Below are 144,179 nucleotides of genomic sequence, written 5' to 3' on the forward strand. Positions count from 1 at the left end.
CACTTGTTTCCTCATCTATAAAATGAAGTGGCTAGACTTGATGGGACCTCTAAGATGCCATTAGAGTCAGGGTTGTGCTGGAGCCAGCTCATAACCCATTCACACCATTGTTAGCATTTCGATGTGAATATTTGAAATTCAACAAACGCTACAAATTAGGGCTTGATTTTTTTGTTGTTGTCTATATGTAAGTGATGGAGAAAATGTTAATAATTCAGATTAAAATTAAAAGTGGGGTCTTGTGCACACGGTTTCCCCCACCCCAGGGGCCGGTTGTTAAACATTTAACAGCACACCCGTGGCCTCCGGCTCTAAATCTGTCATCTTTCGTGAAATAGAAAGCAAAGTTTGCTTCCCACGGTAGAGATGAGGAAATTGAAGCCCTCAGGGGTGTTTCTTTGAGGACATTTTTTTAAAAATCTTTTTAATCTTTTAATCTAGAGCTCAGTAGAGTCGGACACGTCGTAGGCATTTAATATGTTTCCTTTTACGGAAGTATCCAGGCAATTAGCCCGGAGCTTCCCGGCTCGAGTATAACTCCGGAGAGCTGGGCCAGCCCAGGGAGCCCCAGTTCCGGGCCGGATCCCCAGAAGCGGGACTCCTCCCGGGAGGTCTCGCAGCCGGCCTCACTCTGGGCCTCCAGGTAGGGAAAGGGGCCTAGCGGCTTCACTATCCACGTGTCCCCGCCAGGGGACGGGCCGGTGGCCTCACCGCTTCTCACTGAGGGAGGGTCCGCAGGCCTTGGTAAGGGAAGGCCCTGGGGCAAGGGGGCGGCCCTAGGGTTGGAGGGCCAAAGGCTAAGGCTGGGGCGCTCCAGCGGAATCCACTGTACGGGTCTCCAAGGCCTCCCCGACGTATCGGAGAGAAGAGGCGGGGTCAGCGATCCCATTGGGTAAAGCGTCCACAGGACTGAGTGAGTGGTTTAGGCCTATGAGGGTCCCCGGGGTCAGAGGGGCGGAGCCTTTCACGAACGCAGTGAATTAACTCTGGAAAAGGTGGCTGACCATGGTCCTGAGTACCATTGAATGACTGTCCCCGATTGTGTAATCGAGAAAGGGCCGAGGAGACACTGGATCAACAAGCATTTATTAAGCCCTTACTGTGTGCCAGGCACTGTGCGAGAAAGGCAAACAGATCTTGCCTTCAAGAAGCTCGAATGGGGGTGTTAACAGGTAAATGATTAGCTCCAGGGCAGATGAAGGTAATCGGAAATGCAAGTGCCTCCTGCAGAAGGTAGTATTCGAGCTGAGACTTGAAGGAAGCCAGGGAAAGCTAGACGGCAGACAGGCCTTCCAGGGAGAAGTAGCATGGAGGTCCACGTTGGAGAAATTGCCAGGTGGCTAGGCCAGGGTAGTCGAGCTCATTTTGGGGTGGAGGTGGGAGGGAGGGAGGGAGGAGTAAGGTGTAGGGAAGCTGGAGAGGCAAGAAGGGGTCAAGTGATGATGAGCTTTAAATGCCAAACAGTGGCCTTTATATTTGATCCTGGAGGTTATAAGGAACTAAGGAGCTCACTGAGCAGCGGAGTGACATGGTCAGGCATAGACCAAAAAAATCACCTCGGCAGCTGAGTGGAGGGTGAATTGGAGGGGAGAGAGACTTAGGGCAGGAAGACCAGTTCGAAGGATATTATACTAGTCCAGGAGAGAGGTGTGTAGAGCCTGAACTAAGTTGTGGTTGTGAGAGAGAAGAGGTTGCATGGGGAAGATGTGGAAGTAGAAAGGACAAGATTTGGCAATGGATTGGCTACATGGGGTGAGTAATACTGGGGCTGTGAGTCTGAGTCAGGGGTGGGGAACCTGCTGCCTCGAGGCCACATGGCCCTCTAGGTCCTCAAGTGCAACCCTTTGACTGAGTCCAAGTTTTACAGAACAAATCCTTTTATTAAGGGGCTTTGTTCTGTGAAGTAGATTCAGTCAAAGGGTTGCACTTAGAGGGCCACACGTGGCCTTGAGGCAGCAGGGGTTGCCCACCCCTGGTCTGGGGGACTGGAAGGACAGAGCATCCTCTAAGTTCTGGGGAAGTTCTAAAGGGGTACAGGCTTTGGATGGATGGGTGGGGTGAGACATTTTATTTTGGACATTTACTTTGAGATTCTTATGTGACATCCAGCAGTTTAGGATACCCAAGAGTAAGCTGGTAAGGTAGAAGTGGTGCTTAACACAAAGATGAGGGCTAGATATATAGATTTGGGAATCATCTGTTTAGAGATGATAATTGAACTTTCAGGGCTAGCAGACCTAGGGTGCATTAAAGGTGGTAGTGATGAATGTGTATTTACTCAATTTTTTGAAGCATGGATGTAATTGCATAAATGAGTGGTTATTGAAAATGCCTATTCAAGGAAGTGTCATTTTGCCCTGGTAAGCACGTAAAAAGGGTTAGGGTGGAGTGTGGTAACTTCAAATGGTGAAAATTAAAAAAGGTCATATCCAAAGATTTCTCCCAAGATGAGTCAGGAAGACTTAAATGAAAATCCTACCGCAATTTTTTAAAAGGTGAAACTGTGAACTTAATTTTTAAAATAAAATTTAATGCTGTCCTAACAAAATTCAGATACCTTTTAATAGCTCTGTAATAAGGGGGACTGATGTAATGGAGGGCTGGATTTGGAGTCACAGGACTTTTTTCAATCTGTTAGTACCTGTAAGGAATCTTGGGCAAGTCGCATCTCTCTGGGCCTGTTTCCTTATCTGTAAAATAAGTGGTTCAGATTAGGTGACCTCCAAGGATCTAGGATACTTAGAATCTCAGCAATGAAAGCTCAGCTAAGTGACTTGCTTTGTATCTATTTGTATTTATTCACTTTATGTTTGTATGGGTACTTCTTGTTTCCCCCATTAAAATGTCCAGGCTTTGGGAGGAAGGGTTGTTTCTCTATACTTGTATCCCCAGAGCTTAGCACAGTGCCTGATGTGTAGTAGGCACTTAATACTTATTAAACTGACTGCTCAAGATCACACAGCTTCTGGGAATTATCTGCATAGAAATGATCATTAAGCTTGTTAAGGGCTGAGGTCATTCTAATGACTCCAATTCTAGAGAGCCAGAAAGGGACAAATCCCTATCTTGTCACTTTACAGATGAAGAAACTGAGGGCCATATTAATGAGATTCTAGGAAACAAAGGTAAGGCAAAGCACCAGTGACATAGTGTGCCAATCAAAACTTTGGAGTCATTTATTTGGTATTACAATCCCACAGCTACCTAGCACAATGCCTTGCACACTGTAGTTGCTTAACGTTTGTTTAACTGAATTTGACAATACAACCTCGAATCCATCCTTACAGTTTCTATAGGTGGTCCAGTCTCCTAGATTACTTTGGAGCTGAGGGATGCAGCTGTGAATTTGATCTGTATCTGAAGGATTTCTCTTTCCATGGTGTTTCTGACATTCTTCCCAGGTCCCCCCTGTGTCTGCAATTGATTCGCATTGTTTCACTGAATTCTAGAAATTTTTGTCTTGAGGAATTTTCCTCTTTATCCTGCAAACATGAGTCTTATCTTTAGGCATTTTTAGTAATTCCCTATTCAGTCAGGTATATATAGTCATGATTGGTTATACACAAATATTTCTCCATTTTCCTCTAACTTTTCTGGTTGGATAATCAGTTACATATTTATTATAAAGTTTAATTTTTATAGTCTTGACTAGCATCACAATGAACTTTGTTTAGGATTATAATGACCATATTGCTACTGTTCCTAAATTTTAACTGTCATAATCAGACAAGTTGTGATTTGCCTAGGGTCAAACACCTCGATAGTCAGGACCATAACTAATGTCTCTCACCTCCTACCCAGTCTGTTTTCCCCCAATGCAATATGATGCCTTCCCAAAGAAGTGAATAGAGTGGGAGAAGGGGGACTGGGGGAATGGGAAGGATACAATTACCATCATGCCAGCCACTTTTGAATATCTAACTTTTGTATTTTTAAAGTTCTTCTACCTATTTGTTCACAACTTGTGAATACAATGTGTTCTCCACAAGAAGTATGTGGGTAGGAGTACTTGACAGGCTTGTTACTTGACAGACACTGATAAGTTACTAGCTAGGTTGTGACTATGTTGATTTCTAGTCTCATGCTTTCTTCTGTAGCATGGTCATTGAGAAGTGGTGGAAAGGATATAATAAATTGCTTAGCTATGGCTACCCATACTCAAGTTGGGCTTTACAAAGGAGAAAACAGGTTGGACCTACATCCATTGATACTTGCTCAAGTATCAGTGGTAAGAGACTAAAACACAAATTGCTAGACTCTTAAGGCCAATGTTCTTTCCATGATACCACACACATTTCCTATCCCATTTAAGAGCTTTCCTTCAAAGTATCCACTTGAAAATCACCCAAAGAATTGCCTAATGTTCACATTTAGAGTGATCTTTTTTGGAATATTAAGTAGGAAAAAAGCTTCTCCACCAGCCACACTGATTTTAAGGTACATACAAGGATGGCAGATGGGAAAAGTAGAACAAACTTTTAGGAACTGAGTGAAGAGCAAGACTTGTTACCCTTGTTCTTTTCTTATTCCTTCTCTTTGCTCCAACCTCCCTCCACCCTCCAAGTTACCATATGAGAATGAAATCGTAAGAAATGGTTGAAAGTGTCTTCACTTATCTCCAGCCACCTCCACATTTTATGGTCAGAAGGATGAAGACTTATATAGTCTTCATTCACTTCCTTATGTCCCCAATTGAAGGGAGCTTTTTGGGGGATCGACCTATTGAGAAGTGCTCATCTCCCCTTTAACAATGGCAGTCAGGCCAGAAGGAGGCCTCAAGAAACACTTGCCTCCCCTCTGGATGGTCACTTAGGTTAGCAGATCAAGTCAATTAACAAGTGTAAATGTGTCCAGAGGGTTAAGAAAGGCTAGGGATAGGGATTAGACTTTTTGATTTCACTGATACAGGGACTCCCCAACTAATGCCAGTTGGCACCTTGCAACTTCTAGTCTTACTAATAACAATGATAATTATTATCATCTTAGAAGGTTTGCCTAGAACACTGAGAAATTAAGTGACTTGCCCGTGGTCTCACAGCCAGCATGTTTCAGAGGTGGGACTTGAGTTCAAGTCTTCTTGGATTTGAGCCATCTCTATCCACTACTACACACTGTCTCTCGTGTGGTTTAGAACTGTTTTTAATACTTTTCATCCGGGGCAGGTGCAAATCTGCATGGATTCAGATTACCTAACTCAAAATGACAGTTTTGTAAAGCAGATAGCCCAATAGTTAATAAAAGACAGCAATAACTAACAGACCTTACCACCAAACAATGGATTCTTTACATTAAGGGGAAACCAAGTAAGATATTATCTTAATATATATTACCAGAAGTAAAGGAGTTCCAACAAATTCAAATAAATATTTATTGAATGGCTAATTCAAATTAAAATTTTGGGTGCCATAGGAGGTTAAAAGACATGACACTAATTTCAAAGAACCTCTTATCATCCTGTGGTTAGCAAATACTCAAGAATCTTGTTTTAAATAAGGCAATAAATATTTAAATAATGAGTGGTATAGACGTGCCCTAGGACTTCAGAGAAGGGATAAACCAAAAGGGCTGGAGAAATATGGGAAACCTTCAGAATGAGGATTTGGGCATTCCTGCAGGAAATGATTCATCTCTTTCACTGACTCAGTGAAAAAATTTTGGGGGGCTTTTTTGTTTCTTTTTTAGCAGGGAGGTGACAGGTTGATGAAAGCAGTGTTTTGTCAACTGAAAGAGTGCTAAATGGAATGAATATTAGTTAGCAGGAGAGAAGTTATTGCATTACTCTAGGTGTGGATTTTTTTAGGTCTAGACTAGGGTGGTAGTAATGAGAAAAGGAAGGATCAGATACAGTTTTTCTGATATGACATTGATGTAAACGGAGGAATCAAAAGTAACTTTGAGTTTTGATCCTGAATGACAGAAATGATGGTAATACAGAAAAGGCCAAAGAGCTGATTTAAGAGAAAATTAACTCTCTCCATATCTTAAGACATACTGAACTTGAGGTGATAGTGGAACATTCAAGTAGAAATATCTAGGAAACAGGTAGAGATCTAGAATTGTAGCTCACATTAGATCAAGCCTAAAGAGAGAGTGAGGCATTTGAAAAAATGGAAATGATTTGGGTCCCCAAAGGGATAAACAGACCAGAGCAAGGGATCTATTATCAAACTTGGGTTAACATTACAATTAGAAAGCAAAAGCCACAACTGAACACGTTTCAAAAAGTTAGGCCAATATAGTATGACAGAAGTCAAGGAGTGGTCAGTAGTATCAAAGTCTAAAGTTAAAGAAAAAGAAAACTGGGAAAAGACCATTGAATTTAGCAAGGGATCAATAGTAAAACTGCATAGTGTTTTCAGCAATGCTGGAGATCAGAATGAGGCAAGGAGTGAAGTTATGAGGAAATGGAAGCTTGGGTTGGGTGGAATTACAGACTATATTATCCTAGGTGAGGGCATACCATTTGGAACCAACCACTATCACTATAAGGTTTTGCATTGCTGGTAAACCAGAACACTGTATCCTCCCCCAAAGTATCCTTTTCCTGGTCAGTACTGGAAACAAATAATAATTTTCTAAAACTTTTCTTCTAGATTTCACGTTGAGCCATACAACTTTCCATTTCCAGATTGCTAACACTTTTGGTTACATTTTCATTCTCCTTGCTTCCTTCCCGAGTATATCTATTGATCGTTTTCTATGTCTTATTAAGAATCTAAAGCTCTTTCCTTCTGATCTTTTTCAAAAGAATCTTTTGAACTCATTTGCACAGTCCATAATAGTTACTCATAAGAGAGTGAGCCTCTGTAAAACACCTACTCATTCCATAACCAAATGACAACACTTGTTTTTCCAGGTAGGAAGTTTTGTTCCTCTCTAGGAGGTCTGGCCATGTCCTATGTCCTGTCCATATCTACAAGCCTTTTCCCTTTGAGGTCATTTCCTGGATGGTGATGTTATGATGAGAAAAGCTGTCAATTAAAAGGCAGATTGCAGGAGACAAGTGGTAAGAGGAACTATGTAGGTTAAATATTTCTTTATGCCATTTCATCAGGGTTACCCTTTATTTCAGGGGAATAATAGCAGCAACTCACCTTTCCTTAGCTCTCAGGTCCTAATTTTAGCCTATTTTCCCATGGGAAAATCACAAATTGTAGAAGCAAGATCTCATCCCTTCCCTTTACCACAAAGGACAAAGGGATCAAAGACTTTACTCTTTAGGGCTCTTTATCTAGCCCAACAGCAGGACCACAGCCTTATCTTATATCTTGTCTTGTCAAAATCTGAGTTTTCCTTTTTGTACCATGAGAAAGAACATTATATTACATTACCCCAGGATGCTCTGGGGAATAAACAAAATCTTTGGTAGTCTAAAGGCCAAATATCAGGAAATTGTCTGAAAATTCAACTTTCTTGTCCCAAATGTTCCCCTTTCAGTTTGGTCACTCTTCAGCTACAGGGACAATGAATTGACATCCACCATCTTGATGGTACTTATTCCAACAAGAGGAGGCCTTAGAATTGCTTTTAGTTTGCAAAAAAAGGGGAGTCTTTTTTTTCAAATGAAGATTCTTCAAACTCTCCATTAGCTCCCAATGACCCACTCTTATGCACCTTCACTGGCATAGCTGAGACTGACCTTCTAAGTGGAAATAAAGTTAGAGCTGGAGGGCTATAACCATCTCTAGGATTGAATCTTTTATAACAGTTGCTGGCTCTGGAGTCTCTTAACCTCCTGCCTCTGGTCATTGAACTTTTCTGGAGCAGAGGTGAGGGCCTGAAGAAGGCTGAGAAGCCAAGGGAGAACCCTTCTCAAGTTCTGCTGACTTGCTCTGAAGCCCACCACCAGGATGAAGATTTTCAGCTTCAGCAGCAAGAGAGAGCTGTCCCTGTCTCTGGCCTCCTTCCCCCCACAGAGGGACAGTGGGGTGAGACCAAGTGAATCTGTCTAAGAAAGATTAGCCCATATCCAGAGTGAAAATATGTTGCTTCGACAACAGCTTGAAGATGCCCAAAACAAAGGCACCAATAAACAAAAGGAACTGAGTGATGCCCAGCTTAAAACTGAAAGAGAAAAATTAAAGAAACTCATTGAGTTAAAGCAATCTCTGGAAAATTGTCTAGAACAAGAAATGAAGAGAAATGATGAATTACAGAAAGACCTCAGTGGACTGAAGACCTTACACAACAATTGGAAGCAGCATCTTCAAAATATAAACAGTTGGAATCAGTTAATCAAAGTCTTTGAGAAGAGTTATTTTCTGTGAAAATTTTGCAAAAGAAATGTGACAAACTGGAAGGGAATACAAGACAATTGGAAGAAGTAGTTAGTCTTAGGCATCATTTGGAAATCACTAAGGTAGAACACAGTCAAATAGAATAATATAAATGTGAGACTGATAAATGAGCAAGGCAAGAGATTGTTGAAAAACTAAAAGAAGTTCACCTATTATTACAGATACAAGCAGTAGCCTGAGATATCTTAGAACAATTAAGAGGAAATCGAAATGCTTCAATAAGAAACCAAATGGAGCAACGAATTAGACATCTTGAATCCAAACTCTCCAAAATGAAAAAGTCACATCAAGACTCTACGGAGGTAGAGCTAGAGAGAGAATCATGATTATCTTCAACAGATGCAGAAAAAGCTTTTGACAAAACACATCACCCATTCCTATTAAAAACACTAGAGAGCATAGGAATAAATGGAGTTTTCTTTAAAAAATATAAAGTTAGGGCTGAAAGAAAATTTTTCTGCATCCATTTCAGTCATAGTATATATTTTTTTTTCTGCAGAGTCTTTGAACCTTTGTCAAAAAGACAACTTCCTAAATGAAAATACTGCTTTTGCTATCTGGAATCATCAGGCAAGGAGTCATTCAATAGCTTGAGTTTCTATCCTGTGGAGCACCAAAACTTTAAAATACTTTTAATGGAAATTTAAGAGATTATATACTTCTAATAAAACAGTACATAGTGCATAATTTAGCCTCTTCTGAGTGACTCAATGAATGACACAAACATTACTGTACCATGCTGTGCTAGAATGAAGTCTACACCCTACTGAGGTGTGTAAGCCTGAGGATTATTTGTCCCTAGGCTCAATGACCTGGGACTATCTTGTTTGAATTCATGTCTATTTCTTAGTTTTGCTCCACCCTGTGATCAGATGTCACACGTAGCTACTGCTTGATGCATTCCTTCTCTCCCTTCTAACTTCCCTTTCCAATCTGCTGTTTCAAATCTGACATAGGCTTGGAAGCCAGACAACCAAGCTTCTTGGAAGTGTGTGTAAAATAAGAGTTCAGAGATTCCAAGTGAATCCCCCCATGAGTAAAGCTCCATGAACTTTTTAACAGCTGTTATGGTTGTTTAGGAGTTTAGCTAGTTCCTTAGCTGTGTTCCAAACTATTAAAAGATGCTGAATAGGTGAGTTCCATTACATGAGGTATTTTTATATGAACAGGTTCCCATATGGGAAGAACTCCAGCTTGATATTAACTCTAGTTGCGTATCTTATCAAGCTTTCTTTGTAGTCACTGTATTCAAAGACTCATTTGCAATATGTATTCTTTGATGCCGAATAAGGTTTGAGTTCTGACCGAACCCTCTCCCACATTCACTGCATTCATAAGGTTTCTCTCCAGTGTGAATCCTCTGATGTCGGATGAAATGTGAGCTCTGACTAAATGCCTTGCCACAATCTTTACATTTATAGGGTTTTTCTCCACTGTGGATTTTCGAATGCTGAATAAAGCCCGAGTTTCGACTAAAGGCTTTCCCACATTCTTTACACTCATAAGGTTTCTCTCCAGTGTGAATTCTCTGGTGTTGAATGAAGTCTGAACTATTGCTAAAGCCCCTCCCACACTCCTTACATTCATAGGGCTTCTCCCCAGTGTGAATTCTTTGATGATGAATAAGGTTTGAATTACAACTGAAGGCTTTCCCACAGTCACTGCATTCGTATGGTTTCTCTCTGGTATGAATTCTCTGATGAATAGTATAACCTGTACTTTCACTAAAGGCTTTCCCACACTCATGACATTCATAGGGTTTTTCACCTGTGTGGATCCTCCGATGCCGAATAAAAGCTGAATTTTTTCTGAAGACAATTTCACACTCCTGGCATTTATACTGTTTTTCTCTGACATGAAATCGTTGATGTCGGATAAGGCTTGTGCTCCACCTGAAGGCTTTCTCACACTCATTACATTTGTAGGGTTTTTCCCCTGTGTGGATTCTCTGATGTCGAAAAAAGTCTGAACTTCGATTAAAGATTTTATCACATTCTTTACATATGTAGGATCTACGTCTTCCAGCAACCCTCTGGTGTATGTCAGGGAATGTGCTGACACCGACATCTTTCTCCAGTTTCTCATTCTTCTTACTTCTCTCCCTCGTGAGGGCGCTCTCATCCTTTACTGCCCTTGGTAGAAACTCCTGCCTCATCCTCTCCCCTGCGGCGTCCTCTTGTTGGCTCTCTAATCTAACCTCTAATCCATAGCCATCTTGAAAGGTAGAACCCAGGAAAATGTCCCTCTGAAGTCTGTCTGATAGCACTGTGCGAGCGTTGGTTTCTTTGAGAATTTCTTGTGTTGGACTTGGCTCTTCACACTCTGCCCTGGTCTCCCCACCTGACATAAGAAACAGAAAACAAGAGCTTGTTGAACTGAATTTACAATATGAATGCCACCTGTTACCAGTGTTGACATGTGGTGGGTTTGTGGAATAGGATCAAGTAACACTAAGAGGTCCAGAAAGATGGATAGCACTTGTGTCAACAAAAATGGCTTAAGGAACATAAGAGAATGAGAAGACGAGGAAAAGGTTTCAATATTCAGTAAAGGATTTGAGGCTAGAAGAAAGTGAAAATAGTAGAGAATCACAGAACCAAAGTACGAAGTTATAGATCAGTCTCTGTCAAAGGGTGGTTATAAAATTCAAGTGTGAAGTTATGGATTTAAGCATCTACTGCAGCACAGAAATTCCAGGAGAATTTGGTGAATAAATAAAGCCGGTATAAACTCTATCCCAATGCAATAGAGAATCTACTGCTCCTCAAAGCAGCACATTCTACTTGTGGCTAGTGCTAATGTGAGGACTTTTCCCCTCTTGGTGGGAAAAAGGAACATGCATTTATTAAGTGCCAGCTATGTGCCAGGCATTGTGCTAAGTGCTTTCCAAATATTATCTCATTTGATTATCACAACTATGAGAACTACCTATGAGGGAGGTGCGATTATTATGCCCATTTTGTGGTTGAGGAAATGGGGGCAGACAGAGGTTAAGTGACTTGCCCAAGGTCACCAGAAATGAATTCAGGTCTTTTTGACTCCAGACCCAGTGCTTTATCACCTGAGCCACTGAGATGCCCTTCTACCTGCTGCACCCTGACATGGTAGATGACAGGATCTTGACAAGTGAGAGGATGGGGCTGAATCTATTAAGATGAAATTCAGCAGGGATAAATATAAAATCTTATACTTGGGAACAAAAAAATCAACTCCATTAGTATAAGACAGGAGAGGCATGGATGTAGCAGTTCTTACATCTGAAAGTTAGATTTTCTGTTCAGCTCTGATCTGGTCCTCTATCTCAATGAATGTCCATTTCTGAAGGATTATACTCAGTTTTGCTGGGCAGGTGATTCTTGGTTGTAATTCTAGCTCCTTTGCTCTCCAAAATATCAATCCTTTAATGTAGAAGCTGCTAAATCTTGTGTTATCCTGACTGTGGCTCCATCATAACTGAATTGTTTCTTTCTGGATGCTTGCGTATTTTCTCCTTGACATAGGAACTCTGGAATTTGGCTATAATATTCCTGGCATTTTAGATCAGTGGATTTTTTCAATTCCTATTTTGCCCCCTGGTTCTAGAATATTGGGGCAGTTTTCCTAGGATGTAGCAGTTCTAAAAAAGATCTGGGCGTTTTAGTAGACAAGCTCAATATAAGTCTTAGAGTAATGTGGCAACCCAAGAGTCAAAGCAATCTAGGGTGATATTAAGAGGGGCAGAATTTCCAGGAATAGGGAGGTGATAGGTCCATTATATTTTACCTTCTTGGGACTTTAACCTAGAGTATTGTAATCAGTTCTGGTTATCATAGTTTAATGGCACAGATAAGCTACTAATCCAGCCCTAACATCTCTGCTGGCCTCCAGATTTGCATCTATAACTGCTGTATGTCCCATAGACATTTTTTTAATTTAATTTATTTATTTAACATATTTAGTTTTCAGCATTGGTTTTCAAAAGAGTTTGAATTACAAATTTTCTCCCCATTTCTACCCTCCCCCCCCACTCCAAGATGGCGTACATTCTGGTTGCCCTGTTCCCCAGTCGGCCCTCCCTTCTGTCACCCCACTCCCCTCCCATCCCCTTTTCCCTTCCTTTTTTGTAGGGCAAGATAAATTTCTACTCCCCATTGCCTGTGTATCTTATTTTCTAGTTGCATGCAAAAACTTTTTTTTTTGTTTTTGAACATCTGTTTTTAAAAACTTTGAGTTCCAAATTCTTCCCCCTCCTCCCTTCCCACCCACCCTCCCCAAGAAGTCAAGCAATTCAACATAGGCCACATGTGTATCATTATGTATAACCCTAACACAATACTCACGTTGTGAAAGACTAACTATATTTTGCTCCTTCCTAACCCATCCCCCTTTATTGAATTTTCTCCCTTGACCCTGTCCCCTTTTGAAAGTGTTTGTTTTTGATTACCTCCACCCCCATCTGCCCTCCTCCTCCATCATCCCCCCCCTTTTTTATCTTCTTCCCTCTTCTTTCCTGTGGGGTAAGATACCCAATTGGGTATGTATGGTATTCCCTCCTCAGGCCAAATCTGATGAGAGCAAGATTCACTCATTCTCCCCTCACCTGCCCTCTCCCCTACTCTCACAGAACTGCTTCCTCTTGCCACCTTTTTGCGAGATAATCCACTCCATTCTATCTCTCCCTATCTACCTCTCTCAATATGTTCCTCTCTCATCCCTTAATTTTATTTCTTTTAGATATCTTCCCTTCATCTTCAACTCACCCTGTGTCCTCTCTCTCTCTCTCTCTCTCTCTCTTTCTCTCTCTCTCTCTCTATATATATATATCTATATATCTATATATACCTATATACACACACACATAGATATATACATACATACACATTCACTTTTATATATATATATATATATACACACACACACACACACACACACATATATACATATATGCATATTCCCTTCACCTACCCTAATACTGAGGTCTCATGAATCATACATGTCATCTTTCCTTGTAGAAATGTAAACAAAACAGTTCAACTTTAGTAAGTCCCTTGCAATTTCTTTTTCTTGTTCTTTTTCTTGATTACCTTTTCATGCTTCTCTTGATTCTTGTGTTTGAAAGTCAAATTTTCTATTCAGTTCTGGTCTTTTCACTGAGAAAGCCTGAAAGTCCTCTATTTTATTGAAAGTCCATATTTTGCCTTGGAGCATGATACTCAGTTTTGCTGGGTAGGTGAGTCTTAGTTTTAATCCTAGCTCCACTGACCTCTGGAATATCGTATTCCAAGCCCTTCAATCTCTTAATATAGAAGCTGCCAGATCTGGAGTTATTCTGATTATGTTTCCACAATACTCAAATTGTTTTTTTCTGGCTGCTTGCAGTATTTTCTCCTTGATCTGGGAGCTCTGGAATTTGGTGACAATATTCCTAGGAGATTTCTTTTTGGGATCTATTTGAGGAGGCGATTGGTGGATTCTTTCAATTTCTATTTTACCCTCTGGCTCTAGAATATCAGGGCAGTTCTCCTTGATAATTTCTTGAAAGATGATATCTAGGCTCTTTTTTCGATCATGGCTTTCAGGTAGTCCAATAATTTTTAAATTATCTCTCCTGGATCTATTTTCCAGGTCAGTGGTTTTTCCAATGAGATATTTCACACTGTCTTCCATTTTTTCATTCCTTTGGTTCTATTTTATAATATCTTGATTTCTCATAAAGTCACTAGCTTCCACTTGCTCCAGTCTAATTTTTAAAGTAGTGTTTTCTTCAGTGGTCTTTTGGACCTCCTTTTCCATTTGGCTAATTCTGCCTTTCAAGGCATTCTTCTCCTCATTGGCTTTTTGGAGCTCTTTTGCCATTTGAGTTAGTCTAATTTTTAAGGTGTTGTTTTCTTCAGTATATTTTTCAGTATTTTTTTTGGGTCTCCTTTAGCAAGTCATTGACTTGTTTTTCATAGTTTTCTCGCATCCTTCTCATTTCTCTTCCCAATTTTTCCTCCACTTCTCTAACTTGCTTTTCCAAATCCTTTTTGAGCTCTTCCATGGCCTGGGACCAGTTCATGTTTTTCTTGGAGGCTTTTGTTGTAGGCTCTTTGACTTTGTTGACTTCTTCTGGCTGCATGTTTTGGTCTTCTTTGTCACCAAAGAAAGAATCCAAAGTCTGAGACTGAATCTGGGTGTGTTTTCGCTGCCTGGCCATATTCCCAACCAACTAACTTGACCCTTGAGTTTTTCAGCAGGGTATGACTGCTTGTAGATTACAGAGTTCTATGTTCCACGTTTGGGGGGGAGGTGCCGGCTCTGCCACACCAGCACTGCTCCTTCCCCAAGAACCCCCAACCCGGACTGGGCTTAGATCTTCGGCAGGTTGTGCACCCCTGCTCTGATCCGCCACTTAATTCCTCCCACCAGGTGGGCTGGGGGCGGAAGCAACAACAGCTGTAGCTGCCCCACCTCCGCTGCCCCAGGGGCTGGAAGCCGAACCTCGAACTCCTTCCACTCTCGCAGCTTTTCCCACTAACCTTCTCCGCAGTCTTTGGTGTTTGTGGGTTGAGAAGTCTGGTAACTGCCACAGCTCACTGATTCAGGGTGGTAGGGCACATTCCGCCCAGCTCCTGGTCTGGTTGGTCTGCACCGCTCACTGGGCTCTGCTCAGCTCCGCTCCCAACCCGCAGCTCCCAGCTCCCATCTCTCAGCTCCGTGTGGGATAGACCTCACCCAGAGACCATCCAGGCTGTCCTGGGCTGGAGCCCTGCTTCCCTCTGCTGTTTTGTGGGTTCTGCCGTTCTAAATTGGTTCAGAGCCATTTTTTATAGGTTTTTGGAGGGACTCGGTAGGGAGGTCACGCTAGTCCCTGCTTTCCAGCCACCATCTTCCCATAGACATTTTAAATCCAACATGTTCAAAGCTGAACTCATTATGTCCCATCCCCCGTCCCCCCATTCTCCTGCTCTTCCTAATTTCCCTGTTATTGTTAAGGAGAACCATCTTCCTCCCAGTCACCTCTACTCACATCCTAAGTGTCACCCCTGACTCCTCATTCTCACCCCATAGTTCCAGTTCTCCTCTCCTCTGACATTGCCACAGCCATGGTACAGGCCCTCACCATCTCACATCTGGACTAGCCTTCTGGGCAATCCCCCTGCCACAACTCTCTTCTCACGCCAATCCCTCCTCCACTCAGCTGTCAGCATGATCTGATCTCATCATACCCCTACTCAATCAACTTCAATAGCTCCCTATCTCCTCCAGAGATCTGAAAATGTAAAACCCTCCATTTGGTGTTAAAAGTCCTCCACAACCTGGCCCCTTCCTACCTTTCTTACACCTTACAGCCCATCACTGGATTCTGCAATCCAGTGGCACTTGCCTCCCTGTTACTCCTCAAATAAAACATTCCATCTCTCAACACTGGGTATTTCTACTCATGCCTAGAATGTCGTCTCTTCTCATTTCTGCACACTGGCTTCCCTAGCTTTCTTCAAGCCCCAGATAAAATCATATTTTCTACAGGAAGCTTTTCCTGATCCTTAATGTTCTCTGAAACTTATGCTGTCAGGAAATGTCAGGAAAAACTTTCTAACAATTAAAGCTGTTCTGAAATGGAATGAGGGCAGTGAGGTGGCTCAGTGGATAGAGGTAGGCCTGTGTCAGGAAGACAAATCTGGTCTCAGACACTTACTAACTGTGTGACCCTGGGCAAGTTGCTGTTTATCTCAGTTCCTCATCAGTAAAATGAGCTGGGGAGGTGGGATGGGAGGGAGAAAAATTTGGAACTCAAAATCTTATAAAAACATGAATGGACACTGAAAACTATTTTTACACATAATTAAAAAAATAAAATATTATTTACAAAAAAGTGTTCTTCATGACATTATGATATTAATAAGTTTTCATTTTCATAATTCCCAGTTTTAGCTGGTATCCAATATCCCATGATGAAAACAAATGCCTGATTTCAAGGCTTGCGTGTTATAGCTCTGTCACATATGTAAAACACTTTACACACTTTCAAGTGCTATTTCAATACTAGCTAGTAGTAGTAGTAGTAGTAGTAGTAGTAGTAGTAGGAGTAGTAGTAGTAGTAGTAGTAGTAGTAGTAGTAGTAGTAGTAGTAAACCCCCATCTAAAAGTACTTCCTCTTGCAGATGTCCTGCCATTTGATCTGGGCACCAAGTGCTGGTTGGGTTCTGAGAAACCCTGTCCAAAGTCACTCAAGTGCTGTCAGTAACATACACACTAACTATAAGGGAAATTGGGTTGGGCCACTGGGGTCTGCTCATATCCTGAATGGCCAGAGATGGCAGTAGTGGGAAAGCTAGCATTGATGCCCGAAGAGTAGCACGTGGAAGAGAAACTCTGAGAAGCAAAGTGATGCGGCAATAAGTCTACAACCTGGCGGCCTCTGCTCTTCTGTATTGTACATCATGACTGCTTTGTGGACCACTTCTTTAAGTATTCCCTCAGGTCTGTCTCATAGAAATTGTAAGATATTCCACCAACAAAAACTTGATTTATCTCTACTAGGGCCTTTCCATCCTTCCTTTGGCTATGTTTCTTCTGGCTGCATTTTCCAAGGTGTTTGCTTGGTGTCAGTCTTCTGGGCATCTAATTTATATGGTCAGCTAATTAGCACCGTTCCCCACAGTTAGGATAATATAGGTGACAAATTCTCCATACTGGGAAATACAGCAGCACAGTATCTCTTGTGTTGTGTTCCAATTAAAGTCATCCATGAAAAGCTTTTTGATCTCACTGTTCTTATGACAACAACTACATGTCAGCCCTTCTCTGGAAGGTCACTGCAAAACTCTATATACTTGCTCAAAGTGAGATCCTCACCCAATCTTGGTATTCTTGCTAGTAGTAATTGTGGTTAATTTCCATGACAAACTGCCTTAGGACATAGCTACTTATCTTGCTCATCCTCCAGTCTTGTGCCTGTGGGTCACTAAAACCCCTAGTTTGTTGTTTTTTTTTTTAATTACACAAACTACTTTTTATCTTTTCTCTCAACTTGGGCTTTAAATCTCTAACAATTTTTATTTAAGTTCTTCCAGTTTGTACATTGTTCTTCTAGGTGATGAAAGGAGAAGCAAAACAGAAGTTGAAGAGTTTTGTCTTTTCTCTTTCATTTGTTTGTTCCAAGCAGACTGGTCTGCCTTTTTCCTTGTTCATCTTGTTCTAAACTTACCTCTACATGCCACTTTTGAATAGCCCTGGCTACCTATCAAACATATGGAAAAAACTTCCAAATAATTAAAAGAAGGTAAAATAAAACAAGCCTCAGATTAGCAAAGATGACAAGAAAGGATAATCACTGGAAGGGACACGGAGGGATAGGCACACTGACGTGTTTCATGAATTCTTCCCTTACTATCTTATGCTAACCATTCCCATTTCTGAGTTCCATTACACTTGTAGTCAATAAACCATAATTTGGCACTTAATTAGTTTCAAGTCTGTTTCAGTTTTTCTCTGAAGTTGCAGAAAAAAAATCACTCCTTTGTAACAACTTAGCACAACTTAGCAAAATAGATCAACATAGCAAAACTGTATTTAACAGTCACACTTCTAGTCCATCATCCCTCTGTCTTGAGGTGCGTTAACTCCTGGAGAAGTTAGAGCAGGTCTAATACTTCTCTTGTATTCACAGGGCTATAGAAAGAAATTGTCTGGTCATGCTGCCACTCCGCTAAAAATAAATCTTCAGTACTCCTTGATACTTCCTAAGTAATGATCAGACCCTTAGCCTGCAAATTCAAAGTCCTGTAAAAGCTGGCACCACCTTATCCCATGTTACTGCCTTCCAGGAAAAATGAATTATATGCAACCAGCAGACTCAAACCTCTGCTACTTTCTTTGTTCCTGCTGTTCTGTCTGTACTCTTCCCTTTGCCTGTTGAATCACAATCTGTCCTTTAAAGGCCTACTCAAATGCCACCTATACTTCTCTAATACACTTATCATGTTAATGTTTTGATAATTCCATTTCAACATAACTAACTTCCTTTGTAATCTTGTGTATTTTATCTGAGGCATTTAAGAACATTCTTCTATGAAAGGATCTGTGGCTTTGCCAGACTGCCAAAAGGGTCTAGGACACTCAAAAAAGTTAAGAATCCCTGCTGTATACTATTATCTATGTTTGTGTCTTACCCTCCTAATAGAATGTCAACTCAAGTGAGGTAAGGGACATGTTTTATCTAAACTTATAATCTCCCTGTTCCTTCACAGTAATCTGCATGCAGTGGGCAATTAATTAATGTTTGATGAGTGAATTAAAATGTTAATTAATTATTTAGAAGGGACTCAGTAATTACAAGTTGACTTAGTGATTAATGGACAAAGAATGGAGACATGATGATAAACCAGATGAAAGGTCTAAGGGTGGAAGAAAATGAAATACAAAAAGTAGTGGAGTAATGAGAAGAATTGGGCATACCGAGTTATGAGGACTAAGTTCTGTACCGAGTAACCATACACAAGTAACCAATTGGGGAGCAGGGAAAAGGATGGGTAGGAAGCTGAATTTATTGCTTTCACTTTTACAGGGGTAATCTGCTCACTTAAATAACAATGCTTAACTCTGACAAGGATAGAAATTTAATGTCATAAGTGGACTTCTTTCAACTGAGTAACTGATTGAGTTTGGGGAATTTCTAGAGGTCCATTCTACCTAGAAACCCACAAAAATACCTGTGAAATGTTTCTATTAAGCGTGAATTTTTCAGCATTTTATAAATAATATGGACTGTGTTATAAAAGGGGGAAACTGACAAGTCCCCTCCTTACTTACCAGAGCATATCTCTCTTAGGTCCTCTTCATCCAGACTGCTCTGCAGATCCAGAACCCATAGCTCTTCCCTTTGGTCCAGATGGGAGATCATGGCAGCTTTTGAAAATGGAAATCCTGTTTGAGGCGAAGAGAAATACAGTTAAGTTAAAAGGGATGTAAGAAGTGGGCCCATTAGAAAAAGGGTGAAGATGGGAGCAGAAGCTAACACACAGATAAGTGGGGAAATGAGTAGGAGAGACAGACAGATGCTAAAGGCATCCTGTATAAGCTAGGAATATTGGGACAGAAAACGTTTACTCAGGATTTTAAAAAATTAAGAAAGGTCTAATGATGATACGCAAACTCAGTTTATTTATAAAATCTAGAAGGAAGTAATTTTCACAAGGTTATCTATCCTAGTGTCCTTTTCCATAGAAGATTTAGTTCTTGAATGACTTCTAATATTTGTACAAAAAGCTAAATGTAGAAAAGTAACAAATCAAAGGACCTGGAATATGATGGTAAGTGAATAGTCAAAAAAAACCTGTGACTAAAGGGCTTCATACAAGTATGAGCAAAAACAAAAAAATACTCCCTCGTCTTTGCCACAGGAAAGCAGGATGACCAGATTGTGTTGTAAGAGCTATGTGTTTTATGATTTTAAAAAGGGTACTAACAGTGTTGTTAGTTTTTGATTTTTGGTCACATGGGTAGGTAAGCCTGAGCTAGTAAGTGGAGACATAACTAATGAAGAGTCCTGCTACCTGTTGCCTCTGCTTGTGTCCTAGGAACAAAGAGGTATTCACATACTGGGGACAGAGGCACTGTAGGGCGTGATGCCGGGATCCCCTCAGTACCTCCATCCTCACCGGCTCAATGTAATGAAAGAAATTTGGGGAAGTAATGAAAATGAATTAGATCAAGGGTCTCTGACCTTTTCTGTGTCACGGATCCCTTTGGCAAAGACCAAAGACCCCTTCTCAGAATAATGTTTTAAATGCGTAAAATATATAGAATTACAAAGGAAACCAATTACGTTGAAATATAGCTATCAAAAATATTTTATAAAAAAAGTTCACGGATCCCAGATTTCAAGAACTTCTGAACTAGATACATGGAACATGGACTGAAGGAGATGGGGAACAGTGACTGCTGAAACAATAAGGAACAGGGAGACTGGAATCTGTCAGCGACAGGATAAGACAATAGATATTTTTTACATTTCAAAAAAGGTAAGAGGAGGAAAATAAACGGATGTTTTTATTTACTGAGCTGTGTGTATGTCACACACCCACACACAAACACGCATTCATACACACCTTTTAGACCCTCTCCATCTGGTACAATCTGTGGATCCAGGCCCCATGGTTCTTCCCCTCGCTCCAGCTTAGAAATCACCGCAGGTTTGGGAAATGGAAAGGCTGCTCAATGGAACAGAATGGGTCACAATGTGAATAGAGTTATGCAGAGCCGTCCCTGAATTCTATCTCATTCTGTGCATACAGGAAAGAGAAGGGAATGGCCCTCGAAAATTGTAAAGAAAGCACAGAGGCAAGAAAGGCAACCCTAGGGAACTAAGTCAGGCTCATAGGAAGACTAAGCAGGGTCAGGGAGTTCTAGGTTTCAATCAAGAGGAAAAACAACTCTGTGCCTTCTCAGAAAAAGATGGGAAAATCCAATAGGAAGAACATGTACAAGATCTTCAGAGAGGGGCTGGGGTCTTCTTTAGAGAACTAGGACAGTGCAGTGGAAGATTCAGCATGGAGTGTCATCTAAGTCCCACTGCAAGCAGAACAAAGCCCCCCAAGAAACAGGAAACAAAGTCTTGCATTAGGGACAAAGGAATCCCAGGGCTCTCTCCAATTGGAAATCCCTGAGAAGGGGGCATGGTAATCTCAAGGCCTTAAGTCATCACCATGTTATTAAAGACCCTACAGCATCTAACTAAGAAGGATATCAGAAAACTACAAAAGGAGGATTCTAGGTCAAAATAAGTCAGAAGCCTTACCCAAGGAGACTATGTTTCCATAATTCTCCAGCATCACATCCTTGTACAGGGTCCTCTGAGCAGGGGCCAGATCTGCCCATTCCTTCTGGGTAAAGTACACTGCCACATCTTCAAACATCACCGACTCCTGAAACAACAGATTCCTGCTGCCCCAGGGACAATCCCAGTTTCTGTGAGGTGCAAAATTTGTAGCATAAAGGACCAGAAAATGGGACCTGTTGGTATATACCACTCTAACCAGTTGTGCGAGGTGAGTATCACATAGGGAAGGAATATAAAGTATAATCACTGAAATAGGAGAATGATTTGGTAAGCACTCTAGTCCCCTGTTTGGACTTTTGTTCTTTTTTAAAAAATAAGTTTTTATTATTCTCTTTTGTTTTTATATCACCTATATTTCTTAATGTATCCCTTCCAGAGAAACATCCCTTATAACAAAGGGTAAAAAAAAAGAGGGGGAAGGGGCAACTGGGTGGCAAAGTGAATAGAGCACTGGCTCTGGAGTTAGGAGGACCTGAGTTCAAATCTGACCTCACTTGATATTTACTAGCTCTGTGACCTTGGGCAAGTCACTTAACCCCAATTGCCCTGCCTTCCTCCCTCAAAAAAGAAAATAAAATTTTAAGAAGAGGGGGAAAATGTTTAAAAAATTAACCAAATAAATCAAAAAGTATGAAATTATATGCAATGTTCCATATTCAAAGTCTCCCACCTCTGCAAAAGAGCAAGGGGCAGAGCCTTCTCATATATATTCTTTAGGCCCAGGTTTACTCATTATATTTTTATTGCATTCAGTTTTGAGTATTTTGTGGCTGTTCTGTCCATTTCCATTTACAGTAGTCATTGTATATACTGGTTCACAGTTGTACAGTGCTTAAAGGTAAACAAACCATTTTGTTTTCCTGAGTCCAATTACTTCATTTTACATCAGTTCATTTATATCTTCTCATGCTGCTCAGTAGTCATTACATCCATTCCATGTGTATAGCAAAGCAATATTCCATTATATTCATTTACTACAACTTGTTTAGCCATTCTCCAATTGATGGACATGTACTTTGTTCCTAGCTCTTTGCTACTACAGAAAGTGCTGCTATCAATATTTTGGCGCATTTGGGACCTCTATTTTTGTCCTGATTTCCTCAGGTTATACGGCTAGTAGTGGAATCTCTAGAAGGTTTAGACATTTTAGTCACTTTCTTAGTTTAATTCCAAATTCCTTTCTATAATGGGTATAATTGTTTAATTCAATATTTTTTGCTCAGAATACTAATTTCATTGAATTTATATAACCAGGCCTCCATGGTTAGATATTTCAGGGTTGTCTCACTATAAGCCAGAAACTCCCAGCCTTTAGAACAAAAACAAAGCAAGTTCAACCATCCAACGCAGGATCATTCTACTCTTCTTTCTCCATCCGGGTTCCTGGAAGGCTGAACTCCTAGAAGAATGCCTGTAGCTATCTGATACAAATTCAAGCATTTCAATTTCAAAGGAGTTCTCCTAACCAAGAATCCATTTCCCCCTCTCATCTCCCACTATCTATCTTGTATAATCCCTACCTTAAAGTCCTAGCTAAATCTAAGCCCTCCATTCTGCAAGGGTCACTAACCCTCCAAAGGCAAGCTCGGTTTACTCTAGCGCCTAGGTAGCAGAAGAATCCATGATTCAGCAGGTTGCCATGGTGATGAATATTTAAATTTCTGTCTAATAAATGTCCCTATCTTTTTCATAGGAACTGTTTAGTCACGCCTCTCCCATTCTATACTTGTAAAGGTGATTTTTTTTAACCCAAGCATAGATCTTTGTTATAATCAGCCAAGATACTTTTGAATACTGTTATTTAGGTGAGCTATCCCTCCCATTTTCATTTGCAAATCTGAGCCTCTATATGCTTTTTTGGTAGGCGGTATATCTGCTAGAATCACCCATATGGGCTAGGCCAAGGAACTGAAACCATCCTCAAGACTTAGCTGACTCAGAAGACTAAAGGCTGAACTTACTGATATCACTTCTTGGTTGCCTGAATACAAAGAGCCCCATGCTCCAACTTCTCTAAGATATTTGGCTGGTAGACTACCAAGGGCAACTTAAGAGCCAGGATAATGACCTCAGTTTGGCCAATTCTTAATATCTTTGCTTTATGTCCTTGTTAAATAGCCTTCCCTTGCTATGGCTAAGTAAATCTCCTTTTTTAAACTACTGATTGACCTACAAGTGTCTAATTTCATTCCAACATAAACTACCAGGAGACTAGCCTAAGTGAGATCCAGGGAACAGCAACTTTCATAAGTCATCAATAATAAAAGCATCTTTGTATTGGTTGCTATCGAGAAATACTCTTAATTATTAGCTCAGTGGATTGTGTTAGCTTCAACATCTTGGTCATATCTAGTTGGGCCTTTCTTCCTATCAACTGAACCCTAGTTCTGACACAATATGAGAAAAAAAAATGGTTTCATTGAAAGAGCTGTGGACTTGTAGTTGAGAGACCTAATTTTGAATTCTGGCTCTAACGCTTGTCACATGGGCAAGTCTCAACCTTCACTTACCTAAAGGAAACAAGGTAACTTTTTCTTTCCTAGGTTTTTTTCCCCCCAGTCTCCCTAGGGGTAAAACTGGGAAGTGATTTACACACTACTTACTTCAATGGGTCATTGTAAGGAAAACACTTGTAAGCCTTAAAGCAGAAAAAATTTGTCTTCTCTTCCCTCAAGCAACTAGCTCTCAAAAACTTTTTTTTTTTTTGCACCAAGCACAGTGCTTAATAAAAGCATCCTTTGTGTTAATATCAATAAAGCCTTAGTTGAATGAGTGATTGAAAGCAGCTTTCTCTTCCTTTCACCTTTAGCAGATGATCTGTCCTTACTTTGTAAGGGAAAAATTGAAGCCACCTGGTAAGAGTTCCTTCAGAAACACTAACATTCACCATAATGGAGCATTTCATTACATCTCTATTCATAGCCTCCCAGCGGGTACGGAGAGAAGAAACAGGTTCCGTTTTTCTCTTCTCCTGGATCTTGTTTCCCACAACTATGAACGACCTGCCCTGGCGGTCTGTAGTGCACATAACACCTCTACCCAAACAAGTTCACACGCCCATGTAAGCTACCGCTCTAATTCAACCAAAGGTTCAGAGAGGCTGGGACCTCTTCAGTGTCTCACAGGTAGTTAAGGGGCAGAGCAGGGATTTAAACCCACATCCTCTAACTCCAAATCCATTACTCTTTCCTTTGTACCACATTGCTGTGTGAACTGTAAACCTGACACAGAATTAATCTCTGTCAGAGGAAGGTTTCCATTTATCCCTCATATCTATTTGGATTTCCTTATACCCAGTTCATTCATATATTCATTTGACAAGAATTTCTTCAATTCGTATTAGAACGATGAGGTTGAAACCAAGTAATAGTAGTAACAGCCATAATTCACATTTGTCTAGCACTTGGCAGTTTAGGAAGAACTTCCCCAAGAACCCTGTAGGGTTGGACATAAAAGTTTTATTATCCTTATTTTATAGATAAGGAAACTGAGAGGTTAAGGGATTTATTCAAAGTCACCCCTAGGAAATGGCAGAGTTGGGAATCAAACCTAGGCCTCGGGGCTCCAGGTGATCTATTACAACTTATTAGCATGACCAGTAAATAAGACACATAGGTGGGAATAAATTTAAAAGTACCAAGGCTCAATCTCTTAAAAGATATATCAACATTTACATATCCAAATGAAAACCATACTCTTCAGGACAGCTGTCTGGGAAGCTCTATAGTTATCCTAAAGATACCACCACTGATCAAACCCCTTATGATACTATTTTGGAACTATCTTTACAGCCAATTAGGAAACCATTTAAGAAAACCAGTCTCATGACTTTATAGACACATTTTATTTATTTATTTAAGTATACACATACACACAAAACCAACCCAAACAAAAACTGAATCATGCGGCTTGATCACCCATCTTATCAACCAGGCTTTGCTCTAAGAAAGCAGCAGTCTGATGTAGGGGCAAGTATGCTGGTCTGGCAGTCATGTGACCTGGTTCTGCTATTAACTAGCTGGGTGACCTTGGGCAAATCTTCCCTTTTCTGGGCCTCTTTCACCATTACTATTAAATAACTGGGTTGGATTAAATAGTCCCTATAGGCTCTCTAGGTTTAACACCCTCAGTTTCAAAAAAAAAAAACCGAAAAGAGAACGTGCTTCGGCTCTTTGTAAAAGTCAAATCAACCTTCAAAAGTCAACAATTTGCTAGTTTTTAACCTTTCTCAGGGCTAACCATTATCTCTAGCTTAGAATGATGGCAAACAAATAAATATTCAAGATACAGTCTGTCCAAGACAGAGTATAGAAAAACTACTACCCTACGTGTTATAATTCTATTAATGAGGTCTTAAGTTGCATTAGATTGGGGGAGCACAGAGAATACATAGGGAAAGTGTTGCAACACACCATTGACTTAGAATTAGCTTTTGCTTCTTCCATATACAGCTGCCCATTATGTCTCCTATCTTATATTTATACAATTGGAAAAAACTGAAATGCATAATGTGACATTTGTCCCTTTTATATTTCAGTTTGTTGCTTCTGGCCCATTGTTCATAAGATTTATAACTAGAAGAGACATTTGATATCATCATATCCTCTCCCCATCATATAAAGAGTGTAAGAAATGGGGGGAGTCGTTTTGTTTCCACAGAGTTCAAAGTATCTCTCTCCCCCTCCACCACCCAGCTTTAGGAGAATTTAAGTCAGGTGGCTGATAACTAGTTCTAATCAGAGCTCTGATCTAGCAGAGACTAGGCCTCTGGTCAGGTGAAAGGCTAAAAGGCTTGTACACATGCTTAAAGGAGTCATTTGAGGAGGGCATGATGTAGGCAGTCAGGGGGTTGCATCTGGCCAATGAAGAACCTGGCAGAAGATTCGAAGTGGGGGGTCAATAAAAGTAATGGTGTCCATCTGAGTCCTTGTACTCTCCTGTACTCTGTTCAGGGGACATACCCATTTACTCAGACCGAATAAATGTAAAATATAATTAAAATATTCCTAGCTTCCCAATGAGTGTTGTTTATTCCTAGACATTGTAAGTATGTTTCTAACAAAGAGGAAACTTAGGCCCAGAGAGGGGAAGAAACTGGACCCCTGACAAAATTAGTAAATAGAAGAGCCAGCATTTGAAAACAGATCTTCTGACTCTAAAACCAATACTCTTTCTCGCTTATCAGGATTTTGTAAATCTTAACCCACCATGTGAGCTATGCCTCTCAGGTTTGGATCAACTACAAATTTAGTTAACTGTGCCATCTAAGTCACTGATTAGATAGAGGGGGCTTTGCCTTTATTTCTGCTTTCTGAGGGGAACAAAGCAGTGGTACCATTCACCTCTCTAACTGGTTCTATACTTCAGTAACATACCCACCTCTTCTTTGGATTCAATTCTACTTTAAGCTAGAATCCCTAACATTGCTGGTAGATGCATGCGTGGTCACTGGGCACTTCCGGTTTCAGGCACAGGATTCAACAGATTTGTCCCCTGGCTTCTGCATTAGCTCATCTCCATCTTGGTTGGCTAGGAAAGGGCAGAATGAATCACAGCTCACCTGGGGCCTGGTTGTCAGGAGCACAGATGCCATGACTCCTGTGCTCCCCTATTTTGTAGGGGCAAGAATCTCAGAAGCTAAAAAAGGAAAGAGAGCAAGAGATGATTTACGTTACATCCATGAGCCCATCTGTACTCCCCACCCAAATTACACACACACACACACACACACACACACACACACAGTGGATTCAAAATATTGTTATTTGTCCTTCCTTCTTGAAGAGGACCAATGACATCAGGAGGGTGACATCTTGACTGGCAAGTGAATTTGATCTGAATGAAGCAGGGCTGTGCAAAGTGATCACTGTACTCACTGCACCTGACTCATCAGAGTCCAGTGGCTAGACACAGGTCAGGACAAGTGGCTATGGACCCGATGCAGTAGGACACCTAGGCTTTTTAAAGTGAGGTCTTTCCCAGGTCTCAGTTTATCTGAGACGATATCTGTTCAGTTAAAGGCTAAGTAAGAATGGAGGCAAAAGATGGCCTAGTTTGCCTTCACAAAAGAATCAATTTTCCAGGGGAGGACCTTCAGGATTTCTGGCCAAAACAGGACAATTGCTATTTACGCTAACTTTAAGCCATCAAACCCTGCCACCCCCCACCCACCAAAAAAAAAAAGCTCCGAGCAAGTGAGGCTGGAGCTGGGACCTATTATTGGCCAAACAGAGAGAACCAAAGTGATTTGGATTTAAAGTCAAGGTCAAGTAGCTCCCAATGAGCCTGAACTCAGGATAACTCATTCACAGACAGCAATTAAGCAGAAGTGAAACAATTAATGCCTCCAAGCCAATAGCTTTGCCGGAGGGACCAGAGAATTGAGTTAAAAAGTAAGACACAAATCTACAAGATTACCCACAAAAGAACCAAGAAAGAGTAGTAAAAACAGCCACCAGTTCATAAAAAGCAAAGAATTCCAATGATCAAAAGGAAGAGATTCTATAGAAGACAGAGGGATAAGAGTATCCAGTGGACAGAGGATGTGGAAGAGAACAAAAGTTGATTGATAAAAATCAATTGCTATTAACACTGTAAAATTAGAGCAAATGAAGAAAAATAATTACATGCAAAATCTTTTTTAATGGGCCTGTAATTCCACTGGTTTAGAGAACTCCTTTTGAGCAAAGTCCAATTAATATAGATCAGCACCTACTCAAAAACTCCTTCCTCAAAGCCTTCCAGACTCAGACACTGGTTCTATATTGACTGTGCCAAGCTAATTACACAAAATTACCACATAAAAATACCAACCTATTTGCAAGAAATTTGTTTTTCTTCCCATTTTTCTAAATGGGAAATATGTTCAGTCACGAAAAAATTTGATCACTAAAACAAATCCTGGAAAGGAAATTTAAAATGGCAAAGAAACACAGTAAGGTGAGATAGTTAGCTGCATAAAACTGGAGTCGGAAAGACCCAAGTTCATATCTAACTTCAGATACTTAGGGGTTATGTGACTCTGACCAAGTCATGGAGATCATAATGGCACCTACCTCAAAAGGGTGTTCTGATCATCAAATGAGATAATATTCGTAAAGTGCCTAGTACACAGTAGGCTCTTGATAAATGTTTGTTTCCCTACTGAACAGAAGACATGACAGTCATCCTGATCTGTCTTGCCACTGGACACCAAATGACTCTGGAGGAGAGTGAGTCTGATAACTTTGCACAGCCCTGCCTCACTTAGATGCAAACCACTTGCAAGTCAAGACATCACCCTTCTGATGTCATTGGTCCTCTTCGAGAACATCAAGGACGAACAACGATAATTCCCAACAGATGGAGATTAACAAGCGATGGCCCTATGCCCTCCCCCACCCTCCTGAGGCAAACCCTCACTCAGTTAGTGGCACATGCTGAACACCCTACACTCCGTGGGATCTCCTGCTCCTGCCTACTTTTCTACCTAAGCAGCATATGCTGCCAGAACTATCAACAAATGCCAAGTTCCCATCTTTGTGGATAGGGAATCCCAGAAATCCCTTCCTGAACGAATACTGTACCGCCAGCATTCTCCAGCCTTGGAAACGTGGGGCAGAGGCTACGGCCTTCACGGTAAAACTCTCTAAAGCTTTTAGAACTCTAAGGTTCAGGGAGCCTCTGTGTCCTCAACTGCAGAATGCACCCAGTAGGGCCGCGGCCTACATGTTCCCCCTTGGGGGGATACCTAGGCGGTGCGAAAGCTCTCCTGCTTTAACGTGCAGGACCAAGGGCAGGACGCCCACTCCCCGCGGGCTCGTGGGAAAACAGCGGCCACCGTTTCTGGGGCCGAAGGAGAGAGAAGTCAAGCATCCCGCCCTGGAATTGCTGTTGGGTGAAGCTGGGCGGCGCTGGGAAGGGGGGGGGGGCGTCACACCTATCTAAGCGTCTGTCCCCCCAATCCCCAATCTTATTCATCCCGAACTTCCACCGGCCAAGGCGTCTGCCGCGTGCGGCCTAGGGAGACCGACAGCGGTGGGCGAGGAGGGGCTGGAGCGTCTCTCCGGGAGCTGGGGGCCCGACTACACCTGACCCGAGGGATGGGGGGGCGGGGCTTCTCACGGCCTGGTGGCCGGGGCCGGGGGACCCCTCGAAGCCTCAGCCGAAGGCCGACCCCACCCCCCTGTCCCCGCCCCATGACTGGCCCCCTCAACTTCCCCGCCACTTACCGAGACAGTCCGGGAGGGTGCCCCGGAGAGGCCGCTGCCGGAAACGCCCGGCGCCCCCTCCGAAGGACACAATTCGGACGGTTAGGAGAACAATGGCGGATCTGGAAGTAAGGACGTCATCCGGCGCCTTCCGTTGCTTGGCACGAGCCCCCATCTCTAGGACGCAAGGAGGTCACCCCATCTCGGTGGTTTCTTTGTTCCGATTCTCCACCCCTTCTCCCAGAACTTCAGGGACGGGGGCGGGGAAATGGAAGCGGGAGGCGGGGTCAATCGCCCCATTGGGTGTGGACGCGGAGGCTCACCCAATGAGCAGGAGAACCTGGCGGGAGGGCGGGCCTGTTTTTCCTCAACCACAGGTGCACACCCACGGGAATTTGTGACAATTCCGTTATTCGTTTTTGCTTACACAGCCACGCCACAACGATAATAAAAAATGTGACCCAAAAGAGACAAAAACAAAAAGAAAAAGGACCCATATGTACAAAATATTTATAGCAGCTCTTTTCTTGGGGTAAAGAATTCGAAGCTGAGGGGATGCCCATCGATTGGGGAATGGCTGAACAAGTTGTGGTACGTGATTACGATGGAATACTATTGTGCTAGAAGAAATGATGAGCAGGATGCTCTCAGAAAAACCTGGAAAGATTTGCACGAGCTGTTGCAAAGTGAAATATATTGTGTACAAAATAACAGTGAAATTGTAAGATGATCAGCCAGGAATGACTTAGCTGTTCTCAGCAATACAAGGATCCCTGACAACTCTGAAGGACTTAGGATGAAACATGCTATCCATCTCCAGAGAAAGAATTGTTGCTGTCTCAATACAGGTTGAAATATACTTTTTTTACTTTATTTTTCTTGAGTTTTTTCTTGTGTATGTTTTCTTTCACAACATGACTATTATGAATATGTTTTGCATGACTACACACGGATAACCTATATAGGATTGCTTGCCTTCTCAAGGTGGAGGGGGGGGGAGGGATGAAGGGAGAGAATTTGGAACTCAAACTTTTAAAAAGCAACGTCAAAAATTGTTTTTACATGTAACTGGAGAAAAATAAAATATTAAACGAAAGCTTAAAAAAAAGAATGTGAGTCCTAGTGAGTCCCTAAGTTCTGAAAATCCCTCTGCCCACATTATTTCACAGGATGGCTACAGCAACCCAGGGAGGGAGGTAGCCAAATCTCATCACCAATATTAATCTGAGGGCCTCACTTGTAGTGGTAGGTAGCAGAGTAAAGACGCAGACTTTCTGAGTCTGAGTCCGGTGTTGTTCTGACCGTATCAAACCACCACTATTTAACAAGCAAAACAGCATTTTGAGGGACTGAGTGTCCTGGTGAGTGAATGGTTCTGCATCCCAGTACAAGGTGTTCACTGCAGGGAGGGAGCTAAATGTAGGAATTTAGGGTCTTGAGGAATCAAGTTGTATGATAGAGGGTCAAAGGGAGTGGGAGTCAGTATATTTAAGGAAACATTTCCTTAAATGTCAGAAACAGAAGGTGTAGGAAAGTGAGGAAAACGTATTTGTTAAAGAGCTTCGGGGTAGGTAAGAAATCAAGTATTCCAGAGACTGATGTAAGGAAAATGAGAATTTATAGTTCATAGGATTCAGAGCTGCATCTGTTCAAGCCTTCCTTCACACACAGAATATTTGGTCCTGTGCTGTGTAACATTCTTATCAATGATTTGGATAAAAGGTATCCAATTCATTTATCAGAAGCTGACAGCCAGAGAAGCTAAGCAAGCAGTGTATAAACCACAGCAAGGCGTTCCTTGTGCAAATTATGTTTCTTTCCAGGAGAATTGCCACATCCATATGGCAAAGAACCATATGAATACTAGATAGTACATGTCACAAGGAGTGAGAAACTGGGATATCAGAAATTGAAAAAAGCATTAGCCATGAAAATGAGAGCAGAAACACATCAATAAGGTTGCTAGTGCCAATCTCTGGCCAAGAGGAAGCATGTTTGGGCAGATCCTGGTTTTGCTGAACTTAACCCAGAATGGTGGATACAAGAGGATTCAAGAGAGCAAATATTTTTTCCAAAGTTTATCTAAATTCTTGTTCACCAAATATATTTAACATGATTGCACAAGTATGCCATGTATTAGATGGCTTGCTGCCTGGGAGATGCGAGAGAGGGAGAAAAATTTGGAACTGAAAATTTTATAAAAGATGAATGTTGAAAATTATCTTTACATGCAATTGGAAAAAATATTTACAAACAAAAAATTCCCATTCACCTATTTTTAAGCCATGTGGAACATTTTATACCATTTTATATCATTTTAAATTTCAACCAGACCCAGAGCCTGAATCAATGAGTAACTGGGAAGAAGATCCAAGACCTGGGTTTCTTTATTCTCTAAAGTTTACTCAGGAAATACCCTTACCTCTATCAACAAGGCCAGATCAGACTGACCTAAGGACATTCTTTCTCCTGTTAGCCATTAAAGGATGAGACCCTAACTCCAAGAGAGACAACCTTGCTTAATATCCTATGGGTGTATACTATGTTATGGAATGTTAATGAGACACAGAGATGCTGGGCTGTAGTTTTAACTGACCTTTGTCAACATTCTTTACAACCCTATTCCATTAAGGAAAATCCTCTTCTTGTATCATGGTTAAACATACATGGGGACCATAAAAGTGAGTAACATGCTGAATTGTGATTGTTCTAAAAAAATATAAAACCTGTTCATTCCTCTGCACAAGTCAGTCAGACTCTGGTTCAATCCATGATCATGTCTGTCTGCTATGTTTAAAGGGAATGAATGTATAAATAAGTAATATGAATTTTTCTATCACCTAGCTCTGTTGTTTCCTTCAACCAAATTTTCAGGTTTAACAGCCATGATCAAGGTAAAGCTGTGTTTAATCATTACTAATACGTATGTGTTTCATTACTCAAAGGCAGTTGAGGGAGAATAAATGGGTGGTGAAGTACCCAGTATCCAGGAAGGGAAAGAAATATATCTTATTACTCCTGAGATCTTTCCTAGCACACTGAGGGTTCAGAGCTACACAGAAAAGAGATTTTATTGATTCATATTTCAATAAGCTCCCCAATGAAGGAAACAATGTGGATCAAGACTATCTATTTTAATAGACACAAAATGGGCCTAGCAATTTCTGGTGGGCAGGGGGAAGGTTGTGAGTTGGGAACTGGTATTGCCCTGCCAAGGCTCATGCTTGGATTACTCATAACTGCTGCCTCATAACCTGTAACAGATTGCTTAATGGCACAGAGAAAGGGGAAGGGAAGAAAGGAGGGATAGAATTTGGAATTCAAAATTTGAAAAAAAAAACTAGTGACTATTAAAAATTATTTTTACACGTAAGTGGGGGAAAATAAACTATTATTTAAAAAAACCCTTAGTTGATCCATCCATACCCATTAGTTATCATCCCGTGTCTCTCTGTTTTGTGCCAAAGTCCTAGAGAAGGCCATCTACAATAGGTGCCTCCACTCTTTCCTTTCATTCTCTTCTTAACTCCCTACAGTCTAGCTTCTGGCCTCATTATTCTAACAAACTGCTCTTTCCAAAATTGCTAATGAACTCCTAATTGTCAAATCTAATGGCCTTTTGTCATTCCTCATTCTTCTTGACCTCTCTGCAGCCTTTGACACTCTGAACCACTCAGAAGTGGTTCTGTTCACACTAGGATGGGGTCCAACTAAGAGGGAGTAACTGGTCACTAGCCTTATACTCCTCTACCACACACAATTACTAGACATCTGTTGATATATTCATAACTTTTTAAAGACACACAAAGGGTATTTATTATGGTTGACATCAAAGTTGTCCTGGAAGCAACACCTGAGTTGAGGCTAAAAGATGTGAAATAATTCTTCCTTGGCAAACATCTATCTCATTAGTGATCTTTCAAGTGCTGGTCGACACCATCACCTTATGCATATAGTCCCAGATTTATTCCCATCATTTTAAAATTTATTTAGTATTTAATTTTTCCTCAGTAACATATAAAAACAATTTTAACTTTTGTTTTTAAAACTTTGAGTTCCAAATTCTCTCCTTTCCTCTCTCTCCACCTCCCCATGCCCCCATTGAGAAGGCAAGCAATTCCATATAGGTTATATGTGTAGTCATGCAAAACATATCCATAATAGTTGTGAAAGAAAACATAGACAAGAAAATTCTAGAAAAATAAAGAAAATGAAAAAAAACCCCAAAGTTATTCCAGTCTATATTCAGACACCATCAGTTCTTTCTCTGGGGATGGGTAACATTTTTCATCCTAAGTCCTTCAGAGTTGGATCATTGTATTGCTGAGAATAACTAAGTCATTCACAGCTGATCACCTTACAATATCGCTGTTTCTTCATACCAGTACATTTCACTTTGCATCAACACATGTAAGTCTTTCTAGGTTTTTCTGAGAGCATCCTGCTTATCATTTCTTATAGCACAACAATATACCATCATAATTACATATGACAACTTATTCAGCCATTCCCTAATTGATGGGAATCCCTTCAATTTCTAATTCTTTACCCCCAGAAAAGAGCTGCCTTAAATATTTTTATACATACAGATTCTTTTCCTTTCTGTTTTTTTAATCTCTTTTGGGAAACAAATCTAGTAGTGGTATTGCTATGTCAAAGGGTATGCATGGTGATGTAGCCCTTTGGGCATAGTTCCAAATTGCTCAATAGAAAGGATTAATCAGTGCACAACTCTGACAACAATGCATTAATATCTAATTTTTCCCACATCCCCTCCAACATTTGTCATTTACCTTTTCTGTCCTATTATCTAATAGGTATGAGGTAGTACCTCAGAATTGTTTTAGCTTGCATTTCTCCAATCAATAGCAAGTTAGAATATTTTTTCATATGGCTGTAGATAGCTTTGATTACTTCATTTGAAAACTGATTATATCTTTTGATCATTTATTGATTGAGGAATGGCTCTTATTTTTATAAATTTGACACAGTTCTCTATATGTTAGAGAAATGAGGCCTTTATCAGAGAAACTTGCTTCAAAAGTTTTTCAGTTACTATTGCTATCTATTCTCCCTCTCCTTTCACCCTGTCCCTCCTCAAAAGTGTTCTGCTTCTGATTACCCCTTCCTCCAATCTGCCCTCCCTTTTATCACCCCCTCCCCCTTCTCTTATCTCCTTCCCTTTCTGTTTTCCTGTAGGGTAAGATAGATTTCTATAACCCATTGCCTGTGTATCTTATTTCCCAGTTACACATAAAAACAATTTTTAACATTTGTTTTTAAAACTTTAAGTTCCAAATTCTCTCCCTTCCTTCCTCCCCACCCACCCTCATTGAGAAGGCAAGTAATTTGATATAGGTTATACACGTTATACATAGTCATGCAAAACACTTCCATAATAGTCATATTGTAAAATACTAAATATATCACCCTCTATCCTATCCCACCACCCATTTATTCTATTCTCTCCTTTCATCCTGTCCATCCTCAAAAGTGTTTGCTTCTGATTACCCCCTCCTCCAATCTGCCCTCCCTTCTATCACTGCCACCCCTTATTCCCTTCCCTGCCTTCCTGTAGACCTAAGGAATCAGGTAATTAGAGGTGCTTCTGCTCCTAGAGCATGCCAAGTATCACATACAGCTGACATTTGTGTCACAGAGGTCACTGAGGCATCATATTAGAATGATGAAAGAGGAAGTGGGGGATAGATTCAAAAGCTACTGGATTAATTTCTAGTTACTCTTTGATTTTCTAAAGGCCAGGTAGGCAAACAGTGTATAACTTTGGATTTTTGAATAATGTTGTCCTTATCAACTGACTCTATTTATTGAGCCATTTGCTCCGGTTTGTCCCCCTTTGCTGTAGTCCTGTGGAAGGGATTTGGGCCTAGAAGGGTATTATAGCAATGTTGAGGTTTCTGGGTTCTGGGACCCCAAAATATCAACACCTGGGTGCTGCCCAAATGAATTCAACCCAAACCCTCTTTCAGACAAAGAAAAACAAAGTTTATTAAAAATCCTCCATATTGGCCAGACTCTTAAGGAATCTGAGCATTTGTGGCACTTGTATTGGCAACAGGGCCAGATTGAATCTGAGCATCTTAATGGAGGCCTGGATGGATCGTATATACAGAAAGACTGTGGGAGAGATCTAGGGTTGCCAAGTAGTCTGTGGTTATTGGAAGAGGGGTCTAGGGAGGATCTTGATGGAAGGAGCCAGTAGACTGGGGTGACTACAGGTAGGAAGAATGAGACTTTAGATAGGATCAAGGCTGGGAAGTAGCCAAAGAAGATCCGAAGATAACAGACAAAGGAGGACTAGACTAGGTTCCAGGTAACAGAGAATTGGACTGAGGAATAATGAAAGCCTTTAGCCTCAGGCAAACCCCATATCAAATAGGGAAATTCAAGGAGAGTTTAAGGTGCGGTTTACCAGTGCCCTTAGACAAATGGGACCCAAATTCTTTTGGGGTAAGGGACAAAGGTCTCAGCTTAGGCCCATACCCCATCAGCAATAGAGTCTATTCAAAGGGAACCCAAAGCTTTGCTTTCCCCCTCCTCCCAAAACTGGGTATACTTTGAGACAGGTGATATGGGCTCCCACTCTGAAAGACCCACATCAATAATAATTCCCATTGCCTTAATGATTTAGGACTTAAAAAGTGCTTTCCCCGCTGTGAAGAAGAGAATGCTACACTGGGAGTCAGAGGACCTGGGTCTGAATTCTAGTTTTGTTACTTACTAGCTATGTGACCTGGTACCAGGTCACTGCATCTCTGTGTACCTCAGCTTACTCATCTGTAAGATGAAGGATTTGATTAGGTCATTCCAATGGACTATTCTAAAGGGAGGTTGAGATATTCATCTTTCAGCTGGGCTTGCTCCTCAAGGGCAGTAGTCTTTGGCATTTCCTGTTTCAGGCTCAAAGTGATGCTTTCAGCAGAGGCAATTATCCTCTTTGAGAAAGGGCAGAAATGCTTAATTTAGGATTGGCAGAAGACTCTCTAATTCTGCTCCCTTGTCTGGGCTCTGATGTTCTTCTGCCCTACCTCTCAGGCAGCAGGTGTCACAGCAGAGAGGCACAGCTTCTTGTACTCATAGCTATAAGGTCTTTTTATTAACCCTTTCTGGATTGAGAAGAGGTCATCCTAGCGAGATATGTTACTCAAGCTTACGGTAAATAACTAAAATCTCATCTCTGCCAGCTAAGCCATAACTGGGCAATATACATTTGTCCAACGATCATAAAACAGTTCGGGGCAGGGGAGAAGCATGTCATGGTTCCTCCATTATTAACCAAAGTTCTCCTGTTGGTCATTAGCAAATGAAACAGAGAACAGAAAGGCAGACTTTGTCCTTGATCTTCTTTAGCTGTTTCAATTGTGTCTGGCTCTTCTAGATCCCATTTGGGGTTTTCGTGGCAAAGATCCTGGACTAGTTTGCCATTTCCTTCTCCAGCACATTTTACAGACGAGGAATCTGAAGCAAACAGGGTTAAGTGATTTGGCTAGGGTGACACAGCCCTGGCTAAGGGCAAAGTTTTAGCAACTGTTTTTTAAAAGTTTTCATAGGCAAATCTCACATTGATTTTTGTCTTTGCCTCTTTTTGACATAAAAATTCAGTCTAAAAGGGCAACACCCTTTCACATGGATATGACCTCAATAAATTATCAGAGAGAAAAAAAGGGGGAAGAAACATTGAAGCTGACTCATCTTAACCTCACTGAATCTCCTGAATACATGGCTAGAATGCATTTTCCCCTCATAACCATTTCAATTAATTCCTCTCCTGCTTCAAGACACAGCTCAAGCACCACATTTTACATGAAGTCTCACAGTTGTTGCTGGCCTCCCTCTCAGACCACCTTGTATTTTGTAACTGTGTATTTATAATGTATAGACTTATTGATGTGTTTTTCTCCCTCACTAGAATATCAGCTTCTTGAGATCAGAGATTCTTTTATTCTTTGTCTTTGTATCCCAAGTACCTGGCATATCACTAATACTTAAATGCTTGTCACTTGCTTGTTTGATTGATTGATCGACTGATATTATAGAGAAGATTCCATTCCATGTGTAGGTTGGAGGAGATGTCTAAAGAGGTTCCCCTCTAAATCTGAAATTCTGTGATCTTTTCCCTGTTGGTATTGCAAGTATCTAATATAGGGCTTTGTCTATCATGGATACTCACTCAGTAAATATAGGTTCATGATGGTTATTTTGAGTTCCAAATTTTTCTCCCTCCCCTTCCCTTTTCCTAAAATGCTAGGCAATTTGTTATAGGTTATACATGTGCTATCATGTAGAACATATTTACATATTAGTCACAATTGTGAAAGGAAAATACATGAAAAAGAATAAAGTAACTGACAAAAGTATGCTTTGATCTGCATTCAGAGTCCATCAGTTCTTTAATTGGGTGTGGATAGCATTTTCCCTCTAGGGCCCTTTGTATTTGTCTTAGATCATTGTGTTGCTGAGAAGAGCTGAGTCATTCATAGTTGGTCATCATACAATGTTGCAGATACTCTGTACAATGGTTTCATGGTTCTGCTCATTTCACTTTGTGTTAATTTGTACAAGTCTTTCCAGGTTTTTCTGAAATCTGCTTGTTCATTATTTCTTATTACACAATAGTATTCTATTACATTCATATACCATACCTTGTTCGGCCATTCCCCAACTGATGGGCATTCCCTCAGTTTCCAATATTTTGCCACCATGAAAAGGGCTACTATAAATATTTTTGCATATGTAAGTCCTTTTCCCTTTGTGATCTCTTTGGATACAGACCTAGCAGTGTTAGTGTTGGATCAAAGGGTACATACAGTTTGGTTGCCCTTTGGGCATAGTTCCAAATTGCTCTCCAGAATGGTTGGATCAGTTCACAACTCCACCAACAGTACATTAGTATCCTAATTTTCCCACATTCTCTCCAACATTTATCATTTTCCTTTTTTGTCATATTAGCCAATGTGATACGTATGAGGTGCAACGTCAGAGTTGTTTTACTTTACATTTCTCTAATCAAAAGTGATTTATAGCAGTTCTTTGTATGCCTATGTATAACTTTAATTTCTTCATCTCAAAACTGCCTGTTCATATCCTTTGACCATTTATCAATTAATTTGCAAATGGCTTGTATTCTTATAAATTAAATTCTCTATGTATTCAAGAAATGAGGCTTTTATCAGAGACATTTACTATAAAGATTATTTCCCAGTTTTCTGATTTCCTTCTGATCTTGGTTGAATTCATTTTGTTTGTGCAAAAGTTTTTTAATTTAACATAAACAAAATTATCTATTTTGCATTTTATAATGCTCTCTATCTCTTGTTTGGTCATGGACCTGTAACTCACTTAATTTCTCCTTCAAGAATTTGGATGCTTTACTACTTGGTACAAATATGTTTAGTATTGATATTACTTTATTGCCTATGACACCTTTAGCATGACGTAGTTTCATTCCTTGTCTCTTTTAATTAGGACTCTTTGCTTTTGCTTTGTCTGACATCAGGATTGCTACCTCTGCTTTTTTTTACTTCAGCTGAAGCGTAATAGATTCTGCTCCAGCTGCTTACCTTTACTTGGTGTATGTCTCTCTGCCTGAAGTGTGTTTCTTGTAAACAACATATTGCAGGATCCTGGTTTTTTTATCCACTCTGCTATCCACTTCTGTTTTATGGGAGAGTTGATACTGTTCATGTTATGATTACTAATTGTGTATTTCCCTCCCTCCTATTTGTCTTCTCTCTCCTTTCACCGTTTCCCTCCTCACCAGTTTTTGGTTTCTATCTACCACCTCCTCTGATCTGCTCTGCCTTCTGTCAGTCCCCCCACCCCTTTACTTAATCTCTTTCCTTCCTACCTCCCTATTGGGTAAGAGAGATTCATATTTTCAACTGACCGTGTACATAAACAGGCGTAGGCTTGGTAAAGCAGATAATTTTAGGACACTTTTTCTAGCCTCTTCCTCACAACAGGAGGTGAGCAGTACAGTCCATTAAAAGGCTACTCAAACACCAAGGGGGCTGCCAAATCCCACTGCTACCCCATCCTATGGCCTGGGCTACCTGTGTGCATGGTCGTAACTACACCTCCAAGTGTGGGCACAAGGGCTGCTTCGCTACTTGCCTATGGCTACATGACTTGAGATAGATAAAAATGATTAAATGGTATAAGTGATGTCTTTTGATTCCTGCACAAATTAGGTTTAAGTAAGACAGAGTTGCACAAAGCTGTCAGCCTCACTCCCTCTTCTAGAGTCATCACAGGCCAGTGGCAGATCAGAGTGGAGATGACTGGTGATGGCTAAGGATACAGTGGTTGACTTTGGTATCTTCCGTGTCTAACAGCTCTAAGTGCTCCACAATCCCTGCCTCAGCTGCCTTCGTGGCTGTTGGAACAAATTATTCTCGTCTGCCCAGTCCACCAGAGGAAGTCTTCACATGCTTGGGGTAGACACCCCCCTAACACACTGAAGGGTTTGAGACCCCTTGGTTACCCTCAACCTGTTTTAGCTAGCTCATCTGCTGAAATGACTTATGGGGGTGTGGACACTGCACATGCTACAGCTTCTTGGAACCATAGGTGAGAGTTGGGTGGATCAGGTAGACACCAAAGGTGGGCTCAGTAGTCCTCCCATGAGTTCTACTAGACTTCTCTGAACACACCCTATGGACATAGGGTAAGGAAAGACTGAAGAAAAATATTCACAAACCCAGGTGAGTAGGGATATCCTAATGAGGAATAAGGCCTTATCTCAGCCTCTAAGATTATAAGGGATAAGGAGAGGCAGGTAGGAAACAAAGAGAGGTTTAGAAATGGGAAGGATAGGAGGTAGGTTTGACTAGATGACCTTTAAGGTCACTTCCAGCTGATATCTGTGATCTCATGAAGGAGACCATATTATAAATGGATGGCCTCAATTTATTTGGACAATAGGAGTCAAAGTCACCTACTCAGAGAAAAAGAGAAGTGGGAATATAGTTGGGGGTTGTAATATTAATTAAGGTGGGACCTTTTTACTGTTTTAGTATTCTAAATTAATTATCTTCGATTGAGTCTAACTAGGTGCTAAACCCCAGGCCCAAACCCCTAATTACTAGGTACTAAGCCGATGTGGGGGTGAAGCCCCCAGGACCCTAAGGGGAGTTGCTAAGACCAGAGCCAATAGTATGCACCTAAGTTCTGGTAGCTCAAATGATGTTTGATTCCATCTAAAAGAGGGAACAGAGCTGTTTGCTTGAGGTTCTCACTCCTGGAGGACTGTTGGTTTGGGACTCTGGGCAGCCACTCTAAGAGCCTCCTGGCTCCCAAATGTTGATGTTTTCCTGGTAACTATAAATTGTGACTTGGTCTGTTTATATTGTGTATGTTTGTAATTTGTTTGTACTTGCTCTAAAGTTTGGGTTGCTGGCTTTTCCTCCTGAACTAAGTGAGTTTATATATATATGTTGGATTAAAGTAAGATTGTTAACCCCTTAAAGTTACTTTCCTTAGTAAAGCAGAGCAAAGAACCTGTGCTGGCAACGTTCTTGTTGTTGGCCTTGTGTTGGTCTTTCACCCCCACAACAGCTGCTAGCCGACTTGTTGTTACAGGGGTTGAGGATAGAGGAGAATTTTTGGAACAGAGAAGAAACAGTCAGTCCTAGATTGAATTGGTGTGGGTAGTGTTCTCAAGAAAAACCATCATGAACCCACATTTGTTAAGTGTCGATGACATGCAAAACCCTATGTTAGATGCTTATGATACAAAGAGATGAAAGATCTGGAGAGGAACCTCTTCATGCATTTCCTCCAATCTATACTTGGAAAGGAATCCCCTCTACAATATCAATCAGTCAATAAAACAAACAAGCAGCAAGCATTTAAGTATCAACCATGTGCAAGGCACTGGGGATTCAAAGACAAAGAATAAAAGAATCTCTGATCTCAAGGAGCTGACATTCTAGTTAAGGAAAAAGCAACACATCAATAAGTGTATACAGAATAAATGTATAGTTACAAAATACAAGGTGGTCTAGGAGGGAGGCCAGTAACAACTGTGAGGCTTCATGTAAAATGTGGTGCTTGAGATATGTCTTGAAGCAGGAGAAGAATTAATTGAAATGAGGGAAGAATGCATTCTAGCTATGGTGGGCATCCAAGTGCAAAACTGTGGAGATATAACTTCCCTTGAGGGAAGAGGAAGAGGAAAGTTGGTGGGTAGTAGGACTTTCTTCTCTTGCTGTGTCATTCTAATTCCATCTCGTGCTTTATTTCCAGTCTTTGGAAACTCCAGTGGTGCTGATCTTACTACACATTACTCCTCCCACACTCTGTGATCCAACCTAACTGGCTTTTTCTCTGTTCCTCACACTAACTTCCATCTCCTACCAATGAGCCAATATAATAATGTGTCAGGTCCTGTGCTAAGTACTGGGGATACAAAAGAGGGCAAAAGACAGTCCCTGCCTAAGGAGCTCACAATCTGATGAGGGAAACAAGCAAGCAAATATGCATAACTTGAGAGGCTGAAAAAATGATTGTGTGTTGGACACAAATGGGCAAATTTGGAAATGGGGAGGGTTTTTGGGGAAATAGAATAAGTTCTGTTTTGGACATGCTGAGTTGGAGATGCCTAAGGGGCATCCAGTGTGAGATACCCAGCTGGCAATGGGCAGATGTCAGAGTGGACAAAGTGCTTGCCTTGGCAAGGAAAGGGGTTATCTCATAATCAGACTCAAGGAAAGGAGGAAAGACTGGAGGATGTTAGGACTTTTTGAGATGAAGAGAAGAGGGAGTTCATGGCAAGTAACCTCAATTGTCTGAGTAAAGTTCACCACAAGTGGTCATACCTCCACAGCATTAAGGCCTTCAAGGAGAAGGATTGTACCCCACCTCCAGAAGCAGCCCATTTCCCTTTTGGATGGGTCTAAATTTTAAGTATAATGGGCACAAACAGGTGAGCCCCTCCTCATGTGTAGGTCCTTGAGCTACTTCTGGTGGGCCCTGTGTGTGCTAACTTAGCACTGAAGGGCTTGATATTTTGTCCTTTGGTTTCCCCCATGCCAGTGACAAGGGCTTTTTTTTATTGATATAAAGTCTTTGTTAGTAAGGACTCACATTTGTATAAAGCTTGGGTTTACAAAGCATTTTCTTCACAACAACCCTGTGAGGTTGCCTCTGCAGAGGATCCCTCATATCCCAATGATGTGGGCTTTTCCTCCAGTCATATCTCCACCATAAAATACCCTCTCATCCCATGCAATGCTTATCCATGTTGAGAATCTTAAACAAAGCAGTGGAGGCCTTCCTTTAAGGTTTTTTTATGTGCTAATATTATCTCCATTTTTACAGACAAGGAAACCAATGCTCAGAGAGATTAAGTGACTTGCTTGCTCCCAGTCATGACTGTGTAAATCCAAGTTCCCTGATTCCTAGACTTTTGCTCTTTTCACTGTCATTATACTTCTCTAAAGAGCTAGGATTAGCAGAGAGTCTTTCATAAAGGAGATGGGTCTTAAAGGATGGGTAGAAAGCAGAGAGGAAAGAAAATCATACTGGAGTAGTCTAGCTCTTACTGATTTCCTGTAGCTCTTACTGATTTCCCGCTTCCTAATTCCTACAACACTGAGGCTGCAGCAGTTTGGCATTTAGTTATACACTATCTTAAATGGCTTATTTATAGTTTCATGTGTTAGCCTTATCTCTCTAAACCAGACTGTGTCATCTAAACATCCACTTCATTTAATGGTTTCAACTAATTCCACAAGAAAAAATGTTTCAGGGAATAGTTAGTTACATAAGAACAACGTTATAAGTTATACATTAATGATGTTATTACAATATGAAGTTAGCCGGGAAAACTTTCCTCTGCTTCTTTTCCACCTCCTGCAGAACCTAGCACAGTGCTCACCAAAGAGTACATGCACAATGAACATTTACCGACTGATCATTGTGGAGAAAAATTCTGGCTAATCTGAATACTTTTTCTGTCTGTCTCAAATGCATGCTGATGACAACAGCATGAACTATGAAATTTCTTTAAGGCAACAATGTTATTAGATTCAGAACCAGATTACCATGCAACAAATTTTTAGCAAAGACATTTTTGGGCTTTATGTGTTATACAAGTGAAAAAATAGTAAACTAACCCGGGCCTAAAACTGAAAATAATGCAAACACATACTAGCATAAATCTTATCAATGGTTGTTTTGTCCTTTTCCATTTATTTTTTATAGGGGCACTGATTACCATGCTTTATTTCTCTGAGGAATGCAACTAAGAAGCTTCAGATAAAAAAAATTTTTCCATTTGTTTTTTTTTTTGTTTAAAAAGTGTTATGATAATTTCAAGGATAGAAGCAAGTCATTTTTAGAGTTTAAGGATTTTTCTGAATAGAAGACAACAGTAAAGTCCCCGTAAGAAGAAAATTCTCCCAGGTTTTTTTACTTGATTTTTAAAAGTCTATAAAAACAAGCCATATATAAGCATTATGTGTCATTATGTTGCTCTTAAGTATTGGAATTCAACAACCACAAGGATGGAAAGGATAACCAGGGAAAGCATAGTAGACACAACCGAGTGCTACTCACCACCAAGTTGAGAATTTGGTTTTAATTATTATAGGGGCTAAGTTGTTTTGAATGGTGTCTACCACATCACATGCAAACAGCCACTTAAAAGTTCCTTGGAGTTCTTGGTTTTCTACTGATAGCTTTATTTCATCCATGTAGCACAAAATAACCTGGGAAAACTATGAAAGGCAAATCGATCAAATATTTATGAAAATGACAAAGGAATTTTGAGTAAGAAAACTAAGCAATTGGCACAGGGCTAGTGGTGGCACACACCTGTAGTCCCTGCTACTGGGGGAAGCTGGAGTTCTGAGTTATAGTAGGCTAAAGCTGACTGGTTATCCACGCTAAGTCCATCCCCAATACTGTGAGCTTCAAAAGGGCTTGCCTTTAGGTGAACTGGCTCAGATTGGAAAGTGAACTGAAAGCAATGGGATCAGACTTGTGAGTAGGCCCTGCACTTCCAGCCTGAGTGAGACAAGGTCACCGAGTCTTTAAAAAATAGTGGAGGCAAGAGAGAGAACAAAGGAGAGGGGAGAGTAACCAGGAAAAATACTCAGTTGGTTGAAAGTCACAATTTGTGTGACTTTTTCAGCAAAGCTAGCCCTTTCAAGAGACAAATTTCATTTATGGCTTTAAAAAAAACCGTTTGACTTGATTAAATACTATAAGTGAGTTAAGCACCAAATATCTAAGTCTTTAGGGTTTTATAATCCCTCTATATTACCTCTTTTAAAGGGTAATGAAATCCATGCCTGATGGCATATGTGTAGTGATCATTTACGACATCAAAAAGTCTATTTTTAAAAAAAGTATTTTATATAAGGTGGTGAAGATCTGCAAAAGAAAATTTTTTATTGTGTAACACCAAGATACTGTAAATATTTCAAAGTACTACAAAATTAATCCACAGAATAGATTATGTGGAGAACAAGAGATCCAAAAAGTTCTATTTTTAGTTTGTCACAGCAGTTCTTAAAAGTCCAAAACCTGATTTTCCAAGAGAAAAATGATTATTCTAATAATTTTGAATGTTCCACCCTTGCAATTGTCCAGTCAGGTTTCACTCCTTGTGTAAACTCTCTCTGAAATTCATAGTTTGCACTAAGAAGCTATTTAGTTTCTACATTCTGATCCCCTAGCTGAACTTGGAATATTTTGGTTCCACTTAACGTCTCATCAGGGAGTTTGGCACTGGTTAGACACCAAAAGCACATCAGGATGCGAACAAATTTCCTTCCTTTATCATCTCAGTAAATGGAGATGTCACCTGTTGCAGTGCATACAATTTCATCTAATTCAGCAGCAAGGGCAGTCTTATAGGTGTCAGGCAGTGAAGCAACTTTTTCCTTCAACACTTGGAGTACCTGCTTGGTGAGAAGCTCTTGCAGAAGATCAGATTTACACTGAGAAAGCAGCTTAGATACATGAGTAAAAGCCTGTTTCGCTTCCTCGGTGAACGCGGTGATGCTGAACTCCTGGTCGAAATAGGCCCAGACGAGGAAAGCTTAGACGCGGGTGCGGAGCCACACGACGGAGTTGAACAGCCCCAGGTACATCACCCCGGTCGCTGGCGCCGCGGCTGTGGCTGCGGCCGCGGCTCCTCGGTGGGTGCTGCTGTAGCTCCGCTTGGGAGGCGGGGGGCAAGGGCCGGGGCCGGGGAGGATGAAGGCGGCGGGAGCGGCGGCTGCTGGGCGCTGGGCAGGGCTCAGAAGGGGGCGTCGGCGGCTGAGGCGGGGGGCAGCCGCTGCCCGGGCCCAGCCAGCCCCGGGGGCAGGCCAGGAGCTGAGGCTGAGGCGGCAGCCGGGGAAGGGTGGCAAAGTCTCCGCCGGCCCGAGCCGGGCTGGGCGGGCGGCTCTGCCAGTCAGCAGCCGGGCGGGATAAGTTCAATGGCCAGCGCCGTGTTCGACAAGGACTTTAAACGGAGAGGCAGGTTCTGCTCTTTCTCTTCTTCTCACTCTCCTGAAAGTGTTGCTTGGAACACCCTCTCTCTGGGATTCACCAGGTGCCCCTTCCATTCCCCCAGCAGAAAAGCTGACTGCTCACATAAGGCCACTAGAAGAGATGGTTGTACAGAGGAACCTAAGTCATACATTAAGGCCCTGGCTGCCTCTTCTCCTTTGCATTTCTTTGCCTGAGCAAAGGTGACCAAAAGCAATCCTGAGATGGACGTTTCCAATATTAGAGGCAACCTTATGAGTTCAAAACTTCAGAAGCTCCGGAATCCCAAGAGGACGAGCATAGTTCCTGGCCTGGCTTGACAGAAGACCCGGACTTTGAGGAAATGGTTTGGACAAAAACTAAGTGCTTCATGTTTCAATGTTCCAGTATCCAGCTCCTTGGAGCATATTATCATAATAGTTATAAGTTACTGCTTCCTGTTTAAGTCTTCATCACTATGTGCTCCAAAACATTCCTTTTGTACGGAGAGAATTCATAGTTGTCGCATACCTCATCTATACAGTGCCTGGAGTGGTTTTTTTCTACTCCCTCTCTAAGGAGACCCCAGACTTGAGCCAAAACTAAGCTATAAGTGATTTTCCCTGGGCCTCTGGGGTGAGGCGTAAGAAACCACAAGGTTAGAGGGGAAAAAAGGCTCAACTAGCTCCCTAGGCCTGAACCTTGGTCCACATGAATGGGGCCAGAGGGCGAGAGAGTGCAAATGCCTTAGGTTCTCTGGGCTCAGCAGCAATTTTGTGTTATTATACTAATATTAAGCCTAAATCCTCTCTGTAGCTTCTGCCCTAGAGCTCCCGGCTCAGCTGAGATGATTGTCAGTGATCTATTTCCTTTTATTTAAGTTGTGACCAGGCTTGATGAGATGATGCTGGTTATGGGAATGATAATAGTGAGAACAACAACAGATCCCATTTCTCTGAGCTTTGCTCATTTTCAGCCTGACAACACCGAGAGCAGTAAATTACATGGCAAAAAGGTTTAATATAAGGGACTTGACTGGGTTAATAGCTCCATTCCTAGTTTGCAAGAAACAACCTCAGCCCTTGTCTTACTTAAAAGAAAAGAAACTTGGTGTCAAGGTGTGACACTGAGTCAAGGTCCAGCTGGGAAGGAAATACATCAATAGACTTGCAACTGAGATCAAGAGAGAGTTTTTTAAAGTGAGTTAGGGAGGGGAACTGGGAAGGAGAAGGGGTACAGTCCCAGTCCCAAATCCAAAACCCACCTTGAGCTCAAGCCCTAGGCACCCTGGCTCTTCAGAGCTTCCATTTAGGGCTAGCTGGCTGCACCACCCTGTCTACAATCCTGGCTCCAAGGTCCCCAGGGCTTGAATTCTTGGTCCTCTGAGGAATTACCTCTGGCACCAGAAACTGAGGACAAACAACACAGAACAAAAACAAAAACAGGCCTATTTCTTTGAGTCAGGTGAAAAAGAGTCCCTCCTTCTCTCTGGTTGAGTTCATGAAGGATCCAGCAGATAAGAGTTGCTGAAAGGAGCACAGCCAAAAACAGTGAATGGCTCAGTCTCACTAGCTTTGAAGATACAAGCAGCCAATCAAAGGAAGCAATCTCCTTCATTCCCCACCCCACCACCCCAGATACCCTGCAAGTGATGGGGGAATGCAGTGGGCTCTGTGCCCCACAAAGGCATCTCTATTATGAGATCTGGGCATGCCTGGAAAAACCCAGTTGGCATCTGGAATTGAGTTTTCTTTCCCTTCCTTCCTTTGTCCTTGAGAGAGACTTCCTGTTGGTCCTTCAGGGTGCATGGGGCAAAGGGCTGCTGGAGACAGATTGAAGCTCCCTGTCCACCATGTGGACCAGAGCAAAAGACATTGGGACTTGGACCATTGGATTGTCAGTTGCTGCAATGCATACATGCTCTCTTGAGGGTGAATCCCACATATCTTATCAGCACCTTGGTGCCATTTCTGTTTCTGCTGTCCATCCCAGGTCCCAGTGGTCATGTTCTTCTTCTAGCTTCCTCTTCCTAGCTCTTTAAAAACTCCTCTATTTAGGGGAAGCTAGGTGGGCCAGTGGATGTAGCACCAGCCCTAAAGTCAGGAGGACTTGAGTCCAAATCTGGCCTTAGACACTTACTAGTTGTGTGACCTTGAGTAAGACACTTAACCTTGATTGCCTCCAAAAAAAATACAGCAGAAACCGTTCAGATAAGTGTCCCTCACTTTCTGCTCCTTCTGGGCTCTGACACTCAGATGCCTTTCCCAATGAGTGAAGCGGCCCCTAAAGCACTGTGGCCAAAGTAGCTCAAATCATCAGTACTACCTACCCAGCCAGGGGTCCTTAAGATTTTGTGAATGAACAAGTGAAATGAACGAATGAAAAAACTTGTATTGAGCCCTCACTATGTGTCCAGCACTGTGTTGTGCAGTAAGTACACATATAGAAAAATCAAGACAGCATACAACCACCTCACAACTCTCTTCATTCAGTTTACCAGCAGATTGTCCCTTCTACCTTAGGGAGACCAGATTGCATCCTGGGGGGCAAGCCCAGGTGAGTCACTGGTTCACCAGAGATATTGTGCCCTGTAGTACCAGAAGCGTGAGTTGCCTTGGCCAGATGTGTCTCCTACACATGTGCCTTACTGCCATGGTACTTTAAGTTTGTGCCCACTCTTTCCCTCTCCTGAGCTCTGGATAGGTTTGTGGGAGAGTGTGCCCCAGATGAGTGGACATACAATGTAACTAGGATCTTTGCTAGGGCACTTGAGTAAGTAAATGACTTTGTTAAGGAACTGAGTTTACTGGCTAGTTAGGGAGAAGTCTATCAGTGGGGGCTCCTGAGATAGTGTTAAGAAGGCTAGTCACCCACAGCATTAGTAGACTCCCCAAGTCCTTGGATGCAGTAACAGCCACTCCTCTGGGTATTCAAGCCAGCCAGTGGCAGTGTGAGTTGGTCAAGGGAATTCTAAGTGTGGTGTTACATAGAGAAAAATGAGACCAGCCTACTTGGTGGGGTTTTAGGAAAATTTAGCCTGTCCTCCTTGTCAAGCATTCTAGTAGATGTTACTCCTCCCCTACTTTACTAGTTGTCTCACCCATGCTCACTGGGCTGTGAGGTTCAGCACCCTCTCCCAATCAATGAAACTCTCCAGGCCCTAAAGCGTTGTGGGTGATGGAGTCCAGAGAAATGGAGATAAAATGCCCATTAGGTTCCCTCTGCATAATGATGGTGTTGGACTCTGAGTGCTGAGGTCCCTTCTAGCACTGAAGTACATGGCTCCTCAAGAGATGGAATTAAAGGCAGGGAGGGGGAACAGGTGAGAGTCCCACAGTGTGAGAAATGATCTTGGGGGAGGGAGGAAGGAGCTTTCCCACCTGGTATGCTTTGGGCTTCTCTCCCCACATACTATCTGTCTGAGTCTCCCCTACTGTCTTGTCAATACAGGTGTTGGAGGAAGAGCAATCTTCATTTTTCCCACCCTAGAAATGTCACTCACAAGGGCCATTGAACTAGAATGCAAAAACAAAACAAAATAAAACCAAATGACATGAAGAAGAGAGGAGGAATGATGTGGGAAATGTTATGGATAAGGGATTAAGTGGTGACACAGTGGATAGAATGCTAGGTCTAGAGTCAGGAAGACTTGAGTTCAAATCCTGTCTCAGACACTTAACTGTATGACACTGGTAAAGTCATTTAACCTGGTTTACCTCAGTTTCCTTACCTTTAAAATGAGCAGGAGAAGGAAATAGGAGACCACTCCAGTATCTTTCCCAAGAGAACCCCAAATGGGGTCACAAAGAGTCATACATGAGTGAAAAGGCTCAATAACAAGTGCCACTTATGTGCAAACCTTTTAGGTTCACCTAACCTGTTTCCTTCACATCATCTCCATGAAAATAAGATTTTGCCAGAAACTCTCAGAGTCCTTATGGCTCTGATCTTCTCCATTCTGTGTTCAAACTTCCTTCCCCGCTCTGACAGGGTATAGTCAGAGGATTTCATGATGCTTGCTGAACCACAATTGATTGCTGCTGAGATATGAGTGTACCTGTCTGTATTTGTTGCTTCCCAAGGCCTTTTGGCGGGGCCCCAAAAGGTAAACTACAATTTAAATACAATTTTGGCTTCCCCCTCCTCCTAAATATCTCCTGACCTTTTCTGGCTCTTCTCCCTTTGTCCCTCCTCGGGCTTCTGAAAACAGTAAGCGCAGCACAACAGCTGCTTTCTGGCCTAATTCTGTTAACCTCTTGTACAAAGTTAGGAACAGGACAAGGTACAGGCAGCAGGGGTCTTTCCTATGCTCATAAAAGTGTCTCATCATCAAAAAGCACTTTCATTCTTCTGAGTGGCCTGGGAACACAGATCCCTTGCGGTGTGGTGATGGAATTCTGGGCTTCTGTGTTGATAGTCCTGGTGACCACTGTCCTGGTAGCGTTGTATAGGCTCGGGGCCTTGCGCCAGAGGAGAGTTGGAGAGCTCTCTCTGGACAGAGGCCTCATCCCTTGGCTGGGCTATGCTTGGGACTTTTGTAAGGATGCCTCCCACTTCCTGAAGAAGATGCAAGAACGTCATGGGGACATCTTCACTGTTCAGTTTGCCGGCCAATACATCACCTATGTCACAGATCCTTTGTCTTTTGATGCCATTCTGAAGGAGGACAGAAGCAAGCTGGATGGTTCTGAGTTTGCATCTGAGTTGTTGTTCAAAATCTTTGGTATCAGAAAACTGAAAAATCAAGGAGAAATGATAATGAATAACACCCGCAAGTACTTGATGGGTACTGGTTTGGTTGGTATGACCCAGGTCATGATGGATAGCCTGAAGGTCCTGATGCTAGAAGCTGATGCTGGTATGAGACCAAGACCCCAGGAGTGGAAGCAGGATGGGCTATTTCAATACTGCTACAACACTGTCTTCAGAGCTGGTTACCTAGCAGTATTTGGGAACTTACCTACTCATGGTAAGGCAGGCCATGCTCAGGACCTCCTCCAATCTCAAAAAGTCTATGAGGAATTCAGGAAATTTGACATTCTCTTTCCCCGGGCATGTTTCTCAGCACTCTTGCCTAAGGAGAGGCAAGAAATGAGGAGACTCAAACACTTCTTCTGGGATGTTCTCTCTCCACAGCATATCATGGAGAAGGATAATGTAAGTGAACGGACCCATAACCTTCAGCGGAAGCTGGCTGACAAGGGAGTGCCTGAGATTGGACAGAGCAAGTATTATCTGATATTGCTTTGGGCTTCCCAGGGCAACACAGGTATTGTGTCCTTCTGGGCCCTTCTCTTCCTCCTGAAGAATCCCCAGGCTCTGAAGGCTGTGAGGGAGGAGGCAGAAAGAGTCCTCAGGAAAATGGGGCAAGAGATAAGACCAGTGGGGTGCCCATCACTGTTGAGTATAGTATGCTGCAGCAGACCCCAGTGCTGGACAGTGTCATGGAAGAGACATTATGCCTGGTGGTTGCCCCTATCCTGACCAGGATGGTCATGGAGGACATGATCCAGAGAATGGATGATGGCAGGGAGTATGCCCTCCACCAGGGAGATAAAGTGTCCATCTTCTCCTACCCTTTTTTCCATATGGATCCAGAAATCTACCCAGATCCCACTACATTCAAATATGACCGTTTCCTGAACCCTGATGGCAGCAGAAAAGTAACTTTCCACAAGAAAGGAAAAAGGATCAAATCTCACATGTTGTCATGGAGTGCTGGCCCCTCCATCTGTCCTGGGAGGTTCTTTGCCCTCAATGAGATGAAGATGTTTGTGTTCCTGATGGTCACACAATATGACATAGAGTTAGTTGATCAGGAGGTAAAGATCCCTTCAATAAACATGAAGAGATGTGGAATTGGTGCCATGCAGCCAGTACATGATGTACAGTTCCAATATTGAATACGCATCTAGTTTCATTGTGAAAACTTGCACATGCTCAAGGATGCAGTGGGGTACAGTTACTCTTTCTCTTTTGTACCCACCCACAATTTCCTCATTTCCCAGAATCTCCTCTCCTGTAACATGGATCTTGTTCTTACCACCCTACTAAACTGCTCTCCAATACCTTTCCAAAGCAACACATCCAAGTGTCTTTTATCGGACATCCTTTATTTCTCTGTAGCTTTTGACTCTCTTCACTATCACTTATTCTTGAAGATTCTTTTTTCCCTCAGCTACCTCTCTGATTCTTCCTTAATCTCCTTGAGTGATTCCTCTTTTGCTGTTTGAAGGAAGTTGCAGAGAGACTGGTTTCACTTGAATAATAGGGGGAAAATTTCCACAGAATTTGGGCTGTCCCATGGTGTAATGGGCCACATTGGACATGGTTGGGGTAGAGTGGTGGGGCAGTCCCACTGAAGGTCAGCAATCAAAGACTGGACAACTCCTTTCCAGGGATGTTGTGCAGGGCATCACTGCTCAAGTACAAGTCAGACTAGATGGCCTCTGAGATTCTCGGAGGGGACAGGCATTTGTAGGACATTTGTCACTCTTCTCTTCCTCAATCTGACTGCTCTTTCTCCTCTCCTCTGCAGGATCCTTCTCCTTCTTCTGCCCCAGAACTCCCAAGATTCTACCCTTGATCCTGTTTATTCCTTCTCTTCACTCTCTCCCTTGGTAAACTTTTTCACTCCTAGAATACAGTTAAAACCTCTATTCAGATCATTCCTTGGCTATATTCCAGATCAAGCTGTTGGTTAACTTCCAGTTCAGGATGTATGACTACCTTTGGTTAGCTGCATCTTGATGTTCCAACTATATGCATCCTGGGCTGAAATCATCTTTATTTCCCCAAAGCTGAGTCCTTTCCCAACTTGTGCCTCCATCTCTTGTTGGTACCACCATCCTCCCAGGCACCCAGACTCTAAGTCATTTTTGATTCCAACTTCCTCTCTTGTCCTGAGAGCCAGTCACTAACTAAGTTCGTCTTCCTTAATCTGTCTCACATCTGTCCAATTCTTTCCATCTCCACTCACCTAGCCCTGGATGTGTGTGGCATCACTTCTCATCTGGACTGTTGCAACACTCTCTTGCTCAGCCTCCCTGTCGCACCAATCCCATTGATATAGGCTGCCAGGTTCGTCTCCCTAAAGCAACTCAGTGACACTATCACTCCCCAGCTCAAGGATACCCTGAATCTCCTATTGCCTATAGAATAAGGTCCATGCTCTTTAAACCAGCAGTCAATGCCCCCCACCTCCCAGAGGCAGATCCCACCCTTTCTTATCCACCTTCTTTTCCCATGAGTTCCCTATACATACTATCTTTTCCCTTTAAAGTGTACCATTCAGTATCTCAAAGATGCATATGCATGGGGTAGTACAAAGAACATTGTACTTGGAATCAAGATGTTTGCTGCTTGAAGTCATTTCACCTTGTTAGGCTCAGCTTCTTCTTCCATAAAATGAGAGAGTCTGACAAGGTGATCTCTAATCTCTTCTAGCTCTAAACCCCATGATACTCAGCCCAGAATACTTTCCTTTACCTATTTAAATTTAACCCATCTTTAGGTTCATGTATATGTTTTACATCCTACCATTGGCTGCTATCTCCTTGAGATTGCTACCAAATTGTATCACAGAGTAAGGACTGGTCAGTATTTCCTCAGCACTGTTTGGATAGAGGTTGCCTTGACTGATGGCCACATGTCCTTTGGTGGCTTGGCTGCTCTATGCATGGAAAGAGATATTAGCATAGCTCACATTATTCATTAAGACCACCATTCAACTAAACTGGGAAGTAGTTTTCATAGCAATGTCTCTGATACAGACTTCATTTCTCCAATATGCAGAGAACTGAGTCAAATTTATAAGAAGACAAGTCATTCACCAATTGACAATTGGTCAAAGATACGAACAGGCAGTTTTCAGATGAAATTAGTCATATAGAAATGTTCTAAATCATTATTGACTAATGAAATTAAAACAACTCTGGGGTACCACCTCACACCTACCAGATGGGCTAATATGACAGTAAAGGAAAATGATAAATGTTGGAGGAGGTGTGAGCAAATTGGGACACCAATGCATTGTTGGAGGAGTTGTGAACTAATCCAACCATTCTGGAGAACCATTTGTAACTATGCCCAAAGGGCAATCAAACTGCGCATACTCTTTGATTCAGCAATAGCATTAATAGGTCTGCATCCCAAAGACATCATAAAAAAGGGGAAAGGACTCACATATACAAAAATATTTATAGCAGGTGTTTTTGTGGTGACAAAGAACTGGAAATTGATGAAATGCCCATCAGTTGGGGAATGGCTGAACAAGTTGTATATTGTGTTAATGGAATATTATTGTGCTATAAGAAATGGTATATTACGGTAATGGAATATTGTTGTGCTATAGGAAATGATGAGTAGGTGGACTTCAGAAAAACCTGGAAAGACTTACATGAATTGATATTGAGTGAAGTGAGCAGAACCAGGAGCACAGTGTACACAATAAGAGTAACATTGTGCAGTGATCAACTGTGATAGATTTGGTTCTCCCTAGCAACACAATGATCCAAGACAATTGCAAAAGATTCATGATAGCAAATGCTAGCCACATCTAGAGAAAGAACCATCGTGTCTGAATGCAGATTGAAGAATATTATTTTCACGATTTTTGTTCCTGTGGCTTTTCTCTTTTCTTCTGATTCTTCTTTCACAGCATGACTAATAAGGAAAGATGTTTCCATTATTGCACATGTATAATTTATATCAGATTGCATGCCATCTTGGGGAGTGGAGAAGGATGGGAGGGAGAAAAATCTGGAACTCAAAATCTTATAAAAATGAATGTTGAAAACTATCTTTACATATAATTTGAAAAAATTAAATACTATTTATAAAGAAAAAATAAATGGCCAAAGGATATGAACAGGTGGTTTTCAGATGATGAAATCAAAACTATCTATAGTCACATGAAAAAAATGCTCTAAATAACTATCTAGAAGTACAAATTAAAACAACTCTGAGGTACCACCTGAAACGTATTAGATTTGCTAATATGATAGAAAAGGAAAATGATGAATGTTGCAGAAGATGTTGGAAAATTGAGACACTAATGCCCTGGTGGCAGAGTTGTGAGTTGATCCAACCATTCTGGAGAGCAATTTGGGAGTATGGCTAAGGGCTATGAAACCATGCACACCCTTTGATCCAGCAATTCCACTACTAGATCTCTAGCAATATATTTTCCTGGCATGCCACTGGTAGACTGTCCAGGTTTCATAGGCATTCAACGATGAGGTCAGCACAATGGCTCTGGGTGCACCATATCAACTATTCCTTGGCCCTTTCTGAAGCCACACTGGCTCTCTGGTAGATAACCATCTTTTAGGTGAAGAGTCAGCTTCAGGCAAGAATCTTGTCAACGATGACAAAGAGAGAGACCCGCCATGATTGTTACAAGTCAACCTATTTCCTTTACCTTTATAGATATAGACAATGGAGGCATCTGTATCAGTAAGGCAATAATAACAATGTAGATGATAATTGTCAAAATGTCTATGTGGTTCTGTATCACAAAGTATATGATACTCTCCACATAGAAGTCAGAAGTAAACCATTTATTCAGACACCAGAGAGCCACATCCCATAACCGAATGTTCAGCTCCCACAGTCAGTTAGCCCACTTTATCATAACAACAAGGAACATAAAACACAATATCACAACATGAAGCCTCACCATCCCAAAACCTCTCTGACTCCCTGCTGGGGTCTTCCCAAAAACAAACTCATAGGACAGCTAAGTCAGCCTGTTCAGCTCTAATTCTTACGATAGGAGCCATTAGCATCCATTAGCAGCTGTAACTGCTCTCTCTCTCTCTCTCTCAGCATTTTCTGTGACATAACTTTCTTTTCCTGTCAGGAAGCTCTTCCCACCACATGTGACTTAAGCTTCCTGTGATGTAAGAAGGTCACATGGCCTATTAATGGGTAGGAAAGATCTTCAAATCTAAATTGCTACTACAGCATCCTTGAACTCCTAGAGGATAAGCTCCTCTTGCCATATAACCTGGGAAAAGTCAGTCAGTTTTTTAGAGCAATGGACCCCTCACCTTGTAAATCTAAGCTGGAATAGAATCAATACCAGGTGCTTTGCCACATGAGAGCCTAATGGCATTCAAAACCTCTTACCCAGTTGGAAATTTGACTAGAGAAGGATTGATTTCAATCTGAGGTAAGTAGTCAATGGCATCTGCATTGATTGATGACAGTCTGTTGAGAACACTATGGAAGTGTGCAGCCCATCTAACCAGGATCATGTCCTATCAGCACTGATGCACCAAATGTCTTTGGCCCATAAATAGCCTTCAGGGCATCATAGAAACACTTTGGGTTATTACTATCAGTATGAAACTGAATTTCATCTGCTTTCTTACTTAGCCAAGAATCTTGCATCTCTCTAAGCTTTGCTTGTACTTTACTTTTGATGGTGTTAAATGCTGCTCTTCTTAGAGATGCATGAGCTATCCAGATGGTAACCCTTGTGGAGTTCTCATTTTCCATTTAGCAGCTTCTGAATTTCTTCATCATTTTCTTTTTTAAAATAGTATTTTATTTTTTCCCAATTACAAGTCAAGAAAATTTTTACCATTCATTTTTACAAGATTTTGAGTTCAAATTTTTCTCCCCCCTTCCTCTTCTCTCCTTCCCTATTCCTAAAATGGTAGACAATTTGATATAGATTATATATGTGCTATCATGTAGAACATATTTCCATATTAGTCACAGTTGTGAAAGAAGATACAGATCAAAAGAAAAAACCATGAAAAAACTTAAGAATAAAGTGACAAAAGTATGCTGCAATCTGCATTCAGAATCCATCAGTTTGTTAACTGCATGTGGATAGCATTTTCCTTCACGAGTCTTTTGTATTTGTCTTGGATCATTGTGTTAGTGAGAAGTGCTGAGTCATTCATAGTTGATCATCACACAATGTTGCTGATACTATCTACAATGTTTTCCTGGTTCTACTCATTTTACTTTGCATTGGTTCGTACAAGTCTTTCCAGATTTTTCTGAAATCTGCCTGTTCATTATTTTTTATTGCACAATAATGCTTCACTACATTGATATACCACAGCTTGTTCAGCCATTCCCTAGTTGATGGGCATCCCCTCAGTTTCCAAAATTTTGCCAAAAAGGGCTACTATATTTTTGTACATGTAAGTCATTTTTTCTTTTTTTATGATCTCTTTGGGATAAGGACTTAGCAGTGTTATTGCCAGATCAAAAGGTATACACAGCTTGGTTGCCTTTTGGGGATAGTTCCATAACTCTCTAGAATGGTTGGATCAGTTCACAACTCCACCCAACAGTAGATCCCAATTCACAACAGTGCATCCCAATTTTCCCACATACTCTCCAACATTTTTTCTTTTCCCCTTTTGTCATGTTAGCCAATATGATAGGTGTGAGGCGCTACCTCAGAGTGGCTTTAATTTGCATTTCTCTAATTGAAAGTAATTTAGAGCCCTTCTTCATATGCCTATATATAGCCTTGATTTCTTTATCTCAAAACTGCCTGTTCATATCTTTTGACCATTTGGCAATTGGGAAATGACTTGTATTCTTATAAATTTGTTCTCAATGTATTTGGTAAGTGAGGCCTTTATCGACACTTGCTGTAAAGACTGTTTCCTAGTTACAGGTTTTTCTGAAACTGACTAATTACTCTTCTGCTAATGGGCATAAGTTGCAGAGAGATTGGTTTCACCTGAATAATAGTGGAAAAAACCTCCAAACATTTAGGGCTGTCCCATGGTATTGGGCACAATGGGGGTAGGGTGGTGGGGCAGTGCCAATGATCTTTCACATTCAAAGACTGGACAACTCCTTTTCAGGGATGTTGTACAGGGGATTCCTGCTCAAGTACAAGTCAGATTAGATGGCCTGCGAGGTCTCTTCCAGGCTGAGATTCTAGGAGTGAACAGGCATTTGTTGGACATTTTGGATTCTGTGACCCTCTCCTGTCTGACTGCTCTTTCTCTGTCTCCCCTGCAGGCTCATTCTTTTTCTCCCACCGCTGAGCTCCCAAGGTTCTATATTTGATTTTCTTCTATTCTTTCTCTTCACTCTCTCCCTTGGTTACCTCTTTCGCTCCCAGACTACAGTTAGATCCTCTATTCAAATTCTTCTAAGTCTACAAGTCTACATTCCAGATAAAGCTGTTGGTTAACTTCCAGTCCAGGATGTCCTAACTATACACATCCTAGACTAAAATCATCTTTATTTCCCCAAAGCTGAGTCCTTTCCCAACTTGTGCCTCAACTACCATCCTCCCAGGCACCCAGACTCTAAGTGTCGGAGTCATTTTTGACACTATCCTCCTCTCTTGTCACCATAGCCAGGCAGTAATTAAGTTCTTCCTCCTCAATTTCTCTCACATCTGTCCAATTCTTTCCATACCCACTCTCATAGCCCTGGATGTGTGGGGCGTCACTTCTCATCTGGACTGTTGCAATACTCTCTTGCCCAGCCTATCCCACCTAACCCATTGATGTAGGCTTCCAGATTCATCTCCCTAAAGTAATTCTGTGACACCATCACTCCCTAGCTCATGGATATCCTGCTTTTCCTATAGGATGAGGTCAAAGCTCCATAACCCAGCAGTCAAACTCCCAAAGAGCCAGGTCCCACCGTTTTTTAACCATTTTCTTCTCCTATAGATCCCCTTATACATACTATCTTTTTCCTTTAAAATGGACCATTCACAGTTTCTCAAAAATGCTCTGACTTGTTGCATATGCAGGCAGAGTTTTGCTTGTGCATGGGGTAGCATGAAGAGCATTGGACTTGGAATCAAAAGACTAGGGTTCAAATTTCAGCTTTGCTTTTTGTAGCTGGATGTTTGAAGTCATTTCACCTCTGTAAGGCTCAGCTTCCTCTTCCATAAAATGAGTCTGACTAGGTGATCTCTAATCCCTTTCAGCTCTAAACTCCATGATACTCTGCTCACAATACTCTCCTCCATGTTGCTAGCTATTAAAATTTGACCCATCTTTAGATTCATATATATGTTTCATATCCCACCATTGGCTGCTATCTCCTTGACGGTGCCTCCCAAGTTGTATTAAAGAATAAGGTTTGGTCAGTATTTCCCTAGCACTAATGGCACAGAAGGTGCCCTGCTTGACGACCACAGATTTTTTTTTGGCTGGCTTGGCTGCTGTTTGGCTGAACAGAGATATCAACATAGCTCACATTATCCATTAAGACCATTCAACTTCTGGAGGGCAGTCCTTGATCACGTATGGGTTATATTTGATTTCTTATGAGACCAATACAGTTCTTTTCAATTCAATAAGCATCTTTTTGGCACCTACTGAGTTCAAAGCACTTTTCTTTCTTATTGTGAGATTTGTAATTCGATGATCTTTGTCATAGTCCAATGCTCAGCTGGAAACTTTTGGACGATTTGGTAGGAGTCAGCACAGTCTGCGGGTGGGAGGCAGTGTAGTGTGGTGAAAAGAGCCCTAGCCTTACAAGCCCACATCCTGGGTTCAGTCCTACTCTCCTGCTTAATTGCTGTGGGACCTTTAGCTGGTCACAGTCTCTCTCTGAGCCTCAGTTTCCTCCTGGGACAAATGAGGTCTTTGGAATGAGATGGTGTATAATGTCTCTACCATTCTAACTCCAATATTTTAAGTTCCCTTCCAGCTCTGATATTCTGGTATTATGTGTAAGAACTTTCTTCTTGGCTTGAGAATATGTGGACCTATTGCTATGAGTATGCTTGTCATCTTGGAGGTTCTATTATATCTTGGTATTACCTGATTAAATTTACAACTTGGTTTCTTAGTCCATTTTTTGTGTGTTTTGTTAGTGGGACTCAGTCCTCTAGAGCCTCTGCATGACTGGATAAAATCAAGTTTCCGAACCTGCTGTCAATCTGTGCAGTCCCTCCAGGAGGCCCAGTCTGAGCAGCTAGCCTCTCCTCTCTCACTCTCATGTTGTCTTAACTAACTGCAATACCATTCTGAGCCTCACTTTTTTCATCTGTAAAATGGGAGTAAACAATACCTAGGTAGAGGATGATGCTCTTGTTGGATAGCTAGTGTTCAGGGAGTGGTGGAAAATTTTTTTCCTCTTCTACTGGTAAAGTTGGTTCTTTCTACAACTTAAAAAGAACCATGGACTGTGGATTATCTGGTCATTCTCATGAGCAGCACTATCTTAGGCATCCTGGAGACAGTTCAACTATAGAAGCACTTTGAAAGAAAGAGATTTAAGTCCTGGAGAACGAACAAAAAATAAACCCTGACTCCTACTACTAGACTTACAGAGGAGACTGGTGGTCACCTACATGATGGTATAGAAAGCCTCCTATCCAAACATAGCTCTCTTCTTCACCTGCCACAGTGCTAGAAATTCTACCATTAACATTTTTCCCGTGAGACCAAAACATCTCTCTTGGGGGTTGGAGGTTGAAGGCATTGTCCTGATCATAATACAAATCCCCAAGGCAAGGAAGAAGAAAAGAAATTGATTGCCACCTCATCAGACACTAAATTTTCGGCCTTTTTTAAAAAATAATTTCATTTGTTTACTTTATTAAACTTATTTATTTTTAGTTTTCAACATTCACTTTTATAAGATTTTGAGTTCTAAATTTTCCCCCTCTCTGCCCTCCCCCCACCCCAAGACAGCAAGCAATCTGATACTGGTTATACATGTACAATCATATTAAACATATTCCCACATTGGTCATGTTGTGAAAGGAGAATCAGAACAAAAGAGAAAACCATGAGACAGAAAAAAAGAGAGAGATAATAGTACACTTCAATCTGCATTCAGACTCCATAGTTCTTTCTCTGGATGTAGATAGCATTTTCCATCATGAGTCTTTTGGAATTGTCTGAGATCATTGCACTGCTGAGAAGAGCTAAGTCTATCAAAGTTGGTCCCTCACACAATATTGCTGGCACTTTGTACAATGTTCTCCTAGTTCCGCTCACTTCACTCAGCATCAGTTCATGTAAGTCTTTCCAGGTTTTTCTGAAATTCACTTGTTCATTATTTCTTATAGCACAATAATATTCCATTACATTCATATGCCACAACTTGTTCAGCCATTCCTCAATTGATGGGCATCCTCTCAATTTCCAATTCTTTGCCACCACAAAAAGAGCTGCTATACAGATTTTTATACATGTGGCTCCTTTTCCTTTCCTTTTCTTTTTTTTTCTTTTTTGCTTTTGGCAGGGCAATTGGGTTTAAGTGACTTGCCCAAGGTCACAGAGCTAGTACATGTGTCAAGTGTCTGAGGCTGGATTTGAACTCAGGTCCTCCCGACTCCAGGGCTGGTGCTCTACTCACTGCACCACCTAGCTGCCCCTCCTTTTCCCTTTTTTATGATCTTTTGGGGATACAAACTTAGTAGTGGTATTGCTGGATCAAAGAGTATGTACAGTTTAATAGCCCTTTGGACATAGTTCCAAACTGCTCTCCAGAATGACTGGATTAATTCACAATTCCACCAACAATGCATTAGTGGTTCAATTTTCCCACCTCCTCCAACATTTTTCATTTTTCTATTTTGTCATGATGACCAATATGATAGGTGTGATATAGTACCTCACAGTTGTTTTAATTTGTATTTCTCTAATCAATAGTGTTTTAGAGCATTTTTTCATGTGACTATAGATATCTCTAATTGCTTCATCTGAAAATTGCCTGTTCATATCCTTTGACCATTTATCAATTGGGGAATAATGTGTATTCTTACATGTTTGACTCAGTTCTCTATGTATTTTGCAAATGAGGCCTTTATCAGAGACACTGGCTGTAAAAATTGTCTCCCAGCTTTCTGCTTCTCTTCTACTCTTGGTTGTATTGACTTTGTGCAAAAACTTTTTAATTTAATGTGATCAAAATTATCCTTTTTTTCAGCCTCTTTCTCAGCAGACTCAGCTTACAGCAGAGGGAGTTTGATGGAAGAGGTAGAGAGGGTAATGGAATAAGCAATGGATCTGGAGCTAGAGAAACTGGATTTGAGTAACTGCTTTTCCATTTTCTAGCTCTATGACCTCTCCTAATCTGGTGTCAGGGATCACTCAGAACTTAAGCGTTCAGTGGATCCTTCCTTACTCAGGGGTTTAGACAAATGATACATTTAATGAACTTATTGTCAAATATCCCCAGGTAAAAGCATGTCCCCATGAGATTAAAATGAAGTTTGTAAAGAGGAGAGCTTCCACCCACCACTCAAGGTTAAAGACAGTTAACAAAGGTAACTCCTTCCCTCCAAAGTCCTCAAAACTACATACTTCTAACTGTCCCAGGTCTGCATTTTAGATTCCTTGCTCACAAGAGTCTTAGGTGGTACTGGGGGAGTGTTGAGGTTAATTGGCATCTCCCCAGTTCCACCAATATTCTGGTTCACCACAACTTCTCTGGGCCTCAGTTTATCTCTCTGTAAAATGAGGTTTGACTTGATGATCTCTTAGTTCCCTTCTAACACTGAATCTCAGGAGTCTGTGAAAGGATGAGGAGGTGTTATTGGAAGACAGGTCCATAGTGGAACTGAAAGGGAAATCCTAAGGACCTTTGGGGAGAGTGACAAGATTGAGATGCTCAATACTCTTTGCTGTACGCCTCCTTTCTGTCACAGGCTGGCCCAGCTTAGGTGTGGGTAGGCCCCTGGGGGGAGTTGGCATCTCTCTACCTCCCAACTATTTTTTTTGCATCTTCTCCTTGTACTCCCATAACAATACAGTGGAAAGAATTCTGGACTTTGGAATAACATGAGCTGGAGTCTGACTCCCACCTTGCTCTCTGTGTGACCTCGGTTAAATTTAAACTCTATGGGCCCCAGTTTGTTTGTCTGTAAAATGTGCATTGAACACTTTTTTGGGGGGACTTGGGATGGATTAGAGTGACCTTTAAAGTTCCTCCCAGTTCTAGATTTATGAACCCGATCCTTCTTCTCAGCTAGATGTTAGTCAACACTTGATAAGGTATTAACTGTGGATTTCTTTTACAATGACAACTAAGATGTGAGGCAGCTTGGTAGGCAAATGAATTAAAGAAACATTGATTAAGTAGAAGGAACCAAGATGTCACTGAACTCTTCCAACATTCCCCTCTAAACAACTTTAAAATATTACCTCAAATCAAACTTTACAGCAGTGAAGTCAATAAGAGGTCACGGTGAGACATTTTTCCAGCATAAGGAAACTTAGGAAGGAGAGGTCCAGGACACTGGGGTGGAGTCTGGTCCCAACCAGCAGTGGGCTTTGGAGGCAGCAGCTTCAGCCCAGAGACATTGTGGGGAAGCACTTCCAGGGCAGAAAGGCATGTTTGTGTTGCAGAGGTCCAAGGCAGAGAGGAGCTCTGGTGCTTGCAGCTGCTGGGGTGCCAGGGAGCAGGGGCTCTTTCTGGGTACAGACCAGGGTGCGGACCAGAAGAGCGGTGAGGTTGGATCACACAACCTTGGAAGCACCAAAAACTTTACAGAGCCCCAGAACTAGCTCTGAAAACAGGAGCATGGAAAAGTACCAGGCTTGGCGTAGTCCTTTCCCACCCCCACAGGAGCAGAGCCCAACTTTCACATAAAGTTCAAGGTCAAGAAAAATGAGCCAAGAACAAAAAAAGAACTTGGCCATAGAAAGGTTCTGCTATGGCAAGGAAAACTGAGGCAAGCTCAGAAGGAGGCGACAACATGAATACACTATAGCCAAAGCATTCCCAAGCCCAACAAGAATTCTGGGAAGAGTTCAAGAAAGATATAAGAGGCGCCGAGGAAAAGAAATGAGAATAATGACAGAAAATTACGAAACAAGAATTAATTGCTCGGTAGAAGAAGCACCAAAAATACTGAAGAAAATAACATCTTGAGAAACAGAATTGGCCAACTGGAAAAGGAGGCACAAAAATTCTCTGAAGAAAAGAACTCCTCAAAAAGCAGAATTGGCTAGATGAAATAAAGGTACAAAAGCTCACTGAAGAAAAATAATTTTTTTTTTAAAATTAGAATTGGGCAAGACAATGTTAACGACTCTAGGAGATGTCCAGAAACAAAACGGGGCATGCTGGGAAGATGGTGGAGTAGGACAGAAAGTTCCAGGCATTCCAGGTTTCCTGCACAAACAGAAGGAAAATGGCCACAAAATGAACGAAGAGCAGAAAAAAGGTGTGTGTGTGTGTGTGTGTGTGTGTGTGTGCGCGTGTATGAGAGAGAGAGAGAGAGAGAGAGAGAGAGAGAAGGGGGCAAAGCTGTTGCCCTTCTAAAGCAAGCTGAGAGGACCTCAGCATGGACAGGACCTCCAGGGGCTAAGGTTTGGTCTGAGGGAAGTGTAGACACCTCCAGGCGGCCTACACCTAATCTACAAACAGGCCCTGGGGCACCTCTGTGAAGAAGCCGACTAGGCCTCGGGAACTTTCACCTCACAAATTTTCAGCATTCTAAGAAACAGCAGACGCTGAGTGGGGGGAAGATCGACAGACCGTTGCACCTCCACCCCATCCACCACCCCTGTTTCTGGAAGCCCGGCCCCGGTGGTGCTGACCGGAAGTGATCCCGGTCTGGGGGCGGGAAGGAGGGTGCACAGGTGATGTGAGTGCGGTACCGCAGGGAGCAAGAACGTTTTGTATGATGGGGGTGATTCTGAAAAAAAATTGGGTAAGGAAAGGTGAAAGGGAGCAATTATAGTATTAAAATGGGGCGTGAAAGGGAGAACTAGTGCAGAGCAAGCAGATGGGGTGGAGAGCTGGTGGCATTGGGACTACTGCCTTCTGGTTTGAAATGGAAACAACGTGTTAGTCTGGAAGGGTGGAGAGCAGGGGTGGGGAACCTGCAGCCTCGAGGCCACATGTGACCCTCTAGGTCTTCAAGTGCAGGGGTCTGGGGACCTAGAAAGTCACATGTGGCCTCGAGGCCGCAGGCTCCGCACCCCTGAGAAGTCTTCTGAGGGAGACAGGATGGAGGAAGGACTGTTAGAGGGGGGCGAGGATTGGGATTTGAGAGGGTGGGGGTGGGACTCTTGGAGGAGTGGGTGAAGAGCAGGGAGAAGATAAGGTAACAGGAACAAGATGAAAAGAGGCTGAGAAAGAAAATAGTAAAAATAAGATGGAGGGAAATTCACAAATAATAATTATAACTTGGAATGTGAATGGGATGTTTATAGCAGCTCTCTGTGGTGGCAGAGAAATGGAAACTACAGGGATCCCCATCAGTTAGGGGAATGGCTGAACAAGTTGTGGTGTACAATTCTGATGGAATAGTATTGTGCTACAAGAAATGATGCGCTCAAAGACCTTAGAAAGGCATGGAAAGACTTGCCGGAAATGATGGAGAGCAAAGTGAGCAGAACCAAGAGAATATTGTGTACAGTAACAGCAATATTGTTTTAGGAAAGACTCTGAGCGACTAAGTAATTTTCACTATTATAAATAGACAAATTAAAAATAAAAGATATGTGAAGAAAGATGCTATTTGTATTCAGAGAGAGAACTGTTAAATAGTATGGAATAATTATATATTATGTAATTATATTAATTATATAATATATATAATAATTATATATATATACATACCTATTTTGTCTAAAGGTATCCATCTCTAGGGCAGGAAAGAGGGAGAGAGGGAAGAACAAAAAGGAAAAAAACCAATAAATTTACATGATAATTTTGTTGTATATTTGGAGGGAATAGCAGGTTGTACATGGTAGATTTGTAGTTTCATGTGCAATCAACTTTGTTATTGTACTGTATTATAGAAATGCTTGTTTTGTTCTGTGAATTGAAAATTGGTTGGTTGGTTGTTGTCCTTCGTTCTTCAAGAGGACCAAAAGACATCACTATGCTAAAGTTAAGTTACAATGTGTAGGACTGAGGCTGATGAGACTAATACAAGCTAGGAATATTCTACCACAGGTCAGGCATAAATAATTGATGAGAACATTTGGGTGAATGTTCTAAATTTGTACATCTTACATTTCTTTTGTGCTACTTCAGTTCTTTGCTCATAGAGCACAGCACCTTCTCTGGTGTGGGCATGCCATGCTGAGCATAAAATAAATTTGTAATACCCACCCCACAAAAAAAAAAAGAAAAAAGAAAACATAGTCAAAAGAATGAAACAAATAGAAGAAAATGTGAAATATCTCAGGGGAAAAAACAAGTGACCTGGAAAATAGATTGAGGAAAGATAATTTAAGACCCTTTTTATTGACACGTAGAAAAGGAGAGGGAAACTGGGTTAGTTTTGGAACCTTGCAATTGGCTGTACTAGGAAAAGTGGGTTGGCATTCATGTGTGGCCAGTCACACCCTTCTCTGACAATTGAGGAATGTTCATTGTTTTATGGGACTCATTTGCCTCTTATAATCTTTGTTAGAAAACCAGAACCACCAGGTTGTTGTCCCCTTGGGAAGAACAAGCCTCCCCTGATTGCAAGACAGTCAAGTACAGACGACATAACTTTTGCGGTGTGGCACCAAGTCAAGTCACTTGGGACTTACAGACAAGATTTCCCAGGAGTTAACTCAGGGTCTGAGTGAAAACAAAATTCCTTTTCAAACATGTCTTTGAACTAACTCCGAGAGAAAACTACATTCCTGAGGCAGGTGAGTTCATGTAGACACTAACTCCATTATAAAAATCAATATATCATAAAATCCATGACATTGAAAAATCAATTTAGTAGAAATCAGAGGTTATATTGATGTTCATCTTTTCACAGGACACTTGTTTAAGGTGGTTGATTGTTAGGGTATGTTGTGGAAAGATTCCTACTCAGGTATGGACTGGATGCCCTCAGAGGGGTCTTCCTGCTATGGAACTCTAGTAGAGGGCTCCAATGGAAAGGAGGATCTCAATCAGAGGACAGTGGTGGAAATGGTTTGGCTACTTCCTGTCTATGTGACCCTGTGTAAGTTACTTCCTCTCTAGGCCTCAGTCTGCTCATCTAAGGTGGCTGGATTGGATGATCTCAAGATTTTCTAGGATTTTGCCAAACATTCATTATTGTACTGACGAACTGGAGTACATTTGCTCCCTAAAAACTCTTACGAGAGTACTGTTTCCTGCTACTCCCCAACCTCAAAGTAGACGGTGCCTACAAAGATGAAACTACATGAAGAGAGGAGCAAGTCATCTTCTTTTTCTTGGTCCTAGTTTCCTCATCTGTAAAATAGCACAATGCCATGGTGGGGTTCAAGTGACACATGGAGCAAATGCTTTCCACTTGATTCAGTTCAATAAACCTTTGCTTCATGGGAGGAGCCTTACAAAATGAGTCAGCTTAAAGTTTGTTGACATTGTTTGGGAATTTATTTTGAAAACAGTCATGCCCTTAGATCTTTGTTCTGATTGATCTTGTTAATGTGCTGCCTCAGTGCCAAGTTAAAGTTTGTAGAGCCTTTTAGGGTTCATCAGCAATGCTAGTGGTCTCCAAACTTTTGTGATCACACATCCCTATCAATAAAAAATTTTTGTGTATGCAGTACCCATAGATGTTTCCTTATAAATTATATACAGGTGCTTTTGTAGCTAATGTATTATGTATGTTACAACACATTAACAAAAATAAAATTTTATAATTTTTGTTGGATGAGTTAAAGATTCACTCAACAACTTTTAAAATGGTTTTGCTATTTTATTTATTAAAGGTACAAAAGTAGTTAGAATACTGGCCCAGCACATTTTAAACTGACCTAATTATAATAGGTGATTCCAAACTGTTTGTAAAACTTTCCCAAGAAAAATATGAATGTGAATGGGGAACTGAAATATTGAAGAAATGTACATTTGTATAATTCTAAAAGTACATATTGTTATTTGACATTAAGAAATCTATTAACTATATAGCCCCAAGAAAGTTCTATTTACTTTAGTTTACTGTTCAGTAAGGGGATGGTGGTGGAACTCATTCCCAGGGATATTGCAAAGATCACATGATTGTAAAGGTCTTTGGCACAATGCTTGGCATAAAACAAATGCTATCTGAATGTAGACTGTTTTCAGTTGAGTATAATTGCCTCATATTTGTTATCTTTATGTGGATTTTCTTAGATGCGAAATTTATGTCAATGGTGATGAGATGAATCTGGAAATACATCCAACCCATATTGGTAATTAATTGGTTTTGGTTTTAAAGTTTAAATAGATGATAATTGTATATGGTATTGTTGTATTTCTAAAATTTTCCTTTGTTGCATAACTTGGTAAACAACTGTATCATCTGTGTTGTCAGAAAAGCAATTTCTCTTATAGTCTAAATGTTGTAAGGTTAAGAATTGTACTGTAAAAACAATAGTGAATGAGTTAGGAAACTTTTAAGTCATTCTATTTGACCACGTATTATAATATTTTGAAGCATTGTAATTTAAGAAATCATAAATTACCAAATTTTGTCTTTATTTGAAGGGATTTTCAGTTAAAATTGTTTTACTGTCATTTAGGAAATTTGTGAGATTGTTAACTAAGCTATTGGGGTTATTGCTTAAATCAAGTATTTACAAAAGTCTGTTTAGTTCTCTTTTTTCTCTTCAATTATGTGGAAAATGTTTGGTGATCAAATTTAACAATTGTTTAGTACTTAGGAATTAATAATATCAGGATATCTTGTAAGCTGTTTCTGAGAAAGGGAAATATTTTTATGAAGAAAATTTTGTAAAATCCTTTGCATGATTTTTAGAAGACCTACTAAATTTCTATTTGTAAGCTAATCTGTTGCAGCAATTTGATATTGATGACAATTATGTCCAAACCTACTGTGAATTTTTAAATTTTATTTAAGTTTCATTCCTTGGTTTGTTGTGTCTTTGGATTGACCTTGAATAAGTGTGCTCAGAGAAACAGCAAAGGACAGCAAACAGATCCAAGGTTTTTCTATTAACTCCTCTCATCCCAGATCAGATTAGAGAGAGATTTATTTTCCCCACCTGGCAAAAGGATGAAAATAAAAAAGGAATGGGGGGGGATGATGTAAGCCAGTGGTGTTCCCTCCCAAAGTATTAGACTCAGTGTCACACGAGGCTGGCCAGAATGTGTACAGGCAGTGGCAGTTAGTGCCATTCTGGTAGAAGAAAGTAGGAAGTGGAGGAAGAGGCCAAAGGTAGAGAAGCCTGCCAGTCAGTGTCTATACTTAGCGTAAGACAGCCCCTTTTATAAATAATTATTATTTTTTTAATGATCTAGAAATGTATTTGATGTCATTGAAATTTGTTGTTTTTGTTACAGTTAAGAGCAGTTTGGTTATTTTGTTGATTATTGTTTTAATGCTAAGACCAAAAATGGTTAATTGATTACTGTATGTGGAAAGAAGGGGATTGTGTAAACCCTTATCGAATTGGTTTTGCCCATTCAGAACAGTTTTCCTGAATGCATGGGAGTCAGCAGGCAAAGGGTACCAGTATTAACCCCTTACTGGGGACCATGTTAATTCTCCTTATTTTGTGAAATTGCCAAGGCCCCTGGAAACTATTTGTATGGGCAAGGCCATCAACCCCAGGAAAGGAACTTGTTTGATTTATGTAGGTCCTAAACAATGAACCTAGCTTGCTGAGAAGTTGCACGTTTATGGACAATAGATAGAAAGGATTCTAACAATTGGTTTTTACACCAGGACAAGTTTAAATTTAAGAAGGGAAAGATGTCTAATGGAATCTCTTATATATGTGTGTCCTAGTAAACCTTTATTGCTTATTGCAACTACATGAAAGTAAAAGCAACTGTATCTGGCTCTAAGCTGTGACTAGTGAGACTTGCTGTTTAAGGTGAAAGGCTCTTGGGACCATAACTAATTTGTTTTGAGTTTGAATTTGGGTATAGTCATCTGCATTAAATCAGTATCTGAGAGAAATGCCACAAGATAAGCTATTCAGAGGGAATGTGGTCCTGTATTGTTAACAGGTGGAGGTCTGCATTTGGGAAAAAAAGCCAAGGGGACAAACTTAGCCTCAATCTAGGATAGGATCCTCCTGGCTCAGTTTCCCCATTGTGTTCCTTTGGAAAGGAATGTTTCCCACCTGACTATTCCTGAGTCTGGCTGAGGAGAAACAGATACTGCATGATTAGTGACTCTATCTGAATTTAAACAAAACTAAGGATGTTTTATCCTGTCATATTTGGTATGTTACATGTCCCTGCTCTTTTTCCTTCTATAGTAAGTTTCTATGATCAAGCAAGTAGTCAATATAAGATATGAGCTCTTTTGTGTTATCTTACTGGGAAATCTAATAATATTTTTATCTAGAACTAGAACATGTGCAGAAATTTATGCAAACTACTTAAGACTCATCTTAAGATGTTCCCTTTATTTAAAAGGATTCTAAGAGCAGTAGTATTTTTTCCTGTAATCAGTCTCTTACTGTTACCAATGTGAGATTTTATTACAACAGCTTTTGACTAAGGAACTTCATGATATTTAGGGATTCTGTGATAACTAGGAATTTAGTTTCTTGATAATACTCTGGAATTTGAGTTACTTAAGGACTTTTGCACCAACTGAGTAAGGTCTTATGAACAAGGGTAGAAATGCATGAGGGCTAGTTAGGACTCGCTTTGGAGATGTTCCTTAAGCAATGTGAGACTATAGTCATATGTTCAACTCATTATTGGAATTTGCTATTCAAAGACCTAACAGGACTGATAACTGATAAGTCTAATCTCTTGGGGCAAATTCCTATGATTGGAAGGTTTTGTAAGTACAGTAACAAATTTACTCAAATAATTGATTATGGAAACTCCTAGGTTAATATGGGACTGGGACTAGTGTTCCTGTGTGTGTTCCTGTATGAGCTAGGGTCCTTTAATTCTTGGTAATGGTGTGGAGACAATTAGGTCAAGGGCTTGTGAGAATGTTATTTTGTTATTTGATTAATATCATGCTTGTCTAAAGTTTTGTTACAATTAATAATGCTAAAAAAAGAAGAGTGGCTTGTGGTTTGTATAGTGTGAGTAATGGGTTTAGAAGATTTGGAAAGAGAAATAAAGTCTTGAGGGAAAATATAGAAGGTAGATAAGAAGGCTTGGGCTTTTGAATCATAAGAAAGAGAAGTATATAAAAAAATGAACAGACAGTTTAAGCATGTTGAAGAAGGTTTGAAGAAGCTTGACTTTATTTAAATTGACAGATTGAGACCTATAATAGTAATAAAAAATTGCAACTTGATTTTAAAGCCAATAAAGAAAGTCACAGAGAGTTAGGAGAAATTTGATAAACAAGGTGTTCCTAAGTGTGATAATTGGGGTAATTACTGTCACTTTTAAAATCTTTGGCAGTAGATTAGCTGGAAATAGTGAATCTTATAATATGAAATGCTTGGAATCAATAGCCCTCATGTAAAATATAATATCAAATAATTGGCACTATAAATTGCAATTCTGTATAATATTTGGAAAATAGATCCAGACATAACTAAATTTATTCTGGTCTCATTTAGGTGAAATGTGTTCCTCCTAGAAGTTATTGTACTATATGCATCAGGAAACTTGCTGGCTGTGTGGTTTTAAGCCATTATCTCAGTTATTCAATTTGTAATGCATATAAAGATAATGCCTAATATTAATCTGATAATTCATGTGATTAGAAATATTATTAGAAAAGTGAATTCTTCTTTAATTTTTTTGGGTTGTAGATTTGATTGTCAAAAAGACTCATGTAGGTGGGGGGGCAGAGCCAAGATGGCAGCTTAAAAACAGGGACTCACTTAAGCTCTCCCCCAAATCCCTCCAAACACCTGTAAAAAATGACTCTAAACAAATTCTAGAGTTACAGAACCCATAAAATAACAGAGGAAAACAAGTCTCCATGGCATGACTAAAAGTTTAAGATTTTATACGTGCTGTGTTAAAAATTGGTTATTTACTATATTTATGTATGTACTGGAGCCTGCTATTAATTCCCCATACATATTAATACTGAAGAGCTCCTAAGAGAAAGATCTTTTTCTGCCATTTTTTGTTCTTTGCTAGTGCTCACATTATTGGGGTTATTTCAATCTGTGGTGTCTTTGGAAAAATCTTTTTAAACCACTTCTTAGTTTTGTGAGGGTTGGTTCATTTAAAGTTACATAATATAATCAGCATATCGACTTAACCAGACACACTTGAGCTGCAGCAAGCTTATCACAGGGTGCCACTATCAACCCTTCTTTTGCATTGTGGAACTCCTGCTGTTCTCTCCCAGTGCCTTATATAACATGCATATCATGTGACCATTGCACAGCTGGATTAATTAAAGGCTCCGGGGACAATCCACATGTTAAATATTAATAAATCTTAATTTTTTGTAAGCTAAAAAAATATAAATGGGACTAACTTTTTTTCTTCCAGCACTAGCAATGCATTTGTGTGTGTGTGTGTGTGTTCCCATTAGGTTGCATGCACTGGACTTCGGAGACTACTGATCTATAAGCTTCTCCTGAACTTCCTTTTTTCCATTTGAAACTTCCCCATCCAATCAGAATTAATCACATAATATGATTGCAATGGGAAAGTATACTTACTTACAATTAAATGAAGAATATAAAGCAAGAGATAAGAATCATGCAGTAAATAAACTCCCCATCCATTTTTTCAAACTATGACCTTTCAGATGTCATGGGAATGAAAGATGGACCTCCACCAATAAGCCTGGCACTGTAAGAGGGTAGAACAGGAAAACAGACTCATGAGTCCCCTCCCAAAGCACTTCCTGAAGAACTTTTACCACCCGTCACCTCAGACATCTAATTCTGTATCTTCAGGGTCCAAAAGTCGTGTCTTTCTGTACCAGGACTTCAAAGCGTTGGAATCCTGCAACCAAGGTTTCGAAGGGGTGGAAACCATAGCTAGGAGGATATCTGTAACTGCTGCTGGGAAGCAAGGGAGAAATCCTCCTGTCAGTGGCAGGAAGTAGCTAGAGCTGGGAGTGGGGAGAGGTTGCAGCTTCCTGGATCCACAACTGCTTTTCTGTTCTCTCTCTTCTTGTGCCCTTTTGAAACTTCTTGCATTCTTTCTCACGACAGTTTGCACTTACCTTCCCACCTTCTCCCTTCCCCCAAGATGTTGAAAGCTTTCCTCTCTAAACAGAGTCCACTCTGGAGTAGCATTAGCATGGGCTATGCAGTGATGTACAGGCTTGGGCATGGGGGGTGGTGGTTAGCTACATAGTCTAAGTCCATCTTAAGGTCAGCAGATCTCCTTGGTTGCCATGTTTGGCCAATTGCCTATTTGTAGTGCTGGTCCCATGGAATGAACACCTCACAGAATGTTTCACTCAACGATGCTTTTATACAGGATAATAGTCATCCCTATTCCTATAATACTGAAGAAGGAAATGACCAACCACTCCAGTATCTTTGCCAAAAAAAAAAAAACCAAACCAAAGGGGTCACAGAGAATCAGACGTGACCAAAATGACTGAACAACAAATTCTTATAATGCTCTGAATCTATATTTATAATGAACTTACCTCACTACAACCTTCTTTTTAGGTGTTACCTTCTTCCATTAGAACATAAGCCCCTGACATTTTGAGATGACCAACTTTGATAGACTTAACTCTTCTCAGCAATGCAATGATCTAAGACCGTTCCAAAAGACTCATGATGGAAAATGCCATCCATATGCAGAGGAAGAACTATGGAGTCTGAATGCAGATTGAAGCAGACCATTTTCTCTTTTTCTGTTGTTTCATTTTTTCTTTTTTGTGGTTTTTCCCTATTGTTCCAATTCTTCTTTCACAACATGACTAATGTGGAAATATGTTTAATATGATTGTACATGAACAGCCTGTATCAGATTGCATGGCATCTTGAAGAGGAGGGAGGGGAGGGAGGAGGAAAAATATAAAATTCAAAATCTTATGAAAGTAAATGTTGAAAACAAAAAATTAATTAAAAAAAAAGAATGTAAGCCTCTTGAGAGCAGGGACTGTCTCCACAACCAAAGGAGGGAGGTACATTTTGTTACCTCTTCTGTGGGGCCACATTTTGACTTGGTTCTAGTGTTCTTTTCATTTACATTATTATAGTGGTTGTTTTCCCAGTTCTGCTTGCCTCACCTTGCATCAGGGCATAAAGTTTATCCAAAATTCTCTGAATTCTTCACATTTGTCATTTCTTACAGTTGAATAATATTCCATGACAATTGTCACCCAGAGCTCAAGTATGGGATTTGAATGATGCTCTTCTTCTATATTTGAGAACAGAGTGATTACTCTATGTTCCATGTGTGGTGAGAACTATCCTACCCTCAGTGTGGGCCACATTTACACAGACCCGTGTGGGTGTACACATAACACACATAGGTAACACACACACACACACACACACACACACACACACACACACACATGCACACTATAGGCCTTGATAGCTGCAATTTGTTCAGCCATTCCTCACACTGTTTCCAGAATTTTGTTGCCATAATAGCACTGCTACGAATATTTTGGATTACAAGAAACATTTCTGACTTTAACCTCTTTAGTAATAGTTATCATCATAACTAATATTGCATCTACTCTGTGTTTGCCTCAGTCCCTCATCTGTTAAATGAGCTGAAGAAGGAATTGGCAAACCACTCCAGTATCTTTGCCAAGAAAACCTCAGATGGGGTCACACCAATGAAATGACTCACCAACCACTACCAATGCCACTTATTTTCAAATATTTTAGGTTTTCCCACCCTCAGTTTCCCCCACATCATCACCTCCATGAAAATGAGATGGTTTGACCAGAGTCTCAAAAACTTTCTGGCTCTGACCTCTTTTCTGTGTTCTAAATTCCCCTGCAGCTCTGACAGGGTATAGCTTCAGGATGTAATTGATTGCTGCTCTCAATCTCTGGAAACTTCTGGAACTCCTACTTTGTTCTTACTAGCAGTTTCTAGTTATCCCCCACCCCCAGGGGTAAACTCCTGGGGACAGTTTCTAACTGCCCCACACTTCTGCCTTCCTGCTATTCTGTTGACCCTACAAGGAGCCCTGGCTAGGGGGACAGTCAGAGGCCTGCCTCTGTTGCTTAGAAGCTGCCTAAACTGATCCTGTGGTTGTCCTAGGACTGTGCTATCACCCTATAATAAATAACTTGTGAGTCACCCACTTTTCCATCTAGCTATCTAGACACACCTCCTGAGTACATATAACCTTTGTTTGGAATTTCCCTCACTGAACTTGGCTGAGTGAGTGGTACACGGCAGTGTTCTGGATTGCAGTTCTTTGACCTTAACTAAATGCCTTACTTTATTTCTTCATTAGCTTGTTAATCCAATTTTTATACAGGTTTGACAGTGCCCACATAGGATTCCACCCATGTGTACCTACTGATTCCCAAGGCTTTTTAGGCAGAGGCCCAAAAGGTAAAGTACAGTTTAAATACAATTTTCACTTCCCTCCCTAAATATCTCCTGACCTTGTCTGACTGTTCTCCCTTTGTCTATCCTCAGGTTTCTGAAAATAGTAAGCTCAGCACAACAGCTGCTTTCTGGCCTAACTATGTAATTAATCTCTTGTCCCCATCTAGGCACAGGACAGGGTACAAGCAGCGAGGACCTTTCATCTGCTTATAAAAGTCTCTTGTCATCAAAGAGCACTTTCATTCTTCCCTGAGTGGCCTGAGAACACAGATCTGTTGTGGTGTGGTGATGGCATTCTGGGCTTCTGTGTTGATTGTCCTGGTGACCACTGCCATGGTAGTGCTGTATAGGCTGGGGGCCTTGCGCCGGAGGAGAGCCAGAGAGCCCCCTCTGGACAGAGGCCTCATCCCCTGGCTGGGCCATGCCAGGGACTTCTATAAGGATGCCTCCAGTTTCCTGAAGAGGATGCAAGAACGTCATGGGGACATCTTCACTGTTCAGCTTGCTGGCCAATACGTCACCTTTATTGCAGACCCCTTTTCTTTTGATGCTATCCTGAAGGAGAAGAGAAACAAGCTGGACACTTCCAAGTTAGTATCTGGCTTGATGTTCAAAGTCTTTGAGTTCCAAGGACATGAATGTCATGGAAATTTCATGCACAGTTCCACCCCAAAGCACTTGAGGAGTACAGGTTTAGTTGGTATGACCCAGGCCATGATGGATAGCCTGAAGGTCCTGCTGCTAGAACCTGATGTTGGTATGAGACCAGGACCCCAGGAGTGGAAGCAGGATGAGCTCTTTCAATACTGCTGCAATGTTGTCTTTAGAGCTGGTTACCTAGCAGTATTTGGGAACTTACCTACTAATGGCAAGGCAGGTCATGCTCAGGACCTCCTCCAATCCCAGAAAGTCTTTGAGGAATTCAGAAAACTTGACACTCTCTTTCCCCGGGCATTTTTCTCTGTGCTCCTGCCCAAGGAGAAGCAAGAAATGAAGAGGCTAAAAGACTTCTTCTGGGATGTTCTCTCTCCACAGCACATCATGGAGAAGAATAATGTGAGTGAATGGATCCGTTCTGCTCAAGAGCAGCAAGCTGATGAGGGAGTGCCTGAGATAACTCAGAGACAGTTTAACCTGATACTGCTCTGGGTATCCCATGGCAACACAGGTGTTGTGTCCTTCTGGGCCCTTCTCTTCCTCCTGAAGAATCCCCAGGCTCTGAAGGCTGTGAGGGAGGAGGCAGAAAGAGTCCTCAGGAAAATGGGGCAAGAGATGAGACCAGGTGGGGTGCCCATCACTGTTGAGTACAGCATGCTTCAGCAGACCCCAGTGCTGGACAGTGTCATGGAAGAGACATTACGCCTGGTGGTTACTGCTTTCCTCACCAGGACTATTATGGAGGACATGATCCTGAAAATGGATGATGGCAGGGAGTATGCCCTCCGCCAGGGAGATGAAGTGTCCATCTTCCCCTACCTTTTTCTCCATAGGGATCCAGAAATCTACCCAGACCCCACTACATTCAAATATGACCGGTTCTTGAACTCTGATGGCAGTAGAAAGGTAGCTTTCTACAAGCAAGGGAGAAAGGTCAAATCACACATGTTGCCATGGGGTGCTGGCACCACCATCTGTCCTGGGAGGTTCTTTGCCCTCAATGAGATGAAGATGTTTGTATTCTTGATGGTCGCACAATATGACATGGAGTTAGTTGATCAGGAGATGAAGATCCCTTCAATAGATCTGAATCGATTCGGAATCGGTGCCACACAGCCAATACATGATGTCCAATTCAGATTTCGGATGCGCTTCTAGCTTGATGGTGAAAACTTTGGCACGACTAAAGGATATAGTGGGGTAAAGTCAATTTCCCCTCCCCTTCTAACCACAAACTCCTTTTCCAGAATCTTTTGTCTTCACCACTCCTGCTCTCCAATGCCTTTCCCAATCAACATACCCAATTGTCTTTTCTCAGACATCTTTTACTTGTCTGTAGCTTTTGACCATCTTGACTATGTCTTCCTTCTGAAGATGTTATTCTTCCAGGGCTTCCTCTGTGACTGTTCCTTAATCTCTGAGTGATTCCTCTTTTGTTGATGGGTAAAGGTTGCACAGAGATTGATTTCACTTGAATAATAGGGGGAAAAATCTCCAGACAATTAGGGCTATCCCATGGTGTAATGAATTGCATTGGGCAGTCGGGGTAGGGTAGTGGGGCCATGCTACTCTTGACTCATGTATTCTATTGTGAATAAGTCTATGATTGTTTCCTTGCTTCTTTTTGACTTTTGTCTGTTAAATTTGTTTGTGAGATTTGTTTCCTATAGGCTTAGTACCATCCACCTGCAGATGCCTGATCACTTTAGCCAGATGGCACCCCTGGACCTGTCCAAAACTGTGATGTGTCATCATCCCTGTACCTAGCATTGACCAAGCTTAGGATGCCTGCTAAAGAATTGACCTCTTGAATGGGACTCTTGACCTCTTGGGTCAGGGACAGCTCTACATCCATTTTCAGCAGGAATATGCTATGGAGGGTGAGACCTTTGCCCCTTACCCTAAGATTTTGAGCCCCATTTGTTTGAGAGGGGAATGATGACTTTGTTTCATATGTATCATGTGTTATCCCTGTTATATTGTTGTAAAGTTCTATTGACACTAGTTATCCCAGAACTATTGATTGCCTCAGTGCCCTTTGTAACGGATAATAAAGATCTTGGGGCCAAATGTAATAGCAATTTAGATTTGAAGATCTTTCCCACCCATTAATAGACCATGTGACCTGCTTATGTCACAGGAAGCCTAAGTCACATGTAGTGGAAGGAGCTTGCTAAGAAGAAAAGGAAATTATGTCACAGGAAATGCTGAAAGACCAGTTATGACAGCTGAGGGAAAGAGCAGACCTGCTGTGGTGGCTGTGAATGTATTTGTCAGAAGGCCCCAGTGGGGGTGGGGTGGGGTGGAGGGGAGCAGATGGTTTTGGCATGGCCAGGCTCCATGCTGTGATATCTTTGCTGCAGTGATAGACTAGGTGTATTGGTTTCAGGATCTGGTTATTTGGTGTTTGAATAAATGGTTTACTTCTTCTACCTTCTATGTGGAGAGTCTCGTATATTTTGCAATACAGAACCACATAGGCATTTTGACAATTATCATCTATGTTGTGATTATTGCCTTGCTGACACAGCTACTGAATGTCAGCAATCAAAAATTGGACGACTCCTTTTCAGGGATGTTGTGCAGGGGATTCCTGCTCAAGTACAAGTCAGTCTAGTTGGCCTCAGAGGTCCCTTCCAGGCTGAGATTCTAGGAGTGAACAGTCATTGTGATCCTGGTCTCTTCCTCTATCTAACTGTTCCTCCTCTGTCTCCTCTGCGGGCTCATTCTCTTTCTCCTGACTCTGAGTTCCCAAGGTTCTCTCCTTGGTCTTCTTGTATTCTTTCTCTTCACTCTCTCCCTTATCTCTTTCATTCCTCGACTACAGTTGGAACCTCTATTCAGATCAAGCCAAGTCTACATTCCAGATCAAGCTGTTGGTTACCTTCCAGTGCAGGATGTATGACTACCTTTGGCCAGCTATATCTGAAGAAGTTGCGGTATATAATATTAATGGAATACTGCTGTGCTATAAGAAATGACAAGCCGACTGATTTCAGAAAAATCTAGAAAGGCTTACATAAACTGATGCAAATTGAAGTGAGCAGAACCAGGAGACCATCGTACACAATAACAGCAAAATTGTATATCAACTGCAAATAACTTAGCTATTCTCAGTAATACAGTGATGTAATTCCAATACAATTCCAAAGCACTCATGATGAAAATGAGAAAGAACTGATGGAGTCTGAATGGAGATCAAAGCATATTAGTTTTCATTTTATTTAGTTTTATCATGTTTGTTTTTTCCCCTATGGTTTGTGACTTCTTTCACAAGGTGACTGCTATGGAAATATGTTTTGTGTGATTGTATATGTGTAACCTATATCAAATTGCTTACCATCTCATGAACGGAGGAGGTGAGAGAGGTAGGGAGAAAATTTGGTACTCAAAATTTAAAAAAAATGAATGTTAAAAGTTGTCTTTACATATAAATGAGGGAAAAATAAAATATTAAATTTTTAAAAGACCATTCAACTTCTGGAGGGCAGTCCCTGATAAGGTATGGGTTATATTTGATTTCCTCTGAGACCACTACAGTTCATTTCAATTCGATAAGCATCTCTTTAGCACCTACTGAGTTCAAAGCACTTTTCCTTCTTATTGTGAGATTTGTAATTCAATGATCTCTTTTTGTCATGATCCAATGCTCACCAAGGAACTTTTGGATGATTTGGTGGGAGTCAGCGCAGTCTATGGGTGGGAGGTAATGTGGTATGGTGGAAAAGACCCTGGGCTTGGAATCCCACATCCTGGGTTCAGCCCTACCATCTTGCTCAATTACTGTGGGAACTTTATAGCAGGTCAGTCTCTCTCTGAACCTTAATTTCCTCCTGGGACAAATGAGATATTTAGAAGGAGATAGTGTATAAAGTGTGTCTACCATTCTAACTCCAATGTTTTAAGTTCCCTTCCAGCTCTGATATTCTGGGATTATGTATGAGAACTTTCTTCCTAGCTTGAGAATATGTGGACTTGTTGCCATGAGTATGCTTGTCATCTTGGAGGATCTATTATTCCTTGGTATTGCATGAATAAATTGACAGCTTGGTTTCTTAGTCTATTTTTTTTGTGTGTTTGGTTAGTGGGTTTCAGACCTCTGGAGCCTCTGAATGAATGAATAAAATCAAGTTTCTGAACCTGTTATGAACCTGTGCAGTCCCCCCAGTCTGAGCAGCTGACCTCTCTCACCCATTCTCTTAATAATTGTGATACCATTTTGAGCCTCACTTCCTTCATCTGTAAAATGGGAGTGAACAACACCTCTTCTAGGTAGAGGATGATGCTTCTGGGGAGTAGCTGGTGTGCAGGGAGCAGTAGAAATTTTTTTCTCTTCTGGTTAGTTTGGCTTTTCCTACAAGTTAAGGAGAACTATGGACTGTGGATTATCTGGTCACTCTCATATAGAACACTGGATTATCTGGTCACTCTCATATGGCACACTATCTTAGGCATCCTAGGGAATGGTTCAACTATAGAAGCACTTTGAAGGTGGGCAGGTGGAAAGAGAAAAGAGATTTGTGAGTCCCCTCCCTCAGCAGTCCCTGAAGAATTCTTACCACCCATGACCTCAGACATCCAATTCTGTATCTTCAGGGTCCAAAAGTTGTCTCTCTCTGCACCAGGACTTTAAAGCATTGAAATCTTGCAACCAAGGTTTTGAAGGGATGGAAACCATATAGCTAGGAGAATGTCTGTAACTGCTGCTGGAAGCAAGGGAGGAATCCTGTCAGTGGCAGGAGTTAGCTGGAGTTGGGCATGGGGAGAGGCTGCAGCTTCCTGGATCCACAACTGCTTTTCTCTTCTCTCTCTTCTGGTGCCCGTTGGAAACTTCTTGCATTCTGTCTTTCTCATGAGAGTTTGCATTTACCTTCCCACCTTCTCCCTACCCCCAAGATGTTGAAAGCTTTCCTCCCTAAACAGAGTCCACTCTGGAGTAGCATTCGCATGGCCTATGCAGTGATGCACAGGTTTGGGCATGGGTGTCGTGGTTAGCTGAGAGAACATGTTTTCTCTACATGACCTAAGTCCCTCTTAAGGTCAGCAGATCTCCTTGGTTGCCGTGTTTGGCCAATTGCCTATTTGTAGTGCTGGTCCCGTGGAACAGACACCTCATACACTTCACAGAATGTTTCACCCAATGATACTTTCATACAGAATAATAATCATCCCTATTCTTATAGTGCTGAAGAAGGAAATGGCCAACCACTCCAGTATCTTTGCCAAGAAAACCTAGAGAGGGTCACAAAGAGTCAGACATGACTGAGATGACTGAACGACAAATTCCTATAGTGATCTATGTATAAATTTATGATGAACTTTCCTCACCATCACTTTCTTTTTAGCTGTTTTCTCCTATTAGAATAGAGGCCCCTTGAGAGCAGGGACTGTCTCTACAACTGGAGGGAGGCACATTTTCTTTCTTTTTTAAATCTTTTTTCCCTTTTTATTAATTTATTTTTATTTTTCAACATTCATTCCCACAAGGTTTTGAGTTCTAAATTTTCTTATATCTCCCCTCCCCCAGCCCCAAGATGGCGTGCATTCTGATTACCCCTTTCCCCGATCTGCCCTCTCTTCTACCACCACTCCCTCCTTCTCTTATCCCCTTCCCTTCTATTTTCCTGTAGGTCAAGATAGATATCTTGCCTGTATATCTTATTTCCCAGTTACTGTAAAAACAATTTTTAATATTCATTTTTGAAATTTTAAAATTCCACATTCTCTCCCTTTCTCCCTCCCCACCCACCCTCACTGAGAAGGCAAGCAGTTCAATATAGGTTATACATGTGCAGTCATGCAAAACAATTTTATAAGTCATGTTGTGAAAGACTAACTATATTTCCCTCCATCCTAATCCCACTTCCCATTTATTCTATTCTCTCCTTTGACCCTGTTCCTTCTCTAAAGTGTTTGCTTCTGATTACCCCCTCCCCCTATTTGCCCTCTCTCCTATAATCCTCCCTCTCTTATCCCTTTCCCTTCTACTTTCCTATAGGGTAAGAAAGATTGTCATGCCCAATTGAGTTTGTATGTTATTCCCTCCTTAAGCCAAAGCCAATGAGAGTTAGGTTCACTCATTCTTTCTCACCTAACCCCTCTTTCCTTCCATTGTAAAAGCTTTTTCTTGCCTCTTTTATGTGAGATAATTTACCCCATTCTACCTTTCCCCTTCTCCTTCTCCCAGTACATTCCTCTCTCTCACCCCTTAATTTTATTTTTTAATATCATTCCTTCATATTCAACTCACCCTGTGCCTTCTCTCTCTTTATATATTTACATATATATGTATTTATGTATATATGTGTATGTATGTATGTATGTATGCATGTATATATGTATTCCCTTCAACTATCCTAATACTGAGAAAGGTCTCATGAGTTACAAATATCATCTTTCCATGTAGGAATGTAAACAGTTCAACTTTTAATAAGTCCCTTATGTTTTCTCTTTCCTGTTTACCTTTTCATGCTTCTCTTGATTCTTGTATTTGAAAGTCAAATTTTCTATTTAGCTCTGCTCTTTTCATCAAGAATGCTTTTAAGTCCTCTATTTCATTGAATGTCCATTTTTTTGCCTTGGTTTTTTTAAGATGACTATTTTTTAAATTTAATATATTTAGTTTTCAGCATTGATTTTCACAAGAGTTTGAATTACAAATTTTCTCCCCATTTCTACCCTGCCCCCCACTTCAAGATGGCATATATTCTGGTTGCCCTGTTCCCCAGTCAGCCCTCCCTTCTGTCACCCCACTCCCCTCCCATCCCCTTTTCCCTTCCTTTCTTGTAGGGCGAGATAAATTTCTATGCCCCATTGCCTGTGTATCTTATTTTCTAGTTGCATGCAAAAACTTTTTTTTTGTTTTTGAACATCTGTTTTTAAAACTTTGAGTTCCAAATTCTCTCCCCTCTTCTCTTCCCACCCACCCTCCCTAAGAAGTCAAGCAATCCAACATAGGCCACATGCGTATCATTATGTATAACCCTTCCACAATACTCATGTTGTGAAAGACTCACTATATTTTGCTCCTTCCTAACCTATCCCCCTTTATTGAATTTTCTCCCTTGACCCTGTCCCCTTTCGAAAGTGTTTGTTTTTGATTACCTCCACCCCCATCTGCCCTCCCTTCTATCATCCCCCCCTTTTTTTTTATCTTATTCCTCCTTTTTTCCTGTGGGGTAAGATACCCAGTTGAGTATGTATGATATTCCCTCCTCAGGTCAAATCTGACGAGAGCAAGATTTTCAACTCACCCTGCGCCCACTCTCTCTCTCTCTATATATATATATATATATATACACATACATATATACATACATACACACTCACATATACATATATATACATAAACATATATATATATATATATGCATATTCCCTTCAGATACCCTAATACTGAGGTCTCATGAATCATACACATCATCTTTCCATGTAGGAATGTCAACAAAACAGTTCAACTTTAATAAGTCCCTTGCAATTTCTTTTTCTTGTTCTTTTTCTTGATTACCTTTACATGCTTCTCTTGATTCTTGTGTTTGAAAGTCAAATTTTCTTTTCAGCTCTGGTCTTTTCACTGAGAAAGCTTGAAAGTCCTCTATTTTATTGAAAGTCCATATTTTGCCTTGGAGCACAATACTCAGTTCTGCTGGGTAGGTGATTCTTGGTTTTAATCCTAGCTCCATTGACCTCTGGAATATCATATTCCAAGCCCTTCGATCTCTTAATGTAGAAGCTGCTAGATCTTGGGTTATTCTGATTGTGTTTCCACAATACTCAAATTGTTTCTTTCTGGCTGTTTGCAGTATTTTCTCCTTGATCTGGGAGCTCTGGAATTTGGCGACAGTATTTCTAGGAGATTTCTTTTTGGGATCTATTTGAGCAGGCAATCGGTGGATTCTTTCAATTTCTATTTTGCCCTGTGGCTCTAGAATATCAGGGCAGTTCTCCTTGATAATTTCTTGAAAGATGATATCTAGGCTCTTTTTTTGATCACGGCTTTCAGGTAGTCCAATAATTTTTAAATTATCTCTCCTGGATCTATTTTCCAGGTCAGTGGTTTTTCCAATGAGATATTTTACATTGTCTTCTATTTTTGCATTCCTTTGGTTCTGTTTTATAATATCTTGATTTCTCATCAAGTCACTAACTTCCACCTGCTCCAATCTAATTTTTAAGGTGGTATTTTCTTCAGTGGTCTTTTGGACCTCCTTTTCCATTTGGCTAATTCTGCCTTTCAAGGCATTCTTCTCCTCATTGACTTTTTGGAGATCTTTTGCCATTTGAGTTAGTCTATTTTTTAAGGTGTTGTTTTCTTCAGTGTATTTTTCAGTATTTTTTTGGGACTCCTTTAGCAAGTCATTGACTTGTTTTTCATGGTTTTCTCACATGCTTCTCATTTCTCTTCCCAATTTTTCCTTTGCTTCTCTAATTTGCTTTTCCAAATCCTTTTTGAGCTCTTCTATGGCCCGAGACCAGTTCATGTTTTTCTTGGAGGCTTTTGTTGTAGGCTCTTTGACTTTGTTGACTTCTTCTGGCTGTATGTTTTGGTCTTCTTTGTCACCAAAGAAGGATTCCAAAGTCTGAGACTGAATCTGGGTGTGTTTTCGCTGCCTGGCCATGTTCCCAGCCAACTAACTTGACCCTTGAGTTTTTCAGCGGGGTATCACTGCTTGTAGAGTTAAGAGAACTATGTTCCAAGCTTGGAGGGATGCGCCAGCTCTGCCACTACCAGCACTCCTCATTCCCCAAGAACCCCCAACCTGGACTGGACTTAGATCTTCAGCAGGCTCTGCACTCCTGCTCTGATCCATCACTTAATTCCTCCCACCAGGTGGGCCTGGGGCCAGAAGCAACTGCAGCTGCAGTTCTGTAGCTGCCCCACCTCTGCTGTCCCTGGGGCGGTGGCTGAACCACGAACTCCTTCTTTCACTCTGTCCCCAGCAGCTTTTCCCACTAACCTTCTCTGTTGTCTTTGGTGTTTGTGGGTTGAGAAGTCTGGTAACTGCTGTAGCTCACTGATTCAGGGCACTAGGGCACGCTCCACCCGGCTCCTGGTCTGGCTGGTCCATGCTGCTCCCGCTGGGCTCTGCTCCACTCTGCACCCAGCTCCATGTGGGATAGACCTCACCCAGAGACCATCCAGGCTGTCCTGGGCTGGAGCCCTGCTTCCCTCTGCTACTTTGTGGGTTCTGCAGTTCTAGAATTGGTTCAGAGCCATTTTTTATAGGTTTTTGGAGGGACTCGGCGGGGAGCTCACGCTAGTCCCTGCTTTTCAGCTGCCATCTTGGCTCCACCCCCGTCCCCTTGGTTTTAAGGTGATATTTTCTTCAGCATTTTTTGGGTCTCCTTTAGCAAGCTGTTGACTTGTTTTTCATGATTTTCTTGCATCACTCTCATTTCTCTTCCCCAATTTTTTCTTCACTTTTCTTGATTTTCAAAATTCTTTTTGTGCTCTTCCATGGTCTATGACTAATTTATATTTTTCTTGGAGGCTTTGGGTGTAGGACCTTTGATTTTGTTTTCTTCTGGTTGTATGTTTTGATCTTCCTTGTTACCAAAGTAAGATTCTATAGTCTGATTTTTTCCCCCGCTGTGTGCTTATCTTCCCAACTTGACTTTTTAGCTCTCTGTTAAGGTAGGATTCTGCTTGCAATTTTGAGGATGTACTGTTCCAAGCTTTAAGGGTTTTGTGCAGCTATTTTCAGAGATATTTCTAAGGACTTGCAAATTTTCAGTTCTTCCAAAGTTGTATGATCAAAGGAGAGATGTTTACTTTTCTCCTGGTCTGTGAGTGACCACAAGCACTCTTTTCTGACTTGGAACTGTAAGGAGAATTCCCTCTCCATCACCACCACAAGCTCTGCCATGCTGGTGTTCCTCGCTCCAGGACTGCCACCCAGGACTGTGACCCAGATCCAAGCAAGAGAATCCTATCTCAGTGCCAGCAAAGGATCCCTGTAATCCCCCTCTCATCAATCGCTAGATCCCCCCACTGTATGTGGGCTGGGATCCCCAGAAGCAGCCACTGCACTGCTGCTCTGGGGTTGGGGTCAGACTGTGCTCCTTTCTCACCCAGGTCTGACAGACCTTTCCTACTGACCCGCTAAGTTGTTTTTCACATTTGTGGGTTGAGAAGTCTGGAAACTGCTACAGCTGCCAGTGATTCAGTCCCTGAAGCCTGCTCTGGCCCAGTCTGTGCCAGTTTGTCCTATGTTGGACTGCACTCATCTCTCAGACTAGCACAACAGATCTTTCCTATTGACCTTCCAGGTTGTCTTGGCCTGGAAATTTGTTTCACTCTTTCATTTTGTGGATTCTGCTACTCTAGAATTTGTTTAGAGTAATTTTTTACAGATATTTGGAGGGGTTTAGGGGAAAGCTCAAGCAAGTCTCTGCTTTTACTCCACCATCTTGGCTCTGCCCCCGAGGCACATTTTCTTATATCTTCTGTGGGGTAATGTTTTGACTTGGTTTTAGTGTTTCAGGTTTTTTTTTTTCATTTACATTATTATAGCAGTTGTTTCCCAGCTCTCCTTGCTTCATCTTGCAAGCTCATAAAGTCCCTCCAACATTCTCTGAATTCTCCATATTTATCATTTCTTACAGTGCAATAATATTCCATTACATTTGTTACCCAGAGCTCAAGTCTGGGATTTGAATAATACTCTTCCTCCATATTGGAGAACAGGATGATTACTCAATGTTCCATATGTGGTGAGAACTATTCTAGCCTCTGTGTGGTCCACATTTTCAGAGACCCACGTGGATGTACACATAACCCACATTGGCAACACACACGTACTTTAGACATTCATATGCCACAATTTATTCAGCCGTTCCACCTAAAGGGCCCCACTTTGTTTCCAGAGTTGTGCTACCATGATATAGTACTGCTATGAATATTTTGTCATACAAGAAACATTTACTTGACTTTAACCTCCTTAGTAATAATCACAACCTAACATAAACTAACATTTATATAGCACCTACAGTATGCCAAGCACTCTACTAAGTGCTTTTACAAATATTATCCCTTTTGATCTTCATAACAATGTGGGAGGTAGGAGCTATTATTATCCCTATTTTACAGATTCCTTAGGGTGTATATATATATATATATATATATACACACGTATATATGTATGTATATATGTATATAGCAATGAGCTATTTGAATCAAGAGGTATGCACAATTTAATAACCTTTCTCACATAATTTGAAATTGTTTTCTAGAATTCCAACCCTTTTATTTTATAATTGAAGAGGGTGAGACCCAGAGAGGAAAGTGAGTTGCTCAAAATCATTTAGGGAGAACATAACACAGTTGGAACTTGGAGACAGATCTTCTGACTGCAATCCAGGGCTGTTTCCACCACATGGGTGGATCCCAGGATGTAGACTGTGGCCCCTCCTTGGGGCCCACAGAATTATCACATGGAGTCTGAGAATCCATCCTATGTATTGTCATTTTGTTATTACCTGTTTCCTTAGTCAATGGATGTTAATATATCTACTATTACATGAAGGTTTCTCAATGTTTTTGTTGTTAAAAAAAAGTGTTCTTCTATCTAAAGAACTTGAGACACTATGCGAAACCATATACAGTAGTCGCACAGTTAAGAAACAGCAGGATGGGGTTTCAAATTCAGGTCTTCTGATGCTGAGGTTGATCATTTTGGCTACAACAGGCTTCGTGATGTTTGGTGGAAGGTGCTGGTTGTGAAGGAACCAGTCCTGGTTGTAAAGGGGCTCTATTTAGTGAGACTTGAGTTCAAAACCTGCATCTGCTACTTACTCTCTGGTGACTATGTCAAGTCACTTAAACTGTGTCCTAGTTCTCTCACTTGTGAAATGAGGAGGTTGGACTAAATGAGAGCTAAGATCTTTTCTTTCTCTAAATTCCATGATCCTGTAAGCTTTCTTCTCGATTGTCAGTGCTGGTCATTTCTTCTTGGGTTGTGGAATAACTACTGGAATAACTGGTCTGGGAGGGATGGGCAGCAGAGGTATCCCTGGATCTTCTGAAGATGGCTTCTAGAACTTTTTTGAGGTGTTTCCTGAGCTGATGGTGGACAAGGAGATACAGGAAAGGGGAGAGGCAGCAGTGAGTGAAAGCAATGCTCTCTGTCACCTGAAGGGCATAGTCCAGACGCTTGCTGACTTCACAGCCCTTGAGGACCTGTAAGTCCTGCAGGGAGTGCAGGAACAGGGTAATATTGTAGGGACACCACAGTACAAAGAAGGCCACCATCAGTGCTGCAGCTGCCCACAGGGCTCGGCCCCTACCCCGAGGTTTTAGGACTGTGAGGATGCAGCCTATTCGGGTGTAGAAGAAGACCATAGCAAAAAGTGGGAGGATAAATCCTAGAATACTCTGCTTAAAGCGAAGAAGCACCTTCCATACAAGCCCATTGTCTCCAAAGTCCAGATGACAACTCTGCATGCCACCAGGGCCTTCTTGCACTTGAGCAAAGACCAGGTCAGGGATTGAAAGCACCAGGGCCACTGTCCACACCCCACCTGAAAGGAGCCAGCTCTTTGTTGGTGTCCACAGGTGATGGTGCGTCTGAGCATGGACAACATCCAGATACTTAGCCAGACTCATGCAGCCAATAAAGAAGATGCTGCTGTAGAAGCTAGCAGTGTAAAGGGTACATATGATTTTGCAGAGGGCTTCCCCAAAGATCCAATGCCAGGCTACAGAGGCCCCCCAAAAAGGCAAGGTCACGACAAAGAGGAGGTTAGAAACAACCAGGTTCATCAGGTAGACCTCAGTTACCTGTCTTCTACGGGCAGAGTTGAGGAGGACAATGAAAAAGAAAAGGTTCCCACCCAGACCCAGGACAAACACCAGGGAATAGAAGATAGGTAGGAACACTCTGCCAAAGGACAAGATGGCCTCCTTCCTACAGACTGTACCCAGGAAATCATCAAGGTCATAATAGTCATAGATGCTGGTGTTTTCAAGACTAGTTGATATAGCTGAGGCAGGAGGGAAGGTGGCTGCCATGTTGGAGAGCAAGTTGGTTTTCCCTGTAAGCTTCAAAATCAAAAGGGAAAAAAATTAGTTTAGGCAAAGTATGCTCAATATTCCATTCAACAAACATTTACTTCTATGAAAGAAACAGATATCACATATATGGGCAACTCAATTAGGCACATGGGCTTAGAGGCTAGTTTTACAGAGAAAAAAGCTGAGACTCAAATTAGGGAAGTGATTTGAGACTCACCCAGCAGCAATTCTACATTTAAAGGTGAACTTGATGGGAACAATGCTATATATAGAAGCTTTATGAAGTCTGAGCCTGTTCTTTGGAAGTCTGAAGTAGTATAGAAGAAAGTGTGCCTCAAGTGTTTCCCTTGGTAAAAGCTAATTTCACATAGGTGGTTAAATAGAACTGAGGTCAGCACCTAGCAGTGGAGATGAGAAGAACATCCCTTGAAGGGTGCTCCAGCCAGATGGCATTAGAGAAGAGGCACCCCAACCTCTTTGGGAGTACTCCTAGATTTCTGAGGGGAAGATATAGCCAGTTTCGCTGTGGGAGAGTGAGGTCAAAGAGAGTACCATCTACATGTCATCTAGCCCTAGCATCTCTTTTGAGCTCCAGACTCTCATCACCAACCTCCAGCAGACCTCTCCAAGAAGATGACCCATAAACATCTCAAACTCAACATGCCCAAAACAGAATGGATTACCTTAACCTAAACCTGTCCCTCCTTCAAAATCTTCTGTTTATGTGGAAGGCACCTCCCAAGCATGCAGGTTTGCAACCTTGGAGTCATCCTCGACTCTTCCCTGCCTCTATCCATATGTCCAGTATATAATTTTTACTAGTCAATTTTAGTCTACAACCTATCTTCCATTCATCTTTTTCCTTCTACACACACACACACACACACACACACACACACAGAGCTACCACCCAAGTACAGGTCCTCCTCACCTCTGACCTGGATTATTGCAACATCCTCCCAACTGATCTCCTAGCTTTCAGTCTTGACCTCCCATCTTTCCTCCAGGCTGCTGCCAAAAGACCTTCCCAAAGTACAAGTCTGACCATGTTATTCCACTTCTCAAGAACCTTCTGTGGTTCCCTCTGGCCTCTAATTATAAAAAAAATAACTCTGTCCTCAGAGTGACACTGAAGACCCTTCAGGATTTAGCACTAGCCTACATTGCTAGGCATATTTCACATTCCTCCTCTTGCTAGCCAAACTGGTCTATCTATTATGCAAATATGGCTTTCCATTTCCCTCTTTTGTTCAAATGTGAGGTTATCTTCCATGGCTGCAATGCACTGCTTTGCCTTCGCCTCTTCCTCTACTTCTTTCAAGTCTCAGCTTGCATGCCACCTCTTGCAATAGATCTTTCCTGATTTCCTTTGTCATTAGGGCTCTCTCCTTCCTCTAATGATCATGAATGAGCATTTTATGTTTACATATTATATCCTCTGCCAGGGAGGGCAGGAATTGCCTAATCTTTTAATGCCTGGTACCCATCACAGTGGAGACATTGTAGGTGCTAACAGAAAGATTGTTAATATAATGACAGAAAATTGCCAATACCAAATGTAGCATTACTTGCCATCCCCTCTTAATGATCCTAGTAATGTCAGAATTTTAGTAATGTTCTTGTATTCCTACTCTTGTTTACTTTCTGTTAGGCTGAGCTGAACTGCACCCTAAGTCATCATCTTAGGATCTTACCTTGTAAAGGAACTGCATTTCAGTTCCTAATTTCTTTATCCTGTTCATTGAAATTTATGGCAAGCTAGATCAAGAAGGGCAAATTAGCCAGAATGAGTGGGTTTTCTTTGTTTGGATTGTCGAGGGTGGCTGGTGTCTCATGACCAGGCCTTGCTTATTCCATTTGGGCAGAGCACCTGCAGGTAAGGGTGTGATACCCTATACGGACAGAGGGAAAGAGAGAGAAGAAAGGAAGGAAGGAAGGAAGGAAGGAAAAGAAAGGAAAGGAGAGAGAGAGTGCGTGCTATGTTGCCCAACTGACCAGTTCCAGTTTGGTCTCCAGTAGGTAGCTCCTTTTCTACTCACAGAGGTTGCTGTTTGTCCTTTATTCTTGAAGAGGACCTTGACATCAGAAGGTGATGCCATGACATGCAAGTAAATTAGATTTAAGTGAGGGTGACTGTGCAAAGTCACCAGCCTCACTTTTACCTCCAGAGCCATCTGGGTCCAGTGGTCAGATACAGATCAGGACAACTGGAGATGGCCCAAGATGCAGTTGGGATCCTTAGGCCTTTTCAAGCTAAAGTCCTTAACAGGTCTCAGTTTGACTGAGGCAAAGCCTATTCAGTGATTAAGGCATTAATAAGAAATGAAACAAAGAATGGTTAGAGAGAGAGAGAAAGAGAGAGAGAGAGGGAGAGGGAGAAAGAGAGGGAGAGGGAGGGAGGGAGGGAGAGAGAGAGAGAGAGAGAGAGAGAGAGAGAGGGACAGAGAGAGAGAGATCTGGGAGGGGAAGACCCTCAGGGTTTCTGGCCAAAACAGCAACAAGTGCTATTTATATTCATTCTGAACCAATAAGGGCCCAAACAGTGACGAAGCAGGGCCTGGCTTGGGACCTATTATTGGCCAATCAAAGAGAGCCAGAGTGATTTGGGCTTTAATGTTGGTCTTTAAGAGAAAAGGAGACAAAAAAGTTTCAGAGTTTAAAAATTTATATTCCCATATTCCCTTTGGGCAGAGCACCTGCAGGTAAGGGTGTGGACTGAGGGAAAGAAAGACAAAAGAGAGAAAGAGAGGAAGAGAGGAAGAGAGAAAGAGAGAAAGAGAGAAAGAAAGAAAGAAAGAAAGAAACAAGGAAGGAAAGAAAGAAAGAAAGAAAGAAACAAGGAAGGAAGGAAGGAAGGAAGGGGAAAAGAAAAGGAAAGAAAGGACAGCTGTGTTGTCCAACTGGCCAATTCCAGAAGGATGACTGGAGATGGTCCTGGATGCAGTGGCAGATCTTGGCCTTTTTAAACTAGTCTTTAACAGGTCTCAGTTTGACTGAGGTAGTCGTTCTGATCTATATTGTGCCACTGGACCCAGATGGCTCTGGAGGTAAAAGTGAGGCTTGTGACTTTGCACAGCCTTCCCTCACTTAAATCTAATTCACTTGCATGTCATGGTATCACTTTCCTGATGTCAAGGTTCAAGAACAAAGGACAAACAGCAACATCTGAGCTCAGAAGGAGCTTCCCAGTGGGGACAGAACTGGAACTGGCCAGTTGGGCAACATAGCTTTCCCCTCCCAGATCTCTTTCTCTCTTCTTTTTAAAGAGGCCATTCTTTGCTTCATTTTTATTAAGAGAACAAAGGAGAAATAGCAACAACCAGGCTTTGCTACTTAATGTGACCTCCTCCCTCTTTTCTCCTAAAGGTATAAGAACCTTTTCCTGTGAGTCTGTTGGTGGGACATCCCCCAGTTACTTATTATCTTGATTAAAGATGCTTTATTCCTCCACTTATCAGTTTGATTTATTTCAGGACTTGACATTAAATGGTGGCAGTGTTGGTGGGATTCATTGAAGATTATGTCTTCCAAGGTCCTAGAAGTAAGCTTCTGGATGCTCTGGTACCAGCACCGGCCCCTTGTGCCTGTCAGGATCCCCATGCCAAGACCACTCCTCTCTTTTTACTCCATTCTTTTCTTACTATTGGGAGATATCCCATTTTCCAGAGTTAATTCCCAGCAACCAATCTGTGCCTTGAGCTTTGCATAACAACAATCCTTTGTGCTCACCCTCCGGCTGAATTCTGCTGCAGCTAAATCACAGAACTGGCTCAAGCCAGCCCCAGGTAGTCCCTGAGCTAGGACAAGCAGGAGTCATGTTCTGGTCATGAAGTCCTGCTATGAATAGACTTTTTCCACTAGGCAAACTTGTCTCATCGTTGCTGTTACCCCCTCAATGCCATGTCTACACCTCACTGCCTGGCTCTTTGTCTAGCCATGACTATATGTATCAAGGCTTAGCCTTGCTGCTTTGGGTCTGCTTGGTCTTAGAGCAGACCCTGGCATACATGTCTAGTTTCCCTCTTCCTATGGAATAATGCTTTTTGCTTATCACCACTGTTAGCTATTTGGTTTTATTTTATTTTTCAGAGTTTAACAGTTGGTTATAACCTCTGGGAACTCTTTGGTATTTTCAGAGTTAACAGTTGTTTTATAACTCTGTGGCTCTTTAGTAATTTTTTTTTCTGGGTTTGACATGCCCAATCCCTATGCCTCTTCTCATCGGACCAGTAAATACCTAATCACTCTTAAATCTAGACTCCCATCTCTTTCAGGTGAGTTGCCTCTTTAATTGAGAATTGTAAAGACCCATGAGCAATCAATTTGGGGTCTACTTTACCTGCCTCCCCAAAAGAAACTACAGCTGGTCAGATGGCTTCACAGTTTGGTTTGGATACTTTCAAGTTTTTGGAACATTGGCAGTCATTGACAAAATCTGATCCCCAAAACTGCTGTCCCTGATGGGGTTCATTTGATAGAGATAAAATTAGCTATTTAAAAATGTCTCTCAATAAGGCAAGGTCAAAAATCAAACATCCTGTGTGGGACTCATTTAACAAATGGCTATTAGAAGCCATTATGAGGGAAGCAAAATCTCAACTTTCATCCCTCCAAGAAAACATTAAAAAAAATTCAAAATTGAAAAGGAGGTTAAATCTAAAATATTTCTCCTCCAGGAACGATTAAACCAATTGGAATCTCAAAAGAAAGAAAACGAAAACCAAAACAGAGTCTCACAGATGATGTGAAGCTCAAGAATTTCTATATTAGGCATATATATATCCCACAATTCGACCTAAAAAAGAACATCTTTGTATACACATTAAGTTATTAAGATAACTGCAGCCTTTTTTCCATCTTTGTGGCGTGTTAAGTGTAGTGTTATGTATTTCTGTATGTGTGACTAGAGATAGATAGTAATCCAAACTAAGAGTAGAATCCTGTCTGTTATCAGCCCTATGTTTGTTGATAGGTGTTTTTGTTTAATTTCAAATACCTTCTTCAGCAGAGTTTGGCAGGGTGAAGGCCAGGGGTGGGCCTTCTAGGTACTCAGATGTGGTCCTTTGACTGAATCCAGACTTCATCGAACAAATCCCCTTAATAAAAAGATTTGTTCTGTAAAACCTGGACTCAGTCAAAGGTTGCACCCAAGGATCTAGAAGGCCACCTGTGGCCTTGAGGCCATAGGTTCCCCAACTCTGAACTAAACTCAAGCACCTCTGTGTTCTTTTTGTCATGTCATCTCAATTTAAAATCAGACTAGTCTTTTCCTCAAGTCCCTATCACATACTTTTGAATGTTTTCTGTTTGTTTGTTCATTAACCTGTCTATTTGTTTCTCTGTGCTTGTGTTGCTCTCAGAGCCTGTGTGAATGTAATTGTGTGCACTCTTGTTAACCTCTCTGGGAAGCTCTGAACTTTCAAAAAGATCTTTCTTTTCTCTTTACTTCTCCGAACTGATTAAGTTTGGAAATGTAAGGTTTGGATTGACAAGAGAAAAATAAACTTGTAAGGGTCAGGAATATTACTTGGGAGTTTTGAAAATTAAAGTAAAGTAGGAATCAATTTAGGAATAATTTTTGAATTGGTGTGTATTTTGAACTTAGAAATTATATGAGACTCCTACTCATTTTAATAACAGATTCAGATTGATTATTTCATACCTAAGAAGATTTCCAGATGTAACCCCCCTACACACATCATTTTCTTGTTTCCTGTACCTTTAATTTTTAGTCTTAATTGACATTAATTGATAGTCTCCCATCCACCCTAAGCCATGTGGCCCCTTGGGAGGGAATTTTGGCTAAATTTAAATTAAACTGAAGGGTTTACTAAAAACTTCTTCCATTTATCTAACCAGGGTAATGTGATATAAACCTTTCCCACCTTTTGATCTCTCCACCTAGAGAAGTAAAAAAGTTTCAAGAAATGGTGCAAGAGAAGTCAAGAATCCTAATCCTAATCCAGTCCTATCTTGTTTTTACAATAGGCCTTGCAAAAGTGCTAAACTGTATGTAAGGCTAGACCTTTAGTCTTCTCATTTGTTAAAAACATTTCTATACCAATAGCCAGATTGGTATTGGTTTAACAACAGTATGTGTAGTCTGGGATAGGGTTGAAATGTAAAGGAAAGTTGTATAGTGTGAGTAATGGGTTTAGAAGATTTGGAAAGAGAAATAAAGGCTTGAGGGAAAATACAGAAGGTAGATAAGAAGGCTTGGGCTTTTGAATCATAAGAAAGAGAAGTATATAAAAAAATGAACAGACAGTTTAAGCATGTTGAAGAAGGTTTGAAGAAGCTTGACTTTATTTAAATTGACAGACTGAGACCTATAATAGTAATAAAAAATTGCAGCTTGATTTTAAAGCCAATAAAGAAAGTCACAGAGAGGAGAAATTTGATAAACAAGGTGTTCCTAAGTGTGATAATTGGGGTAATTACTGCCACTTTCAAAATCTTTGGCAGTAGATTAGCTGGAAATAGTGAATCTCATAATATGAAATGCTTGGAATCAATAGCCCTCGTGTAAAATATAACATCAAATAATTGGCACTATAAATTGCAATTCTGTATAACATTTGGAAAATAGATCCAGACATAACTAAATTTATTCTGGTCTCATTTAAGTGAACTGTGTTCCTCCTAGAAGTTATTATACTATATGGATCAGGAAACTTGTTGGCTGTGTGGTCTTAAGCCATTATCTCAGTTATTCAATTTGTAATGCATATAAAGATAATGCCTAATATTAATCTGATAATTCATGTGATTAGAAATATTATTAGAAAAGTGAATTCTTCTTTAATTTTTTTGGGTTGTAGATTTGATTGTTAAAAAGACTCATGTAGGTGGTGGGGCAGAGCCAAGATGGCAGCTTAAAAACAGGGACTCAAGCTCTCCCCCAAATCCTTCCAAACACCTGTGAAAAACGACTCTAAACAAATTCTACAGTTACAGAACCCACAAAATAACAGAAGAAAACAAGCCTCCAGCCCAAGACGGCCTGGATGGTCACTGGGAAGGGTCTATTGCACCATAACGGGAACGGAGTACAGCCCAGCATGGGCCACACCAGGACAGACCAGGCGCTGAGTAGACCAGGCAGAGCAGGCCTCAGGGTCCTGAATCACTGAACTGTGGCAGTTACCAGATTTCTCAGCCCACAAACACCAAAGACAACTGAGCAGGTCAGTGGGAAAACCGATGGATATGGGTGAGGGAAGTGCATGGTCCGGCTGCAGGCCCGGGGCAGCAGAGGTGGCTGCGGTAGCAGCAGCAACAGCAGCAGCAAGAAGCAGCTGCTTCTGGCCCCAGGCCCACACAGTGGGAGGAATCAAGCAGCTCATCAGTGGGAGTGCAGAGATTGCTGAGCTGGCACTGAGGCAAGGTTATCTTGCTTTGCCCTGCTTGGATCTGGGTCGCGGTCATGTTTGCAGTTTTTGGGGGAGGAGGAGTGCTGGTGTGGCAGAGCTTTGTGGTGCATCATACCACCTAAGAATAAAAGTAGATCTGAAAACAGTAGATCAAAACCCCTGAAGCCTGGGCCAAAGCACTCTACACTCTGAAAGCAGTCATACCCTGAGAAAAAGCTCAAAAGTCAAGTAATTGGCTGGGAACATGAGCAAGCAGCAAAAAAGGACTCAGACTATAGAATCTTTCCTTGGTAACAAAGAAGATCAAAACATACAGCCAGAAGAAGTCAACAAAGTCAAAGATCCTACATCAAAAGCCTTCAAGAAAAATATGAATTGGTCTCAGGCCATTGAAGAGCTCAAAAAGGATTTGGAAAATCAAGTAAGAGAAGTATAGGAAAAATTGGGAAGAGAAATGAGAGTGATGCAAGAAAATCATGAAAAGCAAGTCAGCAACTTGCTAAAGGAGACCCCAAAAAATACTGAAGAAAAAAACACCTTAAAAATAGACTAACTCGTTAGGTACACAAGATACAGTAGTCAACGACTATAGCAATCTACCATTTGATAAACCCAAAGAATCCAGCTTCTGGGCTAAGAATTCACTATTTCAGGGCAGCTAAGTGGTGCAGTAAGTAGAGCACCAGCCCTGAAGTCAGGAGGACCTGAGTTCAAATCCTGCCTCAGATGCCTGACACACTTACTAGCTGTGTGATGTTGGGCAAGTCACTTAACCCCAATTGCCCTGCCAAAAAAAACCAACCAAACAAAAAAGAATTCTCTATTTCAGGAAAACTGCTGGGAAAATTGGAATATGGTATGGCAGAAACTGGGCATAGACCAATATCTTACACCATATACCAAAATAAAGTCAAAATGGGTTCATGATTTAGGAATAAAGGCTGATACTATAAGCAATTTGGGAGAGCAAGAAATAGTTTACCTGTCAGATTTATGGGAAAGGGAAGAATTCATGACCCAATGAGGGATAGAGAGCATTACAAAATGCAAAATGGATAATTTTGATTATGTGAAATTGAAAAGTTTTTGTATAAACAAAGCCAATGCAACCAAGATTAGGAGGGAAGCAGAAAATTGGGAGAAAATCTTTACAACCAGTGTCTCTGATAAAGGCCTCATATCTAAAATATACAGGGAATTGAGCCAAATTTATAGGACTACAAGTCATTCCCCAATTGAGAAATGGTCAAAGGATATGAACAGGCAGTTTTCAGAGGAAGAAATTAAAGATATCTATAGGCATATGAAAAAATGCTCTAAATCACTATTGATTAGAGAAATGCAAATCAAAACAACTCTTAGGTACCACATCTCTCCTGTCAGATTGGCTAACAAGACAAAACAGGAAAATGATAAATGCTGAAGAGGATGTGGGAAAATTGGAACACTTATATTGTTGGTGGAGTTGTAAACAGATCTAGTCATTCTGGAGAGCAATTTGGAACTATTCCCAAAGGGCTATGAAAATGTTCATACCCTTTGACCCAGCAATACCACTTCTAGGGCTGTATCCCAAAGAGATCACACAAGGGGGAAAGAGACCCAAATGTACAAAAATATTTGTAGCAGCTCTTTTTGTGGTGGCAAAAAATTGGAAATCAAGGGGATGCCCATCAATTGGAGAATGGCTGAACAAGATGCGGTAAATGAATGTAATGGAATACTATTGTGCTATAAGAAATAGAGAAGATACATACTTCATAATAACCTGAAAGACCTACATATGATATGATGCTGAGTGAGAGGAGCAGAACCAGGAGAACATTGTACACAACCACAGACATATTGATTTTACGATGACTAACTTCAATAGACCTGGTTCTTCCCAGCAATACAAGGTTCAAAGACAGTTCCAAAGGACTCATGATGCAAAGAGCTATCTATATCCAGAGAAAGAACTATGGAATCTGAGTGTGGATTGAGACAAACTATCTGCTCTCTTTTTTTTCTGTCTCTTCTTTTTTGGTTTTGTTTCTTCTTTCTCATGATTCACTCCACTGATTGTGGTTCTTCTTTACGACTTGACTATTGTGTTAATATGTTTAATGTGAAGGTATATGTAGAACATATATCAGATTTCATGCCATCTTGGAGGTAGGGAAGAGGGAAGGGAGGGGAAGAAAATTTGGAATTCAAAAACTTGTGGAACTGAGTTATGTAAACTAAAAATTAAATTAAAAAAAATTTTAAAAATAGACTAACTCAAATGGCAAAAAGAGCTCCAAAAAGCCATTGAAGAGAAGAATGCCTTAAAAGGTAGAATTAGCCAAGTGGAAAAGGAGGTCCAAAAGACCACTGAAGAAAATACTGCCTTAAAAATTAGAATGGAGCAAGTGAAAGCCAGTTACTTTATGAGAAATCAAAAAATTATAAAACAGAACCTAAAGAATGAAAAAATGGAAGACAATGTGAAATATCTCATTGGAAAAACCACTGACTTGGAGAATAGATCCAGGAGAGATAATTTAAAAATTATTGGACTACCTGAAAGCCATGATCAGAAAAAGAGCCTAGACATCATCTTTCAAGAAATTATCAAAGAAAACTGCCCTGATATTCTAGAACCAGGGGGTAAAATAAAAATTGAAAGAATCTACTGATTGCCCCTTGAAAAAGATCCCAAAAAGAAAACTCCTAGGAATATTGTAGCCAAATTCCAGAGTTCCCAGGTCAAGGTGAAAATATTGCAAGCAGCCAGAAAGAAACAATTTGAGTATTGTGGAAACTCAATCAGGACAACATAAGGTCTAGCAGCTTCTACATTAAGGGACTGAAGGTCTTGGAATATGATATTCTAGAGGTCAAAGGAGCTAGGATTAAAACCAAGAATCACTTACCCAGCAAAACTGAGTATAATGCTCCAGGGCAAAATATGGATTTTCAAAAAAATAGAGGACTTTCAAGCATTCTCGATGAAAAGACCAGAGCTGAATGGAAAATATGACTTTCAAATACAAGAATCAAGAGAAGCATGAAAAGGTAAACAGGAAAGAGAAATCACAAGGGACTTACTAAAGTTGAACTGTTTTGTTTACATTCCTACATGGAAAAAAGATATTTGTAACTCATGAGAACTTTCTCAGTATTAGAGTAGTTGAAGGGAATACATATATGTGTGTATATATATATATATATGTCTGTATATGTACATATATATATACATATATATATATATATAGAGAGAGAGAGAGAGAGAGAGACAGAGAGAGACAGAGAGAGAGACAGACAGACAGAGGGCACAGGGTGAGTTGAATATGAAAGGATGATATCTAAAAAATAAAATTAAGGAGGAGAGAGGAATATATTGAGAGAAGGAGAAAGGGAGAGATAGAATGGGGTAAATTATCTCTCATAAAAGTGGCAAGAAAAAGCTATTGTAACAGAAGGGAAGAGGAGGTGGGTGAAAGGGAATAAGTGAATCTTGCTCTCATTAGATTTCTCTTAAGGAGGGAATAACATACACACTCAATTGGGCATCTCACTCTACAGGAAAGTAAGGGGGAAGGAGACAAGGAGGGGATGATAGTGGACAGGGTCAAGCGAGAAAACTGAACAAAGGGGGACAGGATAGGATGGAGGAAAATATAATTAATCTTTCACAACATGATTATTGCGGAAGTGTTTTGCATAATGATACATGTGTGGGGTATGTTGAATTGCTTGCCTTCTCAAGGAGGGTGGGGGGGATGGGAAGAAGGGAGAGTATTTGGAACTCAAAGTTCTAAAAACAAATGTTTAAAAAATGTTGCTTTTACATGCAACTGGGAAATAAGATACACAGGCAATGGGGTATAGAAATCTATCTTGCCCTACAAGAAAGAAAGTGGATAAGAGGGGGGAGTGGGGTGATAGAAGGGAAGGCAGACTGGGGAAAGGGTCAATGAGAATTTATGCCATCTTAGGGTGTGGAGGGGTAGAGATGGGGAGAAAATTTGTAACTAAAAATCTTGTGGAAATCAGTGTTAAAAACTAAAAAAACAAAAATTTTAAAAAAGACTCATGTAAACATGTTACATAAAAAACTCTTTAGAAATATAAAAGATGACACTGGTTTTCTGTGAGGTTGGCATAGCAAGCATCCCTTTAAAATATCCTCATCTGTGAAAGGTGGAATCCTAAAATTTTACTAGAAGTGCTAACAGTTTAAAGTAACATTGAGTGTTGGCCTTTTGTGGAAGATTGACAACTGAGCAGGATGTCAGTATTCTACGATTTCAAAATCAATATTCTAAGATTTCAAAATCAAGCCCTCCCTCTTTTCTCCCAAAAGTGTAAGAACTTTTTCCTGTGAATCTGCTGGTGGAACATCTCCTGGAGTGGCAGGTTTGCTTCCTGATATCTTGATTAAAGATGCTTTATTCCTCCACACTCATGCATTTGATTTATTTCAGGACTTGATAGTGCTTAATAAATAAAGGTTTGTTGGATTGAGGTCTGCAGTGCTGAACAGAATGCCCATTTTGAGAAATTATGGGTTCTCCAAGTAAGAAAATGAAATGTAAACTTTCCTCTTTAGAGGACGTGGCCTTGAGTTCTACCCTGCCACAAATTCATTGTTATATTCATTTAATTCCATTTCTGGGTTTTAAATTGTCTTTTAATGGTTTTAATTCTCTATTTCTTTTCCAGAGTTATTGCTCTGATAGGACTGGCGCATACTCCGAGGGCCTCTGATACTATTTTCCTACATGGAGGAGGCTAGGAAAGCTGTTTTTATAAGAGAAGGGCTTTGGAGAGATTCTGCAGGGGAGGGGCCAGGATGACTAAATAGAAGGAAGCAATACAAATGAACTCCTATCTACAACTCTTCCAAATAGATCTATAAAATGTAACAGAACGAATCCTGATGGAGAAATCCAGAAAAAGTCATAGTGACTTTGTCTGTCCTAGGTCAGCATAGGGAGATAGAGAGGTCTGTAGACACTGAGACAGGGTCTAGACAGGAGCACCTCATGCACAGAGCACTCCAGTGTCCAGGGAGAGGCTGCATACCAGCACCAAAGAAGGTCCCAGGCCCATACAAGGCAGTGCAACCAGGAGAGATGCCAATTGGCAGCTATGTGCCCCACTATCCAAATCTGGGTCATGAATCCAGAGCAAAGAGCAGTGCTGAGAAAGGAGGAAGTTCAGAAGCCAGCAGCAGTAGTGGTGTAGCTCATACCCCAAGCTCAGAGCAGGAGCTCATTCTCAGCATCCAGCCCAGCCTGTAGAGGAATAACCAAGGGAGGAAACCCAGACCAAGGGGGAGCCCATAATTCAGCTTTCCAGCTGACTTATGGGGGCAGAGTTTAGCAGAACTACATGCTTTCATAAATCCAAACCCAGGTCAGGAACTTACAGAGCTCAAATAGGGGGCAACAATCAGACCTAGATCAGACACTTCTTGGGAACACTGAAAGCTTCTAGGTCTCCAGCTTGTTGCTGAGTTCCTGGAATAACACAATACTCAGCATACCCAAGGAAGAACCAATAGGACTAGCCCAGACGAGTGTGGCAAAGGTCCAGCCCTAACATCAAGTCCAAAGTCAGGAGGGAGGCTGAAAAGGATGAGCATGAGTAGAAAAAAAGAGTGACCTAAGCATGCAGGGATATTCTGTAACTGTTTCCAGCCTGCTAACCCTGTTGTTAGGAGCTTTTTTAATTGGCTGTAATTGCAGAATTGGAACTGGGGGGTACCTTCAAAAAGGCCTTAGTAGGCCTCTGCAATTCACTTATTTTGCTGATATCATCCAGTAAGAGATACTAATGTGAGCAGCCTTGGATCCTCCCAACTGAAGCTGATATGTGTCCTAATGACGCACATACCTTGACCCTTGGCCTACAGGTTTATTCTCCCATTTTTGGTGGAGATTAATCTGAGAGCTCTGACCTTTTAAGTTCTAAAAGGTTAAGAGAACAAGCCTCTGGGATTCTGGGAATCCAACTTCACACTTGGTTTTCCACAGAATACAGAGTGACCTGGAATATGGGAGCCAACCCAGAGGTAAATGAAACCACTCATCTAGCAATTATACTGCATTTGAATGTGAAATTGGTGGCATCAGTGTTGTGTAGAAACTGTATTAAGTCTGAGAGACTGAAATGGTATAGAGGAAAATGTGCTCCTGAGGTGTTGGGAGAAAATGTTTGTGCTTTTGTTATTATCTTTGAAGAAAATATCCCTTTGTAAAAGCTAACTAATGCTAAGTGGTTAAAAAGAACTCGGATGCTAGCCAATGGTGGTTAACAGGGAGGAGACAACCCGAGGGAGTTCCAACTAACAGCAGGAGAGAGACACTCATAATCCTCTATGGGGACCCCTGAGGGACAGATGTAGCCAGCTTCACTGTGGGAGAGCAGGGCCAGAGCATACTTACTACATTGCTTTATACTTTGTTTTGCTCATCCCTCTTCCTTAGGTTTTCTTCTTGATGTTCATTCCAATCTACTTTTCCATTTGAATTTTATTATAGCTTTATCTGAGTCTAGATGTAACTGGGCCTTGAGCGGCCCTTTGAGCATGCCCAGTTTGTTTAACATGGAGCCTACCGTGTCCCCTACTGTATGTGGGGGCAGGGAGAGCTTCCTTTAATTGGCTGCCTCCATTGTTAAAAGTGTCGAGATGGAGCCATTCTCTCTCTTTTCTGCCAGTTTTTCAGGTGCCTCTTTGTGTGTGTGTGTGTGTGTGTGTGTGTGTGTGTGTGTGTGCACGTGTGTGTGCGCGCGCGCTCGACTATCTTTCTGCTGAGGACTTTTCAGAGATGCCTATCTCCTGTGATCAGCATGGATGCGATGAAGTGAACCTGAGAGAGGAGAAGAAAAATCTTTCCCTTGTTTACCTCTCTATTACCCAGTTCTAAGAAATGGGGTCTGGTGGCATGCTTTGTTTTGTTTTTCTGTTATGTGTTGTTTGTTTCCCTCAATTTCAGGTGTCAGAGGTGATCCCCACAGGACTGTGTGTTTGAGCCATGGTCACCTTGAAGCCAGGATTTCAGGCAAGGAGGTACAGCAGCCAGCTTGGCATGGAAACCCTAAGAAACCAGGGTCCATGAGACTTGAGCCTGAGCAGGGTTTTTGACTTGGAACCAAAACTGTGCTCTATGCAATGCTTCTTAAACTGTGAGTTGTGACCCCATATGGGATCACATAACTAAATGTGGGGGTCACGAAAAATTTGACAACAGTGAAAGATTTCACAATGCTCAATGACCAAAAATTAATTCAAAATCAAACACATAATGAATCCAAAGTGTTTCTGGCAGAGCTTGCCTATGTTGCATCACTGCAACCTTGATTCTGAGCATACAGCATGTGCACTTTGCAATGCACTTGCCACCATGCCATGCGACAACTAACACTGCCAGAAACACCTTGGCTCAAATTTGAGACTATTGCATGTTATTAACTGCAGTGTTTTCAGTGTACATACAAAATCATTAAATGAATTTTGCCTTGGGATTAGGGCAGAATTTCCAACAATTTCTGAAATGGCCCTAAAGATATTTCTGCCGGCAGTGTTCTCAGTGTTGACAATTATAAAATGAAAATATCAGTCATGTCTGAAAAACATTGAAGATGCTCTATGTCCTGCAGTATTGAATATTCTGCAAGATTTAATTCTTTATGTAAAAATAAACAAGTGCATCCATCTCATTAGTATGCAAATTTGCTTTTGCCTTTAATAAATGGTAGAAGAATTATTTTAAAACAAATTTTTTAAAATAAATTTCTTTATGATTTATTATTAGTGAATGTTTGATTTGTATGCCTATTTTATAAACCTACATGCCTGGCGTTGTGTAAAAATTTCTCCAGTGAAAAGGGTCGCAAGTGGAAAAAATTTAAGAAGTCCTGCTCCATGGGAACCAAGTTAAGGTATAAACCTACTCCCCTTTGCCTCTCCAAAGACTGAGGTAATGAGTGGGAATTATGTCTCCCATAAACTGAGAGAGTATGATAGAATATTTGCAGTTATGCCTTCTGAAGTAAATATCCCTTTGTAGAAGTTCCATTGTGTTACATATACAATAGTCTATTGTTATTTTGATTTGTATTATAGTAAATCTGCAAATTACTTTGCAAAGTGTTGGCATTCTTTTATGATATCTGCTTACCCTAACTGTGAGCAGGGGTTATCAGTTCTTCCCTGATTTCTCTCAAAATTATTTTAAAGTCATCTTGATATTGGTCTCCTATACAACTTGGTAAATTTATGCTCAGATAGGCTATATCTTGTTGTTGTTGTAAAGGGTCTTTCTTTCTTTTCATATCACTTTCCCTTAATTGTTGTTGATAGTGTATAGAAATGCAGAGGATTTTATGTGTTTATCTTACATCCCATTTCTTTGTTTAAGTCATTTATTGTTTTCATTAATTTTTTGCTAATTGTCATGGGTTTTCTAAGTATATAAAATATCTCAAAATAAAAATATTTTACCTTTGTCACTGCCAATGCTTACCTTTTCATTTCTTTCCTTCTTCATTCTTTATTACTTTTACTAAAATTTCTAAATCTATGTCTAATAGGATTGGGGAACATGGATCTCTTTGCTTATACTTGTCTTTAATAGAAATGCTTTTAGTGTTTCTCAGTTATATATTAGTTTGTGGCTTCAAATATATACATTTTGTTTTATCAAAGATATAGCGATTCGTCCTTCTAGTCATATTGTTTTTTACAAAAATGAAAGCTGTATTTTATCACAGCTTTTTTCTGTATTTAATAACTTAATGGTATAGTCTTTATTTTTTTCTTGATCATTATGATTAATTATATTGATTGCTTGGAGCCTTCTCCGATTCACTCACCAGTTTGTCTTCTCTTTCCCTCCCAAACAACTTGTATTCAACTGCTGTGTATATAGTTGCATTTATTAACTTTATATTTATGTTGCATGTATTTTTAGCAGGGAAGAGTTCCTGGTGGATGTGGCATTTGAGTTGGGCCTTGAAAGAAGAGTAGGACTTCAGGCAGAATGCAAAAAGAAATGCACAAAGAAGGTAGACATTTTAGATAGAATTAACATTTTAAGAAAAATCAAAAAGGTGGGAGAGTAAAGGTTCTGTGAGGCAGAAGTTGACTCCAGGACTGGTCTGTAATATAATAGAAAGGAGTCTGATGATGCAGGCCCCTTTGTCTAGGTGAAGAGGAAGGGTTAAGATATTGATCACAGGGAAGAGGTCCTTTTGTTTACCCCATGAGGACATTTTACGGGAGTTCTCAGAGAAGGAACTGAGTAGTGACTATTGTTCTTGGATATTAATTCCAAATTACAATTCAACATGTTATATAACCTTTTACCCTTGTTCAAAATATCTATAAATGTTATCTCAAATTGTCTTGGGGGTAGAGAGTCATGTCCAAGGACATGGCAAGACTAAACCAGGTGTGGACTAAACCACATATCTCACTAGACTAGAAATGTGTAGATATTAGAATAATGCTAAATTAAGTAAAAATGTTTCTGGAAGACTTGAGCATAAAACTTTAAGCACAATATTGATTTTTAAAATGAAATAACACATGTAAAGCCCTTTGCAAAAGTGCTATATAAATGCTAGCTATTATTATTGACACCTCCCTCTTGATGAGGTTTTCAGGGAGAGAGCAGAGCTGGCTGGTGGTCCAGGGAACACTGAATAGATGATGGTACCAGGCAATTATTTTTATTTAATTAGTACAAAAACAGACTGTACACAAAAGAGTAATGGCCTCCTAGCTATCATACTATAGATGAATAATGAAGATTGGTAACTGTATCAAAAGTGTAATCATCTACACTGTGGCCCTGATGTTCCTCATGTTGTTCATGCTTGTCATCGCTGATTGACATTAGAAAGCCTGCTATGAACTTTAAAAATCTGGTGTCTCTGACCACTTTGTGGTGACCCAATGGTTAAGATCCTTCATATTCCCTTCAGGAATTATATTACCTGTTGTCTTTCCCCCTGCCCCATCTTACTGTTTCTGTTATAGTTTTATTTGCAGTAAGCTCCTCCTCCACCAGACTCCGTGAATTCTCAGGTTTAGGGTTGCCCAGTAACAGGCCTGATGTCATTAAAGTGATGAAGATCCATTAGAACATCTTAGTACATTGCTACTAAAGGATTGGGTATGGTAGAAACAATACCTCCTAGGGCCCTGCCATGTAGGCTAGGGTATTAGTGTCCTACCCCATGCAACCAAGGCTAGTGTTTTCCTTAAGAGGTATTGAGACCAATCTTGAGATTTAATTGGCTTTTATATAGCTTCCTATTGTCCTAACTAAAAAGCCAATACATGTGGAGTCAGGAACTCCTCTCTCAGGCTTCTGACCAATGTACCAACATGGCCAACATCATTGCCAAATATTTTGAGCTATGGCTAATTAAACTTCATTTCATTAATTTATGGATGGTCGGGGGTGGAGCCAAGATGGCGGCTGGAAAGCAGGGACTTGCGTGAGCTCCCTGCCAGGTCCCTCCAAAAACCTATAAAAAAAGGCTCTAAACAAATTCCAGAACTGCAGAACCCACAAAATAGCAGAGGGAAGCAGGGCTCCAGCCCAGGACAGCCTGGATGGTCTCTGGGTAAGGTCTATTGCACATGGAGCTGGGAGTGGAGCAGAGCAGAGCCCAGCATGGGCAGCAGCAGGAACAACCAGACCCCAGACCAGGAGCTGGGTGCAGCAAGCCCTAGCGCCCTGAATCAGTGAGCTGAGGCAGTTACCAGACTGCTCAACCCACAGACACCAAAGACAACAGAGAAGGTTAGTGGGAAAAGCTGCGGGGGACAGAGTGAAAGGAGTTCGTGGTTAGGCCACTGCCCCAGGGGCAGCGGAGGTGGGGCAGTTACAGAACTACAGCTGCAGTTGCTTTTGGCCCCAGGCCCACCAGGTGGGAGGAACTGAGTGGCAGATCAGAGCAGGAGTGCAGAGCCTGCTGAAGATCTGAGTCCAATCTGGGTTGGTGGTTCTTGAGGAAGGAGGAGTGCTGCTGTGGCAGAGCTGGCTGTACAGAAATAGTTCTGAAAGTGACAGCGCATCCCCTCAAGCTTGGAACAAAGTACTCTTTACTCTACAAGGAGTCATACCCCGACAAAAAACTCAAGTCAAGTAAGTTGGCTGGGAACATGACCAGGCAGTGAAAACGCACTCAGATTCAGTCTCAGACTTTGGAATCTTTCTTTAGTGACAAAGAAGACCAAAACATACAACCAGAAGAAGTCAACAAAGTCAAAGAGCCTACATCAAAAGCCTCCAAGAAAAACATGAACTGGTCTCAGGCCATGGAAGAGCTCAAAAAGGATTTGGAAAAGCAAGTTAGAGAACTAGAGGAAAAATTGGGAAGAGAAATGAGAAGGATGTGAGAAAACCATGAAAAACAAGTCAATGACTTGCTAAAGGAGACCCCCAAAAATATGGAAAAAAATACTGAAGAAAACAACACCTTAAAAAATAGACTAACTCCAATGGCGAATGAGCTCCAAAAAGCCAATGAGGAGAATGCCTTGAAAGGCAGAATTAGCCAAATGGAAAAGGAGGTCCAAAAGACCACTGAAGAAAATACCACCTTAAAAATTAGATTGGAGCAAAACAGTGGAGGCTAGTGACTTTATGAGAAATCAAGATATTATAAAACAAAACCAAAGGAATGAAAAAGTCGAAGACAATGTGAAATATCTCCTTGGAAAAACCACTGACCTGGAAAATAGATCCAGGAGAGACAATTTTAAAATTATTGGACTACCTGAAAGCCATGATCAAAAAAAGAACCTAGATATCATCTTTCAAGAAATTATCAAGGAGAACTGCCCTGATATTCTAGAACCAGAGGGTAAAATAGAAATAGAAAGAATCCACAGATCACCTCCTCAAAGAGATCCCAAAAAGAAAACTCCTAGGAATATTGTCACCAAATTCCAGAGCTCCCAGATCAAGGAGAAAATATTGCAAGCAGCCAGAAAGAAACAATTTGAGTACTGTGGAAACACAAGCAGGATAACCCAAGATCTAGCAGCTTCTACATTAAGGGATCGAAGGGCTTGGAATACAATATTCCAGAGGTCAATGGAGCTAGGATTAAAACCAAGAATCACCCACCCAGGAAAACTGAGTATCGTGCTCCGAGGCAAAATACGGACTTTCAATAAAACAGAGGACTTTCAAGCTTTCTCAGTGAAAAGACCAGAGCTGAATACAAATTTGACTTTTAAACACACGAATCAAGAGTAGCATGAAAAGGTAAACAAGAAAGAGAAATAATAAGGGACTTACTAAAGTTGAACTGTTTTGTTCACATTCCTACATGGAAAGAGGATGTGTATAATTTATGAGACCTCAGTATTAGGGTAGCTGAAGGAAATATGCATGTGTGTGTGTGTGTGTGTATTCATACGTATATGTGTGTATGTATGTATATATGTATGTATATATATATAGACAGAGGGCACAGGGTGAGTTGAATATGAAGGGATGATATCTAAAAAAATAAAATCAAATTAAGGGATGAGAGAGGAATATATTGAGAGAGGGAGAAAGGGAGAGATAGAATGGGGTAAATTATCTCACATAAAAGTGGCAAGAAAAAGCGGTTCTGTAGGAAGGGAAGAGGGGGCAGGTGAGGGGGAATGAGTGAATCTTGCTCTCATTGGATTTGACCTGAGGAGGGAATACCATACACACTCAATTGGGTATCTTACCCCACAGGAAAGGAAGAGGAAGAAGATAAAAAAAGGGTGGACGATAGAAGGGAGGGCAGATAGGGGGAGGTGGTAAGCAAAAACAAACACTTTTGAAAAGGAACAGGGTCAAGGGAGAAAATTCAATAAAAGGCGATAGGTTAGGAAGGAGCAAAACATAGTTAGTCTTTCACAACATGAGTATTTCGGAAGGGTTTTACACAATGATACGCATGTGGCCTGTGTTGAATTGCTTGCCTTCTTAGGGAGGGTGGGTGGGGAGGGAAGAGAGGAGAGAATTTGGAACTCAAAGTTTTAAAAACAGACGTTCAAAAACAAAAAAGAAAAGTTTTTGCATGCAACTAGGAAATAAGATATACAGGTAATGGGGCATAGAAATTTATCTTGCCCTACAAGAAAGTAAGGGAAAAGGGGAAGGGAGGGGACTGGGGTGACAGAAGGGAGGGCTGACTGGGGAATGGGGCAACCAGAATATATGCCATCTTGAAGTGGGCAGGAGGGTAGAAATGGGGAGAAATTTGTAATTCAAACTTTTGTGAAAATCAATGCTGAAAACTAAATCTACTAAATAAATTAATAAATAAAAATTTTAAAAAAATTTATGGATGGTCTATGAGTGTCTCATTTCATTCCAAACCCAAACCTGAACCACTAAACCAGCCTGGCAGTCTCTCCATTATGCCATACTGCTTTTTACCATAGCTACCCTAGGTCTACCACATTTGGTGGGGGTTACCACATTTGGCAGGTTTATTACACTGGTGGTGGTGGTAAGGTATCCTCAGGAAGTGTAGATGAACTTGAGTAGAGTTGGTTCCCAAGGCTTCATCTAGAATCTGAGGGCCCTGATAAAAGTCAGGTCAAGGCCACGGGCAATGTTGGTAGGTAAAAGGAATGAAGCATAAAGGAATGGAATACATGGGCTTTCAGGAAGGCATTAGAGCAACCAGATGATAGTGAGCCAAGAGATAGATCAATAAGTGTACTGGCAGGTTTAGAGAATATCAACATCAAGTAAAATCAGAGTCCATGGCCTGGGCAGGCCACTGACAGCCTGTTCAGCATATGACCGAAGGGTTATGTTTGAAATGAGCCATCAGCAATGGACACCCATCAACAACAAAGCCTAGCTCTTCTATTTACTGTGAACTGGAACAAATCACTTTCCCTTTTAAACTAACTTCAGCTTCTTTCTTTGTGAAATACAAATAAAAATCCTTATACTACTTACCCCACAGTTGTTGTGAGAGAGGCCCTTTGCAAACCCAAAATCTTTACAGAAATAGTAGGTCTTTTTCATCTTTGTGTAAGGAACTGCTCCTTTCATATATACGATGTTTATTGAAAGGGGCAGAAAATGAACTGTTGGGTAATGAACAAGAGTTAAACTAACTTTCCCCTTTTGTAAGTGAATGGTTTGGTTGTGAAAGGGGAAGAAAAATAACTTGTTTATTAAAAAAAAACCTGATGAAATTCAAGTGTTAGCAATCATAATTTTCAGACTAAAAACATGAAGACAGGCAGATTGGTAGGAGGACTGAAGAGAAAGAGGACCTGTTTGAGGACAGAGAAGGGCTGCAGGGAGCCAACTGTGATCCATAAGTCCATTTGTATAAGCTTTTTTGTTTGTTTGTTTAGTATTTTATTTTTTCCCAGTTACATGTAAAATCCATTTTTAACATTCACTTTTAAAAGTGAGTTCCAAATTCTCTACCTTCCTCCCTCCCTACCTGTCATTGAGAAAGCAAGCAATTCAACATAAGTTATACATACAGTCATATGTCATAGTCACACATATACATATAGTCATACAAAACATTTCCATATTAGTCATGTTGTAAAAGAAAACACAGACCAAAAAAAGGCTCAAGAAAAATAAAGTTAAAAATATGCTTCAATCTGTATTAAGACACCATCAGTTCTTTCTTTGGGGATGGATAGCATATTTCATCATAAGTTCTTCAGAGTTGGCATGGATTGTTGTAGTCATTCACAGCTGATCATCCTACAATATTGCTGTTACTTTGTACACAGTGCATTTCACTTTGAATCAGCTCATGTAAGTCTTTCCAGGCTTTTCTGAGAGCATCCTACTTGACACTTCTTATAGCACAATAGTATTCCATCATAACCACATGTCACAATTTGTTCAACTGTTCCCATCCTCTTAATTTCCATTTTTTTGCCACCAGAAAAGAACTGCTATAAATATTTTTGTGCATACAGATCCTTTTCCTTCTTGTTTTTTTTTAAATCTCTTTTGGGATACAGACCTGGTAGTGGTATTGTTAGGTCAATGGGGTATTCATGGTTTTATAGGCCTTTGGGCATAGTTCCAAATTAATAGTCGGCAGAGTTGCAAGATACAATATAAATCCTCATAAATCATTATCATTCATGTATTTTACCAATAAAGCAGAAAGAAATAGAAAGAGAAATTTGATTTAAAATAACTACAGACACAGGTCTAGGGGCAAAGCCAAGATGATGGAGTAGAAAAAAAAAAACATTCGGCCATGCTCTCCAAACAGTCCCCTCCAAACAACTTTAATACCTCAAATCAAATTCTGAAGTGGCAGAGCCAACAAAAGGTCAGAGTGAGACACTCTTCCAACCCAAAACAACATAGGGGGTTGAAAAAAGAGATCTGTGATGCAAGGAAGGAGTCTGGCCTGAAGCTGCCATAGATATAACACCAGTGGTAGGATTAGGTGATGGTGACAGAAGTAGTGGCAGCTTCCAGGGATCTCAAGCCAAAGATGGTAAAGGGACTTGGAAATTGGTCAGAAAGAGATTGCAGGAGACCCCGCACTAGCACTAGCAAGACTAGACACTGGCAACTCCGCTGCCTACACTCAGTTCTGGGTCATAGTTCAAGGGCAGAGAGGAACACTTTTTGTCAAAAGGGAGTGGGAGCCCTGATGGGCAGTATCATTTCCAGTCCCTAGGGACCAGGGAACCTGAGGAATAGTAATGTTTCTGGTCCTCAGGGAGCAGGGAACTGGAGGAACAGTACTGAATGCAATCCCAAGGGATCAGAGGGGTTTCCTGAGTAAGAACCAGAGTGCAGACCAGGACAGCAGTGACTCTCACACCACCTTGAAGCACTGAAAAATTCCAACCCCTCTCCCCCAGTACTAACTCTGAAAACAGCAGTTCAAAAAAGCCTGAAACTTAAGACAGCTTGAGCTTCTACCCCCATGCCAGAAACAGAGGGCAACATTTTAATAGAGTTCCAAATCAAGAAATAAGGTAGAAAAAATGAGCAAATAACAACAAAACCTGACCATAAAAAGCTACTATGGTGACAGGGAAGATCAAGACACAAACTCAGAAGACTACAACGAAGTCAAAAGAACTACAAGCAAAGCCTCAAAGAAAAATGTAAATTGAACACAAGTCCAACAAGAATTCCTGGAAGAGCCAAAAAATGATTTTTAAAATCAAATAAGAGTAGTAGAGAAAAAAATAGGTAGAGAAATGAAAACAAAGGAAGAAAATTATGAAAAGACAATTAACAGCTTGTTAAAAGAGGCACAAAAAATACTGAAGAAAATAACACCTTAAAAAGCAAAATTGGCCAAATGGAAAAAGAGGTACAAAAATTCACTGATGAAAATAATTACTTAAAAATTAGAATTGGGCAAGTGGAACCTAATGACTCCATGAGATGTCAAGAAACAATAAAACGAAGTCAAAAGATTGAAAAAAATAGAAGAAAATGTGAAATATCTCATCAGAAAAACAACTGAGGGCAGCTAGGTGGCGCAGTGAGTAGAGCACTGGCCCTGGAGTCAGGAGGACCTGAGTTCAAATCTGGCCTCAGACACTTGACACACTTACTAGCTGTGTGACCTTGGGCAAGTCACTTAACCCCAATTGCCCTGCCTTCCCCCCTCCAAAAAAAAAAAAAAGAAAAATGACTGAGCTGGAGAATAGATTGAGGAGAGATAATTTAAGAATTATTAGACTGCCTGAAAGCCATGATCAAAGAAAGAGCATAAGCATCATTATTTCAAGAAATTATCAAAGAAAACTCCCCCAATAGTTTAAATCCAGAGGGTAAAATAAAAATTGAAAGAATCTGCTGATCACCTCCTAAAAGAGGTCCCAAAATGAAAACTCGCAGGAACATTAGAGCCAAATTCCAGAGTTCCCAAGTCAAAGAGAAAATACTTCAAGGAGCTAGAAAGAAACCATTCAAATATCATGGAACCATAATCAGAATCACACAAGATTTAACAGCTACCACATCAGAGAATTGCGGGCTTTCAATATATTCCAGAAGGCAAAAGAGCTGGGATTACAACCAAGAAAAACCTACTTAGCAAAACTGAGTATAATCCTTCAGGGGGGAAAAATGAATGCATCACCAGTGAAGATGAAATTAAAGCAATTCGGAGTTATTTGTCCAAGTATATGTCAGTAAAAATGACAATAACTGAAATAGATGAATATTGACAAAAATATAGACTGCCCAGATGAACAGAAGAGGAACTAGAATACTTAAATAACCCTATTTTAGAAAAAGAAATTGAACAAGTTATTGATGAGCTCCCTAAGAAAAAATCCCCAGCACTAGATGGATTTACAAGTGAATTTCTACTAAGCATTTAAGGAACAATCAATCCCAATACCATATAAACTATTTGAAAAAAAAGCAAAAGAAGGAATCCTACCAAATTCCTTTTATGACACAAATATGGTTTTGATACCTAAACCAGGGAGAGCAAAATCAGAGAAAGAAAACTATAGACCAATTTTCTTAATGAACATCAAGGCAAAAATATTAGCAAGGGGATTCCAGCAATATATTACAAATATTATACATTATGACCAGGTGGAATTTATACTCAGAATGCATAGGAAAACTGTCAGCAAAATCAACATATCAATAAGAAAAACAACAAAAATCATGTGATTATATCAATAGATGCAGAAAAAGCCTATGATAAAATACAACACTCAGTCCTATTAAAAACACTAGAAGGCAAAGGAATCAATGGAGCCTTTCTTAAAATGACAAGTAGTATCTATCTACAACCAAGAGCAAGGATTATCTGTAATGAGGATAAACTTGAAGCCTTCCTAATAAGATCAGGAGTGAAGCAAGGATGTCCACTATCACTACTATTTAATATTATACTTAAAATGCTAGCTATAGCAATAAGAGAAGAAAAAGAAATTGAAGAAATAAAAACAGGCAATGAGGAAACAAAACTACCACTCTTTGCAGATAATATGATGGTTTACTTAGAGAACCCTAGAGAATCAATGTAAAAATAGTTGAAACAATTAATAACTTCAGCTAAGTTGCAGGATATAAAATAAACCCACATAAATCATCAACATTTCTATATACTACCAACAAAATCTTGTAGCAAATAAACTCCATTCAAAATAACTGCAAACAATATTGTTATAATTCATTTGTATCTGACTCTTCATGACCCCATTTGGGGTTTTTTAGACAAAGATACTAGTGTGGTTTGCCATTTCTTCTCCAGCTCATGCTATAGATGAGGAAACTGAGATAAACAGGGTTAAGTGACTTTCCTAGGGTCACAGAGCCACTAAGTGTCTGAAGTCAGATTTGAACTTATGAAGATAGTCTTCCTGATTCCAAGTCTAGGGCTTTAGCCACTGCACCACCTAGCTGCCCCTGTAGACAGCATAAAATATTTGGGAGTCTACCTGCCAAAACAAGCCCAGGGACTACATAAACACAATTCTAAAACACTTTTTATACATAAAGACAGATCTAAACAATTGGAGAAATATTAATTGGTCATGGGTAAGCTGAGCCAACATAATAAAAATGACAATTCTAATTCAGTGCCATACCAAAGAATTATTTTATAGAGCTAGAAAAAAAATAGTAACAAAATTCATCTGGAAAAACAAAAGATCGAGAATATTAAGGGAATCAATGAAAAACAAATGTGAAGGAAAGTGGCCTACTAGTTCCAGATTTCAAACTATTTTGCAAAGCAGTAATCATCAAAACAATCGGGTGCTGATTAAGAAATAGAGTGGTGGTAGACTAGTGGAATAGGTACATAGTAAATGACCATAGTCATCTAGTGGTTGATAACCCCAAAGATCCAAGTTTTAGGGATAAGAACTTAACATTTGACAAAATTTGCTGGGAAAACTGGAAAGCAGTTTCACAGAAACTAGGTGTAGACCAACAACATCTCACATCGTATACCAAGATAAGGTCAAAAATTGATAAATGATTTAGACATAAAGGATGATATCATAGGTAAATTAGGGGAGCATGGAAAAATGTTCCACTAGTAAATGTATCCATCAAGGCTATGAATAAGGGAAGATTTTATGGCCAAACAAAAGATAGAGAAGATTATGGTAAGTAAAATAGATAATTTTGATTACATGAAATTAAAAAGCTTTTGCACAAACAAAACTAAGGCAGCCAAAATTAGAAGGAAACTGGGGGGAAATTTTTTACAACTTTCTCTGATAAAGGCCTCATTTCTGAAATATATAGGGAACTGAGCCAAATTTTACAAAAATAGGAGCCATTCCCCAGTTGATAAATGATCAAAAGATACAAACAGTCAGTTTTCAGAAGCAAGTATCAAAGCTATCAAGTCATATGAAAAAATGCTCTAAATCACTACCGATTAGAGAAATACAAATTAAAACAACTCTGAGGTACCACCTCACACCTATCAGATTGGCTAATATGGCAAAAAAAAAAAGGAAAATGATAAGTGTTGGAGAAGATGTGGGAAAATTGGAATGCTAATGCATTGTTGGTGGAGTTGTGAACTGATCCAACCATTCTGGAGAGCAATTAGGAACTATGCCCAAAAGAATAAAAACTGTGCATACACTTTGTCCCAGCAATGCCACTACTAGGTTTGTAACCCAAAGAGATCAAAGAAAAAGGAACAGGACCTATTTGTACAAAAATATTTGTAGTAGCTCTTTTTGTGGTGGCAAAGAATTAGAAATAAGTTGTGGTATACGATGGTGGTAGAATACTACTGTGCTATGAGAAATGATAGCAAAATGGTTTCAGAAAAACCTGGAAAGACTTATGTGAACTCATATAAAGTGAAGTGACCAGGGGAACACTGTACACAGTGATCGCAACATTGAAATGATGACCAACTGTGGAAGACTTAGCTACTCTGATCAAGGCAATGAACCAAGACAGTTCCAAAGGACCCAGGATGAGAAATGCTATACACTTCCAAAGGGAGAACTGATGACCTCTGAATGCAAATCGAAGCATACTTTTTTAAGACTTTCTTTATTTTATTGTTTTTTATTTAATTTGTGTTAACTTTTGCAATGTGGCTACTATGAAAATGTTTTGCATGACTTCATGTGTATAATCAATATCAAATTGTTTGCCTTCCCAATGAAGCGGGAGGGTAGAAAGGGAGGGAGAGAATTTGGAATTCAAAATTTTTTAAATGATTGTTAAATTTTTTTACACATAACTGGGAAATATTTAACAAAATAAAAATAATTTTTAAAAAATTAAATAACTATAAAATATACAAAACACTTCAGAGCCTATCTGCCAAGACACACAGAATTTTATGAATATAGCTGTAAAACACTTTTTATATAAGCAAGGATGAACCTAAGTAAAGAAATATTAATTGTTCATGAGTAGGCTGAGCCAAAATAATAAAAATAACAATATTACCTAAATTAATTTACATTTTCAGCGCTATACCAATCTACAAAATAATTATTTTATAGAAGTAGGGGAGAGGGTACGAAACATTTACTAAGCACCTACTATGTGCCAAAAACTGCTAAATGTGTCACATTATCTCATTTGATTCTCAAAACAACTCTATGAGATTGGTGCTATTAATATCCCCATTTTACAATTGAGGAAACTAAGGCAGACAGAGGTTAAATGACTTGCCCAGACTCAAACAGCTACCAAGCATCTGAGACCAAGTCTTCCTGACTCCAGGTCCAGTGCTCTAACATTATGAGATCTACCTGCCTAGGGAAAAAAAAGTAACAAGAAATAATTAGAAAAAATAATACCAAAATTTGCCTGGAGGCCAAGAATCTTAAGGGAAATGATGGGGGAAAAAGTGGGAAGGAAGGAGCCTAGCAGTACCAGATCTTTAACTATACTACAATACAGCGATCAACAAAACAATTTGGTGTTTGTTTAAAAATGGAGAGGCTGGTCAGTGGAACAGATTAGCTACACAACATACAGAAATAAATGGAGCTTGTAGCATGTTCCATAAAGCCCATAAACTCAGCTCCTGGGGTAAGGATATACTATTTGACAAAAACCACTGGTAAAAACGAACAGCAGTCTAGCAGAAATCAGATTTAGACTCACATCATATGCCAAGATAAGCTCTAAAAGGATACATGACCTAGATGTAAAAGGTCAAGTTATAAAAATGAGAGGAACAAGGAATCAGATCTATGGATTGGGGAAGAGTTTACAACTAAACAAGGAACAGAGAGAATCGCAGAAGATAAAATGGATAATTTTGATTATATAAAATTTTAAAAAGTTTTTGCACAAACAAACGTAATGTAGCTAAGGGTAGAAGGAAACCAATTAACTGAGAAAGAATCTTTGTAGCAGTATCTATGATAGAGGTCTCATTTCCAAGAAATTCAAGAAACTTATTCAGTTATTTTTTCAATCCATAAAAGTCTTCCTTTCCCTCCTACCTTTTTTTAGTTCCTCCCACTCCCCACATTGAGAATGAAAGAAAAACAAAACTCCTATAACAAGCATTGTTGTCAAGGAAAATAAATTCCTGTATTGGCTGTATTCAATAAAAATGTTTCAGTCTGCACTCTGAGTCCGTCACCTCTCTATCAGGTGGGCAGCATATTTCATCATGAGTCTCTAGAATTGTGGTTGATCTTGTGTTAATCAGAGTTCCTAAGTCTTTCAAAGCTATTAGTATTTACAATATTGTTATTATATAAATTGTTCTTCTGGTTCTGTTCACTTCAGTTGGTATCAGTTGATACAAATCTTCCCAGGCTTCTCTGAAACCACTACCTTCATGAACTACTTCAAGATCCATTTCCCAATCTATAAATGGTCAAAGGATATGAACAGGCAATTATCAAGAGAAGAAATCCAAGCTGACAATAGTCATCTGAAAAAAGTGCTCCAAATCACTGATAGAGAACTGCAAATTAAATCAACTCTCCAGTTTTAACTCACACCTACCAGATTGGAAAAGTTGACAAAAAAAATCAGTCTATTATATTACATCCTTTCTATGTGCCAGGCATTGTGTTGGGTGCTCAGGATACAAAGAAAGGCAAAAAACAGTCCTTGTCCTCAAGGAGCTCATGGTCTAATGGAGAAGGCAACATGCAAACAACTAAATGCAAACAAGATATATACAAGACAAACTGAGTATAGTTTCAGAGGAAGGCACTAAGATTAAGGAGGACTGGGAAAGGCTTCTTGCAGTAGGTGGGACTTTGGCTGAGATTTGTGGGAAGCAAGAGTTTCCAGGAGAGAGAGGGCATTCCAGACATGGAGGATAATCAGTGAAAATGCCCACAGTTGGGAAATGGAGGTGTCCTATGCCAGGAAAGCAAGGAGGCCAGTATCTTTGGATGGCAAAGTACATGGAGGGGATTAAGGGATAAGAAGACCGGAAAGGTAGAAACGAGACTGTAATGCCATGCAGGGTGGGGGCTTTTTTTTTTTTTTACTGTTTTCTCTTTTGTAATGCTAAGACAATCAAGTGCCTTTAATGAGTCTTGCCTTTGTTTGAAAGTGGGACCTTTTGTTCTTTGTTTTGGAGTGCTTCTCAGCACTGAAATAATCAAGTACCTTTGATAAGTCTTGCCTTTCAAATGTAATGGCAAGCAAAGTGGGGTCTTTTGTTTTGGAGTGCTTCTCAGCACTGAGGCAGTCAGGTCTTTAAATCTTGCCTTTGTTTGAATCAAGAGTCATTGATTGGAAACAATGTATATGATGTGGTGCTAGTGATTAAATATCTTTCCCACACCCCTTTTGATAAGTAGGAGCTGAGCCCTCAGGGCCCTGAACAGGGTATATGAGCTATGAGATTGGCATTTTGCTTTTGGGGGGTACACTCATTGGAAGAGTGTTGGTGATTTGGCCAGAGGAAACTCTGGGTAGCTGTAGGAGGGCCCCTCCTCCCACTTTGAAAACCCAGATGTTGGTGCCTCTCTCTCTGGTAACTACATGTGTAATGTCCTGGTCAGACAGCTAGAAACCTGTCTGTTGATTTCTATGTGTTATTTGCTCTGTTTATATAATTTCTGCCTGTAATTTCTGTTTGTGTTTTCCCTGAAGTTCAGAGTGTTGACTTTTTCCCCTGAACTAAGTGAATTATATATGTATGTTTAATTAAAGTGATATTGTTAACTCCTTAAAGCTGCTTTCCTTAGAAAATCAGATGAAAGAACCCGTGCTAGCAGCTGTCCAGTGTGCACTTGTTGTTTGTCTTTTACCTCCACAGCAGCTGCTAGCAACATGGTTGTTACAGGGCCAGGTTATAAAGGGCTAATGGACAATGGCAAATTTTGGAGGGGTTGAAGGAAAATAGGAACATTAATCCATTGGTGGAGCAGTGAACTGGTCCAGCCATCCTGGAAAGCAATGTGGAATTATGCCCCCAAAGTTACTAAACCATGAATACTCTTTGACCCAGTGATATCATTATTTGGTTTATACTCTAAAGACTTAAGAGGGAGAATAAAGGACCCATATGTACAAAAACATTTATCACAGTTCTTTTTATAGTGGCAAAGAACTGGAAACTAAGGGGGTTCCCATCAATTAGGAATTTGCCAAACAAGTTGTGGCATATGAATATAATGGAATATTATTGTTCTACAATAAATGATGAGCAGGTGGATTTCAGAAAAACCTGGAAAGACTTATATGAACTGATTCTGAGTGAAGTGAGCCGAACCAGGAGAACACTGTACACAGTAACAGTAACACTGTGAGATGATCAGCTATGATAGACTTAGCTCTTCTCAGCAATATAATGATCCAAGATAATTCCAAAAGACTTGTGATGGAAAATGCTAACCACATCCAGAGAAAGAAGAGTCTGTGGAGTCTGAATCAGAGTGAAGCATATTATCTTCACTCTTTTTGTTTTTTGCTTTCTTGTGGTTTTTCCCTTTTGTTCTGATTCTTCTTTTACAACCTGACTAATGTGGAAATATGTTTAACATGACTGCACATGTATAACCTGTGTCAAATTGCTTGCTGTCTTAGGGAGGGGGGAAGGGAGGGGAAAGAAAGGGAAGGAGGGAAAAAAATTTGGAACTCAAATCTTACAAAAATGAATGTTCAAAACTATCTTTACATGTAATGGAAAAAATAAGATATTAATAACAAAAAAAGAAAATGTTTACAAAGAAATCTGGTAAGACTTTCATGAATTGATGCTGAGTGAAGTGAGTGAAATAATTTATACTATAATATCAACATCAGAAAAATGAACCATTTTTTAAAACTTGAGAACTCTGATCAATACTGTAATTGATCATGATGAATGAAGGACTGGTAGTGAAGAAAGCTCTCTACTTCCGGACACAGAAGTGATAGACTAATATGCTGAACGGACATAAATTTTTGGACATGACCAATATGGGGATTTGTTTTGCTTAACTATCCTTATTTGTTATTAAGAATTCTGTTGGGAGTCTGGACATGAAGATGGCGGCTGGAAAGCAGGGACTAGCGTGAGCTCCCCTCCAAGTCCCTCCAAAAACCTATAAAAAATGGCTCTGAACCAATTCTAGAACTGCAGAACCCACAAAATAGCAGAGGGAAGCAGGGCTCCAGCCCAGGACAGCGTGGATGGTTGCTGGGTGAGGTCTATCACGCACGGAGCTAGAAGGGGAGTGGAGCGGAGCAGAGCCCAGTGTGGGCAGCACGGACCAACCAGACCAGGAGCCAGGCAGAGCAGGCCCTAGCACCCTGAATCAGTGAGCTGTGGCGGTTGCCAGACTTCTTAACCCACAAACACCAAAGACAACAGAGAAGAACCGCAGAACCCACAAAATAGCAGAGGGAAGCAGGGCCCTAGCCCAGGACAGCGTGGATGGTCTCTGGGTAAGGTCTATTGTGCACGGAGCTGGGAGTGGAGCAGAGCGGAGCAAAGCCCTGCATGGGCGGTGCGGACCAACCAGACCATGAGCTGGGCGGAGCGTGCCCTAGTGCCCTGAATCAGTGAGCTGTGGCAGTTACCAGACTTCTCAACCCACAAACACCAAAGGCAACAGAGAAGGTTAGTGGGAAAAGCTGCTGGGGACAGAGTGAAAGAAGGAGTTCGTGGTTCGGCCACTGCCCCAGGGGCAGCGGAGGTGGGGCAGCTACAGAACTGCAGCTGCAGTTGCTTTTGGCCCCAGGCCCACCTGGTGGGAGGAATTAAGTGGCAGATCAGAGCAGGAGTGAAGAGCCTGCTGAAGATCTAAGTCCAGTCCTGGTTGGGGGTTCTTGGGGAAGGAGGAGTGCTGGTGTGGCAGCGCATCCCCTCAAGCTTGGAACATAGTACTCTTTACTCTACAAGCAGTCATACCCCACTGAAAAACTCAAGGGTCAAGTAAGTTGGCTGGGAACATGGCCAGCCAGTGAAAACGCACCCGGATTCAGTCTCAGACTTTGGAATCTTTCTTTGGTAACAAATAAGACCAAAACATAACAGCCAGAAGAAGTCAATGAAGTCAAAGAGCCTACAACAAAAGCCTCCAAGAAAAACATGAACTGGTCTCAGGCCATGGAAGAGCTCAAAAAGGATTTGGAAAAGCAAGTTAGAGAACTAGAGGAAAAATTGGGAAGAGAAATGAGAAGGATGCAAGAAAACCATGAAAAACAAGTCAATGACTTGCTAAAGGAGACCCCCCAAAAAACTGAAAAACATACTGAAGAAAACAACACCTTAAAAAATAGACTAACTCCAATGGCAAAAGAGCTCCAAAAAGCCAATGAGGAGAAGAATGCCTTGAAAGGCAGAATTAGCCAAATGGAAAAGGAGGTCCAAAAGACCACTGAAGAAAATACCACCTTAAAAATTAGATTGGAGCAAAACAGTGGAAGCTAGTGACTTTATGAGAAATCAAGACATTATAAAACAGAACCAAAGGAATGAAAAAATGGAAGACAATGTGAAATATCTCATTGGAAAAACCACTGACCTGGAAAATAGATCCAGGAGAGATAATTTAAAAATTATTGGATTACCTGAAAGCCATGATCAAAAAAAGAGCCTAGATATCATCTTTCAAGAAATTATCAAGGAGAACTGCCCTGATATTCTAGAGCCACAGGGCAAAATAGAAATTGAAAGAATCCACTGATCACCTCCACAAAAAGATCCCAAAAAGAAATCTCCTAGGAATATTGTCGCCAAATTCCAGAGCTCCCAGATCAGGGAAAAAATACTGAAAGCAGCCAGAAAGAAACAATTTAAGTATTGTGGAAACATAATCAGGATAACCGAAGATCTAGCAGCTTCTACATTAAGGGATCGAAGGGCTTGGAATACAATATTCCGGAGGTCAATGGAGTTAGGATTAAAACCAAGAATCACCTACCCAGCAAAACTGAGTATCGTGCTCCGAGGCAAAATATGGACTTTCAATAAAATATAGGAGTTTCAAGCTTTCTCAGTGAAAAGACCAGAGCTGAATAGAAAATTTGACTTTCAAACACAAGAATCAAGAGAAGCATGAAAAGGTAATCAAGAAAAAGAAATCGCAAGGGACTTACTAAAGTTGAACTGTTTTGTTTACATTCCTACATGGAAAGATGATGTATATGATTCATGAGACCTCAGTATTAGGGTAGCTGAAGGGAATATGCATATATATATATATATATACATATACATATACATATATATATATGTGGGTGTTTGTATATATGTATGTGTGTGTGTATATATATATATATATATATATATAGAGAGAGAGAGAGAGAGAGAGAGAGAGAGAGAGAGAGAGAGAGGGCACAGGGTGAGTTGAAGATGAAGGGATGATATCTAAAAGAAATAAAATCAAATTAAGAGATGAGAGAGGAATATATTGAGAGAGGGAGAAAGGGAGAGATAGAATGGGGTAAATTATCTCGCATAAAAGTGGCAAGAAAAAGCAGTTCTGTAGGAAGAGAAGAGAAGGCAGGTGAGGGTGAATGAGTGAATCTTGCTCTCATCAGATTTGACCTGAGGAGGGAATACCATACACACTCAATTGGGTATCTTACCTCACAGGAAAGAAGGAGGAAGAAGATAAAAAAGGGGGGATGATAGAAGGGAGGGCAGATGGGGAAGGAGGTAATAAAAAAAAACATTTTTGACAAAGAACAGGGTCAAGGGAGAAAATTGGATAAAGGGGGATAGGTTAGGAAGGAGCAAAATATAGTTAGTCTTTCACAACATGAGTATTGTGGAAGGATTATACATAATGATATGCATGTGGCCTATGTTGAATTGCTTGACTTCTTAGGGAGGGTGGGTGGGAAGGGAAGAGGGGAGAGAATTTGGAACTCAAAGTTTTAAAAACAGATGTTCAAAAACAACGAAAAAAAAGTTTTTGCATGCAACTAGAAAATAAGATACACAGGCAATTGGGCGTAGAAATTTATCTTGCCCTACAAGAAAGGAAGGGAAAAGGGGATGAGAGGGGAGTGGGGTGACAGAAGGGAGGGCTGACTGGGGAATGGGGCAACCAGAATATACGCCATCTTGGAGTGGGGTGGAGGGTAGAAATGGGGAGAAAATTTGTAATTCAAACTCTTGTGAAAATCAATGCTGAAAATTAAATATATTAAATAAACTAAATTTAAAAAAAACTAAAAGAAAAGAATTCTGTTGTTCTTTTCCTTTCTCAAGGGTCATGGGGAGGTGGTAAGGAGAAAAAACAAATGCTTCACAGTTGAGAAAAATTAATTTAAAAAGAGTTAATAGTGTCATTTTGAATGAATGATTTTTTTTATAGCTGGGAAACACAGTGGTGAGGGCTCAGGAGATACAGTGGTGAGTAACTTTCCACCCTCACACAGTAGGGTTACCTCTTGTATCCTAAGGGAGTTTAAGATATAGCTGGGGAGATGGTCCTTATCTGGAAACCCAGCCCTGTCATAGTAAGGCAGGTCGGGCCAGAGCAGAGACAGAGAAAGTGCTCATGTGACAAGCAAGGGGTGACACTGGGGACATGCCACACAGATGTTATCCTTATATCCCTCCAGCACATACATTTTTGCTGAGTTGAACTGATTGGCCCATGGCTCTTGACCCCTCATTTCCCTACTCCATACCTGATCTTCCTCTCTGAGTCACAGAGACTTTTGTCCTTGTACCCTTTTGCCTTTTAATTTTTCTCCTCTATAAAAAGGGCAATAAAAATGCTTATTTACATAAACTTAATGTGAATGTTACCCTTTGTCTATGCCTTTCCAGTTTAGTGCATTCTGGCAAACAGAATCAGGATGTTGAAAGTATCTGTGAATATGGCAAATATTTACCAGGGAAATACCACGGTACCTATGAAAGAGTAGACTGATCACTAAAGTGTTCATGTTTGGAAAAGCTTAAACTCTAAAGACAGGATAAGTTCTTCTCCTTCTCCTTCTCAGTACTACCCCAATAGGGTCTGTAGTATAAACATCATTCCCATTTCCATAGTTCTTTGAGGTTTTCAAAGCTCTTTGAGGTAGGAAATATATCTTTCTGTCTTTGTCTTATAGAGGAAGAAACTGAGTCTCAGAGAGGGAAAATTACTTGCCCATGGTCACACTGTTAATATGTCCAGGCTGTAATTTGAATTTAGGTCTCTTGACTCTAACTAAGTTAATTCGAACATTGTATACAACCACAGACACATTGCTTCTGTGATGACTAACTCTGACAGACTTGGCTCTTCTCGGCAATGCAAGGTTCTAAGACAGCTCCAAAAGACTCATGATGGAAAAAGCTATCCACATCCAGACAAAGAATTACAGAGTCTGAATGCAGATTGAAGCAAAGTATTTGCCCTCTCTTTTTAAAAATTTTTTATATGATTTTATTTTATTTTTGGTTTTGTTTCATCGTTCTCATGGTTCATTTGATTGGTTATAATTCTTTTTTACAACTTGATTATTGGGAAAATAAGTTTAATGTGAAGGTATATGTAGAATCTATATCAGATCACATGCCATCTTGGTGGGGGAGGGGGGGATAAGATCAGGGGAGAAAACTTGGAACTCAAAAACTTGTGGAACTGAGTGTTGTAAACTAAAAATAAAAAATAATTAACTTTAAAAAAAATAAAATAAAATGTACAGAATGCTTTGCCTACAATGATCTCATCTGAACCTTACAACAAGTCTATAAGGCAAATATGAGAGCAACAGTTCTCAAACTTTTTGGCCTCAGGATCCTTTTACACTCTTAAAAATGACTGCAGATCCCCCAAAGATCTTTTGTTTAAGTGGGTTATATCCAAGAGTGTTCTGTTAGATATTTAACAACCCACTCTCCAAAAAAAAATGTATTCACAGCACACTATAAAGAGTAATATTCTCCATCATTTTCTTAAAACTAGACAATCAGCAAAACAATAAAGCCCCAATTTGTAGCACTTCTGAGGTATAGATCCTCACATTGAAAATTTAACAATCAGTTCAAGAGCCAGTCTAAGCTGATTGTAGCATGCCACCATTTACATCTCTTTATATTTACCATATTAAGAGATTTCAACGTTACAGTATTATCATGAAAACAGCTGTAATCTCACAGACCCCCCCCAAAGGATCTTGGAGACCCCCAGGGGTCCTCAGACCCTGCTTTGAGAACTGCCATACTACAGGTGTTGCCTCCATTTTGTAGATGAGGAGACGGAGGCTTAAGGTGGTTAAGAGACCTGCCAACGGTCACACAGCTAGCAAGTATCAGAGGCAGTGTCTGAACTAAGAACTTCCTGCCTCCAAGTCTGATAAGGTCCCTTACTATAACTAATGAAAAGAACCCTAGACTGAGCCAGGCGATCTGGTTGTGAATTCAAGAATCTGCCCTAGCAAGGTATGTGAACTTAGGCAAGTAAATCAACCATCTCTCAGCCTGTTTTTTTATCTGCAAAATGAAGGTAACAGAAGTACCACCAGCCTCACAGGGAACTTTGTAAACCATCACGCCCCACTGGTGGGCTATTACAACTTGGACAGGCCTAGGATGGATGTTAGGATTGTTATTATTATATCTCCTCTCTGCTTCAATCCACCCTCCACAGCTGCCTGATTAATGCTCTTTATACATAGATTTTGTCCTGTCATTCTTCAGCTCAAAACCTTTTAGTAACTACCTACTGAGTCCAGTTCCTGATACTTGGCCTGGCATCCACAGCCTTTCGAAGTCTGGTCCCACCCTCCCTCTCCAAACCTGCCTCATACTTTTTTCACCCAGTCTATATTGTGCTCCAGGCAAACTGGACAACTAGACCACACCCCAAGTTTTCCTGCTTCTATACATTTGCTTTTGCTGTTTCCTCTTACTAGAATGTGCTCCTATCTCCTTCCCCCAAATTCTTGTCTATTTTTAAGAATCCCAACTCAAATGTCACTCTTTCTGGGATCCCTGACCACCCAGGGAATAAAGATCTCTCAGAACCCCAGACCTAACCTGGCAAAGCATTAATCCTTCGTAGGGCACTTATCAGGTAACGTATGTTATAATAGTGTCATCTTATGCCCCTGATATGAGCTCCTTAAGGGAAAGGACTTTGTACCTCCTATTTTGGGGAGCATATATCTTTTTTTAGAACTGAACACTCATATATCATTGTAGCTGGCTTCTGAGATCCTTTCTGTGGAATGGGACGCAGGAGAGGGAAACCTGGATTCAGCACAGTACTTGGCTTATAGTAGGTGCTTGTCGATTGAGGAGATGGGGGAGGGTAGGTGTGGGCGAGGGTGCCACAGTGGGCATGATGGGGAGGCCCTGGTTAAAGGTGGGGGAGGGCAGGTGTAGAGGAGGATACTAGAGAAGGGGTGATGGGGAGGCCCTGGTTAAGGGTGAGGGTCTGAAAATTCGAAATACACTTTTAAGTTTAATCATTAACATTTTCTCCATCACCTTCTTAAATCTAAACAACAGACAAAAAAAATTGAGCTCCAATTTGCAGTTTTTGCCAATTTCTGAGGTATAAATGTGATCACATTGAAAAATGTGTTTTAGAAGTGGTTCCAGAGGGCTCTAGGACACCCCTGGGTGAGGGTACTGGGCAGGGAGCCAGCTTATTCTGACTTCTGAAAGCCGACTGACAAACTTTCAGTGCGAGCATTTATATCTCAAATTGGCAAAGGCTATGAATGTGGGTTTGCTTTATTGGTGGCTTTGTTTTTTTTTTTTTTTTGTCTAGTCTTAAGGAAGTGAAAGAGAAAATGTTAATGATATCCTGTGTATATTTTTCTTTTTCAGGGAGCAATTTAAGCATTTCCCAGCACACCCCTGCAAGCCCTCAGCTACTAATTTAGAGGCAGCTCTGGAGCCGAGAAGATCTGAGTTCAAATCCAGCATCACCGGATTTGAGTAGCTAGACACTGGCTGTGTGACCTTGGGCAAATCACTTAACTGTCTGCCTCAGTTTCCTCAACTACAAAATGAAGACCAGCACCTGCCTCCCACTGTTGTTGTGAGGATCAAAGGAGACAATGTCTGGAAAGCACATGGCAAACCTCAGTGTTCTATCAATGTTGGCTATTGTTGTTATTATTGATTGGCACACACCAGGCCTGTGAGACCAACGACATAAGATCAGGAGATTCTGAACTGAAAGGGATATTAGAGCCCACCTAGTCCAACCCAGTCACCTCACAGAGCTGAAGTCCAAGGCTTACACATAGAATGTGACCTGCCTAAAGTCAGAGATGCCTCAGAGCTGAGAGTTCTGCCCGCTCCTCCACAGCTGCAGGTGACTGACCCTTGAAGACAAGTGCCCTGGAGATGACAAGCTCCTCCCACACCTACCGGTTCTCTGGTCTGTGGAGAAAGCCTCCTTCCTTGGCCCTGAACTGCCTGCCAGCTCTTGGGCCAGTCCTTGCTCAGGAGCTCCTCTTCTTAAGGAGAAATGTCCAGAGGGAGGAGAGGTGGGTGGTGGGAGACAACTCCAGCATTCTCCGTCTTGATGGAGAGTGGCTTGGGAAAGGTCAGCCTGCCTGCATCCTGTTTCAGAACAGGAAAACATCATTTTTTTCCCTCCTGCTGGACTGGGTTTTAAAACTGGGATGTTGGCTTAAATTAAGAGCTGAGTCAAAATCAAATGACCTCAAATTTTCCTCAAAGCAAAACTAATCCCCATCCTTTGAGCTGAAGCCACTTGGGCCTTACCCAAGACTTTTGGACCAGGTAGTTCCTTTTCTTCTCTGGGTTTCTGTTTCCTCCTCTGTAAAAGCTGGGGTAGGTGATTCTCCCAGCTCTGAAATTTGGTATTCGATGTCCTCATCTCTGACATGCTAAGTTCTTTGAGACCTCCTTCATGTTCTACACACTGGTCTCTACTTCCTCCTAGGTTCCCAAATGGGACATTCTCATATCCTTATTCCATCCTAGTCTATCTCTAGGTCCTGGCCATTCATTCTAGGATGAAAGGGTTTTTAGAATTTAAAGGAATGTTAGAGATCATGTATACTAACTCTCTCAATATACAAATGAGTCTCAGAGGGAAGAAGTGACTTGTCCAAACTCTAACCTGTAAAAAGTGGCAGAGCTAAGAACCCAGTTCTTCTAACTCCGAGTTCAATGCTTTTTGAACTGTGCCAATCTGGCATGTCTGCCTTATTTAACAGGACTTTTAGTCTTGCATGCCTGCCACATCTGCACAGTGATTCCCACATCTGTATATTGCCTCTCACATTGGCTGCTTCTCTGGTTGCGTGAGTGGCCAGAAGTCAAGACTTTCACCACATTGAAGAGTTTCCAAAGGACTGGAAAGCTTAAGCTCAATCTGTGCTGTGAAGGAGCCTTTGATGCCCACTCTGGGTGCCCTGTGACTCCCTGTGACCCAATAAGGCATATTGTTGTGGTCTCTTCCCTTCTCTGGGTCTCAATTTCCTCAGTCTGAAAATAAGGAGGATGGACTTACTAACTGAACTTTAAAATTCCTTCCAGCTCTGACATGCTAAATTCTATGTTCTGAGGTCCCATCTTGTTATGACATTCTTTGTTTTTTATTCTGAGGTCCCTCCTAGCTCTCATATTTTTTGTTCAAATGTCCTTTCCAGCTCTGACAGGCTGGAGCTCTCTTTTCTATTTCCTTCTCCAAACCTCTCTCCTCCTCCCCATTCCAGACTCTCAATTTAAACACCCTTGTCCTGCATCTCAACCCCTTTGGAAATACCTGTGGCTCTGACCTCTACTGATGGGCCACCTCTTGCTTCGCATCCCCCCATCAGATCACAAAGGAATCCCAGAATATTGCAGTTAGAAGCATTCTTAGAAATTGTCCAATCTTCCCCCTACTTTTTAATTTTACAGAGAAGGAAACTGAAGGCAGCAGAGGAAATGACTTGTCCAAGGTCACATAGTTGTTTAGCTGCGAAACCAAGGGTAATATCCTGGTTCCCAAACTTTTTCCTGTTTGCTCTTGTATTGCCAAATAGGAACCAGGCAAATGACTCTAATGCTGGGAATTTCAGGTGGGAGAGGAAAGAAATTCATAGTCACAGATCATCAAAGGCCAGTGGAAGAGAAAACAGAGGATGTTTAGGGCAGAAAATGCTTCTGACATCACATTCTTTAGGCGGCTATTTCCCAACTCAAATTCAAAGGTTGTGCTGCCTGAGGGGGGGATAACTAGTCTCAGGTTTAAGGTCCTCTGTGGGTCTACACTCCCAAAAAAACATAGCTCACTAACTTCGACTTGTATGTTTATATTTAACACCAGAAGGAATGGAATTAAGAATACCTTGAAGGACTGAGCTGTGTCAACAGATAGTAGGATAAATTTTTTTCAAAGTAAAATTATAATATCTAGTTGTAATCGTTTGTATCTAAAATGCATTTGCACAAAGAGGAGAAAGAAATGTCAGCCAGTAGACACAATTAACTCGGAGAAAAGATATTCAGTAAAATGATATCTTAAGATATCCCTCCTTCTCAAAAACTAGGTTCTTCTTCCATGGCTGTCTCTCTTCTTTGTAGTCAGAGGTCACAATCTTCAGAGTTATCTCTGGCCTCATCTCTCCACTGACTCCCTAGAGGGTATATTCCATTTTTTTTAAAGGGCCACTAAGGGTGTGACTGAGCCCTAAGTTGGCTAGCTAGCTATTGCCAACTGCCCTCAAATTCTATCAATTTTGTTTGGACAACTTCTTCACACTTCATAACATAAAGCGGTAACCAAGTGTAAGCCTTTGTTGTTGTTTAGTCATTTCAGTCATGTCCAGCTCTTCATCATCCCGTTTGGGGTTTTCTTGGCAAAGATACTGGACTGGTTTGCCATTTCCTTCTCCAGCTCATTTTACAGATGAGGAAATTGAGGCAAACAAGGTTAAGGAACTTGCCCAGGATGTAACCACAATGTTGCTAGCAGCTGCCGTAGAGGTATAAGACCCAACAAGACCAGCAACAAGAGCTGCCAGCACAGGTTCTTTGATCTGCTCTTCTAAGGAAAGAAACTTTAAGGGGTTAACAATCTCACTTTAATCAAACATACGTATATCATTCACTTAGTTCAGGGGAAAAAGCCAGCATCCTGAACTTCAGGACAAATACAAACCAAAATTACAAACAGAGACAATATAACAGAACAAATAACACAATTCAACAGACAGGCTTTGTCTGATCAAGACATCACATACATAGTTACCAAAAAGAGAAGCAACAGCATCTCGGTTTTCTTCAAAGCCAAGGGGCTCTTAACAATAGGTACTCGAAGTCTCTACATCAACACTCTTCCTATAAGTGAGCCCCAAACAAAATGCTAACCTCCGAGTTTTTATACCCTGTTCAGGGCCTGAAGGCTTCACACCTAACCAGCAAAAGGGTGTGGGCCTGGGGCTTTGCACCTAGTAAGGCTTAATCAAAGGCACTTGATAACATTTAGCAAGAGAAAACAGTAAAAAAAAAAAAGCCCCGTCTTAATTAATATTACACAGGATCACATCATAGGGTGATGCCTAGACTTGTGTGTGAATTGGATTTAAGGGAGGCAGAGATCCACAAAGTCAACAGCCCCACTCTCTATTCCTGAGTCACTGAAGCTCAGTTGCAGGACAAAAGTCAGGATGACGGCTGATGGCCCAGGATGCAGCGGATGACCTTGGTGTCTACAGTGTCTGACCAGGCTCTAAGAGCTCCATAGCCCCTGCTTCGGTCATCTTTATGGCCATTGGAACAAATCATTCTCTTTTGCTCATTCAGCCAGGGAACATCTTCAATGCTTGGGGTAGACGTCCCCCATATTCACTGATGGGTTTGAGGCTTGTCAGTTACCCTCAACCTGGTTCATCCCATCTGCCAGGATAGTTCACCAGGGTGTGGCCGCTGCATGTTCTACAGCTTCCTGGAGCCACATGTAAGAGCTGGGTGAATCAAGTGGACACCAAAGGTGGAGGAGCAGCCCCGAAGAGGGCTCGTACCCTGCAGCAGGGTGGCACAGTGAATACAATCCTGGACTTGGAATCAGGAACTGAGTTCAAGTGCTTACTAGTGTGACCTTGTTCAAGTCACTTATCTCTCAGCCTCAGTTTTCTGAGCTGTAAAATGAGGGGTAATAATAACACCTACATCTCAAGTTTGTTATGAGAAACAAATGGGATACCATGTAAAACACTTTGAAAATCTAAAGCACTATGCAAATGCCAGCTATTCAGTCTTCTTGCCCTTGGTTATACAATTATTCAGAGAGCTCTGGAAGTAGTGAGATAGATGAAATCTGGAACAGAAAGCAATAACTACATCCAGCATTTCAAGAGGAGCCCAGCCTTGGTCTGGCACATGGCCTTCTGTGGAATTTGCCAAGCAAAGAGAAAACAGACCCGCTGTACCTGGCCTTCCTCTGTTTCAATCTTACCAAACAGGACTACAAAAAACGAATGAAGCAGCTGGGTTCAGTGATGTCAAAGGTCTTTCTTTACCAGCTCTAAATACCTTTTATGGTGATAACAGACCCAAGATTCAAATCCAAAGCTTCTGATTCCAAATCTGGGGGCAGTCTCCCCCTTCTAACCTAAGCTCTTCATGGTGCACTCCAGGCCCGTGGTTTCTGGGAATGTGTTTAGCAGGGATAGGTTTGTTCCCCTTCCCTGAACTAAGGATGCTTCCTGTCTCTTTGCACAAACATCTGGCATACCCTCTAACTCACTGGGCCTCTTTGTAACTGCAGGAAACTTGATGCTGACCCATGACACACAGTCAGCCATATGCCCATTGGGATCAGAGAAAAACACGTGGGTGACTGGAGCTGGGGTGGGGTTTGTAGCTGGAGCAAGAGCTGGCATCTACCTCACACCATTGTGATAAAACCTAAATGAGGCAATGGGGCAAAGGATTTAGAACCAGGAGATCCAGGTTCAAATCCTAACTCTGATATTTATTGGCCCTGTGAGCAATTCACTTAATCTACTTGAGACACAGTTTCACCACCTATAAGATAGGGAAATAATTCTTGTACTATCTCTTTCTGAGGGGTGTCTTGAGGAAAGTGCTTTGTAACCCGTAAGGTGATGTGGAAATGTGCACTACAAGTGAAGAGCTGGTGGAAGGGAATTGTCAAGTGATATAGAAATAACAGATTTTGTCATAATCAGGTCACAGACAAGGAAGTACATCTTGACTGATAAAAGAGGGGTTGGGAAATCTTCCCTGGAAGGCCTTAAAACTAAGGGTGGTTCACTTTGGCCTGGGAGGCCTGTAGCTGAAGAAAGGGAGGAGGCTACAGATGAAATAATTCAGTGATGATATTTTGGTCCTCATCTGAACTACAGGGTGGGGACTTGGAAAAAATGAACTCTTTTTTTTCCTAACATGCTTCTTCAAAAGTTACATTAGAGATACCCTGCACTGGCTGTTGTCACTTGAGTCTGAGTATTAAAATGAGAGGACTGTGTTCCCTCTACCCCCACCCTCCTTGGATAGGAATAGGTGAACTTTTTGGTGGACTTCTGGCATCTTTCTATGTAACCCTTGTACTGGAGATTCTTTGAGACGCTAGATCATTGGAGTTGGAAGAGACCTTATAACCATAGCCATAACCAGACCATACTAGAATCAACATGGGGTGGGGCACTTCCTCCTCATAATGACTACCATCTCTGTGTCTCATCTCAATTGTTTTCAGTTGTGTCCGACTATTTGTAACTCCTTTTGGAGTTTTCTTGTCAAAGATACTGGAGTGATTTGTCATTTCCTTCTCCAGTTCATTTTACAGATAAGGAAGCTGAGGCAAACAGAGATAAGTGCCTTGCCCAGGGTCACCCAGCTAGTAAGTATCTGAGGCCAGATTTGAACTCAGGAAGATGAGTCTTCCTGACTCCAGGCCTGGCACTCTATCCATTGGCTAACTAACTGCCCTGCCTCACCTCTACCAGGCCTGAACCACTGGACTTGCAATTGCAGATCCCTCCCCACTAGGACATTCATTCTAAGGTCTCAGACCCTCTATAGTTCTTATCAGAGGATCCCACTCCTGTGGCTTGCCTTCACCCTAATCCTGATGGGGCTCAATCCAAACTACAGGGTGTTCCTAAAGTCTGGACACATAGGCAAAAACGCATATTTTGAAGAAATAAAATGAATGAAATTTTCAACATTTTATTTAATTGGAATATTAACAAATAACATCTTCAATATGATTTCCATCATTTGTGATGCAAAGGTTGATGTGCTTTGCAAGATTCACATGAACTTGATGCAGTAACTCCACATTGCTGTCAATTTTAGCACATTCACTCTTTATGCGTTCAATCAAGTGTGTTGCACCTGTGATTTTCATACCCCAGAAAAAGAAGTCAAGGGGGCTAAGGTCTGTTAATATTTCAAATATTTCAAAATGTGCATTTTGCCTATGTGTCCAGACATTAGGGACACCCTGTATATGGCCACACCCTCTCTGACTGCATTTGTATTTGGACTGTCCTCTAGACTATCACCGCAACAAATGAATTTGCTCCTAGGTACAAGAATCCGTAGTCACAGCTCTGCTTAGAACATAAAATGTTGTAGCTGAATATCAGAGCTGGAAGGATGGTTAGAACATAGAACAGTAGAATGCCAAATCTGGGAGGAACCTTAGAACACTGAAAGTAGAATAACAGAACTAGGGGCAGTCTTAGAATAAAGAATATAGAATGTCAGAACTGGAGGAGACCTAGATCAGCATTCCATTAGCTACCCCATTTCTCAAGGAAGATGCTGAGGTCCAGAGGTGAAATGATTTGCTCAAAGTGATGCAGTAGCAAATTCAGGAGCAAATGCACAGCTGGAATCGTTCTAGGGTCTCCTGAGACTTTTTAAAAAGTCTGTCCAGGGTCAAATCCATCAACATTTGAAGCACATGCTCTATGTGCAATGTCCTGTGGGGATATGGAAAAGAAGAGGGCCTTGTCCCTGCCCCTGAATCAGTCACCATTGGGCTGGGCTGGGAAGACTTAAATATATAAACAAGCGACCGAATGAAGCTCTACAAGATATAAATTATTCTTACCATTGGATGAATAACATCTGGCACCAAAGATCTCCAGGTTTTGTGTGCCAGAGAGGCACGGAAGTGTCGTGCCCGTAGGAGAGAAGAGATTGAGATCCCTGCGGATTTGGTGGGGAGGGAGTCAGGGAGGACTTCCTGAAGGAGGTGGAGTTTGAACTATGAAGATTTTTTTATAGGTAGAAAGAAGGGAGAACTATACATGAAAGGAGAATAGCAGAAATGGTGGCAGGGGGGTATATTGGAGAGAACTGAAGGAAGTGAAGTCAGAAGACTCGGGTCCGAGACTGCTGTTTAACAGCTGTATAACCTTTGCTAGATCACTTCCCTTCTCTGCACCTTCATTTTACCCATATGGAAAACAAGATGGTCAGACTAGATTGACCTTCAAGGCCTTTCTGTTCTAACATTGATATGGCTTGTGTTCTAAGGTCCTTCCCAGCTTCAAATTCTATGTTCTGAGGTCCTTTCCAGAGCAGATGTTCTAGTTCTAAGATCCCTTTCAAGTCTGACAAACTTCTTTTTTTAGTGGACCTTGCCAGCTCTGCTTTTCTGCACCCAAAGATCCCTCCCCACCAGGGCATTCATTCTACGCTATGCACTCTGAGGTCTCAGACCCTCTATAGTTCTACAGTTTGCCCCCTAATACCCGTAACTAAAAAGAGGTGCACAGCCGGCCACACGGCAATTTGTGACTTGAATTAGCAGCGTCTGGAGCAGGTACTGGCCAGATAGCAGGCATGGGACTGCCTTCTTGTGTACCTGCTGCAGGTTCTGTAGAATGCTGGAGGTTGAGGCTTTCCTGGTCTCTTGTTGAGGCTGTGAAGTCAAGCAGGGTGGGGACTGAGTCTTATTCATCTGTTTTCCTCATAGTGTAGTTGAGCACAGGGTTTGGCAAGTTGAAAGCTTTCAGAATATTTTTGCCTAAGTGCTTTGGGCCAGCGAGTGACATAGTACAAATGTTAAAATTTCATGAAAAGGGGAGCAGTCTTGCCCAGGGTCACTTGGACTGGTGGCTGCAGACTGGGTGGATCCCATTTACGCCCATGGGAAGGGGACTTGGGCTGCTCCTTGAAGGCCTGACTTGTGGTAGGGAAAGAGAGGTTTATGAGTCTCCTTCTGCATTCAAGGGAGAGAAGGAGGGCAGAGGAGGTGCCTGAAAGGATGGAACTAAGACAGAGAGAGACAATTTTACTACAGGCCTTGGGTAGGACTAACAGGGGACAACAATCTGAAAGTCAGACCCATAAACTAGTAGGGAACTTCTAGCCAATGTCTTAGGACTTCACTGATAGGTTTCTGGCAATGTTCTTTTGGTTTGTTATTTGATTTTTCTGTAAATAAAGAACCATGGCTCATCAGAGCTGGAAGGAATCTCAGAGATGCCTAGTCCAATCTCTGATGGTCACTCAATCTCTGCCTCAAGCCCCCACCTCCTTCACTAATGGGGTGATGTCTCACCAGCTCCTGAAGCCCCCATTCTACATCTTGGGCTGTTCTCATTGTTAGAAAAGTTTTCTTTACATCACACCCATATCTACTCCACTACAATTCCTCTCCCTTCCCCCATTACTCCTGGCTCACTTTCTGGGGACAAGCAAACTAAATCTAACCCATTTTCTATTTGACATCCTTTCTAGAACTTGAAAATGTCTATCAGCTAGGTAGTACAGTGGACAGATGGTTGGGCTTAGAGTCAGGAGTTCAAATCTGACCTCAGATACTGATACAGATGTGTGACCCTAGAGAAGTCACTTAACCCTGTTTGCCTCAGTTTTGTCATCTATAAAATGAGCTGGAGAAAGAAGTGGCAAACTGCTCCAGTATCTTTGCCAAGAAAACCCCAAACAGGGTCACAAAGAGTCGGACACAACTGGAAAACAACAATAACACCATCAGAAGAGAATCTCCTTGAGGGTTGGGAAGTACTGTGCTTCTGTCAGTGCCTTGCACGCAGCAAATGGTTAATAAATATTTGTTGAGTTGAACCTGTGCCCTGAACTAAATTGCTTTTGAAAATTGTACCAGGTGGCAAAGAATTGGAAATTGAGGGGATGCCTGTCAGTTGGGGGATAGATGAACAAGTTGTGGTATATGAATGTAATGGAATACTATTGTGCTATAAGAAGTGGCAAGCAGGGGCAGCTGGGTGGCGTAGTGAGTACAGCACCGGCCCTGGAGTCAGGAGGACCTGGTTTCAAAATTGGCCTCAGACACTTGACACACTTATTAGCTCTGTGACCTTGGGCAAGTCACTTAATCCCAATTGCCCTGCCTTCCCCCTTCCAAAGGAAAAAAAAAAGTGGCAAGCAAGATGGTTTCAGAAAAACCTGGAAAGACTTACATGAACTGATGCTGAGTGAAGTGAGCAAAACCAGCAGAACATTGTACACAGTAACAGCAGCATTGTGCTATGACCAACTTTGTTACATTTAGCTCTTCTCAACAATACAAGAATCTAAAACAATTCCAAAAGACTTATCATGGAAAATGCTGTCCACATTCGGAGAAAGAACTATGGAGTCTGAATGCAGATTGAAGTATACCATTTTTACTTTTTTTGGTTTTTTCTTTCTCATGGTTTTTCCTTTTTGTTCTGATTCTTCTTTCACAACATGACTAATGTGGAACTATGTTAATAGAATTGTAGATGTATAACCTATATCAAATTGCATGCTGTCTTGGGGAAGGGGGGAAGGAAGAATCTTATAAAAGTGAATATTGAAAACTATCTTTACATATAATTGGAAAAAAATATTAAGTGAAAAAAAGAAAGAAAATTGTACCAGGGCTCTGAGCAATGTGGAAAATGTGCACTGTGTAGCAAAAAAACAAACATCATAGGCAGAAAACCTTTCAGATCTATACAGTATTGCCTCATATTTTCCCCATGATTTAATATCCAATGGGAGACATATATACATACAGAGACACACACATGTAGGATATACATAAGCATATACATAAGCACATGAATCTAGACCCATGCAGAAGCGTGTACCTGGACACATGCTTATAGATAAACACAAGGACACAAATTTTTGGTTGTAACTTGCAGCCTAGAACTGAAATTTTGGGTTTTTAGGGATTGTGTTCAGTCTTGGGGAGTATCTGAACAATCATACTCTTTAGCTCATGTCCTACCCAAGGTTTCCCCTGAAAACATCAAAAATTGACTCATTTTGCCCTTACCCAGAGTTTCCCCTGGGGACATCAGAATATAGCTCATGTCTAGATCTCTACAGAAAAGATAAAAAGGCTTCATCCTCCATGTAAGCTCTCAGACTAACAAAGCATTAAATAGAGGTAAAGGCTTTATTTCACCCTCCCACCCCCCCCCCCCAAAAAAAAACCACACACACAAAACTGAGAGAATTTGTCCCTGAACTCATAAACAATCAAGTCAACCTTTCTCTGATATGCCTCAGGGACCTGTACAATCCTCCAGGCTTTTCCTAGCACTGAATCTGGGGAGGGAAGTGCTTCTAGAGAGAGTTGACCTGTTTCTCTCCTTCTCAGGGAGCTCTGTATAATGGAGGTTAACTCCCCCTGCCCAGAAGGGTAAAGAACTTGGAGATAACAGGATCTATCAGCCTCTTTTCTACCTCTCTCCCAGTGACCTATATAGTCACCCTAACAAATTACTACCCTGAGGCAGTTTTCCACACCCTCCACTCTGCCCCGGAAAATACTGAGAGGTATATATACTAAGAGAGATAACCTCTTCCCCCTACCCTACCCTGACCTTTACATTATTAGTGTGTGAGGTAGTGAGATAATAAAGCGTGAAGACTTCACAGGGAATATACATGTATCTATATCTAAAATGTTTTCAATATTTAGAGAAAAGGGAAATGGGATAAATTTGAGTCTGTGGGAATCTGATTATTTAGCCTTTAGGAATGTCTTTCTCCCCTGAAGTTTTTGTTCTTTCTTCTAGTTCTGGTTTAAAGATTTACCAAACAATAACAGGGTCACTGTGACCTGCTTTCTTTACCATGAGAGAGAAAAGAGGGTTTCCCTCTCCCCTTTTTCCCTGTTCTCCTTCTTTAGATTTATAGATGTCACCTCAGCCTAAATTTCATTTTCCTGTAAATCATATGACTTCGAGGAAATCAGATGGTATTCCCTTCCCCTCTTCCCTTCCCCTCGCCTATTTCCCCCATAAGGTAATTCTGTAGTTTCTGTGCTTGTATTGGGTAAAAACTTATTTCCTTATTCCTGGTTAGGTTGTGAGGCCACTTGATCCTGCCAATGGGAAATGGGGGTCCAGCCTCTGGGGGTGGGATTTCTTAGAATTGTTTGTACAAGGATATATAATTCCCTGCTTGCCTTCTATATCCCGCCTCCTTCTGCTAGTCCCGTCCTGGCAGAGGATGCCCTTTTCTCGAGAGAGAACTGAATAAAATTCATTTCTGTTCCCACCCTGAGATGTCTCCTTATTTGAAAATAATTTTCATTATTTGGTGAGAGTCTTTCATCCCACACATTACTGAAGGATAGATATGGGTTAAAGGCCAGATTTGCTTCTCACTGTCCATTAATTGTTGGCAGACAACAAAACCCAGAACTGAAATAATTTAGAAAGAAGTTTATTAAGCTGTTCAGCAGAGGGGAGACCTGAAAAAGGAATGTCCCCTCAGTAAGTTTTACCTTGTATAGTGTTCTAACAAAGGAACAAGGCAACAATAGTTGATTGGCCAGCACAGAGGCAGTTTCCAGGTAAGATTTGTGGGTTGCTAGAGATTTATAGCAGAAGAAAACTCTTTATATTAATCTTTGGATATGGCTGTCCTGGAAGGTTTCTTGGGGACCAGCATAACTTGGAGTCCTGAGTCATGCATTAAATAAATCTGGTCCCTAAACAAGTCTGACCTCTCAACCACACAGGGTTAGGTTTAAGTAATTCCATAAAGGCAGGCTTTCCTCCAACAATAGAGTCCATGCGTACCATAATTGGCTTCTCTTTGACCGTCTCTGCTTTGACACTCCCTTGCTGTGTTTTCCCTATAACCACTAGGTGGCCCTAGCAAGCAAGGCAGGCTGAGCTGTCATTCATTCTACCTTTGTGAGCATACCCAGAACCGTTTGCACTGACCAGTGGTTCTGTGTACTGTTTTACAAGCAAAGGGGCTTTTTTTTTTCTCTCAAGCACTCCTCCCCTCGTGCTTCCCTTCCCCTTCTGCCCCCATCTCCCTTTAGAAGGCATCCACCATAGTTAGATACAGGGCCTATCACCTAGGGAGAGAGGGAGAAATCCTGGTGACTGGGCCCCATTTGGCCCTCAGGGTTTGGGGACCCTCCTAAAGGGTGTGTGAACGTAAGGCACACAGAGCTCCTCAGCCCTCCACCCAACCCATCTCCCTTGAGTGAATTGTCTTTGTGTCTTTTCCAAACTTGACCACTAGGGGGAGCTGCTGCATAGCTGATATTGGTCACTTCCCCAGTCAACAGGAGAGATGGTGGGCTTTTCATTGCAGAGAACAGGACTAAGACCCCAGAATGGTAGAGGTCAGAGACCACAGCCAATCTGCTACCATCATTCTCCCTCATCTTCACTTACTGGCTCACCTAAAAGGGATCTCACAAAATGTCCTTGCTACTGAGTCCCAAGAATATGAAAAACCTAAGAAGTAGGAAGGACCGATAAAAGAGCAAAGACTATGCGGCCTGGAAGAAATGCTAGAACATAGAATTTCCTGAGATTATGGGCTTTGGAGCTAGAAGTGGCCTCACAGGTGAAGCAGTCTAAACCACTGATTTTACAAATCAGTAAACAAAGGCACAGAGAAATGGTGACTCAGTTAAATACAACACGTTTATCAAGCATCTACTATGTGGAAGTTAAAAGAACAGCTCTGGGGGGTTGCCTCCCTACTGAGGGGGTACAGCATGTACACAGATTAGTAAATACAAAGTGATTTTGGAAGGGAAAAAGCGCTACCACCGCAAAGCTGGGATTTGTACCAAATTCACCATACTGTGCTGTCAGAACTGGATGTGGGGAACCTTGGAATATTTAATATCAAGAGTCAGAAAGGATATTTAATTTCATGCCATCCTATCCTCATTTTAGAGAGAGGGAAACTAAGAATCAGAGGCAGGAGATGACTTGTCCAAGGTCACACGGGCAGGTGACAGAGCCAGGTCATCAGATTCCAAATTCAATGCTCTTTCCAGGAAACTGTGCTGTTTCTGTCCTCTAGGAGGAAGTCTTTCATACAAGATGAATTTTTGTGTTTTCCAAGAGTACCAGCATGTGAGCTGCCTTCACCCATCATAAATCACTATCTGATGGGGTTTTTTTGGTTGTTTTTTGTTTTTGTTTTCTGAATGGCAATAAATAAATAAAATCAGAGTTTATTTCAATTCTTTGCAAATACTTTTGAAATTTACTGCTAAAATGGTTTAGTATAAAATAATGTTAATTTGGTGTGTTTTTAAATGGCAATGGTGTAGTTTTACTCTCTGTCCCCCAGACTTGGGGATCCTCTGAAAGACAGCCCTGTGATGCTGTGTAGAGAGCTGTGACTCCTTGATTGGCTGAGAGACTTCTAGGAGAAAGAAGCAGAGGTGAGAAAGGAGAGAGAAGGGCTTGCTGTTTGCTTGGATTTCCCTGAGTTTACTTGCTATCCACTATTTGTGATGGTCATTTGTATAACCAGGGTTTAGCTGGAAGAGGGGTCAAACCAAAGGGTGTAAACCTGGCATAACTTCCTCACCTTAAGAGATAGCAGCTGATGGGGCACGAGCCCAGGGTGTGGGGAGGTGGGCAGCTACATGGCTCGGTGGATAGGGCACCTGGCAGTCAGGAGGACCTGAGTTCAAATATGGCCTCAGATACTTACTAGCTGTATAACCCTGGGCAAGTCATTTAACTCCAATTACCTCCGAAAGACAAAACAAAATTAAAGAGACAGCCATAGGAAAGCAGCTTTTTGTTCTGAACCAGTTGTATCCATACTTCAACAATTTGGGGGGTGGGGAGCGAGGGGGGGGCAGAAAAATGTAATTCTAGTCTAGCATCCTCTTTCAGAGGAGAACAGAGTAGCAGGCTTCTGTTAGACAGATAATACGCAGGAAGCACTGGAGGTTTGGACTCCAGCCTCTAATAGGTTCGTTCTTGATTTGGTCAGACAGGAAAGGCAGCTTCAAAGGGGTTAATAATAAGCTTTATTCTAGTCTAGTTTTCTCTAACAGTATCGCTGATCACGGAAGCACTACAAACTCCTACAGTATTCCCTAATCACCCTTCTCGCAGGGGCCTATGAGAAGGGGAGGGCGGGGCAACTACCACTACGTCTTGATGGGGACAATTGAGACAGGCACAACTTGTGCATTCAACACTGAAGGGTTCCCCTAAATCCCCTCAAGCCTCAATGGGGACCGGTTGAGTCAAACACAGATTCCACCCTCCTGATCCTTGATGGGGGCCAATCCAGGCGCACAGTATCCCAGCTTGTGTATTCAACCATAAGGGTTCCCCAACTCACTGACCACTGACCACCTATTTTATAGGGTATCAGACAAAGAAGGCATATTGCCAGCAACAGCCTCACAAGTTTACATCACTTCATCCCTATATCTCAGTGCGCAGTCTCAGTGGATGTTTACAGTTTCAGCATACATGTTTATATTATTTATCCTTATATAATACTGTGCTAGCATGGTGAAGATATTTTGAACCATGAGCCTGGAAACTCATATCTAATGTTATACCAGATAGCGAGTGAGACACGCCACAGAGTATAAGTTTTGAATGGAGAAGTTTATTAGCCGGCGGTCATTCGGGGAAAATTCCCAGGACAAATGACCACGTTTAAAGGGAGAGGGTAGTTTTTATAGAGAATACAGGATTCAGTGCATAATTATCTCTTGAAATGTCATTTTGCAGACTCGGCACGCCTGTACCTTTTATGACCATGATAAAAGGAAACTCCTTAATAGATTGTAAATACAACATATCAGATAGTTGACAAAGTGTCAATTGGAATTACAACTCAGGATCTCTGTGTCCAGTTTGCCATACATCCCACAACATGACTCATGAGATAAGAGCTAGGAACAGTCACATAATGCAAAAGAATATCTGGGGCTGAGGCTTTCATCCTTCAAGGCCATAGGCAGACTGAGTGATGGTCCAGCTGGGTTTTGTTGAGACGAGAGATAAAGTTATCTCCCAGCCAACTCAGTTAGATAAAGGAAGATCGTTAGGCTTTCCTGGTAATTAGCTTACATTCCATGGAAATATCTTAGGGGCCCAGGACACTCGGACCTCAGTCTGTTTTTTTCTTATGCAGACTGGGGTTTGCAGTTAGGGGCTGGGGGCAGGGTTTTTCTAGCAATAGCTGGCTACTCAGGTATCACACTAATACCTGGGAAACAGAGATTGTTATGGCCACGGATCCTGGGAAACAACTCTAAGAAATAATAACAAAAATCCACTTTACACACACTAAAATCTACCTTACTTACACTAAAATTCACCTTACTTACAGCTTCCTTGTTTCTTCTCCAGCCCCAATCAAAGCAGGAATCACAACCTCCTTTGGAGAGAAGTAGGCCAGAGATATCTATTGATGCTTCTCCTCGAGCTGCTTGTCTATACATTTAAGTTTCCTGTGTGTGTGTGTGTGTATGTGTGTGTATGCGTGTGTGTGTATACACACACATATATCTTACATGGGAAGCACACTTCTTAAATATAGGTGATGCTGAACAAAAAAAAAATGCAAAATGGAAAAATTCTGGCATTTTTATAGTAACCTACTCTCGCTGACAATAGCTACTACCTCTTGTTTTAAGCTGAAGAAGCCAAGGTCCAGAACAGGAAAGCACCTAGTCCACAGTCACACAGGTAATAAATAACTGAGCCAGATTTTCATCCCAGGTTCTCTGACTTATCCCCATTAGAATGTAACTTTTCTGAGGGCAGGGACTGTTTTTTGCTTTTCTGTGTATACCCTCCCCTTAGCATAGTGTCAGACCACATAACAAGTGCTTAATAAAAGGTTATTGACAAATGACTGTTCTCTATTTGCCCAAGGTAACTATAGATGATTATTTCTGTCTCTTATTATATCTTTGAAATGTTATAATTCCCATTTCTACAGTGCCTTAGTTTACAAAGCACTTCACTTCCAACAACTCTGTAGAGTAGGTGTTGGAGGTGTTAGGAACCATTGTAATGCCAATCAGTCAACAAGCATTTATTAAGCCGCTACTATTTGCCAGGCATTGTGTTAGTGTTGAGGACACAAAGAAAAGTTAAAAAAGAAGTAGTCCCCGTTCTCCAGGATGTCACAATCTAACAGGGGAGACAATATGCAAACAACTACATACAGACGAGATATACAGAGGATAAACAGAAATAATCAACAGAGGGGACACTAGCATTAACTCTCTAAGATCAGGTTTGATTTTGGGATAAAATGGGGCACTGGGGAGTAATTGAACAGTTAACAAAAGGAGGTTCACTTTGTCCAGACACAGCGAAGATATTCCATGAGGTTACAGGGCATATAGCTACTCTGGATGCAGCCCCCTTCAACTCCATATGGAGACGTGACTGGTTATTAGGGTAAGATTTGATGAAGGGCATGGTGACTCTCCTGGTCTTCAGAAAGCCACCAAGTCTAAGAGGCTTGGACTGTGTGGCTGGGTATGTAAATGCTTTTAGATAACTAGGAAACTTCATCAGGGAAACCAGG

The 144,179-nt window shown here is 41.0% G+C and overlaps 4 protein-coding genes and 1 pseudogene across 13 annotated transcripts; 2 read left to right on the forward strand and 3 right to left on the reverse strand.

Annotated features, from left to right (window-relative positions):
* Positions 1-3,152: 3,152 nt before the first annotated feature.
* Positions 3,153-29,530, reverse strand: LOC118831356 (zinc finger protein 501-like). 3 transcript variants are annotated; one of them, XM_036738671.1, is made up of 6 exons: positions 29,310-29,530; positions 26,660-26,736; positions 21,058-21,184; positions 20,369-20,470; positions 19,071-19,184; positions 3,153-10,637 (listed from the first exon to the last, which is right to left on the reverse strand). In XM_036738671.1, exons 2-6 carry the CDS (start codon positions 26,690-26,692, stop codon positions 9,520-9,522), a joined length of 1,494 nt encoding a protein of 497 aa, XP_036594566.1. In that variant the 5' UTR covers positions 26,693-26,736; positions 29,310-29,530; the 3' UTR covers positions 3,153-9,519. The 3 variants fall into 3 exon arrangements, with proteins under 3 accessions (XP_036594566.1, XP_036594568.1, XP_036594567.1); XM_036738673.1 differs by having other exon boundaries at positions 8,744-10,637; positions 26,479-26,736; positions 29,310-29,504; XM_036738672.1 differs by lacking the exon at positions 29,310-29,530 and having other exon boundaries at positions 8,744-10,637; positions 21,058-21,227; positions 26,660-26,731.
* Positions 29,531-44,770: 15,240 nt separating this feature from the next.
* Positions 44,771-55,230, reverse strand: LOC118831778 (annotated as a pseudogene).
* LOC118831777 (5-beta-cholestane-3-alpha,7-alpha-diol 12-alpha-hydroxylase-like) lies at positions 50,160-51,673 on the forward strand. Its single transcript, XM_036739211.1, is given in 2 exon segments — positions 50,160-51,150; positions 51,153-51,673. Coding segments are annotated over 2 exon segments (1,512 nt in total).
* A 12,483-nt stretch (positions 55,231-67,713) lies between the features above and the next one.
* On the forward strand, positions 67,714-103,079 carry LOC118830858 (7-alpha-hydroxycholest-4-en-3-one 12-alpha-hydroxylase-like). 8 transcript variants are annotated; one of them, XR_005009112.1, is made up of 4 exons: positions 67,741-67,840; positions 74,977-75,053; positions 75,218-77,587; positions 78,535-79,768. XR_005009112.1 is itself a non-coding variant. In XM_036737884.1 (4 exons), exon 3 carries the CDS (start codon positions 75,339-75,341, stop codon positions 76,863-76,865), a length of 1,527 nt encoding a protein of 508 aa, XP_036593779.1. In that variant the 5' UTR covers positions 67,741-67,840; positions 74,977-75,053; positions 75,218-75,338; the 3' UTR covers positions 76,866-76,907; positions 103,061-103,079. The 8 variants fall into 8 exon arrangements, 7 of the variants coding, with proteins under 7 accessions (XP_036593773.1, XP_036593779.1, XP_036593777.1 ...); XM_036737884.1 differs by lacking the exon at positions 78,535-79,768 and adding an exon at positions 103,061-103,079 and having other exon boundaries at positions 75,218-76,907; XM_036737882.1 differs by having other exon boundaries at positions 75,218-76,907.
* On the reverse strand, positions 87,533-88,739 carry ACKR2 (atypical chemokine receptor 2). The gene has a single exon (XM_036737885.1). It carries the CDS (start codon positions 88,714-88,716, stop codon positions 87,601-87,603), a length of 1,116 nt encoding a protein of 371 aa, XP_036593780.1. The 5' UTR covers positions 88,717-88,739; the 3' UTR covers positions 87,533-87,600.
* Positions 103,080-144,179: the final 41,100 nt, after the last annotated feature.

Source organism: Trichosurus vulpecula, chromosome 9 (assembly GCF_011100635.1).
Source record: "Trichosurus vulpecula isolate mTriVul1 chromosome 9, mTriVul1.pri, whole genome shotgun sequence".
Taxonomy (NCBI): domain Eukaryota; kingdom Metazoa; phylum Chordata; class Mammalia; order Diprotodontia; family Phalangeridae; genus Trichosurus; species Trichosurus vulpecula.

Bases quoted from the DNA above. Each gene is read 5' to 3' on its own strand.
- LOC118831356 (XM_036738671.1), bottom strand. From the start codon at position 26,692: ATGGCATCTGTGCTCCTGACAACCAGGCCCCAG. The intron at 21,185-26,659 runs GTGAGCTGTGAT...CTGTTGTTTCAG, and splicing joins TCCTGACAACCAGGCCCCAG to GAGTCGGTGATGTTTGAAGA. The intron at 20,471-21,057 runs GTAAGGCTTCTG...TCCATTGAGCAG, and splicing joins TGGAAACATAGTCTCCTTGG to CCTTTCCATTTCCCAAACCT.
- ACKR2 (XM_036737885.1), bottom strand. From the start codon at position 88,716: ATGGCAGCCACCTTCCCTCCTGCCTCAGCTATATCAACTAGTCTTGAA.
- LOC118830858 (XM_036737878.1), top strand. From the start codon at position 75,339: ATGGCATTCTGGGCTTCTGTGTTGATTGTCCTGGTGACCACTGCCATG.